The 138238-nt window shown below is 32.7% G+C and overlaps 16 protein-coding genes across 23 annotated transcripts; 10 read left to right on the top strand and 6 right to left on the bottom strand.

Moving 5' to 3' along the window:
* Positions 1-4418: 4418 nt before the first annotated feature.
* On the top strand, positions 4419-6285 carry LOC133297730 (GRAS family protein TF80-like). The gene is made up of 2 exons (XM_061496925.1): positions 4419-4464; positions 5066-6285. The coding sequence occupies exons 1-2, from the start codon at positions 4419-4421 to the stop codon at positions 6283-6285; spliced, it is 1266 nt and encodes a 421-aa protein (XP_061352909.1).
* Positions 6286-13920: 7635 nt separating this feature from the next.
* On the top strand, positions 13921-17589 carry LOC133298585 (polygalacturonase-like). The gene is made up of 9 exons (XM_061497918.1): positions 13921-14196; positions 14289-14414; positions 14535-14702; positions 14817-14837; positions 14955-15162; positions 15793-15874; positions 15980-16088; positions 17129-17245; positions 17368-17589. Exons 1-9 carry the CDS (start codon positions 13921-13923, stop codon positions 17587-17589), a joined length of 1329 nt encoding a protein of 442 aa, XP_061353902.1.
* Positions 17590-18396: 807 nt separating this feature from the next.
* On the bottom strand, positions 18397-20313 carry LOC133298190 (probable aquaporin TIP5-1). The gene is made up of 3 exons (XM_061497451.1): positions 20178-20313; positions 19207-19457; positions 18397-18780 (listed from the first exon to the last, which is right to left on the bottom strand). The coding sequence occupies exons 1-3, from the start codon at positions 20311-20313 to the stop codon at positions 18397-18399; spliced, it is 771 nt and encodes a 256-aa protein (XP_061353435.1).
* An 832-nt stretch (positions 20314-21145) lies between these two features.
* On the bottom strand, positions 21146-28636 carry LOC133298179 (NO-associated protein 1, chloroplastic/mitochondrial). Its single transcript, XM_061497443.1, has 13 exons — positions 28271-28636; positions 27986-28171; positions 27190-27276; positions 26991-27070; positions 26654-26735; positions 24829-24849; positions 24430-24475; positions 23726-23844; positions 23523-23636; positions 23338-23445; positions 23142-23231; positions 21840-21949; positions 21146-21485 (listed from the first exon to the last, which is right to left on the bottom strand). Exons 1-13 carry the CDS (start codon positions 28634-28636, stop codon positions 21236-21238), a joined length of 1659 nt encoding a protein of 552 aa, XP_061353427.1. The 3' UTR covers positions 21146-21235.
* Positions 28637-31566: 2930 nt separating this feature from the next.
* Positions 31567-33971, top strand: LOC133297725 (mannan endo-1,4-beta-mannosidase 5-like). The gene is made up of 5 exons (XM_061496917.1): positions 31567-31896; positions 32506-32700; positions 32859-32981; positions 33103-33305; positions 33602-33971. The coding sequence occupies exons 1-5, from the start codon at positions 31567-31569 to the stop codon at positions 33969-33971; spliced, it is 1221 nt and encodes a 406-aa protein (XP_061352901.1).
* A 10036-nt stretch (positions 33972-44007) lies between these two features.
* On the bottom strand, positions 44008-48655 carry LOC133298369 (cell number regulator 6). The gene is made up of 5 exons (XM_061497640.1): positions 48555-48655; positions 48320-48424; positions 45824-45938; positions 45062-45339; positions 44008-44454 (listed from the first exon to the last, which is right to left on the bottom strand). Exons 2-5 carry the CDS (start codon positions 48422-48424, stop codon positions 44227-44229), a joined length of 726 nt encoding a protein of 241 aa, XP_061353624.1. The 5' UTR covers positions 48555-48655; the 3' UTR covers positions 44008-44226.
* An 11840-nt stretch (positions 48656-60495) lies between these two features.
* LOC133298457 (peroxisomal membrane protein 11B) lies at positions 60496-61407 on the bottom strand. Its single transcript, XM_061497750.1, has one exon. It carries the CDS (start codon positions 61253-61255, stop codon positions 60578-60580), a length of 678 nt encoding a protein of 225 aa, XP_061353734.1. The 5' UTR covers positions 61256-61407; the 3' UTR covers positions 60496-60577.
* Positions 61408-66518: 5111 nt separating this feature from the next.
* On the top strand, positions 66519-71303 carry LOC133297992 (uncharacterized). 5 transcript variants are annotated; one of them, XR_009749710.1, is made up of 9 exons: positions 66519-66747; positions 66907-67035; positions 67421-67460; positions 68886-68961; positions 69064-69264; positions 69446-69655; positions 69736-70139; positions 70237-70299; positions 70394-71303. XR_009749710.1 is itself a non-coding variant. In XM_061497236.1 (7 exons), exons 1-7 carry the CDS (start codon positions 66705-66707, stop codon positions 70075-70077), a joined length of 1041 nt encoding a protein of 346 aa, XP_061353220.1. In that variant the 5' UTR covers positions 66519-66704; the 3' UTR covers positions 70078-71303. The 5 variants fall into 5 exon arrangements, 1 of the variants encoding a protein (XP_061353220.1); XR_009749709.1 differs by having other exon boundaries at positions 70237-71303; XR_009749708.1 differs by having other exon boundaries at positions 69736-70299; positions 70481-71302.
* A 3295-nt stretch (positions 71304-74598) lies between these two features.
* LOC133298155 (conserved oligomeric Golgi complex subunit 7) lies at positions 74599-81750 on the bottom strand. Its single transcript, XM_061497404.1, has 10 exons — positions 81356-81750; positions 80477-80566; positions 80249-80368; positions 80048-80149; positions 79677-79957; positions 79250-79395; positions 77694-77892; positions 76683-77352; positions 75654-75983; positions 74599-75195 (listed from the first exon to the last, which is right to left on the bottom strand). The coding sequence occupies exons 1-10, from the start codon at positions 81638-81640 to the stop codon at positions 74914-74916; spliced, it is 2505 nt and encodes an 834-aa protein (XP_061353388.1). The 5' UTR covers positions 81641-81750; the 3' UTR covers positions 74599-74913.
* Positions 81751-84152: 2402 nt separating this feature from the next.
* LOC133297394 (heat shock 22 kDa protein, mitochondrial-like) lies at positions 84153-85852 on the top strand. 2 transcript variants are annotated; one of them, XM_061496531.1, is made up of 2 exons: positions 84153-84450; positions 85223-85852. In XM_061496531.1, the coding sequence occupies exons 1-2, from the start codon at positions 84240-84242 to the stop codon at positions 85648-85650; spliced, it is 639 nt and encodes a 212-aa protein (XP_061352515.1). In that variant the 5' UTR covers positions 84153-84239; the 3' UTR covers positions 85651-85852. The 2 variants fall into 2 exon arrangements, with proteins under 2 accessions (XP_061352515.1, XP_061352520.1); XM_061496536.1 differs by having other exon boundaries at positions 84154-84447.
* A 5371-nt stretch (positions 85853-91223) lies between these two features.
* Positions 91224-94608, top strand: LOC133297460 (putative glycerol-3-phosphate transporter 1). Of its 2 annotated transcripts, none has more exons than XM_061496621.1 (3): positions 91224-91408; positions 92121-93135; positions 93312-94608. In XM_061496621.1, the coding sequence occupies exons 2-3, from the start codon at positions 92130-92132 to the stop codon at positions 93860-93862; spliced, it is 1557 nt and encodes a 518-aa protein (XP_061352605.1). In that variant the 5' UTR covers positions 91224-91408; positions 92121-92129; the 3' UTR covers positions 93863-94608. The 2 variants fall into 2 exon arrangements, with proteins under 2 accessions (XP_061352605.1, XP_061352595.1); XM_061496611.1 differs by having other exon boundaries at positions 92076-93135; positions 93312-94607.
* Positions 94609-100126: 5518 nt separating this feature from the next.
* Positions 100127-105023, top strand: LOC133297419 (RNA polymerase sigma factor sigA). Its single transcript, XM_061496563.1, has 10 exons — positions 100127-100293; positions 100566-101380; positions 102236-102434; positions 102526-102618; positions 103138-103266; positions 103373-103426; positions 103516-103593; positions 103716-103778; positions 104231-104343; positions 104636-105023. Exons 2-10 carry the CDS (start codon positions 100686-100688, stop codon positions 104742-104744), a joined length of 1533 nt encoding a protein of 510 aa, XP_061352547.1. The 5' UTR covers positions 100127-100293; positions 100566-100685; the 3' UTR covers positions 104745-105023.
* A 1499-nt stretch (positions 105024-106522) lies between these two features.
* On the top strand, positions 106523-112657 carry LOC133298343 (maltose excess protein 1, chloroplastic-like). Of its 2 annotated transcripts, none has more exons than XM_061497613.1 (9): positions 106523-106864; positions 107313-107486; positions 107893-108183; positions 108412-108501; positions 109879-109980; positions 110082-110200; positions 111502-111564; positions 111665-111726; positions 112245-112657. In XM_061497613.1, the coding sequence occupies exons 1-9, from the start codon at positions 106601-106603 to the stop codon at positions 112325-112327; spliced, it is 1248 nt and encodes a 415-aa protein (XP_061353597.1). In that variant the 5' UTR covers positions 106523-106600; the 3' UTR covers positions 112328-112657. The 2 variants fall into 2 exon arrangements, with proteins under 2 accessions (XP_061353597.1, XP_061353605.1); XM_061497621.1 differs by having other exon boundaries at positions 106764-106864; positions 107320-107486.
* A 5451-nt stretch (positions 112658-118108) lies between these two features.
* On the top strand, positions 118109-126330 carry LOC133297955 (DNA topoisomerase 1 alpha-like). The gene is made up of 16 exons (XM_061497195.1): positions 118109-118382; positions 118997-120221; positions 120400-120594; positions 121554-121634; positions 122673-122732; positions 122879-122973; positions 123079-123235; positions 123347-123472; positions 124139-124219; positions 124393-124483; positions 124569-124702; positions 125123-125191; positions 125296-125385; positions 125520-125623; positions 125701-125869; positions 126116-126330. The coding sequence occupies exons 2-16, from the start codon at positions 119049-119051 to the stop codon at positions 126182-126184; spliced, it is 2694 nt and encodes an 897-aa protein (XP_061353179.1). The 5' UTR covers positions 118109-118382; positions 118997-119048; the 3' UTR covers positions 126185-126330.
* A 5020-nt stretch (positions 126331-131350) lies between these two features.
* Positions 131351-132880, top strand: LOC133298570 (cytochrome P450 89A2-like). The gene has a single exon (XM_061497895.1). The coding sequence runs from the start codon at positions 131351-131353 to the stop codon at positions 132878-132880; it is 1530 nt and encodes a 509-aa protein (XP_061353879.1).
* A 591-nt stretch (positions 132881-133471) lies between these two features.
* On the bottom strand, positions 133472-137462 carry LOC133298390 (embryogenesis-associated protein EMB8). The gene is made up of 8 exons (XM_061497657.1): positions 136995-137462; positions 136768-136896; positions 136538-136669; positions 135771-135913; positions 135559-135656; positions 135375-135469; positions 134405-134458; positions 133472-133860 (listed from the first exon to the last, which is right to left on the bottom strand). Exons 1-8 carry the CDS (start codon positions 137427-137429, stop codon positions 133657-133659), a joined length of 1290 nt encoding a protein of 429 aa, XP_061353641.1. The 5' UTR covers positions 137430-137462; the 3' UTR covers positions 133472-133656.
* Between the last annotated feature and the right edge of the window lie 776 nt (positions 137463-138238).

The following is a 138238-nucleotide window of genomic DNA, read 5'->3' as shown; positions in this document are numbered from 1 at the left end:
ACTATTCTCTTTTGAATGTAGTTGATATGAATGAATAATTTTAGATTTAAATAGATTGATAGATTAAAAAAGTGGGACTCAAGTTTTATAAACTTGAAAAAAATAGATTAAATAGTTTTATAAACTAAATTGATAAAGGATATATATATATATTTTTTAAAAAAGATATATATTTTAGGAGATAGGTTATACTTACTACAATTTTTTATTATTACCTCTTACTACCAATTTTATTATCGTTGAATCAAAATCAAATCAACAATTACAAAGAAATTTCAAGTGAGAGCCGTTGATTTGATTTTGATTATACGATAACAAGATTGGTAGAAAGAAGTAGTAAGAAAAAAGATAATAAGTATAATCTAGCTACCTCATATTTTAGAAATTAAAATAAGATTTTACTATTATAAAATTAGGAATTCAAACTAGAATTAATCATAAATTGAGCAAAATGTTTCCGTTGGAAGTTTATTAGTCCATCATATGAGATAAGACATTGTGTTTATCTTTTTTTCATGTATATCTTACCTACTACTCTTTATTTCTTTCTCCTTTCGAGATTCTGATATAACGATATTGAAAAGTGGTAATAAGATATGCATGGAAAAAAAGGCAAAATAGGTTATCACCCAGCATACTTGAAGCAATGCTCAGGACTAAAAACATTTTTTTTAACAAACAACTTTCCATGATTAAATATTAATTGCAAAATGGGATCTGCCTTAATAGAATATTGGTTAGGCTTAATCTTTCAGAGTTCGGGAGACCAGGTTGAAAAATTGATTGGTCTAAAGTAAACTAGCCCAACTCGATTTCGGGTCGGGCAATTTTTTTAAAAAAAATAAATCTTAAAATTAGGACCGGTAAAACGAATTATGTTCGACGGGCCAACTCGACCTGCGGTCTAAATGAGACGGGGCGAGCTAAGTATTACAACTCACTTATAAAAGCGAGATGGAGAAGGCTGACTCATTTTTTAGTGGGTTGATGGTGAGACTGGACGAGTTATTGTAAAAAAAGTTCGGGCCGAAGGCCAGTCTGGCCCTCCCGCCAAATAAGGTGGGGTGAGCTGCCTCATTTTTTAGCTAGTTAATGGTGATTTGACCGTTCACTTTGTCACCTCTAATAAGATATTTTTTATCGGCATAGTAAAAACTAGGACGGTCCACAGTCTAATTACCATTTCATATTCGTGTTTTGAGCACTTGTATATTATCTCATTATTTCGTTACAGAGTTGATATCAAGTTACCTTATAAATTTATGCAATTATTATCTCATTTTTAATATGGGGCAGGATGATTTTATGAATATAGTTTTTTTTTTTTTAAATTTCAGTGTCATTTTATTATTGAATTCAATTAAATTTTTTATGTTATGCTTTAGTAAAACTTTATTTATAATTTCTTTTGCCAAAACTGCAACATTGATTTATTATTAACAGACGTGGAGGCTATGACCAAAATAGTCAAACTTGAAGGCGTGAACTAATTGCTGATAATGCTGGTATAAAGTTGAACCTTTAACTTGGCTTCTATTGAAGGAAACTTTCGACCATATTTGGGTTGATGTAACAATATTTTTTTTTTTTTTTGGTAAATGATGTCACAATCTTAATTAGTATACCAAGGCCGAATCCTTTCCACATAATTAGCACTCTGCAGCCACAAAAAAGTTTTTCTATGCAAGAGTATTTTCCTCCTTAAAATAAAAAGATTTCAAAACTCTTATATTTCAGAATTAGCACTCTCTTATGTTTGTTGCATTTATATTTGATTTCAATTGCCCTTACATAAATTGTTTTTCATAAACTTAAAAATACGGCTATATTTACTACTGTTTTATTTAAATTTCATTACCATTTAAACTTATCATAAAATCTTTTGATAAATTAATTATAGCTTAAATAAAATAAAATAAAATTTAAATATATCTTACCAAATATACTGTTTATAAAAATAAAAAATGGAATGAGAATATTGATAATGAAATAACAAAATTTAAGAAATTAATTATATTTAATAAGTCAAAATAACTTATTCACCAATTTGACCTTCGGTTCTCGAATACATCAAAGCCGCTCGAGACACACAATATTATAAAATTACTTATGATTCTTCACTTATATAACAACTAGAACTTTTGGAATAATTATTTCAAAGAGAGTGGCACTCATGGGAGTGGCACTTAATTATGAACATTAATATTGTTTGAAAATATTTTTGTTAGTTCTGTTTGAAACATAAATTAGCAAGTATCTCATGCATTTATGCATATTTAAAATTTGGGTAAATTTTAAAAATTATAAATTAAAACAAAGTGCTTAATTAAATAATAGGAAATTTTCATGTGTTCGAGAAGAGAGTACAAAGAGAAATTATCTCTCTCTCTCAAATAAGGTCTGTTATTATATAGTAGTGAATAAATAAAAATTCATTGCTCATGGTCTATGTATTTGCAAACCTTATACATGATTATAGCGTTTTTCTTTTATTTTATTTCTTCCTTCTATCTTTCTATTTCCATCCAGAATCTTATATCACTACGGCCATTTTGATTATCGGATTATGCTTCCTATGGAATGAATAGTATTTCTACGGATTAAGTTTTCAAAGAGAGAGTTGATAAAGAGTGTAAATTATCATCTCTATTATTGTCCCTGACCCACTCTTTTTTTTTTTTTTTTTGTGCCATTTCTAATACACCTACATCATTTCCTATGTTAATTCATCCAATCATAAATGTATAATCTCTATTCAAATGCTCATCTTGTTTGCTACTGCTTTTAACAAGGAATCCTCATAGTTGCTTTTGTGCTAATATCCTTCATCGCTTTTGTTTTCTACTTAACAAAGTTATATTTTTGAGGAAAATTTTATTGTCAAAACAGAAAAGCAACAAAATTGTAGCCCTTGTTATCTCCCACATTTTAGTATTGGTTGGGCCGAGGCAAGAGAATAGAAGTTTAGGTAAGAAGGTTATCTTTCCAAGAAAAAATATAATACTTCAGATCAAGCTTTCTCTGTATAAAACTGTATACCATGAAAAGGACTTCAACATAGGAAAACTCTCAAATCTTCAAGAGCCACCGGGGAAGACGTACGAGAGGATTTGGTACTCTCAATATAGGAAGAAAATAAATAAATAAATCTAAGAACTAGAATAGATTAAAGTGTGTTGTCACAAAAAATAAAATAATTAAAGTGTAGCAATATTAATCTCTCATGAAGTGTTATTTTTTAAAATAGAGACACACCGTGTAATTTAAGCATCTCTCTCAAAGGAAGATAGTAATTTACCCTATTATACAATATTATAAATTTAACTTATTAATGTATTCATGTTTTCTGCATGTATTGTTTTTAAGATAAGAATTTATGAATCCACCTCTGCCGTCATAATTAAATTATGTAGGAAACTGTGCTAAGGTACGCGTTAGGTTATTGTAATAAAATTTTTTATTTCTGCCTCTATAAATAATAACTTCCATTTTCTTAGATAATTACTCTACATAATCCAAGAAAAAAAAAAGGTATGAAAATGAAGGACTTTTCGTAAAAGATAAAATCAAGGACTTTGTACAATCATCTGGCCTCTTGAAAGAGTATGGTGAATCGGCCAAAGCTAGTATAGCAAATACCTTAATTTTAAAACTTTTTTTTTATTCATTATAATAATGTGAAATATTTGCAGTGAGTTGATGTCTCATTTGCGTATAGTGTACAAAATTATATATAAATGGGACATGGTGATATGAAACCTATGTTTGATTATATAACCTAAGATAAGAATATTCCAACTTGCTAGGGTGATAAAATGTTCTATTCCATCTTTCAAAAAAAATAAAAATGTTCTATTCCAATTTGGCTTTTTCCAAAGGTACTTGCCTGGTCCTTTCTCCGCAAATCGAGGAGTAAGTCAAAATAACATGAATCCAAAAAACATTTTTTGCCGTATTAATTTGAAACTTTTGTAGCGATTGATGCCTACTATGCATCACTCACTAAGCACTAAGCAGCAAGAAATAATTGTAACTTGGTTCGTTTGCACATTGTTGGATTTTTGTTGAATTGAGCTAAGGTACTAAGTTTAGAAAGCAATAATACTATTTTTATGTAGAGAATAAAAAAAAATCTGGTTTAGAAATCCTTGACTGTTCAATTACACCAAGAGGAGTACAAAGTACAAACCAAAGGTAACAAAATCAACTTATTTTTTGTTATTGTCGTCAAATGAACGCAGAATGTAGTCATCATGACATGAACGTTAATTGACTCATCCCTATAAAACCCAACACCATAATCCATGTCAAGACCTCTTAGAGTGGCATTGAAATGAAACCTCTAAGAATTGTTCATCTACGTTTTCAATTGAATTGAAAAAAGTAGTAAAAAAGTTAAAGAGGTCGCTGGTGTGTACATGCACGGTCAGTTGGTTGTCCAACAAAGCCAATTTATGGACCCAGGTAATACAATCTCTTACATTATAGAATATTACTCTTCATGAAATTTGAGGAGGAAAAGAAAAGTTTGTATTAAAAAGGGAAAAGAATAAAGAATAAACTTAGTGTGGCTTTCTTGCCTGATTCAAAACTGGAAATCATCATAAGAAATTTTACTCTTCTTTATTTGCTGTCTTTCAGGTACCAATGGTGTTTTACCCCCTAATGAATATTTTAGTTTTCTTCAGAATCTAACATTCTTTACACAGTAAATTAATTATGTAGTATTGATGTAATAACGGTAGAACAATTTCTCTTTTGACCTTATATTTGTGTTTTAGATACATACTTTCATGAAAAGATACCGTTTATTTCTTACTGCATTATGTTATATAATTGACTCCGCAACAATTTTGAATTAGTGAAAACCAAGATGATTTTTATCTTGTGGAAGGAAGAAATGGTTCTAGAAGAAAGATTTTTCCTTTTTATTTTTCTCTACATAATTTAATTCATGAGTGTAAATCTTTTCCTCGAAGAAATATCTTTCCTTTTTATTTTTCTCTACACAATTACACTCATTAGTGTAAATCTTTTCCTAATTGAGTAATATCTTCCATATTAGGTTCGCAGTATCAATTCCCTGAAGAGACGGACAGGGGCTTACAACTAGTCCATCTTCTTAAGGACTGTGTTAAGTATATTGAATCAGGGAACATCACTAGAGCAGATACTGCACTGTATAAAATTTCTAAGCTTGCCCCCCCTCATGGTGATTCAATGCAGCGGGTAGCAACTTATTTCAGTGAGGCACTAGCTTTTCAAGTGATCAAAAATAGGCGTGGCATACCCAAAATTCTTGGTTTGTCAAAAACACTATCAACATCAGAAGAACTACTTGTTAAGAAACTATTCTTTGAGTTGTATCCGTTTTCAAAGAGTGCATACAAGATCACAAATCAGGCCATTATTGAAGCCATGGATGGGGAAAAAATAATTAATATCCTTGATCTCAGTGTGTCTGATGCCACTCAGTGGATTTATCTTATGCAGAGTTTAAAAGAGCGTTTACCAAACCATTCATATCTGAAAATTACAATTACAGGCATACATGAGAAGAAAGAGGTCTTAGAGCAAATGGAGTTACATTTAAGAGTAGAAGCTGAAAATATGAATTTTTCTTTTCAATTCAATGCTATTGTAAGCAACTTGGAGAACCTTGACCTTGAAAGATTGCCTTTCGATAAAGGAGAGCCTCTTGCAATTAGTTGTGTTCTTCAACTTCACTCTCTTCTTGCAACTGATGATCAAATGGTAAAAAATCCAAGTCCTGATTCGACAATGTCACCTCTTTCTACATGCCCTTCACCTAAGATGGAGTGTTTTCTAAGTGGCCTATGGAAGCTTCGTCCTAAAGTGATGGTGATCACTGAGCAAGAATCAAATGTTAATGGTTCCACTTTGACAGAGAGGATCAACAACGCATTGAACTTTTATGGGGCACTATTTGATTGCTTGGAAGCTACCATTTCAAAAGCATCAGTAGAGAGAACCTTAGTGGAGAAGATGCTATTAAGGGAGCAAATAAAAAACATCATTGCATGTGAAGGAGTTAAGAGAAAAGAGAGGCATGAGAAACTTGAGACATGGATCACAAGACTTTTATTGGCTGGTTTTGTGAAGGTACCTATCAGCTTTGGTGGGATGCTACAGACAACAAAGCTGTTACAAAGCTACATACATGGATATCAAATCCGTCACGAGAATGAGTGCTTATTTATCTGTTGGAATGGTAATCCTCTCTTTTATATATCAGCCTGGAGATTTCCCTCAGATGATATTTGATGGGGAAAAAAACAACCTTATTTTATTAGACTACACTAATAGTATAGTTGCAAACATGTCTTGTGTGTGCATAATTAATATCGTTTTTAAGATAGTTAACTTAGTATTCAATTGTCAATTATCAGCATATGCTTAGGATTTCATAATTTGAAATATCAAGATATTTAGGAAAAATAAAATTTTAATTATGTCATGTATTTAGGATTTTGTGTAAAGGTTTTTTTTGAAGTTATACTGAAGGTGCAAGGACTTGAGTAAAGGAGGAAAATGTATTGTATTATGTATTTATGTTGCACCTCAGCTGTTTTTTTGTTTTCTATTCAGCAACTAGCATATTGCTGCATTGGACTGGTCTCTTTTGAATATTGTTGATATGAATTAATAATTTTAGATTTAAAATTTCATAATAGTATAACACCTCGTCTATAGCTGGTGTATTAACATCCAATGGTACTAAAGCGCAATATAAATTAAATGCCTAAGCGAAAGACTTACTTTAAAGCTTCACTATTAACTAATATGACTTTGCGAATGAACTTTTTCTTTTTCTTTTACTTGATGTATCACATTGCAAATGACTTTTTCAAAAAAAATTAATGATTGTACAGTCCTATACCTGCACAGTAGACTTCCTTATTAATCTTGTGATCGTAAGCAACAGTCAAAGACTGTCAGGGCATGACAACACATACCAACCTGATAGAGTCACATGGACAACATTTTCGCTATAAACTAGACAATCAAAGGATTCAAATACCACTCTCATACACAATCCCTACCAATCAGAGAAGTCCAGTGCAAATATAAATAATAAATAGCCCATCAATGGACTCAGAACCCATCCATGGATTCATTCAACTATTAGCTCTGTGGCACTACACATCTTATCAACTTGACAGTACATATAATATACATGTTACTAACAGATGCATCTCTCTGAATAATAGATACATATATGCCTGAGATACAAAATACACATACATCATGTAAGAATAAATATCTCAAAATGATACAGGCCATATACAAGTAGTGGTCATACATCATAACCCAAAAGAATAATATATACATTCCCAAAAAAAAGTACTACGGTACTAAATCCATCTGCTCATCTAGCCCTGGGCAGGCTCATTGGCCCGTGAAGGCTCTCCAACTGTTGGCACACTTGAAACCTGTCCCCAAACGGGGTGAGATAAACTATCTCAGTAAGCTCAGCGTTTATGGAGAAGTCTCTATCCATGAGTCCGCTTCCTGCATGAAGGGTTATATACAAAGCATAGCATAACATCATATATGTAATATCCCGGGCGCTGACGAGGGCGGGGAGTGATCGCCAGTGCGAAAGGGCATGGTGCGAAAGGGCATAAACAAGGAGCGGCTCCTACCAGGCTTCTAGGGACGGGGGTACATGAATGAATCGAATCAACACCCGAAAGAGAGGGATTCCAGAGACTGTGCTGGTATGGGACGGTACAGTTGGGAATGGCTTATAAGAATTAATTGGTACTACCTATACTAACAAGATGCATCTTCTTTTCGGTAGCCCGGAACGGAAGAACTCCATAGTTAAGCATGCTTGACTTGGAGCAATTTTGGGATGGGTGACCTCTTGGGAAGTTTTCCCAGGAAGTGTGCGAGTGAGGAAAAAGCACACTGAAAAGTCTCGTGTTAGTATGTGGGGATAGTCATTGATTCTTGAAGCGGTCGGGCGTTACAAGTGGCATCAGAGCAGGGCCTCTCTTCCAGTACAGTGTGGTTCGAGGACGAACCAGGCAGAAGCTGGTGGCATGTAACATCCCGGGCGCTGACGAAGGCGGGGAGTGATCGCCGGTGCGAAAGGGCATGGACAAGGAACGGCTCCTAACAGGCTTCTAGCGGGGGGTTACATGCACGAATGAATCGAATCGACACCCGAAAGAGAGTGATTCCATCGGTAGCCCGGAACGGAAGAACTCCATAGTTAAGCATGCTTGACTTGGAGCAATTCTGGAATGGGTGACCTCCTGGGAAGTTTTCCCAAGAAGTGTGCGATTGAGGAAAAAACACATTGAAAAGTCTCGTGTTAATATGTGGGGATAGTCATTGATTCTTGAAGCGGTCGGGCGTTACAATATATATCCATATTATACATTACATCCACCACATATATTAACCAATGACAATGTAAGGCTCACAAGCTCTCTACACAATTTTTGTTTTATATTCTTGACATACATGGTGTCTTAGGTTATTTTTCACTTTTTTAATCATTCAACCACCAACCAAACACTTAATTTGTCACAAAAGCACTTAGGACATATGCATCATCATTTAAGATGACTCAACACATAATTCCAACCTATTTTTGCTTGTAAGGGCCGAAGATGACCAAAGAGGAACCATGAAGATTTTTTCATAAATTTTTTAACAACATGGACATGGTTCAACCACTCCAAATCAAACACTTAACATATAGGGAGTCTAAAAATACCATCAATATACATTAAACACATTTAGCCTCCAAGTTCCCTTGTTGGCCAAAAATCCCCCTTGGGGTTTCATGAAAATTTTCACTTTCAACAACACTACTTGATTTCATAAACATTATTAACATACTTAAACATAATCCAACAACAATCGATTATATTCATGCTCATGGAACTCCATCATTTTCCTCAAAAAATTTCAAGAAACTTTAACCAGAAATTTCATTAATCAACCAATGGAAAGAGAGTTTCTCACCTCAAATGCTTCCTACACCAAGCAAAGACTAAACTCCAAGCCTTTAACCAACCAATATGGCATATTCAATTTTTTTCTTACTTTCACCGATCAAATTCAATTCACTATCATTTCTTCTAAAGGAGCATATACAAATTCAGTATGTATAGCAAGTTACTATTCACTATTCATCTAAGTTACTATTCACTATTCATCCAAAACTATAAATCCAGATCTACAACAAAAACCCAATCAAAATAGAGTTTTCTTACTGTGGATCTGTTCCTCAGGTTGCACACTTCAACTTTGGTTTTGGAACGGATGAATTTCATTAACTCTAACTCAAGTTATGATCCTTGGAAGATTTGATTTCAAAACCTCCATTCTTTTCTCTCCTTCTCTGTCGTCCGTGAAGAAGAAATAAGAAGGAATAGTAACATTTTTTACCAAACTTACATAGGTCAAGTGAAATTCAACTGGGTAAAAGTTTATCTATCTACACACCTCCATTCATTACCAAACTTTATCCAATGGACTAGAATATTTTTCTAGTCATATTTCTAACTTTACTTTCACTTTTCGAGTAACTTTGTTTACCTGTATTTGTATCCCTTAACTGTCATTTTAACTCCTTTTTCACCAAAGGAGACTTTATTTCTTTTACTTCTAATTATTCTTCAATATTAAATTCACAACTACTAGTGAGGGTTATTATATCATTAATGAGCTTAGGCCAATTTTTGCATGATTGTAATTTGATCCCTAAACTATGCCATGATTGCACATTGACCCTTATAACTTGACATAATAATATTTTTGGTCATAAATAACTTATTTGGCATGCTTTGTATCATCATTCGTATTATCAAGTTAATTTAATAATTAACTGAAAACAATTTCTCTCTTTTTGCAGAACCACTGTAGCGATTAACGAAACCCATTGTAGCACATTCTATTTTTTTAGCTTAATACTACATAGTTAACTTTGTAATCATCTGACATTTTCAAATCTTAATGGTGTGGGTTATTATAGATAGATTAAAGAAATTGGAATCAAGCTTTATAAATTAAATTGATAAAGAATAAAATTTTACTATTATAAAATAAGGAGTTCAAACTCACAAAAATAATATGATTGAACAATAATAATGAATTAATCACAAATTGTGGAAAATGTTTCCATTGAAAGTTTAGCAGTCCAAAACAATTTTTTTTTAACTAACAACTTTCCATGATTAAATATTAATTACAAAATGGATTTGGCCCTAATGGATGATTAGTCAAGCTTAATCTTATAGAATTCGGGCCATACCAAACCAGATTGAAAAAATGATTGGTCTAAACTAGCCCAACTCGATTGCGGGTCAGGCAATTTTTTTTACAAAAATAAATCTTAAAACACAGACCTAGTAAAAATTAGGGTGAACAAAGCCAGTCCAATAAAAAAAATGGTCTGATCATTTTTATTTTATTTTTTGGTGAAAACATAGTCCATCCATCCATTCATTTGATAACTCTAATTAGTAATTACAACCATCACCAACAGCATATGATCCCTTCCTATTGGAGAAATATAAATTATATATAACAACATGCTAGAAAGCAAGATAGCCTCAAATAGATGTATTACAAGTCCAGTAAATAAAGTTGCCTAGCTACCACTTTTTTTAACCATTGGTAGGACTTTTCCCCACCAAAACTTGCACTAATCATTTATAGTTATATAGTATGAGAGATTCTCAAATAAATAATCTCGTGTAAGATAATATTCTTATACCACACCAATTATCAGTTATGACGGTTATTACTAACATTTTAAATATAATTTTCGTTACTTGTCCAAGTCAACTATCCAAACAGAATATACCCTAGATTGTTTTGTCAATATTTTCTTTGGTTTTTCCGCAACAGATTGTGAAGTCTACCTTCCTCATATACCCACTAAAGAAATTTCTCATACAACATGAATTTTTTAAACCTTTTTTTATTATTATTATTTCTTTTCCTCTAAACCCCAACCTTGTTTCCATGTTTTTCCATTTTCACTTACAGTTATGGAAAAAATGTGTGTCATTTTAAATATTATTTTAAGAGAGAGAAAGAAATAGATAAAAGAGGAGAGAGAGTTGACAAAAAAATAGAGGTGTGAGTCCCACCTCTTTGTGAGAGTGAAAGAATATAAGTTGTGTCATTTAAAAGGATAAACATTTTTTTTCGCTACAATTATATATATATATATATATATATAAGAATATATTTATAAATTTTTTGTTTACAAACTACACTATGTCTGACCGGTAATACACTAATCAATAGTGTATGACCAATCATATTTAGTGTAATTTGTAAAAAAAAAATTTCTATATATATATCTATTAAACGGTTGCATTATTTATTAGTTTATGGGGTGCACTTTGGTAAATCTCGGATTGAATTGGATTGCTACTATGTACCAAATTTGGAACCAAACCAACCTAACATGTGAACTAATGAGAAGGGCAGGTATAAGACATAAGAAAAACTTACAAGCTATTACGTAATTTGCTAACTGTATATGTGTCATTCTATATGCAGTCGTTAATTAAGTCTTATAACAAGAAAATCAGTGCTTTAAAACAAGACCACTAATGGTTATTCTGAGGTTAAGGGCTTATAATGTGGTAGCTTCCTGTCAGAGACAATTGAATTGGGAAGTAACTCAAAGCCCCATACCTATATTGGCACATTACGGCAAGTTCTTAGGTCATGCCTATTTTCTTGCTTCATTTTTCATCCAAAAAGCACATGCAAATCCCATCCTTCTATTGCCACAATTATACCTTCTCCTCTCTTTTCAGAAACTCCTCTGCTTCAAAAATTTTAACATGGCTTTCGAGTTAAGATTATTACATTTTTTTATGATACAGAGAAAGAGAGAGAATTAAATTTATAATTAGTCAATGACCCAGAAAAAAAAAATGGATTAGGAGATCCTTGTTCCTTATTTGTTAGGGAAATTATTCAACTTACTCTGAGTGGACAGCTACCAATTCTATATATTTTCTATATTGAAGAAATCAAAATTGAATTAAGTTACTGCATGTGCTGGCCTAATGCACCATGGGAAAATGTCCACAACTAATTGACCGGTGATTACAATCTTCTCTGGAAAATTTCAACCGAAGATAAGACTAATGTTATAATAGTTAGGTATTATATTTACAAATTTTTTGTTTATAAATTATACTATGAATTCTTGGAAGTATACTAGATTACACTATGTATTTCTGAGAATATATAGTGTAATTTATAAAAAAAAATTATAAAGAGATTCTTTCTCTATATATATTCAGAAAAATATTTTTACAATTACTATCTGCATTTATTCCCAAAACGATGTCGTTTTGGTATTGAAATATTAAAAAATTATAATTATAAAGACTATTATAACCCTGAAATAAATTAAAATCACAAAAATATCTTAATTTCTGCCCAAAATGACATCATTTTAAGCTTAATGCAGATAACTTACCTGCATTAACAGCAGAAAAAACGAACTCATAAATATTCTACTAAATAAGCAGGCTTTGGTACAAAATGTGTTATTGAAGTCAATCTGTACATACATGATTGATTGTTGGTATACAAGCACAAGCTAACCGAAAAAAACTAACCCCAAAATGATTTTGTTCACTTTGATTTACTAAAGTAGGTAAGTGATCAATACCGAATTCAGATACCACCCCACTCATGGTTTCGTCTCGGTCTGTAGCATCCCAGGACATCCAGGTTGAATGGAAACTATTACAACAAAGTACAAAGTTTTAATAACTAAGATAAGAGTACGAAATTTTATATAATTTAAAAATATGAAAACATAAATAAAAAAATTGAAAGATAAATTTAAGCTCTATTTGATAACTGTTTTCAAAAATAGATTTTTGGTTTTCAGAAAAAAAAAAAAAAAAAAAAAAACTCATTTGATAAGGCCTGTTTTGTAAAAAAAAAAAAAAAACTATAATTATTTTTTTTGTTTTTAAAATCAAATTTAGAGAAAATATCTGGGTTGTTTTTGTTTTCTATTTTGGTTTTTAACTTTCAAACAAAAAAACATAGAAAATAATTATTTCTATTACTATTCCACAAAACAGTTTCAAGAACAAAAAAATCAAAACACAATCAAACTGGCCTTTAATTTTTATAATTTCCTTTCTTATAAAGTATTTGAAGTAAACAATAACAGCTAAAGAACACACATAATTTGGAGAGATATAAAGTAACATTATGGTGCATTTTTTCTACTGTTGCTACAAAGAATTTTTTTTTTGCAACAACTGATTACAACTATGTACTACGCATGTAGTATATACTTATAATAATAAAATATTTTTTTTTCTCAAACATTGTCGACTTACATAAGGAAAGAGAAAAGATATAATTTTACTTATAACTAAAAAAAGTTTCTGCAATATTTAATTAGTCAAACCAAAGAATTGAAGTAGCAAGTGTTTTGCAAGAAATGACTTGCACTTGACTATTTGGCTAATATGGCTCATTGCAATACCCAAAAGTAGTTGATAACAAAATCTTGAAGGAAAAAAGAGACAAATATTTGGAATGTATTATGTATCTATATGATATACCCAAAATATGTTTGAATTGGAGCAACCAATACGTTATAACACCACTCCATCTCTGGCAAAAATATTTATTTATTGCTTTTTAGTAAAAAAATTACGTATTTATTACACTTTTCGAAAAATTTGCACATTTGCATATTTATTACACTCTCTAGATTCAATGAAAAACATTCTCTAAGAAAAGCAGCTCTAATTAATTTTTCTATAAATATATTGCATAAGCTCTAGTCATTTGGCACGCACCACAAATCTCTCTATGATCCTTGAAACTTTTGTCCTTCATTCAGTTTGTTATTTTCTCACAAAGTGAAACGTCAAAATGTCTCCACAAACGCCAATTATCTCACTTTTCATCTTCCTCTTTACATTATTAGTCTTATGTAACGGCACTAACATAGAGGAACAGCTTCATCAAACAAATGCTGAACACTACAAACAACATTTTCATGATGGGAGGTTGATCAAGACAAAACATAAACATTTTGGTCTTATGACAAGGGCTAATAATAGAGCTACCCTTCTTTCTTCAAGGCCTCGTGGAACGGTTAATGTTGATGACTTTGGAGCCAAAGCAGATGGAAGAGATGATACAGAGGTAACAACAACATATATATCAACAAAAAGTATGGAACTTTTCATTTCAATTTAGTCCATTCTTAATCTCTCTCACTTCTCTTTCTTCTTCAGGCATTTGAGAAAGCATGGGATGAAGCATGTTCTAGAGGGGCTTCTCTTGTGGTACCTGAAAATAGGATCTATCGTCTTAAGCCAATAACATTTTCAGGTCCATGCCAAACCAACACTGCCTTTATGGTGAGATACATGTTCATTTCATAAGTAATGCTTAGTGAGAAATTATCTGATCTTATTTACCTTCCATGTTCACCAGCAATTCATTGTAAATGTTTCTGTTTTCCTAATTCATCATGTTAGTTATATGGAACAATCGAAGCATGGCCTCAAATATCTGCATATGAAGAAGATAGACAACATTGGATTGTATTTGATAGTGTCACGAATTTCAAAGTTGATGGTGGTGGCACTTTCAATGGCAATGGGAAAAAATGGTGGCAAAACTCATGCAAAACAAACAAAAACCTTGTAAGTCATTGAATCTGTCTTTCTTCAAATTTTCATTTATTTTACCCCTTTTTTGTTCTTATAATTCTGAATTGCTGATCTTCATTTGTTTCCTCTCCTTCCTTTGATTCACAGCCATGCAAAGATGCACCAACTGTAAGATAAATATTCTTCATACCATAAAGTTTTACCTAATATTTTACAAGGAGATGCAGGGTGCCATGTTTTCCTACCTAACTGACTTTTTACTTCCATGGAAAATTTGTTATATAGGCTGTGACTTTTTATCAATGCAACAATTTGAAAGTGAAAAACCTGAGATTCAAAGATGCACAACAAATGCATGTAACCTTTCAGAGATGCTTCAATGTTTTTGTTTCGAACCTCGTAATCAGAGCCCCAGGGAACAGTCCTAACACTGATGGAATTCATGTCTCGGAGACACGAAATATTGACATAAGCAACAGTGTCATTGGGACAGGTAAAAGCCTATAATATCAAAGGAAAAAAAAAATGGATTTTATTTTTCTTATGTTGCATGAGACAAGTTGTCTCATGCAACACACAAAAAGTGGGTGGGACCCGCTTTTTTATTTTCTCTCTCTTCTTTTTTAGTGGGTCCCATTCACTTTTTGTGTGTTGCATGAGACAACTTGTCTCATGCAACATAAGAAAAATAAAACCCAAAAAAAATATGCAAAATGAAAAAAGGTTCGATTCGATTTAAATAATGGAAATTTCTTTAGGAAAAAAGTTACCTCATGTTGTCGAGATAAAATTATAAGTGGGACTCACCGATAAGAGGAGAGAAAAAAAAGAGTGATGGAACCCAATACATTTTTGTGTGTGTAGGAAAGTTGTTTAGTAAAATGAGATAAACATAACCCTTTAAATGAACGTTTTAATTTTGGGAAATACTACTCTTATTTTACATGAGGTAGTTATCTCCTTTTCTCTTACTTAGAAAATCATTCCCCTTCTTTTTTCTTTTTCTTTTTTGCTTTTAAATAACGGGTTCTACTTGAATTCTTTCTGTAACATGAGAGAACTACTCTCATGTTACGTGAGAGTAATATTACCTTTTAATTTTTCTCCACTTTGTTTGTTTTAGGTGATGACTGTATTTCAATAGTAAGTGGGTCCCAAAACGTTAGAGCAACAGATATCACCTGCGGACCAGGACATGGAATCAGGTTTTATGATTATGTTACACCACATACAATTCTAATTTGAACTTGTGTTTGCACCAATTTTTACATTGAGTGGTTAAAATGTTGATATATAGTATTGTCTTGCAGCATTGGAAGCTTAGGAGCTGAAAATTCAGAAGCTGAAGTCTCCAATGTGGTAGTGAACAGGGCCACCTTAATGGGAACAGCAAATGGAGTGAGAATAAAGACATGGCAGGTAAGAGTTCGTCTTGAGATTTTGAAATTTAGGCTGTTTAAGCACTCTACAACTTTGAGACAGTTGCAAAAAAAGGGACTAATAGAGGTTCAGAATAAAACTTGCTAAAGGAGGATTTTCAACTTATTCTCTCTAATTATGTTATTTGGCTTTTCCTGAGTTCAAAGGCCTTTTAGAATTACTTGGTTGAATTTGTGTCCATTGAACCCAAATTGCCCAAATTTAGGCGCAAATCCGATTAGACAAACATTGGGAAGTTGACGAATGATACAAGAATTGGAATGTGAGGAAATTAGTGCACTCAAGGTTGACAAATCTCCACTACTAGTTCTTGTCTTGTTGACCACTCTTTGAATTAACAAGCCCTCTGACAAAGTTTTATCCAATTAGTCATTACAACTGATTGGCCCAAAGTTGAGATTCAATACTTTACCAACCATTTTTCTCAAGTTTGCAAAATCCACCAATTCCTAACCTCTCCACCACAACACAACAACAATTCCCCCCTCGCGGAAATATTATGATACACTGCTGTACCATTCACTCAGTGCATTTATCCAATATAAAATGAAGAATGACTATCATGTTGTACGGAAAGTGGTGAAAAATATTTCTTTATCCAAGTGTCACTTATTGAATAGCATATGTACCTACTACAGATATACAAAAGATGATCCTAAAAAAAAAAAACTTTCCTATGTTCCTCCCTCTCAACTAAATAGAGCTAAAAAAATAACCATATTTCATTTTTCAATTGCTTTTGATGGAATGGCATGATCGTTACCAATAGAAAATGTTTTGAGCACAAATAGACAAAAGTTATAAAATACTTTCCAATAAAATATTCGATAATATAACAAAACATTGAATATTTCATGAGATTATTTGAGCACACTCTGGCAGTCATGCACTAAGAGCTAAAAATACAGATTCTTCATATAAACTGTGCACACATTACTGCATGGGAAAAAGTATACTGTAATAAGAGGTGTGATTTTTAATTATAATATTTCACATATTTTGATTCTATCTCAACACAGGGAGGTTCTGGTTATGCAAGAAACATCAAATTTATGAATATAGCAATGCAAAATGTGACAAATCCCATAATCATAGATCAATACTATTGTGATCTAGCAGAGCCATGCCAAGAGCAGGTAAGTCAATTAAGTTCTCAACCTCAAATGACCATCAAAATTCAAAGAAAGCAATCCTTTGTTTTCTAGTAATCCATTAAATGTATGTATGTTAATCATAATCATCTTTGTTCAAATGGCAGGACTCAGCTGTGAAATTAAGCAACGTGTTATATCAAAACATTAGAGGAACAAGTGCCTCAGAAGTGGCTATCAAATTTGACTGCAGCAGAACCATCCCTTGCAGAGAAATCTACGTGCAGGATGTGATCTTAGAACCAGAAAGCAGTGGTGGCACCATTGCTACATGTGAGAATGTTAGATATGTGAATAGAGGAAAGTTTTTTCCTCAATGCTCTCCTTGAAGAAAGAAGGGTAGAGTTAAGTTATTAGGTATTCTGAAAACAACTAAATGTCAGTGTTATTCAGAACTTTAGCTATTAAGACAAATTTCAACAAATGAAAAAGCTAGTGATACGAGAATTTCAAGTCTTTCTACTTTATGGGTATATAGAGGTTGGTAATTAATTGACCATTAGTTTAGCTAGACATTTTTTGCTGCTATTATTTCTAGCGACAATTTTGCAATGAATGGAGGGGAAAATGAAGCAAAAGGATGAAGAAAGTAACCATAATAACAAAGATGAAAGCAATGTCTGATGTATAATCATATCAACAACTACTACCGGTTATCATCACATGAAAGTTCATTTTCGTATTCAACTACCGTAACTAACTTTAACGTAGTTTCAAATGTTAGACTTAATGGTATTTCTTTTTAGTTTTTATTTATTATTATTAAGTAAAATTTAATGCTGACCCTACTAAATAATATGAGTCCACTAAATCCTATTGACTTTTAAATCCCAGGATTTTTTATAATAGGGACACGAAAATAAAATTTTAAAATTATATGTATTATTAATACATATAAGAAATATTAATTACACACACAATAGCTAGGTGTAATTCTTGTGATAAAGGACGGAATAATTTGCAAGACTGAAATTGTTACAAGCCAATATCAAATTGTTGCACAACACACTTCTAAGTTCTAACATAACAATAAATTACATACTAAGTGTTCAGTCACAACAAACAAACACAAGATGTCAAGAAATATTTAATACAGCAATTTAAAATGTTTAACACTACCAATTTATTACATAACATTACACCCCAACTCTTTCTGAAACCCCTCTAATTGAATCTGCATTCTGAGAAGGGAACACCACATTATCATAAAGAAGGCCAGCAATGGTAGCACCAATCAAGGGTCCAACCCAATATACTGCTTGATTCCTGAAAGTGCCTGCAATGGCAGCTGAGCCAAAAGCACATGCAGGGTTCATTGACCCGCCAGAAAATGGACCAGCGGCCAATACACTTGCCCCAACTATTAAACCAATAACAAGTGTACCAGTGGAACTCAATGGACCACGCCTAGGGTCCCTAGCAGCATACACAGTGTACACCAAAACAAATGTTAGTAGACCCTCTAATATGGATGCTCCAAAACCTGTCATCTCTTCTGCAATAGAGTATGTTGGTACATGCTGAAAAATTTTAAAAGGGAAGAGAGTAAATAACATTCCTGCCGTACCCCACAAAAAAAAAATACAACTAAAAGAACTTTCACATTTGTCCCACTTGCATCTTTCAAAAGCATAAAAAAACTCACGTATCATTTTGGAATAGATTATTCTATCTACCATTTTTTTCTGCCTACTTTACCTACCACCCTCCAACATCGTTAGATCAGAATCTCAAGAAGAAAGAAAAAGATAAATGTTAGTTAAGATTCTGATCTAATGATGTTGGAGAGTGGTAAGCAAAAGTATGCAGAAAAAATAGTAGGTAGAATAACCTATTCCAATATTCAATACCAAGAGTGATAAAAAAATGAAAGACAAAAGTTAAAGATAAAGAATGAAAATTGAAATATAGATAGATGTTAACCAAATGAAAGAGGGGAGAAATACCATTCCAACAACAATAACCCTCAGGACAAGGCATGCGATAACAGAGGCTATCAACTGAGCAACCCAGTAAAAGAGAGCAGTTGGTATGCTAATGTGGCCTCCCACTGCCATTGCAAAGGTCACGGCAGGGTTGACATGTCCACCGGAGATGTCCCATGCAATATACAAAACTGAGGACAAAGCAAAAGCATTGGCAATGGCAACCACAACCAGATTAGTTGGGTTCAGTGAAGCATCAGGCATCAATTTCCCTGCCATTTGTGGAACACCAATTAATCAAATCAAATTAAAAATAAAATAAAAAAGATCTTTAATGCCAGCATGTTTCACACACTCTCTTTAGTACATTGCATGTTTCATTAAAAAAAAGTAACATTACACGAAATTTCAAGTTGTAGTCACTTTCATCAGTGCTATATTCAGAAAAACAGTTTAATTGGTAAGAAGATAACTAGATAAGACAAATTTTTTTCCTTGAAAACAAGAAAGACTGTTTCTTATCCGTATTCTTACAAATCATTTGTGTCCGAATACAACAACTAAATGAAATTTTATGGTAAAACAGAACGCTAAATAATAATTTAGGCAAGAAAAAACTTGCAACTTGAAAATTTTCGGATTTTTTATTTTCTGTAAGTTATGATTGTACATATCGGTTCGCATTAAAAACAAGAAAAATCCCTGCGTTTCTCTGTTCTCCAATGTTACTAGCTATCCACCGAATATAGAACTGAATGCTCTATATAGAAACGCAAACTAAAGTTACTTGAATCCTTTTCATGCATAAGCAAAAAAACACCAATAATGGTTTAAGAAATTGATCTAATTCCCCTTTCTTTAAACTTTTTCATGGTTATGATTAAACATCAATTTCACGTTGAAAAACAATAACAAACCACCGCATGCATGTGCACTAATCTAGTAACAAAAAGGAACTAACTTAGTTGAGAAAATATGCAAAGGGTACTCACGTGAGGACATTCCAGAGCCAACAACAACTAAGACATAGAAGAAAGTAGAGATAAACTCAGCGAGATAAGAACGAAATGCATTTCGAGTGACAGATTCATGAAAGCGGGAAGTGACATTTACAGAAGATGGACCCATTGTGGCAGAGAGAAAGAGACGAGGCTAGTACGAGGAACACAAAGAAAGAGAATGCCAGAGTTCATTAATAAGCAGTTGGACATGCTTTTGAAGATATAGACACACCGTTTCTAAACAGAGGTACCCATTCAAAAACAAAAACTAACCATAACCACCAACCAATGTGGCCGCGGCCCGTGGGAACATTTCCTTGTTAACTGCCATTTTATTAAATCTTTACTAAACCGCCTATTAAAATAAAACAAAAATTCTTAAAATTTCATTCAATATATAAATACTTGATAAATTAGACAAAGTTTGTAACAGTGCCTCGTGTCCAAATGAAATAAGCATTTTAGGTTTGTTAATAAGGACGGAAATTGCACTTAACCAAAGTGTACCCACAAAAATTATTAGTAAATGAAAGGATTTTTACTCACTAAACAAGTCTATGAATAATTATTCACATTCGAACAAGGGTCAAGACGTATTTTGCTCAAGTGTGTTGTCTAAAAATTTGCCAAGACTATGCACATACGCTTCCAAAATCTTTTGAATAATACATTTCCAGCAAAATATCAATTGTCCACAAACATTGCCAAGTTGAATTACTATATTATATTGAATTTGAATCAGTTAAATTATTATATTTATGACTAAGATTTGAAATATCTTAAAAAAGAAAATTGAAATTAGACTAGATGTTGCATTTTTAATTATTGCTTTGTTTTGTTAAATTTTTATAATAAATTTTAGTACTAAAATAACCTTGTTTTTTTAATATGTAAAAAAAAAAAAAAAAAAAGTCAGCTTAGGGAGCCGTGAGGTAAGCACAGAGCTAACTATTCTTTCGCCTTTTATTAAAACAAGTCACATCAAAAGAAAAATATAAGTAATGAATCCGAATAGAGTTTCTACCCTTGTTAATATAAGTAATCAGAATTCAAAAGTGCCATTTTGGTCTCATTTCCTCTTCTTTTTCTGTTAATTCTCTATACTGGTACCACTCTGATCCAGCCTTGCCTACTGGTATTGGTGTTCTCACAAAAATCTCAACAGGCCCGGGGACGTGCACGGCTAAGAGCAATTCCCCAGCAGTTTCAATTGGTTTTGGTTGTGAGATTTTGAATGACCTACCAACTGGCTCAACAGTAAACCATCCTAGGCCTGATATAGCTATATCACAAGCTGGCCTGCCCAAAAAGAAAAACAAGAATGTCATATCATCTATTATTCATAAATGGGTTCTTCGGATCTGCAGTTATGGTAGAAAATGATGTCTATCACAGAGACATCTTTTTTTTAAAAAGTGGGACCCACTAATTTAAAAAAAAAAAAAAATCGTTATACTATGTCTTACTTGTAAGACAGTTAGACATAGTGAACTGTAAATAAAATTTTCTGCATGGTTTTCCGTTCATAAATATAGTATTTTTGGCTGAACTGAATCAACAATAAACACTAGAATGAGCTAAACAAGGTTTTAATGCCACAATAGAACCTTTAAGGTAAAAAAAAGTAGCTATACAAGAACTAACTCGTCATACCTTGCTACATCTTCAAATTTTATTTGTAGTTTGCGTTCTGATTCAAGTCCTCTCCAGTTCTCAGCCTTTTCTCTTCCACTTGGTGGGGTCAGCAGCACTCCAAGTTCTTTCTGAGACAATAAAGCAAAGCCCTCATTCAGGTTCGAGAGGGGAATATCCTTAAATTTAAAGTTTTACAAATCCCAATTTGTGTTGTGACATGAAGAGCGGAGTGGGAGAAAACTTATGGATCAACAATCAAATTAATAGATCTATTATATCAGTACATATCGCTACCGCCTACCAGACTTCCTATGTAGAAAAAGATTTGAGCACCGAGACCTAAATAAAATAACCCAATAAACACAAAGATAAAATCAATTTGCAACGGGCAAAGCAATGAAAGAAGAGAGAATCCGTAGATTCTAATGCCACTGCACACACACAAACAAGAGCTAGTTATTATTTCCATCTAAGTATGTGTAACAAACAACTTAAAATATTATTAAAGTGAAATTAGCTTCTTCACCTCTAATCAATCTAAACCACTAAAACCACTCCCCGTTAAACTCGACTAGCGAGTGTGGAGTGGAGGAAATCCTTGTACGCAGTCTTACCCTTGCATAATTGCAAAGAGGCTGTTTTCTGGATTCAAACCCATGACCTTTCAGTGATGAAAGAACAGTTTTACCACTGCTCCAGTTCGCCCCCTTTTACCTCTAATCAATCTAAAAAAAAAAATCACTCCCCGTTAAACCCGACTAGGGAGTGTGGGGTGGAGGAAATCTTTGTACGCAGCCTTACCCTTGCATAATTGCAAAGAGGTTGTTTCCTGGATTCGAACTCATGACCTTTCAGTCATGAAAGAACAGTTTTACCACTGCTCCAGTTCGCCCCCTTTACCTCTAATCAATCTAATGGCAATAAAATCTATAAAGTATAGCAGTCATAGGAAATACTATTCTTTTGTTCAGGAATTATGTTCTACTAAACAGCAGCAGAAAAAAGACAAACCAACGGCAATACTTATAAACTGGTATTCTCCGTTTTTTTATTACGCGGAAAACTAAAGCATCTTCATTTGTTCAATGATTCTTACTTATAAACTGGTATTCTGCGTTTTTTTATTACGCGGAAAACTAAAGCATTTTCATTTTTTCAATGATTCTTAGAACTGTAAACATAAACTCAGTTGCTCAAATTTGCAAGTACAAACAGCTCCAATGTTTGGGTAATTAGACCTGTCTAGGCCAGATTTAAGCAACAACGGTGAGTTTAGTCTTTTATAGTTTCTCTAAACAGATTGAAATTGAATGACAATACCTGATAAAATTCATCTGCTTTCTCTGTGGGTACCATATGAATTGGTAGTCTCTTGGGCCCGTAAAATGTCAAACATGTTTCTGGGAGAACCTAAATTATCAGAACTGATAACATTATTTAGACAAGGAAAAGGGAGTGACTTATAAATAAATGATCCTATGACATGATGTAAAAATTGGAAGTATATAATCCACACCTTCAAGACATCAATTCTGACAAGACCTCCCCAAAATATCGAAAATGCATTCAAACCATTCATCATGGAACTGCCTTCCTCTTTGCTGTCTGAAAATACTTGAGAACTCTAACAATAACAGAAAGGCCAAAGTTAGCATTACTTATGTCTGTATAATGTCTTAAACAGTTTTGAGCAGAACATACTGGGAAACTTCGGCCCCTCAGTCGGCTTTGAGGAGCAAGGGAGGGTAGATCTTCAGAATGAACAACAGCACTTTGCCTATGGTAGAGATGAACTCCAGGAGTGTCATACAGTTTCTGCATGAGTCAAAAAATATAAACAAATTAAAAAAACTCATAAGATTAAACAGCTGTTTAATACAAATATATAAATCAGAATGACATACCCCTCCTCCTAGGAAAGCATTAATTTGAATTGGCCCTAAGGTAGTTCCAGGAACTGCAGATTGTATTGGTTTGTATCTTTGTGCAGCCGCAGCCACTGGATCATTTATAGCCGTTGTTTCTGACATTAAATATTAAAAGGTCAAGATGGAGAAAAAGTAAACCTGAAAACTTGAATTGCCAAAATAATAGGCCAAACAAGAGATAATTTAGGGGGACAATTTAAAAAATAAACAAATAAATAATTTAAAACATTCTATCAAAATCTATTTCAACACAGTTCCATTTGAGCTATACACAAATCGATGTGACAGCCAAAAGCCAAAGGCAACAAATAAAATATACATAGCTGCTCAATATCATATGTATAAAACAAGCCTACACTGTTTCATATGATATACAATGTGTTTAACCTCTTCGCCACCATCTCAGAAAAACTAAAGCTGGCTTGGATCAGCATTTAAGGAAAGTGGAGTCTTCAAGCACAATGCAAACAATGACCAAAAAGGAAAAAACTAAGACCAAATTATGTTTGTGCTAATAAATAATGAAAAACAGTATATATAAAAAAAAAAATGAAAAACCATCTAAACAAAATGTAAAAGGCAACAAAAGAACTCAATATAATAGAAGTAATATATCATTAGCGTTCACAGCAATTTTTCAATCATAGAAAATGAAAAGGATGCATGAAAATATAACTTACTTAGGAAAGCATTGATGAAAGCAGATTTTCCAACATTAGCTGAACCCTGTGAAATAAAAGTTTTAGTCAATTTGACTCTTGACTCAACTGGTGCAGTTAGGAAATTAATGACCAAAGGAAGAAGAGTTTATATATATAAATCAGGACAATAAACGAGATACTAAAGCCAATCTTCCAAAAGTGGGAACTGAAATTTTAGTACGTTTTATATTAGGAAGACAAAAATAAGAAATGAGTACAATTTAATATCTGGATCCTTCCATTATTTGTGATAAACCAAAGGTATAACAAACTCAGAAATTCCATTTACAAATCAGTAAAAACATCAAGACAGGAGCATCAGCTCATGCGTGAATCATAATCTCCTTAAGCATATAAACTTCCAGTTTAGGGACTTACCAAAATGTATACATCTCGTCCCTGCACAAATGAAAATAATAGAATTTCAGTAGAGAGAATTAGGGGAAATTAAGATAAAGTCAATGATAACATGCGAACTGAACTCTATATAGTTTCTTTAAAGGCTGATGATAGAGACCAGTAATTCATTTACAGAAACAACTCCAGAAACATATATTGAAATGGACCAACCGGTAAAATGTTCAGCAAAACTATTACAATAACAGAGACAAGTAATCCTAATTACAATGACAGCAATGGAAGAACAATAACACAGGGACTCAATTACAACTAAGAAAAGAAGTAAATGCAGAAAGGAAAGATAGTTCTAGAGCAATTCAAGAGGCCCTAGACTCTCCCAAGTAACAAGCCTATTCCAGATCCAAGATGATTCTCCTGCTCCCAGCCCTCCACTACTTATTTAGCTTTTCCCTCCATTTCTTCCTAACCGTTTTCTGTTTCAGTCACACCAAACAAGTCATGACTCATCCAAATTGCTTTCCCTAAATTCCCTTTAAAGGTAGTATCGTATCAGCTGAAATCATGACGTTTCAGACCTAAGCCACGTTTGCTCTTTATGCTTCATTTGTATAACACAAGTGCAGAATGCAGAATAGGAAGACGTGCACTTTTTTTTATTCTTTTTTATTTTTCATTATTAGAAAGATGTTTATAGATACTTGGGATCAATATTGCATCGGGATTTTTGTGTAATCGCGAAATTCCTTTGAGGCTAAAAGGAAAATTTTATAAAACAACAATAGAGTCTGCAATATTATATAGAGCTGAATGTTGAATAGCACATAGGCAACATGAGCATAAAATGAGAGTAGCAGAAATGAGGATGTTAAGGTGGATGTGTGGTCATACAAGGATGGATAAGATACGAAATGAAGATATTCAACGAAAGGTGGGTGTTGTACCGGTGGCTGAAAAGATGAGAGAACATGGATTGAGATAGTTTAGATATATTGTTTGAAGACCCGTAAATTCTCCTATAAAAACAAAAATTTGTTACCAAGAGCATGACACAAAGAGAAAAAAAAATCGGCAAAAACTTACTTTGGGAAAAATAGTAAAACAAGACTAAATGGAATGTGAACTAGATTGGAGGGTGGTGTGTCTTAGAACGGAGAGAAGGAAAGCTATTAGCAGTGTGGAGGGGTTAGACCCGCTTTTTCCTATATTCCAGACAACCCTTTGTCCCTTTATTTAATTATTTATTTATCTTTCATTCATATTTACTTTTCTCTTCTTATTTAGTTTTTTTCCCTCTTATCTATTTTTCTCGCATATTTTCATTTAATTTTTTTTTTCATTTTTTTATTTACTATTATTATTATTTATTTTTCTTTTTCCTCAATCTTTTATTTTTTTTATTTTTATTATTATTTTTTGGTTATCCGACCACCAACCCCAACTAATCAGGGATAGATGTTGATGTTGATATATTATTTCAATATAATAAATCATCTTTACTATTGTTTTTAATGCTGCGGACAAGAGGAAGAACAAATTAAAAATGAGAACTGGCACATAAATTTCCTACTTCAAGGATCTCTAAAAGCAACAACAGCCAATAATGACACATGACAAGTTCAATTAATAGAAAACATATCAAATTACAACCAAATTATGATCAACATTGCTCATAACATTTGCAGTACAGATACAACACCTTTATGCCATCTTAGATGAAAAATTAAATGGCAATGTATCATCAAGTTTCCCATAAAAGCCTCTTGGTTTCTTTATTGTTTTCTTTGTGAATTAAGAAATATAATCAGTTAAAACGAAAAAGGTAACCCATGAAGGAGAAAATAACCTTCTTCTCTTTCTGGATTTCTGATATCACTCCACTCATTCCAACCAATGATTTTGAACTGGTCAGATGGACACTGAGAACACTGCAAAGAATATCAACATTTGAAATTTACTAAGTTAAAGATTTCAGCTTAGGTTATAAAGTTCTCCTTAGTTCCACAGAAAAACAAATTATAAGAATTGAATTCGTCTCATCGCAAGCATTGCTTAATACCAAATGTATGCAAAATTGCAAATGCCTTCTCACTAGTAACTTCTAATAACATATAATTGAACAAGATGCCTCAAATTAGTAAATTTTAAGTTAATAATAAATATATTACAAAGAAGATACATACTTCAGCTTCTTTCTTGTGGTGGCCTCTACAACCCAATCCCCAACACAATTAAGATCAGTATCTCTTGGAAGGAGATCAACCTACAAAGAGATTATTCTGTTAAATGTGAAAACTATATTTATAAATTGAAGTTCCTATCATATATTCACCCGAAAAAAATCCTAAAAAAATCAATAATAAGCTGCTTGCATACTATTACCTTAGTCACCACCAATATTATTGGATTAGCACCCGCAAGATCCCGCACACGAGACAAAAAACTGCCATTGAAGTCAACAATATCAACCTAGAAGTGGTTACTTCAACAAATTAGATGAAGAAGCTTTATTCCATTCAATCATTCATTATCATTAATTGAAAATAAACAAAAGGTATTTTAACTACTGCAGAATAAATAAATCGTCCTATGACAATTTGAATGTCTCAGGTGACAAAATTTTCTATTGAATAAAATGAGAGCATAGTTTTACCATTAATTTGTTTTGAATTAATTATCAAATCCCTAGCATCCAAAGTCAAGTCAGATTTTTCACCAAAAAGCCTCCAAGTACAATTTGTAACATGAGTACAACACATTCAACTTAATGATTAAGCAAACATACAAGTATAAATCGAGTGTTTATCAAACCATCTTCTGTCCAGTTGCTAAAAACTACCTGTCATATAACATCCATCCTTACAATTTATAATGTTTTCTAGTAATATTATACTGCACTATATGCTATGAGCTTCTACTTGCCATAAAATAAACTGAACATAACTTTGAAGAGATATCAGAAATTTCACTAAGAATCCATCCATAAATAAATTCAATGGTTTCTTAGAACAAAAATTTGAAAATATCTGAGCTACACATAATTGCAAAAGCATTTCAGTATTTCACCATAGTGCCCATATAAGATCCTATTTCTATACAGAATTAGTTCAACAATTCTTAAGGTAATCATTCAGGCCATCCAAGCACTCAAAGAAAATGTTAAGAGTGATTAGTATACCAATTTAACAATTAGAGCTTTCTCGTGACGCAAATGAGACAATTTTTCTCGAAGCTCTTCAGCTGTAACAAATTGTTTACCACCAGCGTATCCTCCATGTCCACCAACAGCAGTTATCATCTGGCCATGAGACAAAAGCCGGCACCGCCTACAGAGAACGGTTCTAAGCTGGCGGTGTTTCTTCTTCTGCACGATGAACAAACATGCAATCTCACATCAAATCACATCATCAGCAACAATCAATGGATAATGATAATGTTATTCACGATTAGATTAAAGCGATACCAATTCATAGGTTTCGAGATCGACATAACCAGGGGCATCGACATCGGAAGTGTGTAACGGAGCTCCACAGCCATAGCAAGAAGCGACGGATTTAGAAGCTTTCAATGGCTTCTTTTTGTTCTCGTTCTTATTTTTATCCTTGAGGATGAGCTTAGCAGCGTCAATTGACTGTTGGCGTTCGAGGAATTTCTCACCTGGCGACGGAGCAGCTGCGCCGGTACCTTCAGATTCCGCGGCGGAGAAATGCGATTTCTGAGACCGCGGAACTTCGCAGAGAATGAGGCAAGGTTTGTTGAGCAGATAGGGAAATTTGGGGACTGTGAAAGAAAGAGGTGTGAGGAAAGTGGATAGGGTTTTAAGTGCCATTGCTGAGGTTTTGCGACTGTTCACTCCTTTCCCGGGAATACGTGAAAATGAAATAGCTCCTATGGAAAATAAAAACGACTTGACGTTTACTGCAACATTTTTTATTTTATTTTTTGTTTTGAGTCTGAAAATCTGAACAACTCTATCCGTCAAAATGTACCGACCCGTCGAGCCTGCTCGTGTGGTCCGAATAAATGTGACGGGCCAGGCTTTATTAATCTTGACCCATAAAAACCAAATTTTGGGCCAGGCCCAGTCTTCCAATTCGACGTTAAATTAGATTAGGATGAATTATATTATTGAAATTATATAGGCCATAGGGTTATTAATTATTATTATTATTATTTTATATTTTAATATAAAATAAACTAATTATTCAAATATTTTAATTTTTTTTATTCCTCTAGCAGACGATGCTTTAAAGAGATTTTCTTTTGAAGATTGAAACTTTTCCTTTTATCTTTCAGAAAATTAATCGAATTATTGTTTCATTAATAATATGTCTATTACATTTCAAGGTTTCTATTTTTTAATTTTTTGGTGTCCTATGGCTGTATCTCCATTCCAAGATTCGTGGCATACAAATGAATATGTATGTACAAAAGATAGGTATGGGAAAAATAAAATAATGAAAGACAGTTATCAAGTAGCCTTTTATAGAATGTTAGATTCAGGGTTTAGCTATTTTTTTGATCACATCCGCAGGCATACGTATATGAATTACTTCTTTTTATGATTTGCCAAGAACTCTTTTTTTAAAATAGACGATAAGAGAAGAGACGTACGTCAGAATTTCAGTTATACCATGATGCATGCAGGTTCAAAAATTCTATCTCATTTCTCTCTGTTCGTTTCATGTTAAACTTTTCCTTCACGGAATAAAAGTGGGATTGGCAAATGTATTGTTTGACAAGGATATACTCTTACGGACCCGAATTAAAATAAACGAAAAAAACATTTGTCAAGATATAACTTTATGTCATTTTAGATGTAACGACGTCGTTTTGATACATAATTACTAATTTTTTACATTTTCTCTCCTCCATAAAATTAGGAAGACAGAGAAAGTGGAGGAAGGAGAGAGAATATAAACATTTATCAATTTTTTTTTTTTTGAGTTACCCAACCCTAATTATCTCTTTGAGACAAGTTGGCTCCCTCCGGTATCCCCACGAGCTTCGACTCTTTGAGCCGGCTATAGGACTAATTTGAAAGGATAAACATTTATCAATTATGCACCAAATTAAATAACGTTGTTTCATTTAAAATAACATAAAATTATATCTTTTAAAAGCACAAGTGTTTTTTCAAAAATATAACATAAGATCAACCATTTTATGATTAACTTTGAAAAATCAGTAGGTGAGATATTATTTACATTAATTAACAAAATTAAATAAATATCATTAATAATTATTTAACTAAATATTTTTATTTTTGTTTTTGTAAGCCTCATATATGGATCGTCTTGAGGGAAATCCCACCAGTGAAACTTATGGATGCTTACCAAATTAAGGAGCAAGAGGAAGGGCAGAGGAGGAGGGAAGTACATCAAGTCATCAAGAGAAGATCGAAATACCCTTTCCACGAAACTCAAGGATATATATCATCCTACACGTTCGTGTGCAAGTGGTTGTAGATTCAATCCTTCATGTCTACCAGATATCTAATGACTAACTTAGTTCTGTATGTGGAGTCATTTCTCAATTATTCACTTAATTAATAACGTTTACTATCATGTTATTTGATAAACAATCAAATCATCACAGTGAAGGTCCATTAATAATTTTATATTATATCTGTCTAGGAATATTATTTAAGGTGGATCAAGATTTTCAAGCAAAATGAGTGTTGCCCTTTGAAGTAGTAATTATGTACAAACCGTAACAATAAAAAGCATTTTCGGAATTCATTTGTAGCCTGAACGTACAATAATATTTAAGGAAAGTTAGTGGTGATGGGAAGAAAGACGAAGATTTAGTTAATGGCACGTTCAATTTTTAAATTTTAATTTAAGAACGCTTCTGTTTCTTTTAGCAGCCGAAAAGGCTATGTTTGCACGGATACAAAAGAAAAAAAAATAATATTTTTTTTTATAATTCACATGTATCCTCCACTATAGGAGGAAAATCTGTTCACGGAAGGTCCAGCATTAAAGTTTTAAATTCCTTCCAAATATGATCTAGGAAATGATCGAACACATGTTCTCATCCCATTTACTTAGCTCCTATATGCACCAACTGAACTATAATAATAATAATTTTGCTGTAAAGTCAAAAAGGCTATGTTTCTTTGGAATGCATGAATTTTGTTGTTAGCGTTTGACTCTAAGACCAACCCAAGCAACAGCACACGCCAATCGGCTAACAGAACAAAGAAAAGTCTAGAAGAAAAGAATGTAACGAGTAACGACTATAGGGCATAAAGAAAGATGGAAAGAAACCTGTAAATACTTGTAGGGGATTTAGCTTTCTTCCAAAATGGATAAAGAGTGCGAAAAAACATTTCTCGTTGCTCAAATTAAATGCACCATCCTCATGGGAGCGACGTCACAAAAATAAAAAATAAAAAAATAAAAAATGGCCACTTACATGCATTCCAAAAATCTCTGCCGCCAATATCAAATAACCTTTGCGTCTTTTCTAATGATGATCTTCACGAGCTAGATTTCGTAACTTACTTTGCCCTGTCCATATCCTCTGTAACTAACATGTACATACCTTAATGAAAATGCCCTCCTTTTTTTATTTTTAATATTGTTATATTTTTGGCATCTACTTATAACACTATCTGTTGAATTCCATTATCTTCATCTCAATCGCCCAACCCATATTCTTCACTCCTATAAATGTCGAACAAGCTTGGCACAAATTTTCATACCCAATCATCTTTTGTTTATTCGAGAATATATATAACTCATCCTAGCAAAAATGACTGTTTTTATGAACCTTACTAGTGTGATTGTACTTCTCATTTCAACCCTAGTTTGTGAAGCTAGGCTTCTTAATGATACAGCTGGATTTGTTCAAAGCAATGGCACAGAATTTGTGCTAAATGGCTCTCCGTTTCTATTCAACGGCTTTAACTCTTACTGGATGATGAACGTAGCTGCTGATCCAAACCAAACATATAAAGTTTCCAATGTTTTTCGAGATGCTTCGGCTGCGGGTCTTACTGTGTGTCGTACATGGGCATTTAGTGATGGTGGAAATCAATCTCTACAAATATCGCCTGGTCTATACAATGAGCCTATGTTCCAGGTTTACTTCATTTGTTCTATATATGTGCATGCATATCTAGCTAGATCCATGATTTTTTTCACCTCTTGTAGTATGTCATAATAATTCATTTGATTTAGATTATAGTAAAGACGATGGAAAACATATTTGTCATACACGGAAAAAAGAGTATTATAAATGAGATAATGTAAAAATCCAATAAATATGCACCGTATATTTGAACCCCTCAAGGGTAACTCAGTTGATAACTGAGCTCCCAAGGATTTAGTGAATCTCAATGCACACGTTGCTTCAATAAGGGATAACTTTCGGGCCATACATATTCCAAAGACAATGTGATCGGAGAAAGTTAAATAAGGATATCCTCCAAGTTATACCAAAAAAAATAAAAAATGTGTATACTTTTGTAGTTGTAAGAATGCTCTAACTCCGCAATATATAGTCATAACTAATGATGAATCCCATAAAAAAAAAAATGAAGTTATATGTTAATTTAATTGCAAGGTAATTAATTAATATGATTGTATGGATTGTTACATGCATGCATGCATTTTGAGTAAAAACTAGTACCTTTTGTTGCGCGAATATAATACGAATGGTTTCTAATTAATTTCTAATTGCTCGTGCTAGGCATTGGATTTTGTGGTGGCAGAAGCGAAAAAGTATGGAGTGCGTTTGATTTTGAGCTTGGTCAACAATTACAAAGATTTTGGAGGAAGGCCTCAGTATGTGCAGTGGGCTAATAGTTCTGGGGTCCCAGTCAACAACGATGATGACTTTTATAACAATACTGTTATAAAGGATTACTACAAAGCCCATGTCAAAGTACGTCAAATATTAAAGAACTTGAACGAATTGTTTGAGTTAACTTCAAAATTAGCGAAAGCCTTTCCCTTTCTTTGAAAAATAAATAAATAAATTGAGCTAAATAAGTGATTAATTAATTACATTTTATAATTTGTGTGTGCTTGATTGTATTGCAGACGGTGCTGACAAGGAACAACACAATAACTGGAACAGCTTATAGAGATGAACCAACCATAATGGCCTGGGAACTAATTAATGAACCACGCTGCGAAGTTGATTACTCTGGCATGACCATAAATGTATAACATTTTTTTTTTTTACCATGTTATGTTATTTAACTATACATTTTATACATATAATTAAAATATTATATTGTTTTGTAAAAGCTAATTAGTCATGCATGTTTCTTATGTACTACAGGCATGGGTTCAAGAGATGGCTCCCTATGTGAAATCTATTGACAATAATCACTTATTGGAGGTTGGAATGGAAGGATTCTATGGAGATTCCATTCCAGAAAAGAAGCAATACAACCCTGGTTTCCAAGTTGGTACAGATTTTGTTAGCAACAATCTCATTGAAGAAATTGATTTCACAACAATCCATGCATATCCTGATAATTGGTGAGTATTATATTGTTTAGAATAACTACAATTATGTTTCCAATAAAAAAAAAGAATAAATACAGTTAAAATTCCATTTTATTATTACTGCAAAAAAAAGATTCTATTAATTTCTTGTTGCTCCTAAGGAGTTATTTGCAGCTGATACATGTTTTTCAGGATATGAAACCATATCCTAAAAAGTATATGACTGTTGCACGGAATAATGTCTCTGCAGCGGCAGCTGAAGAGACATATTTTTCAAAAAAAAAAAAATCCATTTTATTACAACTTAATTATTGCACATATGTATACAGGCTAGCTGGACAAAATGATACGGTGCAAATGGCATTCATGCAAAGTTGGATGACAAGTCATTGGAATGACTCAAGCACAATCTTGAAGAAGCCATTGGTGCTTACTGAATTCGGGATGTCGAATAAAGATGATGGGTATAGTATCGATGCGAGAGATTCATTTATGAATGCTGTGTATTCAAGCATCTATGATTTGGCACAACATGGAGGAACATTTGCTGGGGGATTGATTTGGCAACTTTTGGATGAAGGAATGGACCCATACGATGATGGATATGAGATTGTTTTGTCTCAAAACTCTTCTACAAACAGTGTTATAAGCCAACAGTCTTCTAAAATGATTGCACTTGAGCATTCATTGGGCATATGAATAACTCTTCAAAGACTAATGGCTTTTTTCTTTGCCGTGAATTTCTTTTCGTGGCTTTGAGGAAAGTTTAAGAAACAAGTTACAATTTCATATGTAATTTAATTACTTCTTGTTGTTTATGCAAAAACACAAAAATATAAATAAGAATGACATTTTCCACGTATTAGCTATTGTTTATGAAACATTAGAGTTATTATATGTGTCAATTAATCCATTTATTTATAGCCAATCAATTTTTTTATTGTCTCTTGGAAAGAAAATAAATATTTTTAATTTTTCAAAGATTAAAAAATATAAAGTGAAAACTTTAGGTTTAGATTTTAGTGAAAGTTTTAATTAAATTCAGAAAAAAAAGACAAATCTATCTTTAAAGTGAGAAGTACTTGGAAGCAAATATAATGATAAGTGATAATAACATTGTTTTAATATTTTCTTTTTTATTTATTTATTTTTTGGAAATCTACGAGAGAAGACAGAAACTGTCTAGCTACTCTGGGTCTCTAAAGACCCATCCTGTCTTTAGCTATCATATCAATACAACCATTTGGAGGTGAAGGAATTATGGGGTGTTTAGTAAGGGAAAAATTTTTTTTATTGGGGAATTACAATTTTTTGGAATATGATTAGAAAATGAGTTTTTCGGGAATGTTACTAAAAAGTTGTTTGGTAGGCTAACATATTTCTGAAAATATTGAGTTAATTTTCTTGATACTGTATTTGGTTGTATTAAAATTTTCCTTGTCATACTGTATTTGGTATTCTTGGAAGGTATTTTCAAAAAAAATTACACAGAAAATCAGATTTCGAGAAAATCATATTCCCGAAAAAAATTTAAAAATCTCATACCAAACGTGGATAAATAAGATTAACATCTTCAATTTTCCGGGAATCCTAAAAAAAAAAAACCTTGTACCATCTTCAATTTTAAAAATAAGGATATCCCTCCTTTTTATTTATTTTAAATGAAAGTATAATGATATTTTGAAATTAACCAAAATGTAATTAATTGAAATAAGAAAACTAATTTATACTAATATAAAATAGAATAGACAAATAGATAAATATAAATATATCACTCCCATATTGATAATCTCATATTTGTTATAGAATTAAAGGAGAGAAAATAGAAAAAGGAAACTAAAGATGAAAAAACACATGAAGAGCTTTAGGAAAAGTATAGAAATATTACTAACTTATGAATTCATCATCATCTAATATCTCATATAAGTCATGTCCTTATGTAGGATTATACATTTTTGCGACTAGTCTTATTCGGGGCGGATCTCAAAATTAAGACTTTAAAACCCTTGCAAAGACAATACAGGAGAGGATCGAACACATGCTCTCAACCCCACATCTTCAGTATACCTGGGGATTAGGACTATACATGAATAGAGGAAGTAAGTATATTTCAATACACCATTAGTATGATGTATGATGATTATATTTCATACCAAAAGTCATAAGCAAACAAAACGTTACATAAACCTCTTGTATTCCAATAGTTATTCATATGTGAAATTCATATTTTACAACAATATTAGAATAATGATACTTATTTTATATTTATATTCACATATTTCCTAAACGTGTCTATATAGTATATATTAATGATTAAATAATAGCAATCATGTTAAAAAAATAAATACATAATAATACACTCAAACTAAAATAGCTTAAGTTCGTTATACACCTTATAATCATGTTAACTATTTTACAGTTTATTGGAGGAAAGATATCAACAACTATTTATTTGGATATCAATTACTATTTATTTGGATATCAATTATTATTTGTTGAGAAGTTTTTGTTTACAAATTCTTACAAACTACAATAAGTATGACCGGTCATACTTCAATCAAAAGTGAAAAGTGTATGATAAGCCAATTTGTAAAAAATATTTGTTAACATATCTTTCTCTCATAAGAAATCATTTATGATTAATTATTAAGATATTGATTAGTATATGCTATCAAAAACAAATAAAAAAAATCACGATAGTCATAACAAATATCCTAACAAGTCGTAACTAATATCCTTCTCAATCTGTTTAGATACAAGATACCCAAAACAACATCACAATGAAAGTTGATTAATCACAGTATTTGATCCACAATGCAAATCAAAATTTTCACCAATCATGTATAATCTTCCGCTATAATTAAAATTCGCAGCAAATAATCCATAAATAAAAGGATAACAATCATTTAAGGAGATGATAGCTTCAAAGGATCTCAGAACCTGAAGCAACTGCACAGAAACCTCAAAAGCCCAAAGCATTGAAAAGAGTTTCGCCACTTTTTTTGTTTCTTGCTAAGGGCTTTAAGTTCTCTTTCTCTTCTCATGCACTCTATGACATCCTCCTTATACATGACATCAATTATTTCTTCATAGTCGTCTTTGCCATAGAATATGTCTCCCGTAGCTTTATGTGCCTTTGACTCTTTTTTGTACAAAGAAGAAACCCCTGTAAATAACAAGGAAAGGGTAGAAGAAGAATTGGATGTGCATAGCTTTGACATACACAAACAGCTACAGTTGCCACAATCCATCTGGAGAAATTCTCTTAGCCAAGAGAACCAAATAATAATGATATGAACAAATTTAAGTGATGAAACTGTTAATGTAAAATTCAACTTTTAAATAAAACAAGATATAATCAGGACCTAAAACTAGTTCAAAAGGATCACATATTTAAACGACACAGGTAACAAAGGAATTGGATACTTGAGAGGACACGAATATTTCGTTTTTAAATTGGGTCAGTCAACTTAGATTAATCCATAAAATAATGAAAATTCTATAAAATAACGAAAATTCCATAAAATAACGATTCTATATGATAAATAAATATTGAATATGGATAAGTTGAAATCAAAATATAAAGATAATATTCAGTGAATGCATCTTAGCGACCGCCTTGAGATGTCCATAATTATATTTATATATAAATATTAAAAAATCAGCGAATATTCATTATCATAAATATAGGATAGTTATTTTTTTTTTTTTTGGTAAACTGTGGGATAGGTTATTCTACTTGCTATTTTTTCTGCTATCACCTGCCAACACTATTAGATCAGAATCTCAAGCAGAGAGAAAAAAATAAATGTTAATTAAGATTCTGATCTAATAGTGTTCTAGAGTGGTAAGCAAAAATAGGCAAAAAATAATAATAGGTAGAATAACTTATTTCAATAAATATTTAAATTAAAATAAGAAAAATGTGTTCCACTAATTAAGCTGAATAACAAACATATCGTTACAATATCTTTACTCCAAAACCTACGGTATTACAACAATTTTAGTTATTTTTTTAAAATAACTCTATCTTTGGACATTGGAGATGGTATCAGTTACAACATTCCTCGAGTTTATGATAGGAATATAATTACAAGGACTGATGAGAAGACAACTCTATCTTTAAAGTGAGAACTGAGAAGTAATTTGAAGCAAATATGATGACAAGTGATAATAATATTGTTTTAATATTTTATCTTTTTCATTGAGGGATAGATTATTCTTACTGCCGTTTTTTTACTACTCTTAATTACTATCAACTTTGTTATTATTGGATAAAAATCAAATCAACGGTTACAAAAAAAATCAAGTGAGAATCGTTAATTTAATTTTGATCCAACAATATTAAAGTTGGTAGTAAGTATAGCATCCCTCTTTTAAATGGAATTATAATTATATTTTGAAATTAACCAAAAACATAATTAATTAAAGGGTTCACTTTTCTGCAGTTACTGCAAATAAATTATCTACAAAGCCTAATAAAACGTCGTTTTGGGGCGAAATGTAGATAACTTATCGGCAGTAATTAAATTTTTAATATTTCAATCCCAAAACGACGTCGTTTTGAGAATAAATGTAGATAACTTATCTGCAGTAAATGCAGAAATATTTTTCTATTAATTAAAATGAGAAAACTCATCTATACAGGAATAAAATAGAATAGACAAATAGATAAATATATATATAAATATATCACTCCCATATTGATAATCTCATATTAGAATAATATTGGTACTTATTTTATATTTATGTTCACATATTTCTTGCACGTGTCTATATATATAAATGATTAAATAATAACACTCATGTTAAAAAAAATTGATAATAACACTCAAAATGAAATAGCTTAACTTATACACATAACCATGTTTTATTTTGTAGGTGATTGGAGGAAAGATATCAATCACTATTTATTAGGATATTAATTATTATTTGGTATAATAAGATATTCTTTACGATTAATTATTAGCATATTGATTAGGATTTGTTATAAAGGAAATATATATATATATATATATATATATATATATATATATATATAGGGTTCGTCTTTTATACGGTCAATGTAGATAAGTTATCTACATTGAGCCCAAAACGACGTCGTTTTGGGACCGAAATCAAGGTATTTTTGTAATTATAATTTAATTCAGGGTTATAATAGTCTTTTTCATTATAATTTTTAAATCCAAAATGACATCATTTTGGGAGTGAATGCAGGTAACTTATCTATATTCACTCTAGAAATATTAAAGCCATATATATATATATATATATATAGGCAGGATCCTTTGTCAAATTTGAAGTTTGACACCTCATCAAAGAGTCGTTAGATAAAAAAAGATCAACGACTCCGATTTGTAAGCATGTGAACATTGATCTTTTTTTATCTAACGGCTCTTAGATGAGGTGTCAAACTTCAAATTTGACATCAGTGTCAAAGGATCCTACCTTATATATATATATATATAGGGTTAGCTTTTTCTGCAGTTACTGCAGATAACTCTTTACGACGTCGTTTTGGACGAAAATCGTAGTGTTTTTGTAATTTCAATTTATTTTAGGGTTATAATAGTCTTTATATTTATAATTTTTTAAGATTTCAATATCAAAACGACGTCGTTTTGAAAATAAATGCAGATAATTTATCTGCAGAAACATTTTTCCCCCATATATATAGGTAAAATCATTTCTGCAGCCATTTTACGTACAACAACGACAGGTGTATGGTTATGATTTCCTACATTTAATGCTTTCATCTTTTGTATGGTTGTTATTCCCCTCATTTAATGCTTTCACGTACATATATGGCAAGTATTTGATTGTTGCACGTACAACAACTGCAGAAATGTAAACCCCATATATATATATACAAACGAATTAAAAATGAGAAGTACTTTTTTCTAAAAAAAAGCTAATCCAAACGGGCCCTTAGGGTCTTATCACAATCTCCAAGGAGAAAATTTCCTAAGAGGTATGAATAATAATATGACAAGGATCACGTTTCAAATAGAAAAATTATACTAATTATATACAAATTATAATAAATATGACACTGAGGAGGGTTAAAGCACCATTTTAAAATTTTTGAACAAAAGAATTGTCCAGTTAAAGTTGATTGAATACGTTTTTTCAAACTAATACAGTCAAACATGTGACTTTAGTCCCGTCAATGATACTGACGGGACTCGTGCCATGTCAGCGCCACGTAGGCAGTCTCATTACTGTAAAACTTCAGAAGATCATAGCTTTTGACTCGGTATCCAAATCAGATTTTTTTTTCATTTCACATAACTTTTTAAGATCTACGCATTGACATCTCGTTTGACATATTTTATCTCCCACAAACATAGTTTGAATTTGCAACAATAGTCCACAATTACAATATCATTTAAATACAGAAGATCCCGATTTATTTCCAAACCAACACAATGAGCTGCCGCATGTGTCATCTTTTGAATTTACACGCTCTTGTTATTGTAGTACAATTGTTACAAATTCAAACTATGTTTGTGAGATATAAAATATCTTAAATGAGGTGTCATTGCATAGATCTCCAAAAGTTATGTGAAATAAAAAAAATCATCTAATTTGGATACCCGAGTCAAAAGTTATGGCATTCAGAAATTTTATGATAATAAGAATGCGTACGTGGCACTGACATGACACAAGTCCCGTTAATATGAGTGACATGTTTAATTGTGTTAGTTTGGAAAAACTTATCCAATCAATTTTAACTGAATAATTCTTTTGTCCAAAAAATTTAAAAATAGTGCTTTTCCACCGTGGAGTGGGTGACTCTCACTCACAATAATTCATATTATTATTATGATAAGTGCATCTATAACAAATCCGCAGTAAAGTAGTAATATGTAGATTGCATGACTCGATCGTTTGGATTTTTTTGAAAAACCGAACCGAATTGATTTAAATGGTTCGGTTCAAAAATGGTTGAATTCGGTTCGAAAGTTGTTCGATTCGAAAGTGGTTCGGTTCGGTTGAAAACGGTTCGGTTCAATTCGGAACCGGTTCGGGTCGACCTATTATAAAAAGAAAAAAATTTAAAATTTAAAAAATGAAGTTATAAAAATCAATTTGATTTGGTTTGAGAACGGTTCGGTTAGGAAACGGTTCGACTCGGTTCGGTTCAAAATGATTCGGTTCTTAAACTGATTTTAAAATCCGGTTCGGTTCATGAACTGGTTTCAAATCCTTTTTTTCCTGCTTGTCAAATATGTACATAATTTAAGATATTATAAAATAAGAATGAATCAATTATTTAGCAATTATTTTGAAGGAAAGATATTAGTCACAATTTGTTAGAATATTCTTTAAAAATCGGTTCGGTTCATGAACTGATTTTTAAAAATTGATTATTTTAATAGCGGTTCGATTCGGTTTAGTTTTTTTTTTTATTTTACACACCCCTGTGCAATACCGTTAACAAATTAAAATTATCCTAAAAAATAAATTCATAGTATTTGATCCAGAATGCAAATTAAAATTTCACCAATCTTGTATATAATCGTCCGTTATAATTAAAATTCACAAGAAATAACACATAAAAAGTACTAATCATATAAGGAGATGATAGCTTTAAAGAATCTCAGAACCTCAAGCAACCACCCAGAAGCATCGGAAGCCCAAAGCATTGAAAGAATTTTCGCCACTTTTTCTGATTCCTCCTAAGGGCTTTGAGTTCTCTTTCTTCCCTTCTCATGCACACCATGAGATCCTCTTTATACATGACATCAATAATTTCTTAATAGTCATATTTGCCATAGAATATGTCTCCCATAGCTTCATGGTGAGGTCTCCGAACAACCTGCGACTCCCATTGCTCTGACATACACCCACAGCTACAGTTGCTGCTCATTCCTCCACCATCATCCCCGCTAGCACAGTCAACACCTCGAGAAATTCTTTTAGCCATAAAAACCAAAGGTTTAATAAGAGTTATGTTGTAGGAAAAGTGATTGTGTTATGTTATAGAGATTCGTTTTGCGTGCCAGAGTTTTTTTTTTTTTTTTGGTTTCAAAAATTGTGGGTCCAACAAAATGTTGTGTGTGTAGAAAAGTTGTTGTGGTCACGTTAAATTATAGATACAAAACCCAAAAACCAAATAATAATGATATGAACTAAAATAATTCAATTTTATTTTATTATTATCGTCTTCTAATGGAATCCTATAGGGACTAGAAATTTAAGTGGACCACCACATTATGGAAGGTTTTTCAAATGATTAGGCGACTCCAAAATAGCAAAACCACCCCTGATATAAAAACAGTTACAAATGTACAAAATAAAATAAAAAATGAAATGTATAATTAAATTTAAAGATGCTTTTACTCAAAAAAAATATATTAAGCAATTGTTGTTCAAGAAAGCAGAATTAGGAATCAGGAAGTGCTGTGAAGCCCGAGTTGGTTCCTATTTAATTGTTGAGCTCATACAATGATCACATATTTCTTCCATATTTTAAGCAGAATAAAAATTTTATTTCAAAAAAAAAAAAAAATGGGCATTTAAAGAAAAAGCCGAAATGGTACTTAAAAAAAACTATTATCGGAGTAGATTAATCGAGGCGGATGCAATAGATACGGTAAAATAAGAAAATTATAATTATGTATTAAAAGTAGAGGAAGGTTATACTTATAATCTTTTTTTTACAACCTCTTACAATCATATCTTAACATTGTTAATTTTCGTCAATCAACTATTATCATTTATTATGAATTAATAATTAATTCATGAATTTAATTTGCGAAAATAATAACCGTTGATTGACGGAAATCAACGGTGTTAAGATATGGTTGTAAGAGGTTGTAAAAAAAAAGTTGTAAGTATAACATTCCTCAAAGTTGAGGGAGGTTATACTTACAACCTTTTTTTTTACAACCTCTTACAATCATATCTTAATATTGTTGATTTTCGCCAATCAACGATTATCATTTATTGTGAATTAATAATTAATTCGTGAATTTAATTTGTGAAAATAATAACCGTTGATTGACGGAAATCACGGTGTTAAGATATGGTTGTAAGAGATTGTAAAAAAAAAGTTGTAAGTATAACATTCCTCTTAAAAGTAAAATAGAAATTATTTTAAAAACTTTTTAAATAATTAAAAAAAAATTAATATACAAATAATGGGGAAGGTTATACTTACAACCTATTTTCGTTTAATCCTCATATCTTAACCGTTGATTTTCGTCAATCAACGGTTAAGATTTTCGCAAATAAAATTTATTAATTAATTATTAATTTACAATAAATGATAATCGTTGATTGACAGAAATCAACGGTTAAGATATGATTGTAAGAGGTTGTAAACAAAAATAGATTGTGAGTATAACCTCCCCACAAATAATTATATATATATAGGGCTTTATTAGTCTCATTTTACATAAGATAGTTATCTTATATTGTAGAGAGAAAAAAGGTGGGTCCCACCATTACAAGAAAAAAAAAGGTGGGATGCAAAAATCGAAGTGAGAGAACATGAGAGAAATTATCTTATGTGAAAGGAGAGTAATATTTTTCATATATATATATATGGAAAAACGTTTGTCCTTCCGAAGGATATAACTTTATGTTATTTTAAATTTTAACCGTTAATTTCCGTCAATCAACTGTTAGAATTTATTGGGTCAAACTTATTAATTAATTAGTAATTCGTAATAAAATCTAATAAATCTTAACCGTTGATTGACGAAAATCAACGATTAGCATCTAAAATGACACAAAGTTATATTCTTTAAAAGGATAAACAGTTTTTCTATATATATATATATGGGTCAGAATCGTAATAAATCTTACATCAAATCTTAATCGTTTATTTTAATAGATTTAACGATGGTGATTTATTAATAATTTATAATTAATTAAAGAGTATAACTGAATAAATTATAACCATATGATAGACTTAAATTGGCAAACAAGAAACAACTCCATGCCAGACTTTTTTATATTTAATATAGGGTTTAATATTTTTGTTTTTATTGCACACAAGAAAAAATTATGTCACACTCACATAAAAGTAAACGAATCTCACTATTATCTTCTCTTTATAATAAAACCTACTCAGTTTTATAAGAATGTGCCAGAAAAAAAATTGCATCAAAAGCAAAAACATTTTTCCCTTTAATATATGTTAGACTAGATTCAAAATATTTTCTAATTAAAGAAAACGTTCCAGCTCATTCCCGCTCCTATATACCTGCATAATCTAAATAATTTTTTAAAAGGCTCTATTAATCTCATGTTGCATGAGATAATAGCAACAGAGATAAAATTGTGGAGTCCATTACTTTTTCAAAAAAAATAAAAAAATAGTAGATTCCACTATTTTGTCTCTGTTACATGAGATAATTATCTGATGCAACATGAGATAATTATTTCCCCTTTTTAAAATAAGTCAAAAGTTCACAATTTCTTTTAATTATTCTTCATATTTTCTGTGGTTTAAATCGAATCCAATATTTTTATAAGATTTTCCAAGACTAGCGATGCGCTCTCCAATTTAATAATTGATATGGTGAATTTTAATAATGGTGATATTTCTCTTCTTAATCCTTTTATTTTGATAATACCAAATAAAAAAAATTCTCACATAAATACTACTTATATCTTATTAAATTTACGGACTTAACATCCGCATTTAACCTTGACAGCAGAAAATAAATGATGGAAAGAAAGAAGCAAAAAACATAATAAAAGATAGACAATTAGACACGATGGTATTTCTTATGCCGGAAAACAAAGTCAAAATTAAAGGATTCGGTATAATTTGGCTCTCTGTGTATGTGATATGTTACCTACATGTCTTCTAATGCAACAGGAAGAACTCAAGCCAAAGATATAAGGAAAAATTTCTCTATCAAATCATTTAAAAAAGCATGCTATCCTTTTTAATTTTAATTTTAATTTTTCCAATATTAAGAATGGTAGGTATGCCTTATATAGCCTGCATCTCCAAATCAGTATGCTCATTGTTGTTAGCTGAAGAAGTTTCAGGATTTTCCTTGTCATGAGTAGACTTCATCTCTTGTATGGGAGGAGGGTTTACTACGGTCATTTCTGAGAAAAGATTATCTGATAGACGTCCCTTCATCTCCCTATGCTCCTGACACAAGGCACACCAGTGCAAGCAGCAGTGCACACAACATGCATTACAAGGTGAATTCTGCATTGATAAAAAAATAAGTTAAGAAAAACTTAAAAACAAGGTTTTTAAGAAAAAAAAATCACAGGAAAGAATTCACAAGATCATGTGAAGGTATCATGTTGCAGGGAAACACAGCAAATGCTGTATGGACAGAATATGCAATTACAGCCATTAGGCGTTCGATCTTGTGGTTGCCTTGTCTAAAAATTATCAGTTACACCAGGTAAGACTAAAGATGACATGCAAATGATAGTATTAGCTTCTATTTACCCTTCCTTGAAGCATTGAAAAGGAGATGACAGCATGGAAAGTTTCTTAGGTTTTCATAGTTAGATACTAAGATTACAGACCAGCAAGCCTATCATTGTTTCCTTTCCAATTATGTAGTTCAAAATATGCATGTATAGTATCCACTTGCATTAAAAAAATGCCATATCACTAAGGTAGGGTTTGTGACAGAAAAGGCTCCTGCAGAGGGAGATGGTTTTTAACATGCAACCAATTCTACATTGCACATCTGAAGCAAACACAGAAGCATGTTTCTCAGTAAAGGATGTTTGATGTATACCATTCCATCCTTGATGTTGACTATTCGTCCAAGTGAAAACGATTTTAACACATTTACCTTCAAGTGATATTTCTTCTGTAAGGATTGCCGAACTTGACCGGTGTAAATGCCACACATCCACCATGTAAACAATAAACCCTCACAAATGAGAAATGACGTCCCCGGGTCAATACCAGGCAAGATGGAAGTTGCAGCTACAGTTGCTATCGCCAGAGAAATGCCACCTTCAACAAAAATGGCATGACAAATGCATGGCCCAGTCCAAGGAGTATCTTCCCTCAAGCTTTCTACGTTGCGCCCAAATAATACACAAGGACAAAACAGTCCTCTCAAGCCTGCAATGAACGCAGAAAGAATATATATATATAAAAATAAATCTATTTTATACTATAATATGTCTAATGTCACTGCAACGTACAAACTACTATCATAGCCATACATATAAATTATTCACATTGAAGTGTGAAGCATTGCCCCACCATAATTGAGTGAATAAAGTATGAAGAAACTTTGATAGTAAGAGGACAGCTTGATCAAAGGAAGTGTACAATGAAATTTTATGTGATACATCAGCTCACTCTTTACTTTAGTTTCCACCTACTAGTTAGTATTCAATGCATGGACTGGCATTCTAGCATTATATATGCTGAGTTTAAATCATATCAATTGGGAACAATTACATTGACAAAATAGTTACAAATTAAAGGCTATTAACACGATGACTATTAGTCCCAAATCTCAGTTGACTAATCTAAAATAGGTCATAGTTACCATCCTGATTCTAGTACAATTTGAGAGCATGGGCGTGCATTAACTTACAACTTTCCCTATCTTCAGCACAGCCAAAGATCCCAGTCATCCAAGGTTCATCTGCAGGAGGTGCATAGCTTTCAGGTAGTGGCTGTCTACATTCAGAACACTTACGAACAGCCAACTGCAAAGTATCAAAAACCATGTGCAAATATTTATATCGAACCATATGAAAATTCACTCAAAAGCCCAAAGAAACATGTGCACAAGATTTTAACATTTTCATATTGTTTTGACTTACAAATCCATAACTAATAAGTGAAAATTTAAATACAAAATAGGAATAGTATAACTAATTCCTCTTAGTGTTTTTTTTTTTTAGTATAACTCAGGGTATCCCCTCAGCTAACAGCCGAAGATTAATCCCCTCGAGGCATAGAGATCACCGAAGTGGGTTTTGCCTCTACCAACAAAGCTTTTTCCATACACATGGTCAGGAATCGAATTTCCTCTTAGTTAACTTTAAAGCATTATTGAATTTCCTCTTTTTCCTCCATCATGAGTCATAGAACCACTATATCAACTAGTGTTGTACTGAGATAACAGCAAGAAGCAATGGAGCCTAATTTTTTCCTCCTATAAGTCCTAAGCTGTCATGTGTAATAGTTCTACTCAATAATTCATCACTAATTGACAGGTAAAGGAGCAAAACAGTACTACTATGCATCCAAAATCCATGAATTTGACAATTTCCTACAAAGCACGGACAAACCATTTTGATGTAGCCTGTCAGATATGTGTCTGACACTAGTCCTTGCATGTCCAATTTAAAAAAAATATTTTTTTCGACTCCAATGTGGGTACAACACAACATGAACACAGTTGTTTTAAGTTTAAAAAAATAAGGCAAGGGTACTTTTGTCAAGTAACAAATTCACTTCTCACAACTTTTTACACTTCATTTTGACATGTATGACATACATCAAGATATTTTAAATCTTTAAGCTTATTATATATACAATATTAAGAACTACGAATCTTTTTCCTTATATTATCAATTTTATATATGTATCATTTAATCATCGTTTTGCTTTCCCTTGGCTGGGTGCAGTGACTCACTTATCAAGTAGAGCCTTTCACCTACCCGAACAACTTCTAAGAAAGACATGAAACTAGAAATCCAAAATTGTTCGTTGTAAGTTACTCAATATGATAATGCATCCTTGAAAAGGATAAAACCTAGTAATAAAGTCAAAAAAGGTGACAGTTCAAGTGGCTAGGCTCACAAGGCGTTGTGAGCTAGAAGTGCAACAGCCTGTAATCCCTCCACTGTTAGGAGCAAGAGGTGTTCGCTGCTCTGTGAAGCCAGCCTCACGCAGTGCCCTCATGTTCAGGGGCCAAGAGACCTGTGCCTTCGCTCAAATCCCATGGCTCAACTCTCAACTTGGAGAGGGCAGGCCAGAACAGTGCAGCATCTTACCCAACCTAGCATAGCCAGAACCATGTTCCATCACCTTGGTGCCCCCACTTGGATTACAAGCTGGCGCTACCCAACTCGGCATACTGACATGCATGTCAGAGGCTTTATATAGTCTAATTTGTGTCATATTCTAGCCAATGTGGGACTTCTAAATGCCAAGAAGAATAATGGGTCTAAGGTTGTGTAGTTTACAGAATTACTTGGATAAAAAGCTGGCTCTTTTAGGTACTTGAATATTTCCCAACTGCTCCGGTCCATTTACAGTTATTGCTTAAGTTGGATTGTGATCTGTTCCAACAGTTTACTTTATCCTCCCCAGCTACTTTCTCCATGTTATAACACTAACACAAAATTGTTGCACGTGATGCAATACAGGTTTTCCACTAACAATTAAACGATCTTACTGGGTTGGATCCATTTGAGAGTGAAGGAAAAAACATGGAGATGACTCCTACACATTGAAATTTGAAGTAGCAGTTTGTATTTGATTGCCGAGGTTATGTACGTGGATGTGGGTAGGGTGTATCACATTCTAAACTCTGAATTTGCTTGCTAGTGTGAAATTGAGTCCATGAAGCACAGAAGACACACGACATGACACGGACACGGCATAATGCTATTGACTCAATTTCACACTAGCAAGCAAATTCAGTGTCTACAATGTGATACGCCCCACCCACATTCACATTCTAATAATCGAATTAAATTCCAAGACAAGATAGTAGTGAGTTTTGAGTCAAGGCCTTAACTTCTACGCCTTAAAAACAAGTGTATTTTGAACAAAAAGGGCAAGTTAAAGACATCCAGTAGCTTTAATAGTTAACCCATGTTGCCATTTGAAACACCATTTGGCCTCTCTCTTGCTTTCTTCACTTAAAGCACAAGCAAAGTTAGGTTCAGGTTGCACCCAGAAACCCTTCAACAAGGTTTCCTTCAGATAAATTTATATATCCTATAAATTTTTCCCCTTTTAGGGAAAAAAATTCATAAACCCACTAATCAAAGCAAATGTTCAAATCAAATTCATTAAAAAACAGCAAGTGAGTGTACAATAAGAGAAAGAAATGATGGATTGGAATTGAAACCTGAGGAACCTCAATTGGCTGATTGAGTTCACCAGGGGTGATATCTTCCAGAGGGGCTTGATCTTTAGTCAGCTTCACATAACGCGATTGATTCATTTCTTCCATCTAAACGATTTCCACGATTATCAACAAATGAGTCACTGAAAAACTATTCTGTTTGGATGGTGAGAAACTAAAAGAAAAAAAAAATTAATAAAAAAAGAAAACTGATAGGATCTAAAGGATTGCGGGCAACCTGCGATGTTTTCGTTGTTGATCTCCGAAACAAAGTGAGAAAACTAAAAGAAAAGAAAGGAACCAACGTTTGGACACTGCTTGCTTTGAGTCAACTTCCCCCTGCGTTTCTTTATCTCCAGTTATTACTTATTAAGGTAACAATTTTTATTTTTATTTTTGCTAAATTTATTTTGTAAATAGTAACTATGTTTTATTTAACAGCTATGTTAACAACAAATGTCAAAAAAAGTTATGCAAAAATACACTTCACTTCCCTGATAAAGTAACATTTGTTTCTTTTGACTACATTAAACTTCTCTCATAATATAACTTTCAATACCAGTTAATATAGTTCGTGTTAAAAATTAACATTTTCGATTACATCACAGTTGTTCTAATTGAGATACTGCTCGTGTTATATTTATGTTTTATTCATCGTCTAATTTGATGATTTGTCACAAAAATATAATGACTTGTTTGATTGTCTTTTTTTTTTTTTATCTTGAAACTGTTCCATAGAATAATTAATGTTTTATATTTTTTATTTTAAAAATTAAAGTCAAAACATAAAACAGAAATCGCTTAGGCCCCGTTTAGTACGCGGGATTCTTAGAGATTTTTAAGAAATTGAATTTTTTTAAATTTTTAATTTTCAGATATTATTGTAAACTGAATGTAAAAATCATATTTCTGAAAATTGAGATTTCCGGACAAAAAAAAATTTCTCCTCTACCAAACATTTCCTTAGACATGTTTTTTTTTCAAAATTTTATTTTAAAAATTAAAAACTAAATATAATTTTTAAAATTATTTTTGCTAAACAGATATTGTCAAATAAATTTTTGTATTATAAAAATTAAAAAGTTATTTTTGAAAATAGAATCAAAAGTTATTTCAAATTAAATTGCAAATTTGAATGCTTGGATTGATCACTTTGTTGTTTGGGAGAAAAACTCAATTGCACCGGGATCACCGAAATCAATGGTCTCTTTTATTAAAAAAGAAAAAAATGTAGAACTTAAAGAAAAATATAAAAAACATTGATTAAAAGGGAAAAATTCCTTGTTAATAAAAAGTAAAAAGCAAACCACAATTTCCAAGAGCTCAACCGAAGTTGAAAATCGAGCTATGATTGCAACAGCTGCTGAGTTATGTTGGTTGACCCAGCTTTTATCTGATCTCGGAGATTCATCTCACTCGCCTGCTCTTCTTCTTTGTGACAACCAAGCGGCTGTTCACATTGCTTTGAATCCTATCTTCCACGAGCGAACGAAACATATAGAGATAGACTGTCACTTTGAGTGAGAACAAGTCATCTCTGGCCGCATCAAGTTAATGTCCATCAGATCACGTGACCAACTTGTAGACTTATTTACTAAGGCTTTACCTACTTTATTTTTTCTTCTATTGTCCAAGATGGCAGTGTTGGATATCCACCGTCTATCTCGAGGGAGAGTAATAGCATTTAGCAAAGTCTTACTTTTTTACTGTGCTATACTCTTTTAACTCATTTGGTTAGTTATTTACTTTAGTTAGTTAATTTATCCTGGGCTAGTTAATTTTGTTTAGCTGTCAGTAGCTTTGCTTTGGATTTTCTTTTTCCAGTTTGTATTTTCTGGTAAGTACATATTGTAAGCAACTTTTGTTTGGTTCGAACCTCTGGAGATATCAATGAAAATCATCTTATTTACGTTCTGAGTTGTGTGGGTGAAATGCAACAATTGTGCGGGTGATAATGCAAGTATGCAACAATTGACGATACAGATTGATTATAAAAGAAATTAAAAAATAAAATTCTACACAAGAAGGGCTGGTTGAAAATAGTCTTCGAAATATTGAAAAGCAAGCAATACCATCATGTGGAATAAAAATTTAAATATTGTTTTTTTAATAATTAATTAGGAATACACAACTGTTTTATAACTAAATACGAATGTATTGCGTTCAGTCACGTCTGGAATTGGACGTGACCACTTACGCCCAGGACCAGGCGTGTTCAAAGAGAGAGACATGCCCAACATGGGGTATGACCTGGGATGAGAGAGACATGCCCAAGACCAGTCGTGACCTGGGAGAAAGACACGGCGTGACTCAAGACCGTGCATAATTTGGGCGTAAATAACCCAATTCTCCCCTATTTAAAACCCTCTCATCTCCACACTCATCACAACTCTTCTCCATCATAAACTCTACTTTTACATACATTATCACTTGTTTATTCATACTCTGTTTTGTGTTTTTTGTTAATTTATTTAAGAATGAGTCCAAATTCTGATTTTATTCGTGTTGTTATATATTATAATGGTAGAAAAGTGGAAGGTCGATGTGGAGTAGTTTTTGAAGGCGAGAAAAGGCCAACACGTATTAAGCGTAACGCAACAGTTCACGAACTGAATCAGAAAATTCGCCAGAAATTAGCTCTCGGAGATAACTAATCTATCCTTCTAGTTACGATAAGATTATGGCAATCTGAACAATACATTAGTTTGCAAGTTATTGATGATGAAGACGTAAATATGGTAATGGAAGAATTCGTCAACCAGTCAAGGAAAAATTTTCTTAGAGTTGGATGTGTATAATGCCGATGTAGAGAATGTTGTTTTACCCATGAGGTCAGTTGCTTTCGATTCTCCACGTAATGCATATTCATCTGTTGCTCCAGTTGTTAACATGTCTGAGGAAGATGAAAATGACCCTACCTGAGTGATGGATGACGACTATGATGATGACGATGATCGTCTTCTTGCCTAGGAAGCTAGTGCTTCGGACAATGATGAGGATCGTGGTCGATTTGTGACTCAAATCCAGCATATCATGATCGGGGGAGTCTCGAGTCCCAAAGCATCATGACATGGGCTCGAGTCAATTACCACAACATCCTGAAGGTATGTTAGTAAACAAATGAGCGAGAACAGCAGACCCCTAACTATATTCGCCAATCTGCTCAAACTCCCCTCCAAGGCAATGGAATGTAACAACATGCAATTTTGCTACCCCTGATCTGTCACTGAGGAGCCATGACCTTAATATACGCGCAATGTGCGCCTTAGTGTAACGCCTCACCTCCTCGGGATTCTCAGCAACTAGACCCCAATGGGTATATAGTCTATCAAGGTATAAAATCGGTAGATCACCACCAAATAGCTTAGTGCCCTCAATGGGAACATAACCAAAAACCTGCTCACACTCGGCCGACCAATCCAAAGCGGTTTATCTAGTAACTACTTGGCCATCAGTAGGCAATCCAAGTATAAACACCATGTCCTATAATATAATCATTATCTCACCCTGCGTCATATAAAACGTATGTGTCTCTGGTCTCCACCTCTCAACCAAAGCACTAATAAGGACGACATCAATCCGAAATATAGATGACAATTATCAATTCATATGTCAACAATGAACTAATTTATAAAAATTAGTGTAAACACAATATAATACACTACATTCTAAAATACATACCTGAATATGACGCATACGTGCCACATGTATGAAACCGACCTATGTGAGCTAGTAAACGACCACGTCTGGAATATCCGCATGAGGGGGTCCCCTGTAGTTTACCTTGACAAGTCTTCAACGCTCTAATCTTATCCTCGTTCCACACGGTCTGTGAAATGTGGGTGCGTTGTGTCCTCCTCCGAAGTACCTCCCACCTTTTTGGTCCATGAAGGACATGTGTAGATGGATCGAAAGGCTCGTGCTCCTGGGTCATACCTGGTACTGGACGTGTCTCTCTCCTCCCAGGTCATACCTCATGTTGGGCGTGTCTGTCTCTTCGAACACGTCTGGTCTTGGGCGTGAGTGGTCATTCCCAAGTCTGGACGTGACTGAGAGTACAATACATTCGTATTTTATTTTATTTTGGTAATCTCAATACATTCTTATTTAATTGTAAAATAATTGTGTATACGTAATTAATTATTAAAAAAATAATATTTAATCTTTTTTGCCTCCATCATATAATGACATGGACCATGCTATAAGAGGGATTTAATAAATAAAAGATATTTTAAGGGGATTAACTAATACATAATCTATAATTAAGGGGAATAAAATAAGTATATTTTATTCAAAAAGCTTTTTACGTAATCCATACAAATCTCATATGACTTACAATTACATTGAAAATTGCAGTTACGTTGCAGTAATTATGATTGACAAATTTCATGATTGGTTTCGCACAATATATTTCGGTGGAAATAACATGACTGTATTTTCTAGTAAACTAATGAATTGTTAAATGTTCAGTATTTTATTAGTCAGGTCGGTCATTTATTATATTATTATTTTTAATCTAAATGTTTATATACGTCTTTTGTAATAAAAGTTAATATTTGTATTAAAACTTAACAAAATTTATTTTAATTAATTTTTTTTAATAGGTTGTGTGGCGTCCGGCCTCTGGCGGCAAAACGCTGTTAAAACAATTCCAACAATTAGAACTAGAATTTGGTTTACCAATTACCGCTGCTTCTTTCTTTTTCTTTCCTTTTTTTTTATTTTTTATAAGCAGACCAGAAATAATTATGTTCTTTTTATTTAATTTTTTGATAAAATTATTTCCTACATCATAAAAAATACTAATCATTTTAATATTAGGAAAAAATGTTCCCCTGGAGTGCATATTTTAAACAATGTGTACGTACCAAAAACAAATACTTAAAAATTTCTCAGCAAAATATACGTGAAATAATTATTTAATCCATTATAATAACGTAAGTTTTTTTTGCATCATCGCTGCCTTTGTCAACATAATAATGATCAATTAGAAACTGAAATATTTTTATTAAATTTACGGACTTAACATTTATGAAGCACCCGACACTTCAAACATCCTGACGTGTCGTGTCCGACACTCCCCGACACTTCAATACACGTTATAGAAATTCAAAAAAAGGTTCAAAGGTTGCATTGCGTTCAGTTTTTAGTTTCAACTATTAGATTCGTTGAATTACGATTATCATTTTATTGAGTTTAATATAAATATATATGATATCTTATGTTTCTTTGCAAAATTGATCAATATTATAAGTTGAGTTTCATTTTTTTGTTAAATTATTGAATATTAAATATAATATACACTACATAAATTAAAAATATTATTTAATATCAAAACGTGTCCTAACGTGTCGAAATCTAACATTTTTTAGAATTAACGTGTCGGAGTGTCGTGTCGTATCGTATCACATATCCCGTGTCGATATCGGTGCTACATTAACATCTGCATTTAATCTTGACAGAAGAAAATAAATGATGAAAAATAAACCAAAAAGATAAAAACATAATAAAAGATAGGCAATTAGATAGGACGGTTGTTTTAATGCCCGAAAACAAATTCAAAAATAAGGATTGGGTATGATTTGGCTGTATGAAATGCAACAGGAAGAACTCAAGCCAGAGATCTAAGGAAAAATTTCTGTATCAAATAACTTTAAAAAGGCTTCAATGTTTTTGTATTAAATGTAGATAAGTTATCTCCACTGTCTAAAACGATGTTGTTTTGTGACGAAAATCAAAATACTTTTGTAATTATAATTTATTCCAAGGTTATAATAATCTACATCGTTATAATTATAACTTTGGAATAAATTTAATTATAAAAATACATTAATTTTCACCCTAAAACATCATTTTGGACTAGAGAAGGGATATTCTAACTATCAAAAATTTTCATTACCAACTTATTACCTATCTAATCACCATTAAATTAATATTTTTTCTCTCTTCAAAAACTTTTTAACATTCTTTTTCTTTGATCCAATGATAATGTGATAGGTAGTAAGTTCGGTGTTGTAATACATGAAAATAACTTATATGCATATATGCATTCACCGCGAACCCTTTTAAGAAAACATGCTATCCTATTTTCATCTTCATTCTTTTCTTCTTTTTTCAATGTTAAGAATGGTATGCCTTGTGTAGCCTGCTTCTCCAAATCAGTATGCTCATTGTCATCAGTAGACTTCATCTCTTGGATGGGAGGAGGTTTTACTACGGTCGTTTCGGAGAAAATATTGTCTGATAGACGTAGCTTCATCTCCCTATGCTCCTCCTGACACAAAGCACACCGGTGCAAACAGCAGCAGTACACAAAAATATGAGTAAAGATGACATGCAACACAAGATAGCATACAGACCAGCAAGCCTATCTTTGTTTCCTTTCCAATTAAGTAGTTCAAAATATGCATGTATAGTTTCCACTTGCATAAAAAAAAAAAAATGCTATATCACTGCATAATTTTGGTCAAAAACAAAATAAAGTTAAGAGTTTGTAATTGTAACATGAACAGGCTCCAGCAGAGGGACATGATTTTTAACATGCAACCAATTCTACATTACAGATTAGACATCTGAAGCAAGAAGAAGCATATGTCTCAATTAATGATAAAGGATTTTCTTTTCTTCACATCAGATAAAATTTCTTGTGTCATATAATACGGATTTTTATGTCTCGCAACATAAAAAAACAATCTCTATCGGTAAATGATTTCCATTCAAAAAAATCATTTGTCACAAAAATTGTAAATCTTTAAAATTATTATATATACAGGTAGAATTAGGTTCCAGTTGCACCTAGAAACCCTTCAACAAGGTTTCCTTGAGATAAATTTATGGGAAAATACTATCATTTAAAAGGACATAAGTTGTGTTTTATTAGATGATTTACACAAAGTATGACCGGTCATATATGTAAATATAAAAAGTTGTTTTCTTCTCTCTCCTTAATCACATCGCTAAGGTGTAAAGTGAAAAAAAAAAAAAAAAAAAAATTCAGAATTACACAGAATATGACTGCCGGTCATATTTATATATCTATAAATTTTTCTCCTTTCAGGGAAAACAACTCATAAATCCACTGATCAAAGCAAATGTACAAATCAAATTCATTAAAAAAACAGCGAGTGTATAATAAGAGAAAGAAACGATGGATTGGAATTGAAACCTGAGGAACCTCAATTGGCTGATTGAGTTCACCAGGGATAATATCTTCCAGAGGGGCTTGATCTTCAGTCAGCTTCACATAACGCGATTGATTCATTTCTTCCATCTAAAAGATTCCACGTTTATCAACAAATGATTCACAGAAAAATTATTCTCTTTGGATTGTGAGAAACTGAAACCAAAAAAAAAAAAAGTTAATAGAAAAGAATACAGACAAGATCTAAAGGATTGCGGGCAACCTACGATGTTTTTGTTGTTGATTTCGGAAATTCAGGAAGCAAAGTGAGAAAACTAAAAGAAAAGAAAAAACCAACGTTTGGACACTGCTCATGTTGTGCTTATGTTTTATTCATCATCTAATTTGGTGATTTCCCACACACAAAAAAATGTAACTTTTTTCAACTTGAATTCCAACTTCGAACCGCTTAGATTGATGTCATTGTTGTGGGGGGGTGACAATGCAATTATACAACAATTGACTACGGATTGACGTAAAACAATAAAAATAATTTCTACATAAGAAGGGCAAGTTGAAAAAGCAAGTAGTGCCATCATGTATTTGTTGGAACCGCAAACCAATTACACGCACACCATCGCAAACTAAGAGAGAAAGTGAGAAAAAAGGACGCATCGATTTACCTTGTTCCCGCTATCTGCAGCAATATTACACTGTATTCTCGTGAGTGTTGTTACAAGTAACTCAAATAGAATTACAATATAAATAGGATTGAAAACCCTAAAAAATAATAGGTATTTATAAACCCAAATCCAAATTATTAAGGCAAGAAAAATAAAATAAGTCAAAGATACCACAACAGGGCAGTTATTCCATGGTCCAGGAACATGTGGACCTTGTGTTATATAGGGGGAAAATGGGAATTTTGTTAAAAAAAGCTGGGATAAAATGAGAATTGTCTGTGAGAGGGACAATGGATGTTTAATTTGGTTTGGGACCATTTTAGAAAATTCCCACACAAAAATACTATACTTTTGCACGAGGTTGTGTTTGGTAGGAGGTTTCTTGGAATATAGCTAGGTATCTGATAATGGAATTTTGTGTTATCTATGTTTGGCAGAGGATATCAAATTTTTTTCCTAGCTAACCTATTTCCCCAGCCATTGAAGATTGTGTGTAAAATTGGTCAAAATGGATGGTGCTCAGATCCCACTTTCAAAGTGGTATTTCATGATGTCTAGATAAATAATTTTTTTTTGACATAATAGCTTCCAAAATTAACCTCTTGTAACTCTGCTGAATGTAAGTTAACTGGTTGGACCTGCTAAAAAATATTGGACGTGACAAGAACAACAGTGTAACTCTGGAGGTGGAAGGAGTTTATTTGATGAGCAATGAGAGAGTTTTGAAGGAGAATGGAGAGAAGAATTTAATAAAGTCAGATGTTAATATTTTAATAAAGGGTTATTTTCGTCATTTCAATCCTTTTTCCCATCAATATTCTATCATCAACCAAACATAGACTTTATAAATCTTACCTAATTTGCCCGGTAAAATTTTTTCTAACCAAACAACTTTTTTTACATTTTTCTACCAAACTCACTTTCCAACCATTTCCCTATCAATTACATTTTCCTAGTATTCAAAAAATTTCTCTTCAACCATTTCCACTACCAAACTCAGAGTGTTAATGGGCAGAGCCGAGCTGAACTTTGATTTCAAAAGGCTAAGCCCGTGTTTAAATATGTCAGTCTGACCAAATCTGTTATCTGTCAATCATGAATATAATTATCGACCTATGTCTTGGTTTATTTACAAATAATAAAAGTCTGGTTTAGCCTGTTAAAAAAATAAGACAATAAAAATTTATCCAAACATAATATACAATCAACAGCACTAGTATTTTAATAAATATTCATAAATTCAATGTATATCCAAACAATATAATATAGAACAAAATCATTCAAAATATTTGTTTAACGAATAAAATGGATTGAGGAGAGAGAAAAAGCTATTACAAGTAGTATAAAAAATATAAAATAAAAATTAATATACTAGGCCAGTTTGAGAGGCTTTTTGACCCTTTTGCCCCTTATTAATTAATTAATAATCATTTTGTCTCTTACTCAGAACTATCTATCAATCTGTCCCTCTTTAATCGATTAACTTGAAGATTTAATCGATTAAATCTTCAAGTTAATCGATTAAATCTCCCTCTTAATTTATTTAATCGATTAAAACTTATATTTAATCGGTTAAATATCTCAAATGAGCGTGAAAGCATTGGTACCAACTCGTAAAATGACAACTCTTAATAAAACACAATCAGCTCTTATTAAATACAAAACACAATCAACTCATATTATTAAATACAAAACACAATTAGCTCTTATTAAATACAAAACGCAATCAGCTCCTATCAAATCGCAACAGGCAACAAATGTCAAATCTCCTCTATAAACAAAAGGAGTTGATTGCGAATCTTGAATTTAATGTAATACTTAGCAGAATCTTCAATCAGTTTTTCGTGTATTGAATGTTATTTGAATTTTGAATTTTGAATTTAATGTAATAGGAGTTGATTGCAATTTGTAATTAATAGGAGCTGATTGCGTTTTATATTTAATAGAAGCTGATTGCGAATCGTGAATTTAATGTAATACTTAGCAGAATCTTCAATCAGTTTTTCGTGTATTGGATGTTATTTGAATTTTGAATTTTGAATTCAATGTAATAGGAGTTGATTGCGATTTGTAATTAATAAGAGCTGATTGTGTTTTGTATTTATTAGGAGCTGATTGTGTTTTGTATTTAATAGGAGGTGACATGCCTAACAGTGTATTTACATGACCATGTTTTTAGGGGATTTAATAAATAAATTTTTTTAAGGGGATTAACTAATACAAATCTATAATTAAGGGGAATAAAATAACTATGTTTTATGAGAAAAGTGTGTGTTATTTTAAAGGATGTAAAGTTGTGTCATTTTGATATCAAAAAAAAAAAAAAAAAGTTGTGTCATTTTAAGAAACTTTAATAGAGAGAAAGAGATAAATAAATGAGGAGAGAGTTGAAAAAATAAATAAAGGTGTGTGTCCTATCTCTTTGTGAGAGTGAAAAGATATAAGTTAAACTTACCAAAAAAATATATATATAAGTTGTGTCATTTAAAAGATAATTTTCTTATATCTTATTTAAAAAGTTTTTATTATAAAATCCGTACAAATCTCATCTGAAAATTGCAGTTACGTTGCGGTAACTATGATTGACAAAACTTCATGATTGGTTTCGCACAATATATTTAGTTGAAAAAAAATTACTGTTTTTTTCTAGTAAACTGATGAATTGTTAAATGTTCAGCATTTATTATATTAATATTTTTAATCTGAATGTTTATACGTCTTATGTAATGAAAAGTTAATATTTTTATTAAAACTTAACAAAATTTATCAACAAAATTAATATTAATTGATTATTGTTATTATTTTTTAATAGGTTGTGTGGCGTATGGCCTCCGGCGGCGCAACGCTATTGAACCAATTCCAGCAATTAGAACTAGAATTTGGTTTACCGCTGCTTCTTTACTTTTTGACCCTTTTATTTCTTATTAATTAATTAATAATTTTTATTTTTTATTGAGAATTATCTATCAATCTGTCTTTCTTTAATCGATTAACTTGAATATTTGATCGATTAAATGGACAAAACTGACAAATTAGTAGATAGTTTTCAATAAAAGATAAAATGATTATTAATTAATTAATGAAGGGCAAAAGAGTCAAAAAGTCCTGCTTCTTCCTTTTCTTTTCTTTTCTTTTCTTTTCTTTTTTATAAGCTTGGAATGTTCTTTTTATATAACTGTTAGTGATTAGTGCTGGGTTTGTGCTATATATGATAACAGTACAAGAAATCTAGAGCTTAATGAGTTTAGAGCTAGGATAGATTTTTTAAAATTCTTATAAATACTACTTAGGGGTGTTTGATAGAGGAGAACAAAATTTTTTATCAGGAAAACACAATTACTAAGAATATGGTAGAAAAATAAATTTGGTAGAAAAGTTAAAAAAAAAAAGTTGTTTGGTAAACCAAAATATTACGGGAAAAATTGGATTAAGATTATTGAGTCTATATTTAGTTGAAAGTAAAATATTGATAGAAAAATGAGTTGAAAATACGAAAATAACCCTTTTTTTGAATCTTTATCTTTATCCAACTCCACACACGGTACTGCTCATATTTGACTTTTTCTTTCTTTTGGGGTAAAGATATATGAATCATACTCACCAATATAAATTGTTGTTTTGCACACTGACACGCTTTATGTTTTGAAAAAGGAAAACCAAAGTTACATCTCTAGGTAGCCCAAATTCAAATGATATATGATTTGTAAAACTTGATTTTGTGCTAAATTTTTACACGAGAATAAGGGGCATTTCCATCTTACTATCGCGCACATTTTTCCACTTGCCTTGTCATATGCAAATACCACCTCTTAGGTAGTATTTTCAAATAGTGATTTTTGCATCATTTGACACACAAATCTGAATTGCATGGGAAAACGGTTTCCTAGTACTTTCTTTCCTAAACTTCTACCAAACATTGTGTAATTAAATACTCACTCTCATTTACCTATCAATCCCACAACAAAACCACCTACCAAACACCCTTTTAAGTCATTAGCCTCTTAGTGAAGCTCATAACCGAAAATGCCCACACACTTTTCCTTGAGATGGTCTGGAAGATCTGTCACTGACCACAAAAGATCTACCAGTCCACTCAAGGAGTTTGTTCGTGCTATAGCGTTGAGAAGAGCAGTTCATGAAGAAGAATCGTATATGGAGAGATTCTGCACGAGATCTGTAGCGTGTCAAGAGGCAAATCAATAAAACGGTGATTATCCGTTTGCATCCCAAACCACTTCCGAGTGTGTAGTTTCCTTTGCATCTTTTTACGTCCATGAATTGTAATTAAGTAAATGGTCTGCGTTTTTTCCTTATTGCTACTATATAACAATGTCATCTTATGCATACGCTTGTAATTGAATTTGAAGATGATTAAAAGAAAAGAAAAGAAAACGTAAGATTTTATAAGCAAGGCAAGGAAACATAAGTAAAAATTACAATGTGCTCATCAAATTTGGTTTATGAGGGCCAATTTCTATACCAACCAGACCAAGCAGAAACCAAGCCACTAATGCCAAGAGAAACTGTGTGGTTACAGAAAGGGTTTGGCTCAATATCTGCCAGTGCTATAATCAAATCTGCAACATTAGCTGCCACTGCCATTAGCCTCATTATTCTCTCAGCTTTAATCTTCTGAATCCCTTTCTCTTCTTCCACTGATTTTTCCTTTGAACTTTTCAGCTTTCTCTCTGCCTTTAACCCTTCTTTCAACATAATGAAATCAGTTATTATGAAGAAAACATAGCCCACAGACTCACCAAATGCGGATATGAAGCTCATCCTCCTTGCTAAGTTTGCATCTATGGTACCAATTCTTGACAACCAAAGAAAATGGTCAAAGAAGAAATAGACCATTTCCCCTGCATTAGCAAGCACTGCAAGTAGCCTTAAAGTATGTGTAGAACCAGGATTTCTCCTTAGAACATTGAAACCAGTAAGAAACCTACCAGTTCTGAAGGCTTTTCTGCTAAGTCCTGAGGCCACTTCCCATTGCTTGAACCTCTTTGCCATGTTTGGGTGAGTGGCTTCTACATGCCAGTTTACAAGCTTGGAGACATATTGGAAGGTCTTAACAAGCTTGTCAATACCATCTCTCTTTGCTAGAAAGATTACCAATTTGTCTACTGTGTCATTCATGCTTGTAGGGAATGGAATGGTGGAGAAATGTGGCTGTGGTTTTGAATCTTTTGATCATGAAGTAGATGATGGTCTTAGCTAGCTCATTGTGTTTTGTTCAAACCAGACAATATTTAGAAATGTTAAACTAGAGTCACAGAAGCTTGTTTTTGGATAAGAGAAGTTTGTGGTTAGACTTTGTTTTACTTCATATCACCATTCATTTTTTTATTTTATTTTTATATGTAATTGGAATTTTGTGCATATTTAAGACACATACATGGTTTTGTTTTTTTATGCATCAAGCTGCGTGTAGATCTAGGATTGATCATTTCCTGCTGCAAAGATAAAGGGTCTTGCGGCTGATCATTTGCTAGTATTCAGAAAAGATAATGTATTTCCATTTCCAACGGTTAGGCTTTAATTTGGTTTATAATGGAATATGGGCTTCTAATTTTGTAGCCTGTGAGCCTAACTAGTATAATAAGCTCTGGTTGATGAGAATTTTTGTCCCTAAAATCGGAATTATTGTAATATTTCTCCCTTTTCTAACTAAGCTTTTATGGAAAATTGGGCATAAGATGCTCGAGTTCAAATGAATGTTGAATTTCTACACCTTATATGATGGAAATATTTGAAATAAAAGTCCACCCTTTTACTGAAATTGTGATATAATATGTATATATAAAGAGGAAATAAAAAAAATTATTTATTGGTTAAAATAAATATTTGTCCCTATATTTGGTTCTCGTGATTTTTTTTTTAGATATTGGTCTTTAATGAATCAATATCTTAATGATAAAAAACTATAAGAACTATATTTTATGAAAAATAAAATTTATTAACTTAATGAATATAAATTATAAGAACTAAAAAATAAATGAGTAAAAAAATATAAGAATTAATATTTTAATAATAAGAATCAAATTCCAAATGAAAAAAAAATATAGTGTCATAGTGATCAGCATAAAAAAACTATAAGAAACAAAATCTAGATCATGTGAAATTATAAGGATTATGAATTCAATTCAACCACATTTCTTTTGTAAGGGATAAAAAAACAAAAGAAAAATCCCTTTTTTCTGGAGGTTGGGCTATGGATTAGCCCGTTTGTTTGCACTTTTAGAAAAAGTAATTTTTATCTCTTTCTTATTTTAGAAGTCATTTTTACAAAAGTTAAAACTATTTATACTTTTATAAAAATATTTAGATTTTGAAAAAATTATTTGACTTTTGACTTCTGCTTTTTTTAAAAGTTAAAATTTTTAGCTTCAGAAAAAAGTAAGTTTTTGACTTTTTTTGTGACTTCTACTTTTTTTAAAAGCAGACATCCAAACGAACTAAAAATGAAAAGTGCTTTTTTTCACACAAAAAAAAAACAACTTCTGGAGAGAAAAAAAGTCCATCCAAACGGACCTTAGAGTAACGAAGATGTGAAATGTTTCATTACAAATCATCCAGATTTCAGAGGACAAGCTCCGGATCAGTATAAAGTCATCACCCTATTTGTTTGCAAAAATAAAAAGCCTTATTTTGTTTTTTATTTTAAATGGAAAATCCCAATGTGTCAGGTACAAGATTAATCACATCCAAGAAGCATTACATGTAAAGTTCGCCGGGATAAATTTTTTTTTTTTTTTTTTTGTAGAGAATAGCAAGTTTGCACGGATATCTTTAAATACATATGAAATATACAAAATATAAATAAAAATATTGAAAAGAAGGTTAATTTAATTGATAAAAGACTATTTTATTATTGGAAACAATATTTGACATTTTAAATGATATAAGTTTGTATCATTTTAAGTAAAACTATTATATTTTGATATTTTTTTTTACCTTTTTTCTCTCAAAATACTCATATTTTCTCTCTCATTCTAATTTTGTGGATAAGAGATAATATAAAAAATTACTATATATGCACCAAAACACAATAATTCAATATTTAAAAATAACATAAACTCGAATCTTTTATAATGATAAATATTTTTTCTTTTATTAGTAAAAACAATATATATGTTTTAAACTGTTAGTTTTAAAAAATTTCAAAAAGTGGTTTAATTGATTGAAAAAATATTTTAAGGATGATTTACAAATATCTTATTCTGCTTAATGTTGATTAAAAAACTTAAATATTGATTAAAAACAATATAAAAAGTTAAAATCCTTTTACTGGATTATCCACGTGTCAAAGCCCAACCCATTACTCCCGAAAGGCAAAACCAACCCATACTCGTTCAGTCATTCGGCCATCACCTGTAGGCTCTAATCCAAATGTTTTAAAGAATACACTTTGACTTTTTTTTTGACTACATAGACTCTTATTTAATAATTAATTATTGAATGAACTTTGATTATAAATAATTTTAAAAATTTAATCTTTTCAAAAAGCATAACATTAATCTGTCTTTGTTTGACCGTTGATCATCAAGCCTACCCGGGTATCACCCTCTTTACTCGAGTATTTTTTTAAAATTTTACCCTACCCGAGTAAGGAGGGGATATCCGGGTATATTTCAAAAATTTGGGAAAATGCTAGAATTTTTTACCTTTGTATAGTTATAATTTCTCATATTTAATGCGAAATACAAAGATGAAAATAAATATAACGGTTGGATCCACATAATCGATCTAACGGTGAAATTGATTTGTCACTAATTGGTTGTTACAATATTCTACCCCAAATAATAATTGTTGATTGACGAAAATCAACGATTAAGGATATAGTAGTAACATTGATAATAATCTTATTTGGTAGTAACAATATCTTATCCTCTGTATTATATAACATTATTCTTTCGTATTTTATTTTTTATAAAATTTTAATCCTAATCTGTCAAATATAAACCGATGATATAAAGGAAATACTATTCTCATTTTACATAAAATAGTTATCTTATTTTTTCTCACTTCGAAAATTGCACCCTTTTTTTTTCTTTTTAATGGTGGGTCCCACTTGAATTATCTATGTAGCATGAGAAAACTACTCTCATGTAACATGAAACTAATATTTCCCATTGTAAGAAACTTGATGGCTGGAAGCATCAAAGTTTATCTTTTGCGGGGAGAGTCACTCTGGTTAAATCAGTGATTGATGTTATTCCCTCTTTTCATATGCAGAATGGCCTTCTCCCCACTTCTGTGTGTGATGAGATTGAACAGCTTCAACGGAACTTCATTTGGGGTGTTAATAAATCTCATTTAGTGGCTTGGGACACAATGTATAAGCCGAAGGAAATGGGAGGTCTTGGTATTATCAGATTGCGTACTCAAAATGAGGCTTATATTCATAAGTTGGCCTGGAAAATCTTAACTGACAAGGAGGAACTTTGGGTTAAGATTTTGAGAGCCAAGTATGGCAGAGGTAAAGATTTGAGGCGTGAGATAAGCTCTAAGCCTTATGATTCTAAACTTTGGCGAGACCTTTCTAAATGTTGGAACAGTTTTTTAGCCGGTCTTCGATGGGAGGTGGGTGATGGAGAGACTATTAAATTCTGGGCGGATAATTGGTTGAATCTGGATGATAATCTTTGTAATTTAGCTCCTAATCATATTCCTGATCTGGAATTGCATAGAACCATTGCTGAGATCTTTCAGCATGGTACCTGGGATGTTCGATATTTGAAGCAATTCTTAAATGATGAGCTAATCTCTAAGGTATTTTGCGTTCCTGTTGCTTTGGAAGATAACACTGAGGATATGTTAGTTTGGTGTCAGAATCATGTGTCATCTTCCTTAGTTAAGGTTGTCTACTTGGACTTGATGAATTTTCAACATGCTCAAAGGAATGTTCCCTGGAAGAAGATTTGGGATTGGAAGGGTCCAGAAAGAATCAAGACTATGATGTGGCTGGCTTTTCTTAATAAGCTTCCAGTTAGGAGTCGTACATGCAAATGTAATGAGGGTCCTAATTTTTGCATTAACTGTCCAAACAGTGAAGAAACTCTTATTCATGTCCTTAGAGATTGTTCTCAAGCCAAAAGATTGTGGATAGATTGGTTTGGTAGAAGGGTCCCCAACGATTTCTTCACATTAGACCTACAGCCTTGGCTCATAAAAAATGTGAGTAAGGGTTGGAATTATCAAATTCATGTTGATTGGAGAGATGTTTTCTATACTACTTGCTGGAATCTTTGGAATTGGCGTAATCATCATATTCATGATGATAGTTTTCGAAGGCCAAGCAATGATAAGCGTGTCATTTCTGATTTTATTGCGCATTTAATTGAAGCTAGAGGTAAGAATAGAAGCATTCTTGGCAGCTTCCCTAATGCCCATCAGCCTACTAAATGGTGTCGTCCTGAACCTGGTCGGTTGAAGATTAACACAGATGGTGCTTCTTCCCTATCTAGGCAGCATGCTAGCTGTGGAGGCCTTGCTAGAGATCACAATGGTGCTTTTCTGGGTGGTTTCTCTTTCAGATTAGGTTTCTGTAATCCTCTTGATGCAGAACTCTGGTATCCTCAAAGGTTTAGAGTTGGCCTGGGGTACTGGTGCTAGGAGAGTGGAGTTGGAACGTGACTCAGAAATTGCTCTTAGCACTATCCAAGAAGGGAGCAACAATCACAGAAACTCTCAGGTTGTTTCCCGTATTCACAAATGGCTTGCTGAAGATTGGGATGTTCGTTGGGTCCACACCTTTCGAGAAAATAACAGATGTGCTCACTGGTTTGCTTCTAGGCATTTTGAGGATGATAATAATCTTATTGTTTATCATTCTCCTCCTTCTCCTTTGTTAGAGCTCCTTCTTCAGGATGCTTTTGTAGATCTTTTAAGTTCTCGCGTCGTGTAATTTTTGTTTTGTTTGGGGCTTTTGCCCCTCTTTATTACAAAAAATAAAATAAAAAATATTTCCCATTGTATAAACATCCGATAGTTATTATAAATGTTGGATTGTTAATATCGAGTAAATATTAATAGGGTTCGCTTTTTCTGGAGTAGTTACTGCAGATAAGTTATCTGCAATAAGGCCAATACGACGTCGTTTTGGGACGGAAATCATAGTGTTTTTGTAATTTTAATTTATTTCAGGGTTATAATAGTATTTGTATTTATAATTTTTTAAGATTTCAATACCAAAACGACGTTGTTTTGAAAATAAATGCAGATAACTTATCTGCATTAACTGCAGAAATATTTTTTTCATATTTATATTGATTAATTAAAAGTAATTATTATTAATTTAATCATTTAAAATAAAATACATAAAAATAGTTTTTTAATGTCAAATTTTAACATTAAATTAGAAGAAGAAACAAAAGTAACTGGTAAGCCACTGGTATTGTTCACTTTGCTTGTCTTCACGTAACCGCTCCGTTCCCTCGACAAACCCTAGAACACAAAATTCCTCATCCTTCTCTACTCATCCACTGTTTCCATTTTTTGGAATTTCATCAAATTCGAGAGGAATTAGGGTTTCCCTATCCATCTTTGCATTTCATCACCAACTTCCCACTCTCATCTCGTAGCAATGGATGCTCAGAGAGCTCTGCTTGACGAACTCATGGGTTCAGGTGCTTTTTTCACTTTGAGATTCCAAACTGTTAGTTGTTTTCGTTTTGTAAACTGAAAGATTTTTTTATTTTTTTATTTATTATTATTATTTTTGTTTTGAAATCTACTACTTCAAAGTTGATGAATTTGTTGTGCTTTTCTTACTGTGGTGAATTTAGCTCGCAACATGACGGAGGAAGAGAGAAAGGGGTTCAAGGAAGTCTCTTGGGACGATAAGGAAGTGTGTGGATTCTACATGGTGCGGTTTTGCCCTCACGATCTCTTCGTCAACACTCGCAGTGATCTGGGTGCGTTTCATTCTAATTGCAATTGCTTTCTCAATTAATCAATTCTATAACAGATCATGAAATTTGGATTCTCTTTCGTGTCAATTCAAATATAATGTGTTACTTCCTGTATTAGGTTGTTGCACTGTGGTAATTAAAAAGGTAACGAAGTAATGACTTCATTTTACAGTGTATTGTTTTTATATGTTCTTCGTGAGCTTTAACTGAGGTTAGTTAATAAATTCATAAGAAATTTGCAGAGGAAGGTTCTATGATACATTTGTTGAATTTCCTTAGCAACCATATGATCTTCTTAACTGTGATTGATAGCTGTGGCTAGAGCGTTGCAGGTTTTGATTTTTTTTATTTTTTATTTTTATGTTCAATGTGCGTTAAATTGATGCAGGACCTTGCCCGAGAATACATGACCCAAAGCTGAAAGAAAGGTGAACAAGTAAATTTATTCATATTTAATTTAGGTTTTGTCAATGAACAGTTTGAGATTTCTAATGGTGGGCTGTGTGGATCTTCTTTAATCTTGCCTCAATTCTTCCTGAATAAAACAGTGACAAAACTGATGCGCGTCTGATTGTTAAACATGTTTGCATGAAGATGTAATTTTATTTAATTTTAGACAGAGGTTTCCCACGTGCTTCTATAACAAAAATGCCGTTAGTTTTAGTTTTCTATTTATGTGATTTTGTTACCTTTAGTGTTGTGTTACTCTTTTATTTCACTATATAGAATCCAGAATATTTATCAATTGTGGGTAGTGGCGCGTAGCAGCTAACCCCAAAAACAGTATAGTGGTATAGCAGCTAACCCCAAAAACAGTATAGTGGTATAGCAGGCAGCGTTGTAGCTGCTACCGGGAACTCGTCATAAATGCTATACTAAATAAATTATATATAAATGCTCAAAAATAAAAAATAAAAATCCAAAATTAAAGACATTCATTCATAATTAATTCTATTGTCAATTTGTCACTTTCATTCCAAACAAGGATTGACGAATTTCAAGGAGAATTTAGCTATAATAGTGCCAAACATAGGAGAAAATACAAACTGATTAGTAGAGAAAATACTCGCAAACAGGAGAAAGTGGGTTCGAGACAAAACAGAGTCCAAGAGAGGAGTGAGTTTCCGGAAAACCGACGGAAGTTGATGGGTGTGCTGTAAAATGAGTCGCAACTGAGTGGAGAAAGGTAGGAGTAGATACTGAGTTGAGAGAGAACCAGGATTCCAGTCGATAGGGTTCCAACATAAAAAAAGGGGTTAAAAGTGATTATACCCCCTTAATATGAATGTTGGGACACCAATTACACAGGCAAATATGGGATTTTCCCTTATTCACCATGGCGTTGTGATTGTCGCTGCAACTGCAAATTGTAGCGTCGTGTAGCGGAAATATTAGTGACTGGCTGCTGCTACCCACATCTGTTGCAAGAGTGCATACGATCCATAGCGACACTATTGATAACCTTGGACCCTAGTAATATTATTTACCTGTTTCAGTTGATTTTACAATATTGAATACAAGTTTCGTGATTCCTGGTTGAATTGGTGCTGTGTTCATTTGTTCAATATAGATGTACCTTACTGATGTTGCTTTCCTTCACTATTTTACTGTCCTTTGCAGATTTGACTTTGTCATATATGTACGTTTGATGACAAAATATGCCTATGGGTCAATGTAGATGTACCTTAAGTTGCTTCCCCGCACTTGTTTACTATCCTGTGTAAATTTTACTTCGCTGATAACAAGATATGCGGATAGATTAAACCACAAGTCTTAGTACATTGTTTTTTATAATTTCATAATTGTATAGTTAAGTTTTAGATTAAACAGTTTTACTTCGTTGTTGACTTCAGCTTTGAGAAATCCCCAAGACATGATGCATTTGTACCCAAATTTGAAGCCGAACTTGCTCAGTTTTGTGAGAAATTGGTAAGTCACCTACTGTTGCCATCCCCTCCCACTACTCAAAGGAATGTAGTCTTCTTTGTATGTTGATTAATCATTCTTCATATTCTCTGGTAATAATCACAGGTGATGGACTTGGATAGAAGAGTAAGACGTGGGCGAGAACGCCTTGCTCAAGAGGTGGAGCCAGCGCCGCCGCCACCTCTGACAGCTGAAAAATCTGAACAGCTATCTGTGCTGGAGGAGAAAATAAAGAACCTTCTGGAACAAGTTGAATCTCTTGGTGAAGCTGGGAAGGTTGATGAAGCTGAAGCTCTTATGAGAAAGGTGCTGAAGATGATGCAATAACTTTCTTCCCTTGCATTTGCTATTGGTCATTTATTAAGTTTCTGTGACCCCAATCTCATAAATGAACTTATAAAGATTTGCTTTTGGCAGATCTGAACAACCTTCAGTTTGAGATTCACGTGAATTAATTTTCTTTTTTCTCTGGGACTTTCTCATACAGGTGGAGACACTTAATGCGGAAAAGACAATCTTAACACAAACTCAAAATGATAAGGTGTTGATGCTTGCTCAGGAGAAGAAGATGGCACTCTGTGAGATATGTGGTTCTTTCCTTGTAGCAAATGATGCTGCAGAAAGGACTCAGTCTCATGTCACTGGGAAGCAGCATGTTGGTTATGGCATGGTTCGTGACTTCATAAATGAGTACAAGGTGAGTTTTGTTGTCCTGAACTAATTTACACATTAAAATATATAAAATCTTTCTGATATAAGTTGGTAATCATGTTTCAGGATGCTAAGGAGAAGGCTACTGAAGAAGAAAGATTAGCTCGGGAAAGAGAGGCAGAAGAGCGAAGGAAACGAAGGGAGAAGGAGCATGAGAGTAAGAGACGAAGTGATTCAAGTGATAGGGAGAGGCATCATGATAAAGATCGAGATAGGGAGCGGGACAGATACAGAGATAGGGACTCAGGTCGTGAAAGATCTCGGGAGCAGGATGTAAGAGGTAATCGAGATGGGGGAAGGGGGATGGATTCTAGGTTGAGGAATGGAAGAAATGGAGGCAGAGACAGGTACCGTGATCGGAGCAGGTCACGCTCTCCTGTTAGGCATAACTACAGAAGGCCTTCTTGAAGTTCAATTTGCTCAAATTAGTGGAATTTCTTGATAGATGTCAGAATTTGAATTTAAAAGAGGTAGACCTTAATATCCCAAGACTTGCATAAATATGTTCTTTTGGAGTCTTGAGTTTTGCTCATCATCAAGGGTGAATTTATTTTTTTCCCATCTCAGAGCTTTGTTGAGACTATACAATCTCCCTTTCATCAAATATTATTAATGGAGAAAAGTGTTGAGGTAGGTATTTCACTGTTGTAATTTTTCTTACAATTTGTTTTGCACCTTGATTTAAGTTATTTATAATGATTCATCTCTGAAACATTGTGTGTAGTCTTTCTTTACTCGTATTTTCTGGAAATCATTTGATTGATTTAAGATGTCCGACACAAAATTACATGCATGATTGTCATTGCTGCAGAGGGGGATGGTTTTCTCTTGTTTTGAGGTAAAATGTGAATCTTCTACTCTGAGGCAAATAGATTGATATTTGTTCACCATAGAAATGCTTGTTTTTTGCCTCTTTTATTTTTCGTTCCATTACTTTTGTTTCTAAAGTTGATATAAGCCAGCACAGGTTTTAAAAATGCTGCTTATTCTGACATGCATTTGTCATTGAACTACATTCCGAAGGCACCAGTTTAGAAGATGTAGGTAAACTTACTGAATCTGTTGTTTGTTATCTGCCAAATCCATGGCATCGTATTTATAATATATTTGGTGTATGATATCATCCGATATGATGATATACTGAACGGAGATCTAATTCTTTATTCCCTAGCCTCATGTCATTCCAGATATGGGTTCCTGTTGGGGCAAAGATAAGTGGATGTAGTCCACTCATAAGCAGTTACTTTGACCTATTAGGAACTGATTTGGAATGGTGAATTACATCCTATATAAAAATAATACTTGATTTGCAGAGAGCTGTTTGAATTGAAAATTCAAAGGACTGGCAAATACAGGTATTTGGCTGTCTTTGCTGAATGATTCTATGGCAGAAATATTGCCATTTGCATGCAAAACTATCAGTGAACTATGATGCAGGATACCTCCTTTTGTAAACAAACAAACATCCTGCATGTTATTGTCTGGGTGATTGGAGGTAATTGGCTCTCATATCTAATTTGGTGTTCAGGAACGCATATGTCCTCGTTTGGTATCTGTTGAAAATGATGTGCTTTTTTATTATTCGATTGGCAGTCAGCTCCTTTATAAACTTTGAGTGGTGAATTAATGATTGTAAAGATTCATACAAATAAAATGAGCGATTTCATAGCAATGACCCAGCTATGCGTGATTTCATTTTCTTGCTCTTTTCAAGACACTTCCTCGTGTTTAAGTTTAAGCTGGTATTTTTTAGAGTATTATGTGAATAGTTTAACAACGCATAAATTTGTGAAAATGAAAAGCATAAGAATATTCGTTATGGAATTACCTTACAACAAATATAAGGAGTCAATGTAATTCGAATAAGTAATGCTTTTACGTTGATGACTCTGCAAATACAAGAGTTTGTACGGAACGTATAATGATTTTTCAAAGTCCATTACTCATCAAATATTTATATAAAAAATTGACGAAAATTCTATAATTTCTCAATCAAGATTCTACGTTTTGCCGAATAGAAAAGAAAGAAGTATTATGCGGATTAAAAAGAAATTAACAATTCAACAAGCAGATATTAGTTTTAGATTTCCTGGAGAGATCAGCATCAGTTTCTAAATTTTTATTAAATCTTATGTAACTTCAGTCCAATTCTATCTGTTCTGGCCATTCTCCTCTCAATCAGTGAAGCCAGGACATTCATCGCCAATGGGATGCTGGAATCTTCTTGGTAAGAATAGGAATACAAATGAGCTTTTTTGAGGAAATTGTCGAAGAAGAAACCGTGAAGAAAAGGGAAAGTCGGGTTTTCTCTAAAGTCTAAAGCCACGTGTAAGAAAGTTTTGAAAGGGGGATTTGATGTCAATCACCCAGAGTGAGAAATTTTTAATATGATCCTGTATCATGGTGGTCCTCCCATTAAGGGAGTGACACACGGAATTTTTTTTCTCCCTTCTTCCTCTCTCTTCTCAATCTCTCTTTCACTCTCTCCTACCCTTCACCCAATATCTTGTGGGCCGGGAGCGCCAAATTCTATCTTCACCGAGTGATGGTGGGGTTTTTCTTGGGTAGAATGATTTTCAAAAGTAGACTTTATGTAAAGAGCGTTGTACACTCGGCTATGCTAAGAAATTTTATAAACTTAATTATTAATTAATAGAATGGGATAGTGAAGAATAAATGTATAAGTACTTAGTAAACTAATATTATGTAAAACAATAAATTCAATCTAAAAATTTAAGTTATCAAGTGAATGTCACAATAAAGATTTTATATTTTTTAATACGTTCTCTCAAACAATGGCTTATTGGGGTTTAACAGTTTAACAGTGAACAATGCACAAGTTCATCTACCTATGTTAAAAAAATTTATAATATTTAATTATTTATTAATAGAATGAGAATTATATATAAGAATTTATCAAAATAAAAATAACACAAAAATCGAGCATAATGAGATATTTAAAAAATAGCCGCCTTCATAATACTAGTAAACCATGTGTCTATTGAATTCTCTTGTTAAAGAATTCAATCAAAAGTCTAATCTATCATAATGTAAATGGGCTCATCAAATTACTTAAATTGAAATATCTAGTAATTGGATTGATATTAAAGTACTAAACTATTTAATGATGCTCATATAACAAATTTTCATCGAATGGATATAATTCAGTTGGCAATACATGCTGAGTAAGTGGTGAGAAAATCTGAGTTTGATTCCCACCAAATATTTTTTTGAGGAGAGACAAAAAGCTTTAATAATCTCACAACTGACTTAAAGAGCTAAATTTTGTGAGAATACCGAAGAATCAACTTGTCTCAAAGAAATAATTAGAGTATATATATATATATATATATATATATATATATATATATATATAAAATATAACGTCAACGAGAATAATAGGGTCCGGAATGGAGAGAGTGGGAATAGAGGAATTTGGGTTCCAAGAGGTGAATAAAGGAAGAGGGAAATAACATGAATTTTTGCCATTTGGAAGGTTAGTGAAAGCTTGGAAGATAATAAATTCAAACCCAGATACGAGTGTGACTGCTTTTTGTGAAGGCAATTTACAAAAAACACCAGCTATGCTCCTTGCATTGTATAATAATAACAGCAGGTAAGAAGAAGAAAAAGATTGTACACATTCTCTGTGACTGTTCCTTGAAATTGAAGTATTGCTCGCTGACAATGTGGTGAAGGGTAAGAAAGAGAATCAAATAGAGAATTCATGACTGCTATAGGTTATTTGGGTTGGTGTTTGGAGTTTGGACCCACATATTTAAAGGGCATTTACATTTAAACATGGACCTTCTATATATTTAGATTCACCGTTTTTAAAAATCTTATAAATTCTAATAATACACTTTTTAAAATCAAATTCGATAAAATTTTGATTAATGAAAAATATTTTTAAAAAAATCTTTAAAGTCATTATATTTTTAAATAATCTTTTAAAATCTATAAAAAAAATTTGAAAAGGGTTATACTTACCACCATTTTAGATTTATCACTCTTATTACATATTTGGTTATCGTTTGATCAATTTGGAATCAACGGTTGAAAAGGAAAAAAAATAATTATCGTTGATTTCAAATTGATCTAACGATAATCAATTAGGTAGTAAAAATGACAAAGGTGATAAGTATAACCGGCTCCAAAAAAAATTAGCCCAAAATAATATTTTAAAATCTTAATTCAATATACCTCTTAAATACTTTTATTATCAATTTTAAATGAGTGTTATATATGAGAATTAAATATTATATTTGTACGTTTTAAGATTTAAGGTTTAGGTTCAAAATTTCATATTAACTACATAACAACCTCACTGTCATAACTGCGGCAACAGATGACATAGATGAAATTAAAAATGATTGTATGTATACGGACTATACTCAGAACATTTTTGTATGAGGACTAAAATTGAAAATGAGTGATCAATATAAAGACCAAAAATTTATTTTAACCTAAAATAAAATACATTTGACTGTTCATATTTCTCATTTCACCTCTTGAACTCATTTTGTTTCCACATATTCTTCGGTTTATCCATCATCTTTACATAGAACAGTAGCATTGTCCAATTATTCTTATAGGATGTGATTCTTATTTTTCTTTTCTATGATCCTGAAATATCGTTACCATTGTTTGAAGACACTTAAATTTCCACCCACGAACAAAAAAGACAGGCAGTTTTGTAAAACTTTTACTTCGAAATATTCTTATTTTTCTTTTCTATGATCTTGAAATATTCATTATTCTTGTAAGACTAGGCTTCTCGTTTATTGTTTGAATATTTTAATTTCTCTAACAGAATTATATTTATATTTTAAGATTAAAATAAGTTTGTCAATATATTTGAACAAAAATAGAAATCTACAAATAAAATATAACAATAGGGAAGAGACATGGGCATTACTTTCAACCGTGAACTGCACCTTCGTATATTAGCTTCAAACACATACGTGTTAGAAGGAAAAGAAAGAAATAAAGCAATAATATACATTATTATGTAGACAGACTAAATCTTTGTCTTCTCCGATATACCATGACTATTATGCAGATTGAGGGCCTTTTGTAACTAGTTACAAAATCAATATGCAAATATGTATATTCACCCAAAAAAAAAAAAAATGAAAGTTGGTATTGCCGATGTAAAAGAATGTCCTCTGCAAGGCAAAAAACAATGACCGGAAAGGGGGAAGGGGTGGAAGAACTCAATTGCTTGAAGTTAGTAAGGAACATTCATGAATCTAAATTCACTCGCCGCATTTTACATACAAGGTTTGCTGTTGGCAGATCAAGTTGGTTTGCTGAATCTGTCTTCAAAAGATCTTTTAGTTGGTCTCTTGAAGTAGAAAGACAGCTTTGGAATGTAGCCAGAACTGGAGGGATTGGCATTGACAGCGCGGACAGCACATTACTAAGATACTCAATATCAACTGATAGCTGCTGCGCTCCACGATCTGAAATGTACTGAATCCCACGCAACTGCTCTATGTAAAGTGCTGTAGCGCCCTCTGCAACCTAATATTTAACACAATCAACAGAAAAAATTTGGGTCATTAGTCCTTACTTCATATGTACATGCAGAAAAGAGATTCATGGTCTACGGACATTACAGAATAATTTTGAATAATCCATCTATCATGCATGACCTCATACTTATCATCTCCATCTACCTAAGTTGGGAAACTAAAACACCTAGTCCTATCTTCCTTATTTTTGGGATAATTTTTCCTGCTGTGTTAGAAAAATAAAGTTTTCGTTTCTATGATAGCTGAGTATCACGCAGGCCTAACATTGAGCTCAGACTTTGTATATCTAGGCAGAAACCAAGTTGATGTAGTGTCAAGAACATTAGTTTCATGCATAAGCATTCAGATCAAATTGCAGGAAAAAATGACACGTGATTCACACTATATCAGACACAACAGAAAATTGATTCTCCCTAACTTCTGATCTTCCTTTATATATTGAGTTACCTTGAACATCCATTCAGTTGCAAAGAACTGCGCTTCATCATTGGTTTCACTATTAGAGATTCCCTCAGCAAGTGGCTCCAACTGTTGGGGTAAAGTAAGAAGATATTCACCAACACTAGTCACATAGGACTGTGGATATGCACTGAAGGTAGGGAGAGCAAAAGCACTTTGTTCCTCAACTGATGACCAAATTGGCAAGCGGGACACATCACTGAGGCGTTGCCGTACTTTAGATATGAGTACATCATATACAAGTTCATTAACTGTGTCTTCAAATGCTGCAACCCTTTGAGATGCAAGGGGAAGTGCATGAAATCGGGGATCCTTAGACTGCAAAAAAATAGTTTTGTGTAATGTCATAGAACAAAAAGAAACATGTCCCGAGTGATAAGACAAAGTATGTCAGCATATAGCAAAAGAAAATGCAAATAATTTAGTCATTTTTCAATTAATAAGTGGGGTTCAGTTTAGTTTGAAAATCATAGGCAAAAAAAATTAGTGGTGATTTAACTTTGTATTAATAACCATTTATGCTTTTTCTTTTTCCTTTTTTCTATTCTTTTTCACGGACAGAGCATCTAATTGAATTTAAAAGAAACAAAAGAATAAATGCTTTTTCACCACTTTTTCAGTCAAATCATCATAGATAAGGAGAGAGACAGAACAAAGAAGGACAGATTAAAGAGCCTAGGCAGAGACACCAATTCCATAAGAACATCTAACCTTCAGACTCTTGCTTATTTGATTTCTCAAATTATCATATTTACCAATGTGAATAATTAGCATTTTATTGGGGAATATGTGGAGTTAAATTATCACCGGATTCCAGCACACTGCAAGGAGGGAGAATGGAAAACTCGAAAAAAGAAAGTTAAAAAGCCTTGGGTGTGGAAATCAGCACAATATTCTTTAAGGCTCCTCCTGATTTCAATACTTAAAATATGTCCACTATCCCTTCTATCTGTTTCTAACCAAAAAGAAAAAGAAAAAAATAAGTATGAGACATAATAAAGCTAATCTTATATATACCTGATTCAGAAGGTTAAAGAGTTTCCTGGCCTTCTCAGGCACATCAACCAGCCGCAGTGTTGCCATATCCAAGGCAGCCCTTCCACCAAAAGACAGTTCCCCATCTTCATTACCATTTACAGTTTGGTTTGGGTCTAAACTTGAACCAAATACTGAAAAAGATAGAGTTGTGCTCAATCTAGCAAGAGTGGCTCTTAAAGATGCTTCAAACACAGAAGACCTGCTTGTCAAACTATCTGCAACTGTAAGGATCTGCAATGCTCCTTGGACCATGGACCATTCCTCCTCATTTGAGTTCGAATCCACTCTCCGAGCATTTTGGTTTCCATCCTTCTTATCCATCTCCTTCTTTACAATACCATCGCCAACATAATCAACACCACAGACAGTTCTTAGGGACTTGAGAGTTTCTTGCAGAATGGAAATGTATTGTAACATTATGTCATCAAGGGCAAGAATTAGCTCATCAGCCTCAGAACCTCCAGTGAAGCTGATGCATCTCTCTACAGCTGCTTCAAGAAGTATAATAACTTGGGGAATAGACTCCTCCATCCTGCGGACTGTTTCACTGAGCTCTACTCCTTGGGCTCCCACCCCTCGAATAACAGCTCCTCTTAAATCAACTCCTGCAATCTCAGAGGAAAGGATGGCACGCTCCATTTGTCCATACCTGTAAAATATGCCCATTAAAAGATAGAGTAATGAAAAACATGGATATTTCAAGAATTGGAAAAGGGTTTTACATACCTATATATGAGAATAATGTGCATAACAAACCAATAGACCAGCAAAAAAGGACAGCAGTTTATGAATGTTTATTTTTTTCTATTCCTCTTATTTTATTTTTATATTTCTTGAGAAAGAAAAATGTGATATATGGTTAATATTCTCTCCCAAAGATCCATCCAATTCTTCCATAATACTCGAGACATATGCCAAATGGCATTGGCAGACAAGCTTATTCTAAGAAAATAAATAAATTCTGTTTTAAATTAAAATATAAGTTTTTACCTCTGTTTAAATGATTCATATGGCATGTACACAGCTTTCAGCACATCCATTAAAACCCGGATATCAGAATCAGAAAATAAGTGCTGAATATTCCTTGCAAAGGTGCCCGTCATATTGTGTAATTCAATCAAGGCCTCCAGGTGCTTTGTCTGAATCTTAATACCCTTTTGCATATCTCCAGATAAAATATCTAATAAACCTACAAAGATTCGTGAGCTAAAATATCAGATATCTTACACTTTTTACTAAATGAAAGATATGAACTGAATTATCACAGTTCTAAACTTACAATCTCAGGTTTACCAAGAATACTCTACTCTAAATCAAATTCGAAAGGTCACTTGGAGAGAGATAAGAGAAGGAAACGAAACACAAGAGGTCAGGATCCATTGAGGCATATGTCAAAAGGACCAAGGAACTCGACATTATACACCGAGGTGATCAAATCACAATTCAGGTTGTGAATCACCAAACTAAGCTTTCAATTATGAATTGTAAATTGTATTTAAATGTAAGACTCAGAGACACAATAAAGAATAGCTTGAAATATATTTTGATGATGTATAATGCTAAATGTAACAATTTTGAACTAGGAATTGACAAAACAACTTAACCGAAAGTCTCACAAAACAAAATCGTAATTCATAAGTAATAAGTCATAACTGAGTCACATAAAGTGACTGCATGAAATCTATGTTTCAGAAAATGAAAACAGGGCAATGATATTGTCAAATAAGGTATATAGAGTGAGTGACTATGCCAAGACTCTATTTTAGAAGAATGAAAATAGAGCCATGGAATAGCCAAATAGGATGCATAGAGCGAATGAGTGAGTGAATGACTAAGTGAAGCCCCTATTTTAAAAAAATGAAAACAAAGCAATGAAATAATCAAATGGGGAGCATTTAATAGAACTCCTTTAGTTCCTTTTCATTTAACAATTTAAGCTTATTTAAATTTTGAATTTCTTTAATGATAATTGATGAAAGAAAAGCAAAAAAGAAAATATGAACTGTTGAATCACGTGATTTATATCAGAGATACAGAATCACACTGGTTCATGCATGTATTGCATGATTTAAAGCCATTTCCAATTTATTGTGGTATGAATTTCTTGCTTACTGAATCATGCAATTCTAACAACTATGTTAAAGACACAATAATTAGTAAAATGGTCAATTACAGATATCTGCCTCATTGGAGCACTTAACAGAAACATGCTTTTGCTGTACAGCTCTATGAAACTACAAGTTATGTATGTCTTTCATTATCATATTCTTTTCACATGTGAGCAGAAAGAACAATTCATTGAATAAACTAAAGACCAAGATAGTTCTCCCTGGAGCACTACAGCTACAAAGTGTTTTACCTACATAGAGGAAACAACTTGATGTGCAGGGCCCCAAATCCACTCTTGTTTTAAAAGATCAATGCGAGTAACAATTATTTTATAATGAAAAGCTCTATTTTATTACATACAATGAATTATATAAAATATGTAAATAATGCTAACATTTTTCTCAGACACGAAACCTTTTAAAAGATCTAAGAACAACCTTTAGCCAGTGCTTTAGTTTCTGGAACAGCATCTCCAATGGCAAGGTTGATATGAGATATGAAACTGGTACCTATGGCCATCATAGTCTCACTTAGAAGCCTTGGGACAAGAGTTTTATAATCTTCAGTAAAAGCAATCATACACCTGCAAGCAACAGCTCAAATACTTTTATTACACTACTTAAATATGCAAATTTGGTTAGTATCATTGTGCAAAATGAAAATCATTCACACCGAGTTTTGAGTACAGTATTATTCATAATGTGAACTGATTTGCATGGAACAAGAAACATGAAAATTACTGGCCAAAATTAAAATGAAACACATAGTTGGGCACGAAAAAAATATCTAATATTATTAATAGTTTTTTAATCAATCATTTGTTCAACAGCAAAAAACAATGGAAGCTAATACTAGAAACAGTACCATTTCCATTCTTGTTCAAGATAGAGTAGTAGCTCATCATAAAAGCTTGGTAACCAACTAAAGAATGATATTGTAGGTGAAACCGACTGATAATCACCACCACTTGATATCCTCTCCATTTCTTTCTTCTCATTTGCAGACTTATTAGCTCGTTCTCTTGAATCAAAATCTTCCCAAAGCTGCTTTATTGGTTTCAAATGAACCTTTGTATATTGTGATTCCAGAGACTTAAACCTTCCAATTCTAATGAGAATTCCCCGCAAATCTTGAGCATCACCAACCTGAATAATAACAATAAGAGCTAAGAGAAGGGAGCAAATCCAAATCATAGGATGCAAGAAAATGGTTCGAAAAAAATATGTATATATAACCTTGCGATTGGATAATGCATCTGTAAGACGAGGCTGCACCATTGTGTCTAGCCTATCCTCCAAGACTTCAAGTTGCTTTCTTATGTTGGCAAATTCAGCAACCTAAGTATAGGGTAGTGAAAAAAATAAAATAAAATAAATATTATATTATAAATATCAAACCCCAGGCAGTTCATGATAACCAAAGGGGAAAATTAGTACCTCCCCAACAGCAGACAAGCAATGTCTCATGTTAGCCAGAGTTTCTGCAGCACGAGGGAGATCACCACTAGCAAATACATCCTCCACAGTTGAACTTAATTGAGTTAATCCAGCAGCATCCTGTTATGAAAATACGAAAGAAGCGAGTTTGCATCATTATATAGAATCCCATTAAGCTACGTGAATATGAACTAACAAATTCTCAATATGCAAATTAGCAATCTCTACCTGCAACGTTTCATAAGCAGCTTCCATCCTCTGCTTGACAATGTCAACTTTAGCAAGGGCTGATATAGATTCAGCTGATGATCCCTCTGCCTATAAGAAAGTAAATAAATAACAAATTTAGGAGATAAAAAAAAAAGTGAAAGTGCAAGTGTTCTGACACATAATTTAACATCATTGAAGACAAGATATTTTCCTACAAACTCAAGGTGAAAATTAAAAACAAAGAAGCAAAACAAACAAGGTTGATACCAATACAAGCTACAACAAAGCCTTTCAAAACCATTAATTTGATTAAAAAAAAATGCATAGAAAAATGTGTTCCATGAAACCATAGAAACAACTCTATCCTACACAAGCAAGATATTGTCCCATAAAATACAAATCTCTAAAATTGCTTCACTGATTTACTAGTGTGAACTGTGAAATATTATTTCAATGAACAGTCATTCTTATGACCCAACTATTCCAAAAGTTTAAGCCCTTGGGATAAAGCATATGAATGATTTTATATCTAACAGCCATAACCTCTGAAGCAGCAAACGATAAGTGTATAATGAACAAACATAACCACTTTACAGACGCATGCTCCCAACAAGATCTCAACGCACATGTCCGAATTTCAGATCATTCAGTACCGTATCTCGTGGTGCATAATAGTTCCTGAGTTACCTAGCGGTGCTTTCTACAAAGATCTATAACTCCGCACAAAGGATATCAAAAGCATCTTCAAACAACTATGAAGTAATTATAAATGATTCATGCTTCAGCTCAATTTCGACGTTCTAATTGTAATAAACCTACTCCGATCCCAAATTTCTGCACCGTTTAAGTTACGCTAGAAGCATAAATCTGAATCGGTGACGTGGAGAGAATGAGTACCTTCTTGAGCTTCTGGAGGATGCCGGAGACAGCTGAACGGAGAGAAACGGCGTCGTCGCGGAGTCGGATGACGTCACGGGTGGCGCGTGGGACGCGGAGGAGGGCGGCGGAGCTCTGCTCCTCGAGCGACGCGGCGATTTCCTCGGAAACCATCTGGAGCTTCATCTCCATATCGACGAGGTGCTTGTCCAACGAGTCCTGAGGGTGACGACTCTGACACGCCGAGTTGATCCATTTCTTCGGGTCGAAGTTCTCATTCGAGAACGGACCCAAATCGAGCATCATGGTGGCAGCGAGAGCGAGGAACTACTTCACTCACCGTCTTCAGGTTTCAAATCGGAGATCCATCAACAAACACATGAATGGAGGTTTTTTTGGTGTAACGTTAAGCTTGTGATTACGGACTAAAGTATAATATTGAAATTCACAGGGGTGGTTGTCTGAAAATTTAATAAACTGAAACGCACCGTTTTTCTCGGTTCACTGAACTAATAACTATTGAATCTTGCTATTTTCTCATCTCCACCATTCTAGTTATCTAAATAGAAAAAAAGTTTATCTTTTTAAATAACATAATTTATGTTATTTTATTTTTATAAAGATGTGTAATTTTATTTTTATTTTTTTTAATTACTCTTTTTTTTTATCTATCTTTTTCTCTCACTTAAAATGACATAATTTTACATTCTTTAAAATGATATACATTTTTCTCATATAAATAATATAATAAGATTAAAATTAGAAATGTGCATTTTGTTTTTAATTTTTTAAATAAAAAAATTATTTAAAATTTTCAATGAAGATTTCGAAAAAGCTTTTACTTCGAAATAAACTGATCTGAATACATACAAAGTAATAAAGATATAAAAATAAGTACATTAAATATTTGAGTCCTTGTCAATTTTTATGAGACTCTATTTAGAATTTTTGTATTCATGTTTTTTTCAAATAAGTTGTATTTATGTTCGTGACTCTTAAAAATTCATATCCTTGCGAGTCTACCAAAAAAAAAAAAAAAACAACTAAGACAAGTGTAACGTCACAGCAAAAGTTAAAAAGTTTTACAAGAGTTATGATGTAGGAAAAATAATTGTGTTATGTTATAAAGATTCTTTTTGTGTGTCGATTTTTTTTTTTTTTTTTGCTGTGGGCCCCACAAAATGTTGTATGTGTAGAAAACTTTTTGTAGTCATGTTAAATGATAGATGATAAACCAAAGTTAAAAATGATTAAGTGGTAAAACCTAGAAAGTTGCTTGTTATCTGATTTTGCATGAAATAAAATCCAGTGTGTACATGTAACGAAGAAGTTTAAAAAGGATTTATAATTTTTTATTTAGTAATTAATAAACTATTAAAAAAGTTTAAAATTATTTTTTTAAATTTATGATAAAAAAAACTGAGAAAGAAGGCCCAAATATTCTTGGCATCAGTGAACTGGGACCACGTGCATTGATGAAATTATCTTATAATACTTTCGTGATTATACAGATTATTTAAATTAACTTTAATGTTTTATATAAAAGGTTGAGTATTTAATAAATTTTTTAATTTATTTACTTAAAACATTATTTAAGTATTATTTAGTAAAGAAGAACTACATACGTAAATCTTGAAAAAGTCTACAAAGCCCTGTTTGGTTTAGGAGATTCTAGAATTTAGATAGCCAAATGAACTTGGCAATCCTCAAAGACTACGTTTGGTAGACAGATTTCTCAAGGGTGACCATCTATCCTATTTGCATGGAATTTCTCCATTTGGTCCAGAAAGCAGGGCATGCGCACCGACTAAAAACCGATCTTGTATGTGGATTGTGATCGATACCCGTCTAAATTGGAAAGTGAGAAATTGAAGCTACCGAAATTACTCCCAGCCCCCACTTCGTTTGAGTGGTCAGCAATGAAAAGCAAGAACCAAAATCATCTTCACTTGTAAGAACATATAGCAAATTACAAAAGAATAGGAGAAAAGTGAAATAGCACATGATCCATCAAATATCAGGAGATAGTTTCACGTTTGTAAAAGATACAGCAGAAAACTTTACCTTCTTGGAAGCAAGATAATCAGCCTTTTTGCGGCAAAGCACGCACCTGTTAATGTATAGATTAAAAAACATAGGGCACCTGTTAAAGCACGCCCTTTCGAAAGATTCAGGGTTATTTTAGTAATACCCCTTGTTTTTCCATCTATATTTTACCTCCAACCAAACATAGATTTCATAAAAGTTATCTAATTTTTCGAGTAAAGTTTTTTTCACCAAATAATTTTTTTTTTTACATTTTCCTATCTATCTCACTTTATCTCACTTTCTAACTATTTTCCTATCAATTACATTTTCCTAGTATTTTAAAAATTTCTCTTCAACCAAACGCCCCCTAAAAAACTCACAAGGGGAAAAAAACAAGTATAGGAATCGAAAATACTTTACTCATTATATCTGTTACATTTTTACCAACAAAGTTACCTCAAGAATTTTAACATTAGAGTTTAGAATATTGAAATTAAAATGAATTATAAATATATAATAGAATAACATTTTTATGATATTTGAATAAAATGTTTTTATAATAAAGTATATATTTTTAATTGTTATTTAAAGAATTTAAAAAAGGAAAGTATAAATAACTGAAATAAAAGTGCAAAAATGTAAAATACGTATAATAAAAAAAAAATTAAGACTTGAGGCCCAAGTTTCCCACTTTCTCCAGAATTGTTTCTCCGCTCTGGAACCTTCGAGAAATTTTTCTAGCACCTTCTAGTCCTTCCCATGCATTACCCTCAAATATCGCCACTTAGCCCTCACCGTTTATGCACACAGAATCTTCGTGACTTGTTCTCTATCTTCTTCTTCTGCAATTTCGTAGATACCTTTCGCTCCAATCTCAATGGCTTCCTCTCTTGCTGTGAAGCGCTTCCTCTCCTCTTCCCTCCTCTCCAGGTCTCTTCTTCGTCCCACTGCCTCTGCTTCCCGCTTCTTCAATACCAACACAATGAGGAAGTACGACGACCATGACGATGACCGCAACCTCGACGTCGATCGTCGATCTGATAGCTCTCTCCCTCGAGCTCCTCGCCGCGATGATTTCTTCTCAGGTAGTCGTTATCGTTCTCTAACCTCATCATTTCCCTTCACCTGCTAAAGCCGAATCTGTTTGATTTTCTATGATGTTCTTTTTATTCAGTGATTTAGCAGTGAGCGGAGTTAAAATATATAAACATTTTACTCTGCAACTTTTTGTTTTAAGCAATTCAAGTGTAGATTTATTTCATCTAGTTTTTTTCCTTAATTTTCTATGTTGCTTTTTGGATTCGGTGAGTTCAAATTTTCCTTTCACCTGCTCAAGCCGAATCTGTTCGATTTTCTAGGTTGTTATTTTGATTCAATGAGTTAATAGTGAGCGGAGTTAAATATCTGAAACATTTTACTCTGAACTTTTTGTTTTATGCAATTCAAGTGCAGATTTATTTGATTCATTTTTTGTCCTTAATTTTCTATGTCGTTCTTTTAATTCAGTATGTTAACAGTGCGCGAAGTTAAATATATGAATCATTTTACTCTGAACTTTTTGTTTTATGCAATTCAAGTGCAGATTTGTTTGATCCATTTTTTGTCCTTAATTTTCTATGTCGTTCTTTTAATTCAGTGTGTTAACAGTGCGCGGAGTTAAATATATGAATCATTTTACTCTGAACTTTTTGTTTTATGCAATTCAGGTGCAGATTTGTTTGATCCATTTTTTTCCCCTTAATTTTCGATGTCGTTCTTTTGATTCAGTGAGTTAATAGTGAGTGGAGTTGTATATCTTAACCTGTTACTGAACTTTTTGTTTTGTACAATTAATTTTCCCCTCGATTTTGCTATATGCAGATGTGTTTGATCCATTTTCAACAACTCGGAGTCTGAGTCAGGTTCTGAATATGATGGACCAATTCATGGATAATCCATTCCTCTCTGCGTCGCGTGGAATCGGAGCTGGAGCTGGAGTTCGTCGCGGGTGGGATGCTAGAGAGACAGAGGATGCTCTGCTTCTCCGCGTGGACATGCCTGGGCTCGGCAAGGAAGATGTGAAGATCTCCGTGGAGCAGAACACTCTCACCATCAAAGGTGAAGGTGCAAAGGAAAGTGACGACGAGGAAGGGGGTCCTCGTCGCTACACTAGCAGGATTGACTTGCCAGACAAGCTTTACAAGATTGATCAGATCAAAGCTGAGATTAAGAACGGTGTGCTCAAGGTCGTTGTTCCTAAAATGAAGGAGGAGGAGAGGAATGATGTGATCAATGTCAAGGTTGATTAAAATAAGTTTCCTATGTTATTTGCATATGTAGACTTGATGGATCCTTTAAGTAGACAAAGAAAGCTTTAAGGACATCGTGAGTGATCATGCTTAGTTATGTCTACGTGATTTTAACTTTTTTTTTTAAAAGGGATTTCATGGTTGAAAATCAAGGAATGAATATGGTGATAAGTATAATATCTTAAACTGAATTTTCTGTTCATGTATGGTTCGGACTTGGGCCAACAGAAAATACTGCATTCTGATCTGAACTTTCCACTAATATATAGTTAGACCTAGGCGCTCAAAGTAATGTGACATACACAGTTTTAGAGGATGGCGATTGCATTTATAATTACATCAGATTATTATGCATGCTTGAATGCAAACCTCTTTACAAATATTTCCTAGCTTGAAGAAAAACTATAGCACATGGGAAAAAACAAGTGCGAGTCTTATCTTTAGGGTTGCATTCATGGAGCGTGTTAGTTGCAACCAATAAATGATGTTTTGGCCTTTCAAGTGATTATGTCAAGTTGCGTGTCAGTAGGAATCAGTAATTATGTCAAGTTACCCAGCGGTGCTTTCTACAAAGATCTATAACTCCGCACAAAGGATGTCAAAAGCACCTCCAAACAACTATGCAGTAAGCCAGTAATTATAAATGATTCACGCTTCAGCTCAATGCGATTGCAGATTTTTACGTTCAATTGTAATAACCCAACTCCGATCCCAACACCGTTTAAGTTACGATAGAAGAATAAATCTGAATCGGTGACACGGAGTATAATCCATATATTAATACTTACAAGCAAATATTATATATAAAAAAATCAAATATAACACGTAAAATCATGAAGGAGCAGTCGCGAGATGTATACAATTATCCTCATGCATATATAATCAAATAGGTAGTGTGCATGACGTTACTTGAAATTAAATCCTCAAAATTAGGAGTAGAGTATGATGTTCTCATTGATCCAAAAGAAATAAAGATCGAATAGTTTGTATCGTTGCACCGTTTGTGATTACCATCTTCGGAGTTTGTGCAAACAGCAACATTAATGGGCATTAAGCTCACTCAAAATCCAAGCATGCGTGCTGCGGTAAAAAAAATTTAAATATTTTTTTTTTTAATAAATATTTACAAAGATATAATCATTTTAAATATAAATATGAATTTATAGCATTCAAAGTCCCACGTAGGACATGATCGATCGGAGAGAGACACTAGAGTGTTTGATGAGAGAGACACTCTCTCTCAAATGGACACTTCTCATAGGAGCGTGTTTGATGAGAGAGACACTTCCCCTCAAATGGCCCTCTAAATGGTGTGATCAACACATTGACAATAAAATTGAAAGTTTATAAATTTTGACTCGGTATTCAAATGAGGTAATTTTTTTATTCCACATAATTTTTCAAGATCTACACAATAATACCTTATTTGACATATTTTGTCTCTTATAAAAAAATTTAAATTTACAGCAATGATACTATAAAAACATTTCTAATAAAGATTATTATGATTATGTCATTGTTGCAAATTGAAATTATATTTATGAAAGATAAAATTTTAACTTAAATAAGATCATTCACACTTAGAATAAAAAATGCAAAACTAAGCACAAGGGCCCATCTATACCCCTAAAAGTGTCCGATAATGTTTCATTAAGAAAATCTAAACATCTTTTTCCTTCCAACCTCCTATAAATTATTTTAAATACAAGGAAAAAAATATTTCTCCTGTCACAAAAAATAAATTGATCTTAAGCAATTTTAAAACGATATAAATTTGGAATTGAGAGAATTAATGAAGAATATTCTAATAATTTTATATTTTTTTATTATATGATTTTTATCAAAATTTTCTTATTAATTTTTTCAATTCTTAAATTGACATAATTTTAGGATCAGTGGAGATAATTTTATCTCAACGATAAATCCTCAAATATAAAATAAACTCAGCTAGGTAATACAACTGTAAGAACACAAAACTTTGTCTGTTTTGAAATCACCTGAAAGCCGTACAAATTAATTAGTTTATCTTGTAGGAAAAATTAATTAACATAGTAAATCAGCCTAAATAAATTAAGGTAGGTTGAGATAACAATTAGAATAAAAAAAAGGTGAGAGTAGGCTTTACTTTTAAGCGGACTTGGTTTGAAAACGAAATTTGAATTTGGTTCATTTTTCTTCACCAATACTTTTTTTTTTTTAAGATTTGACTTGACCTTTTAAGAATCAGCAGCTTAAACTTAAAAAAAAAAAATCAATAAATATATAATCTTAAAACATTACAACAGTAGTAATATTATTATTATTATTTACTTGGGCTTACAAATATTTAAAACATTAAACATCTTGGTCATTGTACTTATCAATAAATGATATGAACTGATAGATTATATAATGTTAGAAGTATCACGGCATCACAAAAATTTATCAAGTTATAATTTATTAATTTTTGCCGCTCTAACATGTTGACTAATTAATAACTACTTACTAGATACAATCAACGATTAGTTCAATAGTTAATTATGCAATACAACTTTATAATTAAAATCAATTACATGTATATTGGAGGTCAGCCTGTTAGGTCTAAAAGACTTTTTCAAAGACGAAAAGCCTGACTTGTTTAATTAAATAGATTTCACAATTTTATTAAACGTGTTAAGTTTGTCAAAACTATAAACTCTTGAGAGCCACTTGACCTATTGCTACACTTAACAATTTCTCAAATTAATATATTAAAATAGAACACACATGACGAATATTTCTTATCATTAAATTGATAAAACTGGTTAATGTTAGTTTAAATGATTCAAAGAATGAGAAAGTGGGGTCGTAGTATCATTATTATATTAATGTGAAACTAGCGCCATTTGAACTCATAAAACTAAGGTTAGCTGATATTACACTAAACATGTCTGGCCAAAAAAAAAAACAGAAAAAAGGATGCATCTTTTATTGCTATCTTCACTTCTAAATTTTGGAACGACATAAAGACTGTGTTTCTCATTTGAATAGGTTTTTCCTATGTAATTACTTAGCCAATCAAATTTTCATCTTTTTTTCTTTTACTATTAGATTTGTTTTGCACGATTTTTGGCTCAGGCCACCATGGCCAAAGCCCAAAAGAGTGCAAAGATGGCATTAGCTATCTCAATTCCATTAGGAATTATTATACCAAATCTCTTAATATCATACCAATCAATTAGTGTAGATATCATGCCAAATCTCTTAATATCAAGGAACTAAATGTTGAAATCCCATAAGATTATCTCCAATTCCTAAGTTAAATGTATCACAGACCAAGGAATCTCTCCCCTAGTAAGTAATCTCTCAAAATTTTAACATAACTACATATTCAAGACTTGAATAATTAATATTTTTTCTTCATCATACTATAGGCTTCTCTTGCCTTCTGTTTTGCTTTGTAGTTTTTCTCCCCCATGTGTAAAAGCAAGGTTTTGGTTCAACCCTTCCTTCATGATGTATCATCCTATGGGATGAGACTTATTATTTTATCTTGTCTTACATTTAACAAAACGTGCTAAATGATCATCAAGTAATAATCTAATAACAACACATGTCAAACTAAAAAATTCTATTTGTACAAAGTAGAACATGTAATTGTTGCGTTAATTTCCACCCAGATTCGTCCAGTATCCGAATTTTCCCAAATATTTGAAAAAACATCATTTCTTTTTTTCATATCCATTGTTTACAAAGAAGGAGAAAACGAAACAAAAGCAAAAAAATTAACGTACTTAAAAATAAAAAATAAAAACTAAAACAATTGAGGAGCGATGAGACGTGGCATCCAAATGGACTGGGCGGTGTCCGTTGTCCACGTCATATTTAATCCTCCACGTAGGAAAGGTGGGTCCCTTTTGGGCGGCGGATATCCGCTTCACGTAAGGAATAATGCTTTTGGGATATTCGAATATACTCTTAGCAGTTATGGTATGACGATTCTGTCCCTGCTACTTCGGCTAGATTTACAAAATAACGCCCTGCTTTAATTGTGGTCACTTTGACCAAAATGCCCTTCACTTTAATCAGTAGTTTTAACTTTTAACTGTGTTTTATTTTAATTTTTTTTGTCCAATTCTATGAGCTTTTTCGCAACTAGCAACGCCAAAATGTGTTTCCCATCTTTTATTTTCTTTTTTTATTAAACAAAACTATCGAACACCCTGTGACCAGTTTGTGATGAACGAGACAAAGACCAATAACACATACTTGATCAATTATTTGTATATACCTCACTTGACCCGGATTGACGAAATATCATGTTCGATTGATGGAAGTATGGAACCACTCCCTATCATAAATAATTAAATACGATATAAAACTCATTATTGAATTAGCAAGTCATGAAAAACAAAACTAGAAAAAATTAAAATAGAATTAAATTATACTTGCGCTTCTAACAATGTTAACAATCAATATTTGTATTTGGATATTTTTTGTGGTGTTAAATTTAAATTTTTATTTCAAAGTAGTTACTATAATTTAAGTTTAGAGATTTTACTCAATTTTCTATTGCCTAAACTAAACATAAGTGTGTGGTTGATCATCGTTGGGTATAAGTACTCCACACGTTGTTGAGTGTGAGCTATATAGGATCTTGTCAATTTTGGAATCAATATTATATTATGAAATTGCCTTCACAAAAGGCAGTGACGTGATCAACTCCTTCATGAAACAAATATTTTTTTTTTTTATACTACACACTTAGAAATTCAGGGGAAAATTATATTTTAATTTAAAAATATTTTTTTAATAATTAAATAAGTTTTGAAAAAATTAAAATAGCTTTTAATAAAAACATTCATAAAAATTAATGCAAACACGCAAACATATAACTTATTTGTTAAGTAAATCTAGGCCAACTTATAACTAATAACCAATAACCTATGCCTTCCTCAACATATGAAAATATTTAGGGGAGGTTTGGTAAAAAATTTTACAGGATTTTCGGAAAATTGAATTTTTTTAAATTTTAAATTTTTAAATATTACCGTAAACTAAATGTAAAAATTATATTTTTGAAAATTGAGATTTCTAAACAAAAAAAAATTTCTCCTCTACCAAACACCCCATTAAGAAAATTCAATGACTTGTTAATGAAAGATTACATCAAGTCAACAGTTCAATATCATAAAAAGAGTTATAGTGAATTAGTGATTTGAAAGATTAACCATTATGCCTGGGTAATCCAAACACAATTTGACTATAGAATAATTTTAATTATTATTAACATTTCATAATTGTTGATTTAATTTTGATTGAATGAAAATAAAAATAATTATAAGAAAAAAATGTTCGTAAAAATAGCCATTCCATTTTTTCATTTATAAAAAAAAAACATCATTATTATCGTATTACATAAGTCAGACGACATACACTGGGTAGAAGAAAGATAACGATACCGTACGAAAGAGACATTTTGGTCAATTCATGGGAGGTGATGGCATTCTCGTAATTCTGAGAAAACCGGTAATCGACACGGCAATTGTTATATAAAAAGAGTGTAATATGGACCTTTCACCACGAATAAAATAACATTAACATGAAGCACGATTAATCACGCGCTTAATCTTTATCTGTAGCTGGAGAACGCTTTCGTTGCTATAACAAGTGCCACAAGGTACACAGGCTAAGCACGCAAGGTCTCTAAGGGTGAACGAGTTTTCACACTTCACACCCAGAATTTTCAACACAAGTAGCAGAACACAAGCAACCTAGTCAGCTCTTCTTTGCTTGAGGGGTACGATTTCCTAATCTTTGTTTTATTTTTCTTCATTGTGCTTTCAAGTTTATATATTATGTCTTGGTTTTGGTCCTTAATCTTTCCGAACAACATTTGATTTCTGGGGTGCGTCTGATTTCGATTTTTTCGCTTGTTTTGGTGTTGGGAAATTCATTCCATCTTGGAGTAACCGTCGAGAGGATAATTGGGTCAATGGGTGTTTTCTGAACTTTGTTTTGCTTGGTTTTCTTAAATCTTTATGAAGGAAACTTAAGCTGCTGATTTTCTTCGGTTATTGTTTTCAAATTCACTTTTGAGGTCTACTGTTATAAATTTATTACCTTTCTTAGTTCGTTTTTTTTTTTAAAAAATTTTTAATTTATTCTTTTGAGTCAAATGGGTCGCTAATTTTCTGATCCTTGATGTTCTACCATCTTGCTATTGGTCTATTTAACAACATGTGGAATTTCTCTTGTTTTTAGATCCTGGAGAAAATATATGATCACTGGAAATTGTTTTTAGATCTTAGGGTATTGGAATCTTTTAATTCTATATATAAAAAAAACTCTTGAATTAAATTAATGGTTATGCTTGTCATCAATTACTATTTTATTGTGCAATCAGATTGTCATGAATCGATCAAGTAACATACTCTTTCTTACTTATTCATCTTTCATTTTTGCAGTTTTATTTTATAAGGGGAAGCTGAACTTCTTCCTCTTTGTTGCAGCTATAATACATGGGTTCAGCACAAGAACAGTTACCTCAGAGAAGTTGCAATAAGCTCCCTGGGACTCGGGTCCTACAATACTTAAATGGAAGCCCTATTTCCTTCAAAACCCATCAAGCCATCGTTCTTATTGTAACATTTTTAGCTTATGCTAGTTATCATGCCACCCGAAAAACCACAAGTATTGTTAAGAGTGTCCTTGATCCCCAAACATCAGATTTAGGCTTGAATTTCTATCCATTGAGACAAACCAATTTCACTGCATCAACTGGATCAAGGAGATTTTCTTGGAGCCTTGGAGATGGTTGGGCTCCATTTAATGGATCAGATGGGACATCCCTTCTTGGAGAATTGGATGTTGCTTTTCTTTCAGTATATGCTTTTGGGATGTACTTTTCTGGACATTTTGGTGACAGGTGTAATTTAAGGATTTTTCTTACAGTGGGGATGCTGGGAACTGCTTTGTTCACTACACTCTTTGGTCTAGGTTACTGGGGAAACATTCATAACTTCTACTATTTCTTAGTAGTTCAAATGTTTGCTGGATTGTTTCAATCCACTGGATGGCCGTCAGTAGTTGCCATTGTGGGTAACTGGTTTGGAAAGAGCAAGAGAGGCCTGATCATGGGAATTTGGAATGCTCACACTTCTGTTGGGAACATTGCAGGTTCTTTGATTGCTTCTGCTATGTTGAGCTATGGATGGGGTTGGTCCTTTGTTGTGCCAGGACTAATGATGGGTTTTGTCGGTTTGGTTGTTTTCCTTATATTGCCGGTCACACCTGAGTCTGTTGGAGCTGATAGAGAGGAAGATGAATATAGTTGTCCCAAGAAAAGTGGAGATGAAGAGACAGAACCTCTGTTAAGCCAAGAAACTCGAGTCGAGGACAAAGCAGTTGGGTTCATAGAGGCATGGAAAATTCCTGGGGTTGCTCCTTTTGCTCTTTGTCTGTTTTTTGCCAAATTGGTTGCATATACATTTCTGTATTGGCTCCCATTCTATATTTGCCACACAGGTACTTAAACATTCTACTTATCTTAAATTTTATCTTTATGTTTAATCTGCATGACATTTACTTTTTACAATTGCTATAAACAATCATAATCTTCATATAGCTCCATATTTCCTCTGCCTAATGCATTTTACCTTATTAAAATCTTCAATTTCTCATTGATGTTCATTATAATGCAGCAATCGATGGAAAATATCTATCCAGTGAGACAGCAGGAACTCTATCCACTTTATTTGATGTTGGAGGAGTGCTGGGAGGAATTCTAGCTGGCCACATTTCTGATCACTTAGATGCTAGAGCCATAACAGCTGCAAGTTTCATGTACTGTGCAATCCCTGCGCTCTTCTTCTATCGAAGTTATGGGCATGTTTCATTGATTGTTAATGGAGCTTTGATGTTCATCACTGGCATGTTTGTGAACGGGCCTTATGCTCTTATAACAACTGCAGTTTCAGCTGACCTGGGAACACACAAGTCATTGAAGGGAAATTCACGAGCTCTGGCAACTGTAACGGCAATCATTGATGGAACAGGTTCTATAGGGGCTGCAATTGGGCCTCTATTAACAGGTTACATATCTGCAAAGAGCTGGAGTGCAGTTTTCACAATGTTGATGGCTGCAGCTTTAATTGCAGGGCTACTTTTGACCAGGCTTGTAGTGTCAGAGGTTGCCACAAAGATTGAAGAGTCAAGGTCTAATAGAGCACGGGAATGTCCACTCGAAGTATAAGAGTCAAAGGAGTCAGCAATACTATGTGACTGCGTGTCTCTTCTAGGAGTGCCTATGAAGTCACAGCTTTCAGGTCATTAAATTAAAGAGGAACATGCCCAACAATGGTTAAAAATAGAGAGGGCGTCTTTAACTTTTATCTTTCTTCATAACATTGGAGGGCAGGTTGATATGTTACCTGTATGTACATCATGTGATATACCCAATTACCCATTATAGTGTAGTATCATCCATAAACATGAGCTTTTCAAGAACTGCTTGTAACTTGTGAACTTTGGAAATCAACCACATTGTTGGGAGGTCAAGAATGAAACGTGTGAGTTTACAAATTGATCTTTGTTGCATTTTTTCAATGGCTTAATGGGTGCACAAAGCTGCAAATAAACAATAGCTGGTAAAGATAAGCTCCATGCTTTTGTGAATTTTGGTCCAAGCCCCTCCATTGGACTCTGAGTTTGAGGAGCATTACTTGGCATTTTTCTCCTTATTCATTCAGTACTGATATCAGAAGATACTTGGTGATTCTATCAGAAATTGACTAACACTATTAACTTATTTCATCATAAACTAACACTACTAACTTATTTAAGTACTTAGATAGGCATGTTTTACGGTTGCCAAAAATTTGGCTTGGGATCTTATGTCGTTGCGGTCATAAGATGCCTTTGCAAACTGGGCAATAAAGCATGACCTCTACATAGTTTTCAATAGGGTGGCTTCTAAAGCTTACATTACAATTGTGTTATTTTATTTATTTTTTGAATATTACTTTTCTTGTTGCACGGACTCATCAAATATTGTTTCAAGCAGAGTGGTAGGAGAACCATTCTCATTTTCAGACATGTATAGAAGCATTGTTTCTCTCTAAACAGCTTGCAATTCTCCTTTCTTCCTACTGGTCAAGTAGTTGGTTGCATATCCATAGTTTGGTGTGAAACGTAGGTGCATTTGACTTTGAAAAAGTATGCTGTTTTTGAAGAAAAATGACTTGCCAAAGGTACAACTCTTCTCAGAACAAAGTATAAAATTGTTTATTAAAAAAAAAAAAAAAGTATACAATTGGTATGCCTAAGTTGTTTGGATTGTGTATGTAAAGTATATGTTACGGACTAGCCTCTTGGTCTCTAGCTTGGATTCATAATACTCATTTTCACCTATGTAAGGCATTTTACATGCACATGTAATGGGTTGAATTCTAAAAAATTCAAATTTACCTTAGGTGTTAGATGATGGTTTTTTTAATGGTTTAAAAAAAATATTATCCTCACCTCTTTTTAATAGTGAGGATCAAATTCTTGACCTCGTCGTCACTAAAGTTCTGATATTATATAAAAAATCAGTTCAATCCAAAATCTGAAGATGTTAAGTGAAGATCGTTTTAATGATTTATATTATTCTCTAACAATTTTCATGCCAAATACATTATTAATACAAATATATATACAGAAAAATATTTCTGCAGTTAATGCAGATAAATTATCTGTATTTCCCAAAACGACGTCGTACAGATAACTTATTTGCAATAACTGCAGAAAAAATGAACCGATATATATATATATATATATATATATATATATATATATATAGGCTTTAACGTTTCTAAAATGAACGTAGATAAGTTATCTACATTCGCTCCTAAAACGACATCGTTTTGGATTAAAAAATTATAATGAAAAAGACTATTATAACCCTAAAAATTATAATTACAAAAATAACTTAATTTCTGCCTCAAAACGACGTCGTTTTAAGCTCAATGTAGATAAGTTATCTACATTGACTATAGAAAAAGCGAACTCATATATATATATTTATATATATATATATTGTTAAGGTACTCATTCTTCGTACCGTTGATGTTTAGGCTAATATATTGAACCAACTTTTTTATTGATCGTACATCTCGACTTATCCTATTACACCTCATAATAGTATCAATGTTTTTGAGGTGAGAGGACGAAGGGAAAATGGTCCACAAATAAATCCATTTTGTTGACGAGTGTGCAAAAGGAGAGCAACCTTGCTTGGCCCCCAAACAGGAAAGTCCTAAAGTTGTTCCTGAGAGGGGTCTATCAGATGTTGGATTGGTCATTTTAATCCCAGCAACTTTCTTTTATTTGGTAGTTGGCATCCCTTTGCTAACTTTAATAAGGCATAGTGTATTGCATCATACCAAATTGGTGGCTTTGATCGCAGCGTGTGTGATGCATATGATGAGAATACTGTTTGTCCTCATCTTATTATGAGGCAGAGGATCCTACTTGACCACTTGCTGTCCAAATGGTCCATTGCTTAAAATGTCATCAGCTCAAGTAGCTAATATAATTTGGAAAAATCAACATCAACATCAACAACACATTTATCCCAAATTAATTGGGGTCGGTGGTAGATGAACCCACATGAAAATATTTTTTCAAATTTTCATGTTGTGACCTTTCGATTTGCGTGTAATTTTTTTTTCTTTTTCTAATAAATGTGAGACTCACTACTGATTGAGTCACAACATGAGAATTCAATTCCCATGCAGCATGAGAAAATGAAACCCCACATAATTTACTTCGTTATTCATTGCTATGTTCGTTTCCTTCTTTCTCTTTTTAAGATTCGCTATTGAAGTAATCGCACTGGCGGAGCCAGCGTCCAGGGTCAAGGAAAATTTAACTGGTGTCAAACACTAAAATGTGAAAGATTATTTAACAAGTTGAAAACGTGACTAATTTTCAAATTTTAACTAGGGCCGAGACTTTCCCGACACCTAACGTGACTACACCATTGTATAACCGCTCAATTTACTATCAAATTATATATACTTTTAGGTAAGAATTTCCCGAAGAAGCATGTCCCTTTTTTTTATCATGTGTTTTTGCATCATGGTTGTCACTTCACTAACGTATTCTGAGAATGAAATGCACTTGAATTTATTTAGTGTTCAACTTAAATAAACATGGTTAAACTCCGGAGGTCCATTTTGCAAACTTCCTAGTTAACTTTTTTTTTTTTTTTTGTCATAAGAAACTAAACAAATTACACATTAAGAAAAGGGACAAATATATCAGCACTTATTGTTAGGAGATTAGGAGCTAGGTCACTAATTTTACTAGACTTTTATTTTAGCACAAAAACTGAAAAATTCTGAAAAGATTAAATGAATCAGTGCAAGTATAATTACCCAGAAATTAGTTTAATTTGTATATCTTGCAAAAGTTATTCGAGAGCGGATGAAGAATGGCAAATGAGGATTAGGGTTAGGGTAAGAGAGACAGTAATGTTATACATGAAAAATGTGCTTCCAATTCCGAATTGGTGGTATTAATAATCGAAACAAAAGTGGCGTGTCTTCCAAACCAATAACGCAAGCAATGAAATTGATTGCAGTGACAATAATGTCTTGTTACTTCAATGTCAAAGATTTAATGGATGAAGTTATCATTCTTATTCATAGCGACAGCTTCATTATTGTGTGTTCACTTTGAGTATTTTATTCACTCATTGTTTTATTTTTTTTTTACAGCTGAGTAGTGATTAGTGGGTGACTCAGATCCACTAAACAAGCAGTTAGTGGTTTTCAACTGATGATTGTGACTCAATGTAACATTAATTAATTTTGTCCAAACAATTTTCAACCATGAATTATATACGTATCAGTGTGTGAATCATTGACTGAGGCAAATATAATAACCTGTTAAAAATATTAGCCACTAAGGTAAAGGTTTACGAATAAGATAGTTTAGGCGAGATTAGCAACTTGAACACGACGTGTATATTCTTCTCTCTGCCACTAAATTAAAGTTTAATGATATGATTAGTAAATATTTTAATCCAAGGATGTTATTACTTCATTTTAAACAAGGATGATATTAGTTTATGATATTAATATTTCTCATGTTATAGGAGATAATTTTATCTCTTATACATATATAAAAATATATGAGGCTTATATTTTTCTTTTATCTCTTTTTTTCTCATATGATTCTATATAGAACTCATATATTTTTATGTGCATAAATGATTAAATTATTTCTTACAACATCAAACACTTTAATCTCTTAAATTATCTCCTAAGAAATGACTAATCCCACAGAATTACACCATCTCATTGTGTTGTCACGTAAGTGTTTTTGTACACTCACTATTTTATTGTTGTGTTGTCACTTGCGTATTTATTCACTGCTTCTTTTATTTATTTTTCTACAGATAAACAGTGGGTGACTCAGACTCACTAACAATGTAGTTAGTGATTTTCAATTGATGACTGAGATTTAAGGTTATATTAAGAGGGTGTTTGGTAGAGGAGAAATTTTTTTTTTATCCAGTAATCTCAATTTTCAAAAATATAAATTTTACATTCAGTTTACGATAATATTTTAAAATTTAAAATGTAGAAAAATTCAGTTTCCCGAAAATCCTCCATAATACCGCATCCTAATTATTTTTGTCCCAAAAATTTTCAACCATGAAATAGATATGTATCAGTTTGTGACTCGTTGAATGAGACAAATATAATAACCTGCAAAAAATATTAGCCACTAGGGCAAAGGGGATTTGGAAAGTTTAGAGCTTGGAATTAGGAATAAGATAGTCTAGGACTCTAGGCGTGATTGGCAACATGACCACGACGTGTATATTCATCCCTCCAACCTCTAAAGTAAAACTTAATGATATGATTAGTCAATATTTTAATCTAGAGATGTTATTAGTTTATCTTAAACAAGGATACTGTTGATTTATTGATACATCTTTCATTTTCAAATCTGCACGGAACTCCTAAGAAATGACTAATCCCACAAAATTACACCATCTCATATAGTAGTTATCAGCACAAACATTTTTTAATGCTAAGTTTTATAATACATGAGTATGCTTGTTTTATATTTGTTATCATTATTTTTTTATTTAATTAGACTATTTTTTCTTTAAATGATTTTTTTAATCAAGAGAAGATAATAGAATAACTACAAATGAGCAAAATATATAACAAGTAAATCAAATCTTCAAAAACAAAAATAATAATTTAACAATATAAAAACAGAATATTATTTATAGATAAAAAAGCTTACCCAAAATAAAAATAAAAATAAAAAAATCTGGGGTAAGCAGCTAAGTTCAGCCATAGCCTGCTAAATACTTTTATTTTATATGTTTTTTTTTTAGTTTTATAAGAGTTATGTTGTAGGAAAAATGATTGTATAATGTTATAGAGATTTGTTTTGCGTGCCGTAATTTTTTTTTTTTTTCTTCAAAAAGTGTGAGCCCACAAAATATTGTGTGTTTAGGAAAGTTTGTTGTGTCATATTAAATGATAAATATAAACTTTTTTTTTTTTTTTGGATACAATCCTTTTATATGTTTGGGTAGTCCATTGATTAATTCAAATCCTAGACCTGTCCTATACAAGATTGAAGACGATGAACATATCCCACTACATTGGACCTAAAATAAAAAGGCCAGTTCAAAGCCTGCAATTTTGAAGTGCAACTCTCTTGGGCCTCTAAGTGGGTCGGTTCTGGTCAAAAGAAAAGAAGGTCCATTGCATTTCCAACAATTTGTCATTTGAAATACAATGAAAAAAAAATCACTAATGAGTTATCTACATATATATATGTATATTGAAGAAAGAAGAAATTACTCGGCCCATTATCAACTATTGATCCCATTTGGAATTAATAACTAATAATAAATTAGAGAAATTTAGTAATGAATAATGGATATAAAACTTAACACTTAACATCGATATAAGTTAATATTTTTCTGTATATAATTAAGAAAAACAGTGAAAAAAGGTTCATTATTAAATCATTTATCTATAAGATAAGAATTAAATAAACCATATATAAGTACACTCAAGACGCATTTAAATTACATTTTACATAAACAAAATTTTACTTTTGCCAAAAGGTACACATAAGACATGTGTTTAGCTTCCATCCAGTAATTGAAAAAATCTATGAGCTAGCAAATAGAATTTATAGAAAACATATATAGTTATTGAAAAAATAAAAATAAAAAAATTGTTGAATCGAAGGCGAACGTGGAATTAAGAGAGCAGAGAACACAATGCATCATAGACCACTCAAAGCTGGTCCCAAAATCTGTTCCAGCCAATAACTTCTCTCCTTTCCATATCTTTATCTTTTCATTTTTTCTCATTTCTATTTTTATTTCTTTTATTTTCTATTTTCTCTTCCCTTTCTTTCTTCCAACCAAATTAACTTCCTCTCTCTATGAATAATAATAATATATATAATAATAAATTAAAGGAGGAAAAGAAAAAAAGAGAGAAAAATCTAACAATAGCAACGTTATTTCCTTCCACACCAACAGTTTTTTGAGTGAAGCCTTTCCAGTGTGCAGCTGCAAGCTGATTCAGTGATTCTAAATTGCTAAGTTATTGTTTTTGGTGCAATCATCGTTGTCCAAATTCCAATTTTATTCAGGTACTCCATTCACAGGCATACCCCATTTACCATTTTCTATGTTTCCATTAAAATTTGGAACTTTGGCTGAAACCCATTTCGTGTCTGTGTTCATTTTCATTTGGGTACCCAGTTTTATTTGCTACAGGCTTGTATGGTTGTTTTCATGAAGTATATTCACAGGGAAAGAAAAAGTGAATATTTATTAATCCACTTTATAATTGAAATCATGAATAATTTGTTATTTTGTTATAATATTAATTACTATTTTTGGTTATTTTTTGGTTTATCAGATGGTTAACAAAAATTTGGGAAGTTTCTGAAAGCAATACGTGCAGTGGATAAGGTTAAGAATCATTGGTATAATAGGAGAATTTGATGGTAATCATACATAGTTTCTAGGTAGGAGTATAATGGCTACAGCTGCAGTTATTGGACTCAGTGGAGGAAAAAGGCTCTTGAGTTCATCTTACCATTACTCTGATATCATAGAAAAGCTTTCTTATGGCAGTGACTTTGGATCCACACACTATCAGATTGTTCCTACAAAATCTGTGATTATTGCTAAGAAGTCATCCAACTACACTCCAACTTTTCCAACATCCAACCAGCAGAATCAGTCTATCAAAGCTCTTAAGGAACATGTTGATGCTGCTCCTGCAATTGCAGATCCATGGTTTGAGAGATACAATTCTAATGACTTAGAGGCAGAAAGCTCTGACATGGGTTATTCTGTGGAGGCTCTTCTTTTGCTGCAGAAGTCAATGCTGGAAAAGCAGTGGAACCTTTCTTTTGAAAGGGAAGTGCTAATCAAGCATTCGAAAAGAGAAAAAAGCCATAGGAAAGTGGCAGTAACTTGTTCTGGGGTGTCTGCAAGGCAAAGAAGAATGAATACCAAGAGGAAGGCCCCGGGTAAAACTGGCTCTGCAATGATGCAACCTTGTGCTGCTATGCAGTTGAGGTCCATCATCAGTCCTGAACTACTTCAAAACCGTTTGAAGGGCTATGTGAAAGGTGTAGTGAGTGAAGAATTGCTATCTCATGCAGAAGTTGTAAACCTCTCAGAGAAAATAAAAGTTGGGCTTTCCTTAGAGGAGCATAAATCCAGGTAATTGCATATATTGTTGATCCTATGATTCATTAAAATGATGAAATATCTGTTCTTTTTTATGGTTTGCCTGTTACTTAGCTTCCATTATCGTGCAATTGTAAAAGTTAGTGATTTCTTAATCGAAACAATGCAGCAAGTTAAAGAATCCCTGGATCACTTAAAAGGAAGTTTTGTTGCTTAATTTGCAAACCTGAATGATCAATATTTTATTTTAATCCTACAATCTTAATGGGGAATGAGACTAATCAATAATGACAAAGGTAAAGGCGGTTTCTGGCTGCTTGGCAAGAAGATCTATTTTGTTCTTTGCGATTTCTTCTGTATAGCTATCATTTTAATAGCTTTAAATTTTTATCACAACTCTACTCTTTAAAACTCTGAAGTCAATGCCAGAGCATTAGTTTTCTTGATAAGTTTACGTATAAAATAGTGTATACTACTTTTTTACAGGCGGAGCACGGACAAGTAATTTGAATTTCTTTCACCTTATTGAACTAATGAAATTCAAATATATCCTTCACATTGTTGTTAGCTTTTGACAACATAGTTCTGGTGATAGAGGCAGAGATATTGCTTCTATTTGTTAATCTAAGGGACTTGCATTAGGATGGAGAAAAATTTATGTAAATCATTAAGCATGTATCCACTTCTTATAAAGTTATTATAGAATGGTTATCTTTTATAATGAAAAAACAACATTCTTTGGGATACTTCAATTTTTTAATTTTAGTTTTTTAATATTATTTGAGGAAATTGTAGCAAATAATTTTGAAACTTGACTTCCTTTGGTTCTGGTTTTACCTTGAAGAGAATAATAGTTGACGTACATTATTTGTAAATCTTTTATTTCAGATTGAAGGAAAGACTAGGATGTGAACCCTCTGATGATCAAATGGCGACTTCATTGAAGATTTCTTGTGCTGAACTACGAGCAAAAACCATAGAGTGCTCTTTGGCAAGAGAAAAGTTGGCTATGAGCAATGTTCGCTTAGTTATGTCTATTGCTCAAAGATTTGATAATTTGGGTGCTGAAATGGCTGACCTTGTTCAGGTGATTATATAGATATCTCTGTTTTAACTTCATATCTAGTTAGCTTTGTTGCTTTGTCTGTTGTAAAATACTCATCTTGTTTTCTCTGTAGGGTGGCTTGATTGGACTACTTCGTGGGATTGAGAAGTTTGATTCTTCAAAAGGGTTTAAGATTTCAACTTATGTTTACTGGTGGATACGTCAGGTGAGGCTTGCATATTTATGAGAATTTTCGCGACATGCTTGCCATATGGATGATTATCAGACATCCTCACCAATATTGTTCTTTAGAAATTGTCATAAGATTCATCCAATTTATAATTTTAAAGCCAGTGGAAACAAGGGCAGTGTATGGCAAAATATTTTCACGAAATCTCTTAATATTACTTCTGTCAAATACTTTCATTTTTCTCATAATTTTTGTAAACCTGGGTATTATATAGCTTGTGTTTTATAATCAGTATTAAACCTCTGGGAGTCCTTCTTGCAGCCATAATTTCTGCATATGGGTATGAATCAGTTGCTCCCTTTCACTTCCAGGCTGCTGATTTTACTGAAGTAACAATTTTAGGTGTAGAGAATGCATCTACAGCACCATTTTTTTTCTCTTTCCATTTTTATTAGTTTTGGAACCCCATATTATTGTGTTCTAAGAAATCCGTGCAAGGGTATTTTACAACTCAAATTTGTCCAACCACCATGAATCATGTTTTTCTGTTGACAGGGTGTTTCAAGAGCTTTAGTTGAGAATTCAAGAACATTAAGATTGCCCTCTCATTTGCACGAGAGATTATCTTTAATCCGCAATGCAAAGTTTAGGCTGGAAGAGAGAGGCATTTCTCCAACTATTGATGTAAGTCAGCTAAATGTATAAAAAGAAAGCAACTACAGTCTGTATCATATATTTTAGAACTTTTATGTATAAGTAGACCTGCCTGAACTGTTCCCTTGTTTTGCAGGGGATAGCAAAATACCTTAATATGTCTCAAAAGAAAGTCAGAAATGCCACTGAGGTAACAAAAATCATTGAGTTACATGATCCTCATACATGTAATGTAACATCCTATTATCCATATGTTCACCATTTATATACATATTGCAGGCAGTCAGCAAAGTTAGATCGCTTGATAGGGAAGCATTCCCCTCTCTGAATGGTCTTCCAGGAGAAACTCATCATAGTGTAAGTGTTAATACTTTTCTACAAGTCCATCAAGGAAGATCATTAGAAATGCTTTCTTTTCCTTTTTTTTTTTTTTCTAGAATAAAAACTTTCTCAATTCTTTTTTTCCTTTCTACTCCCAGTATATTGCAGATAATCGCCTTGAGAACATCCCATGGAATGGAGTAGATGAGTGGGCACTTAAGGTATGTAAGAAAATATCTGAATGAAACCTGACTTAATGTTTGAATGACAAGCTGAGGAGTGTTTGAATGCCTGTTATCCTTTAGTGCTCTGTATGTTGATCCTTTTTTTAAGTACATGTATATTGATTTAATGTCATTTTCTTCATATTTTTCACAGTGGACTATAGGCTGACATTAGGATGATATATAAGGATTGTAAGTTAACATTGATTTGTTATAAAATGTGTTATTCTAGAAAATACAAATTATTTTAAGCTTACTCTTTTTTTGTTCTTTTTATAAAAATGAATGCTGAAACCAGTATAGGATTCTTCCTCTAATAGGGTCAAATGATTTGAAATATGCTGAAATTAAACTTTTTTCATGTCGTTTCATGAATTTTTCGTTGCAGTATATACTTATTTATATACTAAACTTCCTTAAAGATTAATACCAATTGTAAATATTCACAGGATGAAGTGAACAAACTCATTAATGTGACCCTTGTGGAACGAGAGAGAGATATCATTCGTCTTTATTATGGACTGGATAAAGAATGTCTCACGTGGGAAGACATTAGTAAACGGTGAGTTCAACTATGATTTCCAATTACTTTCTTTTTTTCTCAATTGCCCTTGTCAACTAAAATTTTGCAATTATACATCATCTAATTTGATCCATCTATAGCATAATTTTTTTGTAACTCACTCATTGCTCTTCCTCAATATCATATCACTTATTCTTATGTGTTAAGCTGAAATGAGGCTTGAAAGTGGTCACACACTCACACTAACTGCACTAAGTTGAGTCATGTTCGATTTTTGTTGTCCTCAAAAGTTCAAATTCTTTTTATGACACTTGTTGTGTTCTTTCTGCAGGATAGGATTGTCAAGAGAAAGAGTAAGGCAAGTTGGACTTGTTGCATTGGAGAAACTAAAACATGCCGCGAGGAAGAGAGAGATGGAGGCCATGCTATTGAAACATTAATATGGACTCATCATAGAGACATGTATATATACAGAAAGGAAGTATGTACCTAGAAATCTATCTTCCTGATTCAAAATAGACGAAAGAGGACTATATGAGGGAACTTTTGAGGATTTGTAAACCCCATAAATGTATTGTCTGTTGGAATAATTCTGTTTTATCAATATGTTGAGGGATAAAATCTATGGATCTCAAATTTTTATTCCAAGATGATGAGGCTACTGTTTACTAGGAAGACTTGTATTAAGAGCAGTTTCATGGGCTAGTTACAATATATTTCAAGAGATTATTATTATAATTTTTTTTACTGAAAGTTTAGTTTTTGATGAAATCTAATGAAATTGTTTTGTTGTCAGTAAAAAATACAGTTATGAACATGTCTTCCATAAAAGTGTACTCTGTCTGATGCAAGCCTTTTTGTCTAAATCAATTTATTTCATTTATTGTCCCAACCGGTAAAGATTGCATTAGGAAACAAGCAAATAGCAAAGCATAGATTATAAACCAGGCACCTAATACATAATTCATTTCAACTAATTTCTTAATTTTTACTACAATAATAACCAAGGTTTAAGAGATGGTATGAATAGCATTTAAAGTATACTTCTATATATGGCAGAAGTTTATAATACCAAAATGACGCTATGAAGTGTCAATCTATGTCTAAATAGATTTTTTGTAACATAAAAAGAATCCATTAAAAGGAAAAGGCTAGATGTCAACATCTATCTCTTATTTTTTTATTAGAGGAGACTGGTCTTTTATTTTCGGTCTTTTATTTTCTATATACGATAATCTAATCAAATTGTAGCCTACATATATCACTTAGTCTTCTATATAAGAAGTGAAAAAATATCTTCAGAAACAAAAAAGAATTGTGATGTTTACAAGAATAAAAAAAACGAATTGTGATCTATCAAAAACATCTAAAATAAAATCTACTTCATACGCAACAGGGACCATTCAAATTGAACACAATTCTTATCTGTTAAATTTCTTTCACATAAGAAAGTCCAATTAAATTGAGTACACTTAGTATCAATTAAGAATTTTGAATTTTATTCGAAAAAGTAATGTAAAATAATAGGTCCACGTTAATCAAGAAAATCGCATACTCACATTACATTTTATTGTTTTGAAATGATTAGAACTTAGAAACCCATTAATTATTTTAACAGAGTATCTAATCTCATGTTATAAGAGATATTTTCTATTATGTCAAAGACCCAATACAATGAGTCCTATCATGTGCTAAAAAATAAATAATAACAAAACATGCTTATCGATGTATCATAAAGGGCCGACCCAGTTCAAATACCCACTTCGTGAGTGTCTGGGGAAGGGAATACTCTAGGCAGTCTTTCCCCTGTTTTTTGCAGAGAGGCTGATTCGAACCCGCGACCTGACACACCACGGCAAGCAAGCTTACCGCTGAGCCAAGCCGGCCCTTCTATCGATGTATCATAACGTAAGATAATTCTCTCTTACTACACAATAGAATAATTTTACTATTTTAATATAGGAGAAATAAAATTTGAGAAAATATCTCCTTGAATCGTACGGTGCAACTGCGATCCCCAGTTGTTACACTAATATGTTCATGAATTTAAGTGTAGATGCGGTAAAGGAAGCAAATATCAAGAGTGAATCCACGTGTAGTGTATTGGAGATATGCATATCTACCACCGACCAATCCCATTCCCCAACACACTACAACTGCAACTCACTCACTCTTTTGGTGTTTCGTTTCTGAAATCAGAATAACAACATTTGTTGAATGCAAACCTTGCTGCACTATTATTGTCATACCAAGTTGTTTTGTTATCAACATCACAACATTAAATCCACTCAAACTCATGGCTAGGTCATGCGTGTCTCCACCTTATGCTCCTCTTCATCTTCAACGCCAAAGTCAACATCAAAACCGCAACCTCGTACAATTCAAATTTCCCACTTTGGCTTTCTCTTCCTCTTTCCCTCGCCCTCATCAAAATCTCATTTTTCTCCTCAATGTTTCCTCTTCTGCCTCCACCCAGTACCAGCTCTTTGCTTTCCCTCGACGAAGACCCAATTTTGTTATTAATGCTCTTGATTCCAACGACCCTCATCCACATCACCAGGTACCTCTTCTACCCCATTATCACTTCATTTTTCGTACTCATTGCTTGAATTCACTGGCAACTCATCATCATTTCCTATATTGGAGTTTTGGGTTTTTATGTAATGTTGCTAATAAGTGATTGGTGAAGACATTGATTGATAAATCTTTGTCCCTTTGTTACCTTCTATGATTGGTTAAGCTAAGTCCTTTTGGTACTTTCTTAAATAAAGGGGAACTGGGAAGATTGCATTTACATTTTCTTTTTCATACTGAAAAACCAAAACTCAATAAGCTAAGGTAAAAATTATTCAATATTTCATAAAATCCTTGGTGTTTTGCTATTTAAACATTGACTTCATGATTTATCAAGTCCTATTGGTTTTTGTAAGATAACAAAAATTTGACAAGGTTTGTTGGATTGGTGTTGTATGTGTCCCTTTGGGATTAACTTTGGGCATTGTTTGAAGGGATCAGTTAACGTTGGGAGAAACGAAAGCTACGAACAATGGGAATCGCTTACAGCAAAGTTCTCTGGAGCAGCCAATATTCCATTTCTGTTACTGCAAATGCCTCAAATTATACTAAATGCTCGAAATCTTGGGTCAGGAAATAAAACTGCTCTCTTGGCTGTCCCATGGCTGGTAAGGCATTGATGAAAGTTTTAAAATTTGAAAAACACCTTTTATGTCTATCCTCCCCTTGATCTTAAATATTTTATAATTTTTTTTTTCTGCTAATTTTCATTACATCTGAGTAAATTTATGAACACTTTTGAAATGAATGTAGTTATTTCATTTAGTATTTTTTTCAGTTCATTTGAATGAGTTGGTTTTTTCAATTCAAAAGCATGTCCAAACTCACTTAATTTGGCTGAATTAATGAGGTTCTAACATCTTTCAAAATTATGCTATAGAATAGTAATGTTTGAAAATTTATAAATTCAGTTGTTCTTTCTTCTTTGTTCCTGTACTTTACTTTTATTAAATCAACTCGATGGGGCATTACTCATATAACCTAAGGTGGGTAATGACATGGATGTCAATGCAGGGAATGCTCACTAGTTTGCTTGGAAACCTGTCACTACTTTCATACTTTGCCAAGAAGAAAGAAAAGGAAGCAATGGTAGTGCAGACATTGGGTGTAGTTTCGACATATGTGGTCATTGTTCAGCTGGCATTGGCAGAAGCCATGCCTTTGTCTTACTTTTTGGCGACTTCAGTTGTGGTGGTGTCTGGTCTTGTTCTGAATTTCCTGAATTACTTTGGTTTACTAAATGCTGGAATCTGGCGCTTTTGGGAAGATTTCATTACAGTTGGGGGTTTATCAGTGCTTCCCCAAGTAATAGTGCTTTCCTTCTCTCACCCTAGGATTAATAAAATTAGTACATTTTATCAATTTATATTCGTATTATTAAGTACTGACCCAAGCATACCGATTAATTAACATTTGCTCAGGTTTTTATGTATTATGTCCTTTTAAGTGCATGGGCACACACAGATGGATATACTATTTTTTTATAACTTTTACTACTTATATGACATTGCCTAATTTACAATCTGGATGCAGATAATGTGGTCTACATTTGTCCCCTATATACCTAACAGCATCTTACCTGGGGCAACTGCCTTTTTGATAGCTGTCGTGGCTGTTACCATGGTAATCTTCTTATTTCCTTTGGGTTATATTTGATTATGTCTCACAACTTAATCCACGTTGCATGGGTATGCGGTATGCCTAAAATGGTCTTGCACTCATACCCAGTACATATGGGTACCGTACCCTACTAAACTTGTAAGTAATATATTGTCTAGCCAGCTTGAAATTATTGCAAATAAGTAAAAAAATATCTTGTACCTCAAGGTGAACTTTATTTCCCCCCCAAAAATGAGTGTATCTCATTAGCCATATCGTACCATTGCTGGTACACATATTGTCATACTCTTATCAGTGTGTAAGGTATCAGAACCAAGAATGAAAAGAGAGAAAGAGTAAGAGAAAGACGAAAGTATTGTATTGCAGAAAAGTGAGAAATGAATTATATGTTCAGATTACAATTGCTAACAGATATATATACAACTCTGTATAATAACCAATGAATAACTGAATGAGAACTAAACACGTGCAACGGCTGAGCTGAGAATGCGGAACCTGTTAAAAGTTGGTTGAGTCAGTTGATCTTTCATTCCCCCACAAACTCAGTGTCGGAGGAGTGGAGAGACTGAGCTTGTCTCTAAAATCCAAAAACTTGGAACGTGTTACGGCTTTTGTAAGACCATCTGCTACCTGGTCAGTTGAGGGAACATGATACACTGAAACTGACTTATCTAACACCTTTTCATGAACAAAGTACAAGTCCAACTCAAAATTCTTTGTCCGTGAATGAAAGAGAGGGTTGGCAGTGAGGAGAACAACACTTAGATTGTCACAATAGATATTGGGAGTTTGAGGCAATCTTACTTGAAGTTCAGATAACAAAGACTTGATCCAAGTGAGCTCCGCAACAGTTGCAGCCAAGCAGCGGTATTCGGTTTCGGTGCTAGATCAAGGTATCAGATCCAAGAATGAAAAGAGAGAGAGAGTAAGAGAAAGACGAAAGTATTGTATTGCAGAAAAGTGAGAAATGAATTATATTTTCAGATTACAATTGCTGACAGATATATATACAACTCTGTATAATAACCAATGAATAACTGAATGAGAACTAAACACGTGCATCAGTTGCAACAGCTCAGCTGAGAATGCGGAACTTGTTAAGAGTTGGTTGAGTCGGTTGATCTTTCACAGTGCAACACAGAACTCAATATATTTCCTGAATTTTCATTTAACCACTTATTTCACCAACTCATACAAGAGAGGGTAATGACAAAATGATATTTTCTAATTGTTCCATTTAAATGTCATGGTATTTGTTAATTGAAACCAAGACCTTTGGATTTGAGGTCTTGTTTCTAGATTGGATCTGATGGTACTGAACCAGGGAAATAGGCTTTCAGTTTCATTGTCATTTTAAACTCATTACTCTTAGATTTGCAGTCAAGAAGTGGAAAACTCTCTGAGAAAGGTGTCAAATTTGTTGGAGGAATATCTGGATGGACAGCTACGTTACTCTTCATGTGGATGCCAGTTTCTCAAATGGTAAACTTCATATATGAGAAATTTGTGTTTGTTTAAGAGCTGTGCAATTCATCTTTTATACCCTATGCATTTTTTATTACGACCTTTTTCTTCTTCTCTAGTGGACAAATTTTCTCAATCCTGAGAACATGAAAGGGCTGTCAGCTTTTTCAATGTTGCTTGCTATGCTTGGAAATGGACTTATGCTCCCACGTGCTCTCTTGATTCGTGATTTCATGTGGTAATAATTATCTTTCTTCTATTGACTCTTATGTTCTACTAATCACAAATTATGGCAATACCAAATTTTCTTTAAGACATAATATTTGAAAGCAGTTTTACAGTCTAGCCCTTGACTGTAGCACATCCATCACATTATTCATACTGTAAGGTGATATATATACAGGTTGCCGTTTTTTTACTAGTATGAAAATTGCCCGAGTGATGTTATTTGTACACCTCATTTTATACACCTCCCGCTACACCTTGAAGTGTTGTCAAATATTGTTAAACTATTATAAACTACTCTGCAAAAGTTATCATCCAGACCCAGTAACATCGATTAAAAACTAACTGTTATCATTTAAATGATAAATTTTGGAGAATAGCTGATAACAGTTTTAATAATAGTTGATAACAGTAAGGTGTAGGGGGAGTTGTAAAAATGAGATGTTACTCAAACTCAAATTACCTTGTTGATGTGTGGTGGTTCAATTAAAATGGATCTTAGCATGTTTCTTTATAATGAATATTATTTTTATTTGCTTTGCCTCTAATGATAATCACTTTAGTCGGAATTTATTGATTCCATGTCACTAAGGGTGTAAATAGGTTAAGCTAGGCTAGGCTTTGACTTAAATAGACCAGGTCTGTGTAAAAAATATTGGATATGGTCTGGCCTATTAGCCTGTGTAGACCCCAAATTATAAGTCTGGCCTGACCTATATTTAAAAAATAAAAGTCTCGGCCTAGACTTGTTAACCTGTTTAAGCCTATTAAACATTCAACAATTAAAAGAATAACTAAAATAATATTATTTTATTATTCAAAAATATCAAAATAATAATTTTATTTATTATATTTTAAATAAATAATATGATACTGTTCCCCCGCACTCCGGATTAGTCCCATAGCCGGCTCAAAGAGTCGAAGCTCGTGGGGATACCGGAGGGAGCCAACTCGTCTCAAAGAGATAATTAGGGTTGGGTAACTCCAAAAAAAGAAATAAATAATATGATATAGGCTTATAGGCCTGACATGTACAAAAAAGTCTATGGCCTGTTTTCTAAATAGGTTTTCTTAAAAGCCTTGGCTTGTTCTATTTTACTATTTATAATAGGCCAAGTCTGGCCTAATATAGGCGAGACCGTAGGCCCCTGTAGGCCGGCCTAGCCCATTTACACCCCTACATGTCACCGATGTGCTCACCTTTACCATTACTTATACTTTTCGATTTTTAAATGTCCTGTTTGTTGTAATCTTCTTCCGTTTCTTCTGCATACAAAATTAACTCTTTATGGATTCAACTAACTGTGATTGTAGGTTCACTGGTTCAGCGTGGGCTACCTTTTTTTATGGATATGGGAATATTGCATGCCTATACTTGTAAGTTAATATAAGTCTATTTTTCATCTGTATTTTTATGCTGGTGCTCTTTTAGTCTTTTGAGCAAAATTTAGTAAACTAATATTGTGCTTTCATCCAGTTTAAACGTTATCAGCAAGGAATTCTTCTTGGCAGCAACTGTCGGTTTGATTTCATGGATAGGTTACTCTCTTGACCCTAGTCATAACACACAAACACTCTTAAACACAGTCACATATAAATTTGTTGCCATGCCCAGATTGTGTTATGTAATATTTCACTCATGTCCTCATAAGGTTGATGTACTGTATCCCGGTTTCTCCAATTGTTGTGTGATGATGATTTTGTTTCGCTGCACTGTTGATGATGCGTTTATCGTTTTTGTGCCATGTCTTGTGCAATTGTTAAATCAATAAAATAGGCATTCCTGTTAGAGACATTGCCCCACACATTTCACAAAGATGTGATTCTATAGATATTATAAAGTAATTTTATTTTTTAAAAATAATTGGTGGTTGTGTGATTAAAATAAAAGGCCTAAGAGTCTTTTAATTTAGTTATTATGTATATATTTTCAATCTTCACAATTAACAATAAAGGTGGTATAAGTATTTTGTGTAATTGTAGGTTCTACATTCAAAATTGCAGAACTTTCTTTTGCCCCAATGCAATAAACAACTGATTTATTTTCCTTGTGACAGGATTGGCTTTCTGGAGAGACAGTGTAGTACATGGTCACAGTTCACCTTTGGCTTCTTTACGTGACTTGGTTTTTGGATCGTGAAGGTAAAGCTATGCTGCACTGAAGTTCAATTGGGTGCTCTTTGCTGAAATGGTTATGCTTGATTGACACTGCAACTACAGTACACAAGCTTGTGAGTTTTTAAGCATCTATCATAATTAATACCACTCTTCTTACATCATGGTATTGAGAATGAGTATGTTGTAACTAGTAAGCCTTTTAAGTGATCTCACATAGAAGCTGTGATATAGGACTACATTGGACATGGAGCATATAATTGTAATATTAAAAGTGAAATTTATCCCAGTTATTTGTTTAGTCACTCTTTCAAATAATTATAGTTTCCATTTTTAGAATATATTTTTTCTTATCTAGTTAGTCCTTTTCATATAAGTCAATTTTTGTTGTAACAAATTATTGTCATTTCATGCTTACAAAAAAAAAATTATTATTTTATTTTATTTTATTTTGCGGGGTCTAGAGATGGCGTGGAATGCTGGGTTCCGTAAGGTTGTGATTGAGAGTGATTCATCTAGTGTGGTCACTGTACTCACCAGAAGTGGTGTAGCAGTCCGTGAAAATCAGTTGATTTCTCGTATACGAACTTGGTTGGGAAGAAGCTGGTCTGTTATTGTTCAACACACTTTAAGGGAAGCAAATACTTGTGCAGATTGGTTAGCAAATTTCATTATTGACCATGGTAATCAGGAAGATCGTTTGGTGTAGGGGGAGCCTCCTCCTGGTCTAATCGCGCTTCTTAATGCTGATATGGCGGGTGTTGGAAGATCTCGTGTCCTATTTTGTAATTCGTAGCTTTATTCCGTTTTTGTTTCTGTTTTTGTTGTTGTTGGGGGGTTTAGTCCTCCTTTTCTTTACCCAAAAAAAAAAAGTACAATTTATTTTATTAACTTGACTGGATGAATAATCAACTTAGACAAACTAGTAAACGCAAATAAATATATTCTTTTAACGTTCTAAAAGATAAGATGGAGTCGTGTGCAGTCATGTTATCATTTATACAAGAGAAATGGGGTGAATTATGATTACATTGTCTCACTAGAGTACTTCAAGAGTTAATATTTGAATCATTTTGGACTTGCTGTAAATATGATTTCTAATTTTAATCAAAATCCATGGAAGCATGAACTGAAATAACTTGCGAATCCAAAGAAACAAGTTGCGAAATTGACAAGTTATTTCGAACCCGACTATTTTGCTTAACTTGCCACTATTTATATAAGGTTATTTAAAAAAGGAGTGAGGATCATTTTACACCAGTGTAAGTTACACTTTTAATTTTGATCATTGATTCCACTTATATTTAAGAGCTTTAATTTTTTAGTATATGAGTCATTGGATACAAGTGGATCAATGATCAAGATTGAGTATAAGACTTCTAACTCTTATATTGGTGTAAGAATATCCTGTTCCTAAAAAAGAGTCTGATCCTAAATTTTTCCCTACTTTAAGTGCTTCCCAAAATATTAATAATTAGAAGAAACTAAATATGATAAATTGAGTTACCTAAATTCAATTACAAATAGAGTTTCAAGTTATATATAAATTGTTGAATGGATACTGTTTCCCGTTTATGCTGTAAATAGTAAATATACATGATCAAATTAAATATGATAAAAATGGGTGAATTGATTGCAATGACCCTTTGTTTCTTTTGGTTTTCTCTTAGTTTTGCCTTTCTGTTCCAAATAGAAAGATTGTCCTGGTTTAGGGACCACTTTCTTTTCGTTTCTTCATGGTTTTAGCTTGTGTGCGATATTACGAGCTATTTAATTAAATATATCTGTTTCTTTTTAATTCATGGTTTTATCAGGTATGTGATTTTGTTTTATACAATAATAGCAATGAGATTTGAATTTATAAGGGTATGTAAATTATTAAAATCTCTCATTATTAACCCATATCTGATGACTTCACATGTGTGTGATTCTAATGCTTTACTGTGTCATCCTTATGTAGGTTAAAAAGAAACATTTTGTATCATTTATTGCTTCAAATAAATTTTTTAATAAATATTTTTGTTTGCACCTGAGAATGTCCAAATGAAAATGAGAGTGAATTAAAAATTTCATTAATAAAGAGAGATATAGATATAAAAATTTTACATGATTAGATCATGTGAAATTCCCAATAAAAATATACCAAGATAGAGAAGAAAAACAAGATTATATTTTAATTTCTAAGACAATTTTAGTCAAGAACTAGGAGCAAACAATATGTCATTTGTTGGCATCTATAAATGTTACTCTTTACAATTTGAAGATCAGCCCATCCAGAAAGTTTTGAAGAATAAAAGGAAAAAGAATTGTATGTTGCTAAATGTTGTTTCATGGGATATATATTACTAAAAATGTGTTAGTGGTGGTGTGATCCTATGTGGTTGACTTGCATTGTCCGCTAATGATAATAGATTGCATAATGGAGAACTTATCTCATCTATTTTTGGTTTTGGTCTGCAATCATCAACTAAGTTTTGTTTTTGGTCTGCCATCAATTGAAACCATCTTCAATGCGGAAATTTTTAAGATATCACGGTGGTACCATTTATTCAGTAGGGAAGACCAATCACAAAAAGAGAGAGAAGATGAAAGTGGGATAAAAAAAAGAAAAATAAAAATAAAAATACAAGTGGCAAATTTTGAAAGGAAGTGGTATGTGCGACGGTGGCACCAAAAGTTTGCTCCTTCAATGCACACTTGAACAGACTCTATGATGGAGGAGTCTATAAAAGGGTGCATTTTCAGCTTCATGAGTCCCTGAACTCACTCTATTACAAAGCTACACAACATCTGAATTGTAGAAAAGAATTTGGAAAGCTCATAAAAATTTTACACATCAGAATTACAGCAACCATTCAAAACAACAAGAAAAACAATGACAAAAGATATTTATGATGTATTATATTCCGCATTTCAATATATTTAGAACTTAGAATGTATGTATGCATTTTAATTGTTGCTCCATTAAAGTGTTTTCATGTTTTGCTCACTCATACATTGGTAATTATGCAAGTCATAACAGAAAATTGCAGGCAACACAAGCAACTGCGCAAATTCACCCAGCGCTGTTGTCACCTGTCAGCAAACCACTCTCATCCCCTTATTTTCTTTTTCAATAATTGTAATTAGTTATCATGTGTACGTAGGCAAAAAAAATTAAGTTAATGCTTTTTAATAAATTAATTATACATTTATTACAGTTTTAGAAATAATTACATATTTATTGCACAATAAGACGTCCAATTTGATCGTCACCAATGACGCCTAAATTGGGCGTCACTCAAGAGGCAATCACGCCTAATTTAGACGTCACAAATCAGGTGTTGACATGTGTTATATTGTTTTTCAAAAAAAAAAATAATTTAATCATAAAACCACTGAATACCATACCTTTTGACTTGGGTATCCAAATCAAGTAATTCTATTTGTTAATTCCACATAACTTTTCGAGATCTACGCAATGACATCTCATTTGATATATTTTATTTCTCACAAACATAATTTAAATTTAAATCAAGTAATTCTTCTTCCTTAGAGATTTAGAATATTTATTTAATTATTTCCTTTATTAATACAGATTTTTCAAATTGATTTTTGAGTTTAAATCACAAATCAAATCTTTATTTTGTTTTCCTTATTAATAATAATTGTTATTTTTAATTTAAATCACAAACTAAATTTTTTTTATAATAAAAATAAAAAAAATTATTTTTTTAATTTAAATCACACATCAAATCTTGATTTATTTTTTATATTAAACCACAAACGCAGAACTCAAAGGCTTCAGAGTTAAAAAATGTGACACGTGTCAACACCTGACACGTCACCAATCATGTCTAAATTGAGTTTCAATCAAGAGGCAATCACGCATAATTTAAGTAATTTTATTTTTGAAAAACATTCATAAGCCATCATTAATTTCAGACCACGAATAATAACCCAGTAGCTTATAGCATTAATCATTAATTTCAAAAATAATATCCTTCTTCCTTAGAGATTTAGAATATTTATTTAATTATTTCCTTTATTTCTACAGATTTTTCAAATTGATTTTTTAGTTTAAATTACAAATCAAATCTTTATTTTTTTTTCCTTATTAATAATAATTTTTATTTTTTATTTTTAATTTAAATCACAAACTAAATTTTTGTTATAAGAAAAAAAATTATTATAAAAAAAATTTAAATCACAAATCAAAATTTTATTTATTTTTTTATATTAAATCACAAACCCAGAACTCAAAGGCTTCTGGGTTTAACCGCTCTTATAATATCATTCTTGCAAATTAAAATTGTGTTTGTGAGAAATAAAATATGTTAAACGAGATTTCATTGCGTAGATCTCGAAAGGTTATATGAAATCAAAAAAAAGAATTGCCTGATTTAGATATCCAAGTCAAATATTATCTTATTGTGCAATAAATGTGTAATTATTTTTAAAATTGTAATAAATACGTAATTAATTTATTAAAAAGCATTAAATTAATTTTTTTTGCCTATGTATCTAATTAACCTTGTATTGTTGCTATTAATTGATTGCTAATTCATTATCAAGGCTCTAATCTTAATTTTAAAAATTCAAGAAAGTAAATCTAACAACCAATATAGCACTCGGGGCATGGGAATCAAAAAAATTGATACATTAATGACGAATTAATAATAATATTCGAATCACTTGATGGTGAGAATTACATGGTGAATTAATCACAGACACGTAAAAATTAACTATAATTAATGATGAATCTTTTTAAAAATAAAACGAGATTGATTTCCTGATTTGGGATGAGATACCGTGCGTGATTATTACACTAAATCTCAGATAAATATGTTGAAATTCACTAATAATATATTGATTTTCTGATATGGATTTTAGGAAAATATCAATATAATCTTATCAAAGATTCATTTACTTATTCACTAACACATCTCCCTCCGTTTCGTCCCTATTCTCCCTATAAATATTCCCTCACCCTTCACTCCCAATTATCTCTTCACTCTCAGTACCTCTTCACTCTCAATCCTCTCTCCCAATTATCTCTTCACTCTCAGTACCTCTTCACTCTCAATCCTCTCTCACTCTTCTCAAGGTCAGTGTTGTTACTTTTATCTTATTAGTTAATTAATATTGTTATATGATCAGTGTTATATTAATTTAGTAAATTGATTTGTGATTAGTGATTTTATTGAGGTCAATTAAGAGTTTGTTTTTTCACTTGTTCAAAAAATAAAGAAAAAAGAGAGAGAAAAGAATGCAACCTTAAAAAGTTACACGAGTCATCCTCAACAATCTGAAATCAAATTTCGAATTGATCAATAACAATGGAGAAGGCTGTATAATTTTTGAGAAATTAGGTTTATGCCATTTAGATAAACCCAAAGAAAAAAAAAAGGTGAAATAGTAAAGGAAAAAAAAATTATTCTATCACACCCAATCATAAATTAGGATATCGTTTTTAGTTATAAGATTAAAAAATTATAATGACATAGACTAATATAACTCTGCAATATATTAGAATTATAAAACTACTTTGATTTCCTTTCTAAAATAATTTCGTTTTTGGACTCATCGAAAATAACTCATAGAAATTCTTCATTCTTGTATAAAAAAAAAGAAGAAAGACAAAATCTTTGGTTAGAAAACTGAACTAAAGGCCCGAAAAGAGTTATTGTTTGCACTACGAAGGAGAAATTTGGGTTGAAATATGGGCCTGAAAAGAAGTAACATGGGCCCATTAAATTTCAACGCCTAAGGTATAGATAGATATGATAAGGGGAATAGAATGGGAGAGTTAAAAAGAGGTATGGAGGAAAAACGTTAGCTGAGCAAAGTAAGCGGATACCCCAACCTGACCTGACATTCTGTTTGGTGTCTCGTTCCCAAATTGCTGAGTTAAAACTCACCCTAACTCGGTTTGTTCTTCTCTTTTTGGTTGTATCTGTCAGCTACCTTCGCACTTCTTCTCCTCCTTCTTCTCCTTCTTCATCCCTATCTCTTATTCTCTTCTGTTCTCTTCTCTTCTTTCTTTCACTCTCAGGCTCAGCTGCTACATCCTTCTCTTCTAGCCATTCGCATCGTTTTCGGTAATCAATTTTGTTTTTTTTTTCTATTTTTTTTTCTTTTAAATCACTTATCAGTTGCTCCTATTGAATTTCTGTTACCCGCGTTTCTCTTATTTCGATACAGAATGTTCTCGATCTTCTTTTTATCTGCATTTTCCCTTTCCCTTTCCCCTTTTGCATGTTCTTGTTCTTTTTCTTTAACCTCTTCTCTTTTTAACCATAAGCTTTAACCACAAAGGATTTTTTTTTCTTTTCTATTTTTTTTTTTTTTTGGGGAGGGGAGCGAAATTTCTTTGACATTTGAGTCTAATTGTTTTTAGATTAAGGTGTTTTATACGCGTGCCTGTTATTTTTTTTTTCTTTTAACGTCTTAGTTTCTCTGTTTGGAATGAAATACGAACTTATATTTCCTTGCGTGAATTGGAACTTCTTTAAACTCAGTTATTGTAGAGAATGGTGATATGAATTCATTGTTTTAATTTATTTAATTAAAAATTGAAATTGCAGAGGAAAGTAGTATGTTAGTGATTAATTCATACTTGCTGTTGTCACTTGAAGTTTGATTTGGAATTTGAATACTTGATGATTGATCTATTTTTTCTTAACGGAATCTTTTTTTTTTTTTTTTAATCCAGAATTGTGTGTGTGATGTTCATGCCAACAACTTCGATAGTTGAATAACAAATAATGGCTGTCGAGGCTACCGGTAAACCGAATTTACCAGATGATTTGGATGTTGATGAAGGTCCAATTATTTTTAAAAGGTACTCATCATCTAGGAAAAACCAATTGCATTCAGAAGTAAGGAAGTCAACTTCTCATAGTCATGGTGGACAGTCATATAGACAGATTTCTGATGTGCCTTCTTCGAATGGCCAAGCTTCTAGCTTACAGAAAGGTAATATTGTCCCGTCTGCTAAGACCTCAACCATGAGGCCGTCGTCTGTAGGTATCTCAAAACCATCGAATTCACTTCACAGCAACTCCGCTGTTAAGTTGCCACAAGCAAGATCAAAATCATCTTCATTAGGAGATAAAAAGCCTCTTTTTGAACATAAAATGCCAATTGATGTTAAGGAAGAAACAAAATGTATCAAACCTTGTAATAAAGATGATTATGCTGAAGATTCGGAGGATGATGAGGATAATAAACCATTGAGTGCTAGGTTGAAAATGAACTGCTCTAACCGTGATAACAAAGGGACCCCTGTTGTTGTCAAGAAATCTTCTGAAGACTCTGATGATGATGATGATAATATCCCTTTGTCTGCAAAGTTATTCCGCAGTTCTAATTTGGGAACATCTAGCAGTAAATGTGATGACTCTGATCAGAAGAAGCCTATTTCAAAAGTTCAGAAAGAGAGACAAAATGGTTCTGGCGCAAGTATTAAACAGGAAAGGCAATCTACATTGCCAGTTAAGAGACCACTGGATAATAGTAACTCCTTGCCCTCTTCGGTTAAGAAGGCAAAGGTCTCGGGTCCAGGTTCATCAATCAAAGCTGAGCTGAAGGCAGAGGATGATGATGATGATGATATTCCTATTTCCCAGAGAATTAAGAAGTCAGCCACATCAGCTGATAAATTATCTTCCAAGCAAAAAATGTTGGCAAAGGCTACTAAAGTTAATAAGTCTGGTGCAACATCTTTTAAAAAACAGGCCAATAACAAGTTTAAAAAATCAGGCAGTGGTTCAGAGTATTCTAAATCTACGAAACTTCTTCCTAGCTCCGGCGATGGGCAGAAAAAATGGACTACTTTGGTTCACAATGGTGTCATTTTCCCTCCTTCATACCAGCCCCATCGGGTAAAGATGCTTTATAAAGGGAAACCAGTTGATTTGACTCCTGAGCAAGAGGAGGTGGGATTTTATCTCTGAAAACTCTTAAGATTTTGGGTGACTCTTTTTGTTCATCTGTTTTTTTTTTTTTTTGATGAATTGGGGTCACATAAACGTTTGTGCAACGGGGTTCTCAAATTAGGAAGTTTCTTTCCTTTGATTTTCTTACAGTATTATGAACTTCAAATATATTTTGCAGGTTGCCACAATGTATGCAGTCATGCGAGATACAGATTACATGCAGAAAGATACGTTCAAGGAAAATTTCTGGAATGACTGGCGAAAGATGCTAGGAAGAAATCATGTAATTCAGAACTTGAAAGATTGTGATTTTACCCCAATCTATGACTGGTACCAAAGTGAAAAAGAAAAGAAGAAGCAAATGACTACGGAAGTAAGTTGGTAACTCGGTATGCATAATTTCATTTGACAATGATAGAAGTTGATATATTAGAGCATTGTTTGCTTTTTAATTGGATTTTGGGTTTGCTTCCAATACATACAAGCAGGCATTTGTTGATATGAGATATGATATTGACTTTAGCTGGTGCAGTTTTGTATTGTCCTAATAATAGAGAACTGCATGTCGTTGACCATACTGCAGATTTCATTGATCTTACAAAATATATATTATGAGTTTGTTGGTTTGCTAACAACTTTCAGAAGGCAGTAGAGACAACACTAGGTCATTTTGCACCCCCCCCCCCCCCAACCAACACATGAGGCTTTTGTTTTTGTATCTTTTATTTTTTGGGATTTGGTGGTATTATAGATGTTATATGATATATATCTGTACAAATTATGTGTATGTGTTAAGCCCTCAATTCAGGTGGGAAATCAAAATCATAAAGTGACCCTCCATGTGGAGAGGACCAAAGAATTACCACTACAAAAGTAACAGAATTCATACACGGCAGAATGAGGGGGGAATTGAATTCTGTTAAAAAAATGATTAAAAAAAGGCAGTGGAGTGTGAGGGAGGTAAACAGAAGTTGAGTATGAAGTTTTGGGTGGGGGTTCCGGACCCTTGAAGTGCTGCAGTATCTTTCTTTCTCCGCTTTTCTTTTTCTTTCAGTTCTTGAGAGTGTTATCTCTGTATTTTTTCACCTCCCACTATTTAGAGAGCTTTTTTCTGTAATTACTTCTCCTCAGGCTAATATATAGCTCTCATTATCAGTCAAGGAAAGAACAGTTTTTAAGTATAAGTATAATACAGAAATATTATATACCTATTATGATTTCTATTTATCTATCGGCATGTATGTGATTTATGCCAACTTTTTACCAAGTTAACCTGAGAGGTTATAATTCATGTCTTTATTAATTGTCCATTTCTGTCTTCTTTTTATGCAGGAAAAGAAGGCTCTAAAGGAAGAGAAAGGGAAACAAGAGGAGAAATACATGTGGGCTATTGTTGATGGTGTTAAAGAGAAGGTTTAATCTTCGTTTTCTCTCTTTTCCTCTCAAATTCATGTAGATTTCTCAAAAAATTTGTATAGACTTTATGACTGCAATCTTGCCATTTTATTATGAGGGGATAATTGTTGTGTTACCTTCTCTTGACTTAGCCTTTGTCTTGCAGTCATTATGAGTTAGTGTCATCAAAAGTGGATATTCACTTAACCTTATGTCTCTATCCTCATTCGATATTGAATTGCTATGTGAAGTTTTTATAAACACTGACCAGAGGAGCACCAATCACCATCCTGTTAGCCATTTAACGCAAACCAGTGTCTATTCCTCATTTAATTTTGGGCTTTGCACATATTTGACCTCAGGGTTCAAATTTTGTGCACAAAACCCCTTACTTCAAGCAAACCATTAAAATTTAATAGAAATATCATGGGACTGACTCCAGCACCATCAAAATATGTTTTGATACCATAATTAAATGAAAATATCAGATTTAGGTGAAAACTAATATAGCTTGGTTTTTTCACTTAGTTGTATTATTGGAGGTTAAAACATATTTTAATGGTGTTGTAAGTATGTCTCGTGATATTTCTGTATCTATTCTAATGGTTTGCTTGACAAAAGGCGTTTGTTTGTGCCCAAAATTTGAAGTTCAAGGGGTCAGTTGCGCTTTGTTAAAATTATAAGGACTAATCTGCACATGGACTAAAGTGGGTTTATCTTGCGATTTTTCTTTTAAATATAATTTTCACTTCAGCCATAGTATTAGACATTATTTTGATAAATCACTGCTATTGTAAGGATTGATTATATCATTCTTTCTGTAGAATTTTGTTTTTGTATTCTTTAAAACGTTCAGAAAAAGTTACTTTTAAGGGATTTGTAATGTGCTGATGAGTTGCACTTTTTTTTCTTCCTATTTAATTGTGTGTGACCTTTCTCTATCCGAACTTTTAATTTTTAGATATATCTCCATAATACAGGCTGTAAATTTCAAATTTATTCATTAGGTAACATTTTTACTTATGACTAATTTTTTTTATTAAATCTTCATTTTAGGTTGGAAATTTTAGAGTTGAACCACCAGGATTGTTCCGAGGCCGTGGCGAGCATCCCAAGGTTGTTATGAGATAGTTATTACTGGAACTAGATACTAGTAGATTTTCAGATATAATGGTTTCATATATTGTGGCTTCATCTTCAGAGTTTGGACTGGCTTCTACAGTTTATATCATTTACTTATTGATTGCAATTTATTTTATTAGATGGGAAAATTGAAAAAGCGCATTCGTCCAAGTGATATCACAATTAATATTGGAAAGGATGCCCCTATTCCTGAATGCCCTATTCCTGGTGAACGGTATAACTCTTCCACATCTTTTTGGAGAAAAAGAATATTGTATATACTACCAAGATGAAAAGCAATGTTTTTTTTTTTTAATCATGAGTTCTGTAATCTTGGCAGCTGGAAGGAGATAAGACATGACAATACAGTTACATGGTTAGCCTTTTGGAATGACCCGATCAATCCAAAGTTATTCAAATATGTGTTTCTGGCTGCTAGTAGCTCCTTAAAGGGGCAAAGCGACAAGGAAAAGTATGAAAAAGCAAGGATGTTGAAGGTGATTTCATGCTATGTCTGCTTTTACGAATTCTATATTTTCACGTGACATTTTTGGATAACATTCCAAAGAACCTGTCTAATAACCGTTATTCTTGATATCTGGGTGCAGGATTATATAGGGAACATTAGGGCTGCATACACAAAGGATTTTACAAGTAGAGATATTACAAAGCAGCAAATATCTGTTGCTACTTATCTTATTGATAAACTAGCTCTGAGGGCTGGCAATGAGAAGGTATAATGTCTGTATATGTACTTGCTCACTGTCATTTGTGGTAACTGCAAATTACCCCTTTCATGAGAACTTGGATATACATACAAGAGTTCAAGATACACACCCACACACACACATGAATGTATACTTTGTTAGTAAAGCCTTTTAAATCTCAGTCAATTTGACTGTTAAGCACTTGCTAGTTTCTTTAAATTGCCCAAAGTTTTAAAAGGAAAATGAGTCATTTAAGGCTTCCTCGTTAATATTTTATTATTGCAATTGTGTTTTTTAATATTTGCATACAAGATGTTACCAAGACAAAGGAAATATGCCTGAGCTAAGTTTTCTCTATGAAGCTCTTTTTGTTAGATGACACCATCTTGACTTTTTGAATAAAATTTCCTGAAGAAATTATTTGCATGTATGGAATCTCTTTTAGTTAATGCCAAGGAGATATTGCTTATTTACTGCTTGCAAGTACTCTATGGGGAAATCTTCTTTTAAAGTAGCTTTTGACCATTGAACTGGATTGATATAGAATACTTATCATATGTCCATAAAATATATTATTCTTAGAATTTATTCCAGGCATGCAACTTTCCTACTGTTTTTAATTTCCTTCATTGTCAGACATTTACTTTCATTTTACTAATTAAATTTAGTTATTTCTCAATTGCATTTGAGCAGGATGATGATGAAGCTGATACTGTTGGTTGCTGCACATTAAAAGTAGAGAATGTGACAAGAGAAGCCCCCAACAAGTTGAAGGTATTCCGGTTTCTAATTATTTTCACTGTATTTTTTGGTTGGAGTTGATGAATTTTAGGTCCTTTCGGGGTTTTCTAAGTTTAATAATCCCTCTCTTAATTTTTTTTAATGATAGCTGCTCCCATACTATTTAAACTTATTAGTGATTTTGTTTCCTTTCTGTTTTAATGCAGTTTAACTTCCTTGGTAAAGATTCAATCAAGTATGAGAATACAGTTGAGGTTGAGCTTCCTGTTTATAATGCAATTTTGAAGTTCCAAAAAGGTGGGAAGCTGGTTCTTATTTTTTATATGTTTCTAGTATGAGACTAAAGCCCTGAAGTTTTTTTTTTTTTTTTTCCAATTTACAGATAAAGGCCCTGGTGATGATCTATTTGACAAGCTGGACACAAGTAAATTAAATGCTCATCTGAAGGAACTCATGCCTGGTTTGACAGCAAAAGTGTTCCGTACATTCAATGCGTCTATCACATTGGATGATATGGTAAATACCTGAAAATCCTGAAATTCACATTCCTTGGAAAAAAAGAAAAAAAAGAAAAAAGATTATTACCTTGTTCTGTTACAAGAAGGGTTAGAAAAACATAATTTCTTAAGAGAGCAGTGTTATCTTTCATTACATTGGATCCTGCCATGCACCCACTTTTTAAAAAAAAATAATAATTTCTATAACTTGTTTCTGCATCAATAGATTTACCTCTGTATTTGTACAGTCCTATTAAAACTTTTGCACATATGTCCAAAAAAAAAACCCAATGGAAATACAAAATACAAACCAATGTAAGACTGTTACTTCTCTTGAAATTATTATTGACCCCCTTTTGCTATATATATATAATCTATTGGGTCAAGTATATACGATGATTTCTTTTATTGGGTTTAATTTTCTTGGAATTACTTCCAGTTGAATAAGGACACTAAAGATGGAGATGTTGGGGAAAAGATTGTTGTTTATCAGCATGCAAATAAACAGGTAAATTAGCTAAAAAAATATTGCTTTATTATACCTATGATATTGCATTCTTGTATTTTAATTGTTCAACTTTAAGTTGTAATGACTTGTCTTTTCCATAACAGGTTGCAATCATTTGTAATCATCAACGTAGTGTTTCCAAATCTCACAGTGCACAAATGTCAAAGTTAAATGAAAAGATTGATGAACTTCAGGTAATGAAAATATCTGAAAATTGTGAACCTCGGACTGGATGATATTTCTGGGTCAATATGCTTGAATTTAGTGTAGACTTGTTTTTTGTGGCCTATGAGCATATAATTGGAGCTAGCTTAATCTTTACTTGTAGGCTGTTCTGAAGGAGCTGAAAACGGATTTCGACAGGGCAAGGAAAGGAAAGCCTCCTTTGAAGAGTTCAGATGGAAAGCAAAAAAGAAACTTAACTCCTGAAGCGTAATTTAGCTTTCTTAAAATCTTTAACCATTGCATGTTTGAATGTGATGTATGATTGTGGTTTACGTAATCCACAGGCTAGAGAAAAAGATGTCTCAAACCAATGCAAAAATTGAGAAAATGCAACGTGATATGAGGACCAAAGAAGATCTGAAAACTGTGGCATTGGGCACGTCCAAGATAAACTATCTTGACCCCAGGATTACCGTTGCCTGGTGCAAGCGGCATGAGGTCCCTATTGAAAAGGTGCTACTTCTTTGCTTGTTCAGATTGAGTTATTAATATTCTGTTGTGTTATCAGTTTTTTAGAAGTTAATGGGCTTCATGTATGTTTCTTTGCCCAATGGTGAGCTGAGCGGTATCTCCATGGGCTGGATACTGCTTATGTATTCTTGCTCATGTGTGATCAAACTGATTTGATGCTTGTTTGGCTGTATGTCTTATTCTCATTTTTGTTGCTTATCTGTTCTACTTGTTGCATGAATTTTTCAGATTTTCAACAAATCTCTGCTGGCAAAATTTGGTTGGGCAATGGATGTGGATCCTGACTTTAGATTCTGAGATGTGTATAATGGAGGCATGCTGCGATGGTCGGTTGAGAAAAACATTTCTTTTTTACTCATTTCTTTTCTTTAAAAATTATTTTTTCTCGTTTGTCAAGTCTAGCGGAAATTGTTGTTGTTAAGTTAATCTAATCTAATTCTGGGATGAGTTGCCCCTTCTCCATTGACCAGTTTCTGCTTAAACTGTCAACCATTCATAGTTATAATTTTAATGTGATACCCATTGCCAAATGTGGAAAATGAGGTGAAGTTTTGCAGTTTCCTTCTTGTTCATTTTATTTTTGTTATTCTGTGATTGGTACTTGTTTCTATCTCGGTGGCGGATTTTGGTCCTTTCGTTTTAGCTCGACAAAATTTTGTAATACTGGGACAGACCGATGCAGGAAATTTTTGGTGTTTTTAAAATGGATGTTGTGTTTATCTTCTAAAATGACAAGGTAACGTCAGGAATATAATGATAGGATCCAAATCTTTATGGGGGTTTATTTGCTTTTTAGTTTACAAGCCTTTCTGGAATTTGAGTTGTTGGTTGTTAGTGTTTCAGATAAACAAAGGATCTTTCATTGGTTAGAAATTTTGTTTGGCATTAGAAAACAAGTTTGTTTGAATTTGATTCCTCACTTCCATTATAGATCATCTAATAGCACTTTGAAGCATCCATCTGTTGCCAGCCTAAAATAATTGAACATATTGACTATTTAATATTATCATTGTCCTATTTCGATTAAGGTTTACTGCAGATGTATTTCCAATATAAATGAAATCTTATGTTGAGGGTTGTGCCATTCACTTAAGTTTACAAACCCCAGCGTTTATCACCTTCTTAGTGTAGTTCACAAGTCAGAAGTTTGTTTAATTTGAGATAGGTTGTTAAAGAGGAAATTTTCTTTGACGAAATTGGTTGGCAAGATTAACCATGATTTTAATTCTTCTTTTTTATTTGGGATGAAAAATCGTTGTAATTATCCATTCCCTTGTGAGCTTGTAAGTACTGTAAATTGAGAAATGTGATTCTACTTAAGGACGTAGGTTTTATGCAACTACGAGTAGAAGCTCCGCATGCATATAATGGGGACTCTCGTTATGGAAAAAAATTGCGGGACTATCTGTACTCTCTAGTTCTTTTTTTTACGTAATTTTCTCTATATTTTTATTTTTTTATTTTGAGGAGATGTAGGGAATTATAAACCGAGAAGAATACTCCCACAAGTATGCCCCAGTTTCATATATTCGTCCATGGTTATAAGTTGACCATTTTATTATATCAGTTCAAATATTTTATTGCGACTGCAAACCAATAGTTATTCAACTCTTTAAGTTATTTTCAAATTTGTTTTTAAAATCAATTAAAACTAAGGGTTTTATTAATGTTATGTTACATAATTTAAGTTTTGTTTCCAACACTCACAACAAAGGAAGAGAGAAAGTGAAATGATAAAGAGAAAGAAAAATATGTGGACTCCACCTTTTTAATGTGTGTAGGAAAGTGAAGTTGTGTTATGTTACACGATAAACATAAAAGGGTTTTATTAATCTCCTTTTACATAAGATAGGTATCTTATGTTGTAGAGAGAAACTAGGTGGGTCTCACCATTGCAAGAAAAAAAAAAAGAAAAAAAAAAAGAGGTGCGAAAATCGAAGTGAGAGAAAATGATATAAGCTACCTCATGTAAAATGAAACTAATATTTTCCAAACATAAAAACCTAAAACTAAATGAATATTGCTCCAGGTATATTGCATGTATTAGGCTTGCATTTATTTGACTCTAATGGTTGGATGCATATTCCAAATAATTCCTTACACCTAACTAATAAAGTGCAGTTGCGGAGCCACATGGTGGTAGGTAGGGTAGGCAGAGATACATGCTAAGAATTAATAATTTCAGTGAGACTGTTGTATCTTTTATGTTCAAATGCCATCCTCATGGTTTATATAATTATATGTATCCACTCAATTTTTTAAGCATATTATTATATAACATCTTGCACGCTCATAATTGAGGTTAGCTTTTTATTAAAAGACTTAATGTCGAAGAAATTTTAGAACAATAAAGGAGAATTTAGGACTCTGAAAATTTCTAGAACCCTGGGAGCGATCTAGAACCCTTGAAGGTTTTAAAGAAATCTAGTCATTAATCACCAGAACCTTTATAAAACTCCTTATAACTGTTTGAATTATCTTATTTTTAGCTTCTCCTCTTATGAGGAAAAATTAAATCAAATAGGTTTTGAGAAAAACTCTTATATTGAAAGAAAAAAATGTTTATCCTTTTAAATGACACAACTTATATCATTTCACTCTCACAAAAAGGTGGGACCCACACCTTTAATTTTTTTGTCAACTCTCTCTTCTTTTATTTATCTCTTTCTCTCTCTTAAAATGACATAACTTTACATCCTTTAAAATGACACACATTTTTCCCATAATAAAAAGTTCTTTTTTTCATAATGAAAAAAAAAGTCAAAAATCATAAGCTCCTAGGAGGAGTTTTTTTTAAGCTGTTATCAGTCTTTCTTAAATTATGTGGGTTTTTTTTTTTTGAAATGAAGAGCTATAGATATAGAGAAAAAAAAAGATTTTTCTTGAAATATGTGTTTTTAAGCTAAAAATTTTATGGAATCATAAAACAACTTTTTGCTTTTTTTTTAAGCTCTTTTTTTTTTTAACTTAAGCTTAAAAATAGTTTCTAATTTAAAAAGAGAGGATCCAAACCTTTAAGTATCCTTCTCTAAATTTATTGGCCTTATAAATATCTACATATTTTAGAAATAAGGTGGAAGGTTATAGAATTTCATCTCTTAACATATACGTAATTACATCTTTACCTTCATTGACGAGGTGGACCAACTAACCCATGGAGAAGTTTGAGAAGCACTCTTGCGTTTCTTTTTGTCACAATTTTATGAGAGTGAAGCTAGTTGATGCATAATTCAAATTGCACTATACGAAAGTGGCACCCACTGACCTAGAGTCTTCGCACTAATTCATCTAATTGAAGTAGAATGAGTCCAACACATACAAAATTATTAAGTAAACATCAATCACCATTTAATTTTACGCTTAAACTAACACTTTACACGTTGTATTATATGCACGATAGAAAGTTCGAGTCATAGTAATTCATTTTAATATGGTCAATTCTCATGCAGATGAAAACTCTCTTAATCCAAAATAGAAGAGTAATATGTTTATGCTGTTTCGTATATTCAGAAAAGATATCTATATGATTATAACGACGCAGCCATTTCATTGAAGGTTCAATACTTCAATTGCATCCAATCCATTTTCACAAAAAAGAGTTATATGTGATTGTAATTTGACTTTAGTTTGTGAAAACCTGTTTGATGCATATATAGTTCAAATAATTTCTTAAACTTGACTAATAAATAATTTATTCTTAATTAATGTCCACAAATCACCTCGTACTTTTAATTTATTATATTCTGATGTGTTTTGGATTCAACGCAAAACTTCTAGAAAACGTACAAAAGTATCTTGTGTATGATCTATCGTAAGTTATAGTATAATAATTAGGTTATACTTACTATCTCTTTTTCTTACTACTAAATTTTAACTGTTGATTTTCGTCAATCTAACGGTTAAGATTTATTGAAAATTAATAATTAATTAATAAATATTATCCAATCAATCTTAACCGTTAGATTGACAGAAATCAACAATTAAGTTTAGTAGTAAGAGGTAGTAAGAAAAAAGATGTAGTAACTATAACCTTCCTCGTATAATAATTATGGGTAATATTTTTAAGGAAAAATATTTATCATTTTAAATGATATAAAGTTATGTCATTTTAAGAGAGAGATAGACACAGAATAAATTTTTTATTTAAATTTTAATTTAAAAAAAATCCACCCACTTTCTCTCTTCCATGATTTTCATTTTCTGTGTCTATCTCTCTCCTAAAATGACATAACTTATGTCATTTAAAATGACAAACAACAAGCCCTTTTTTTATTATGTTATGTTGCATAAGAAAAGTATTATCTCCTACACTCATATTTTTTAAATGGGTTTCACAATAATTTTTTTTCTCACCGCCAACTCTTTTCTCTCTCCTATTTATTATTTGAGTAAGAGATAATACTTCTCTTATGTAACATAAGAAAAGTATTTTCCAATAATTATATGGGTAGTTTATATTTACAAATTTTTTGTTTATAAATTATATTATGTACTTCAGGGAGTATACACTTAAAAATGTTTGTAATCCCTGGAATACATAGCCTAGTTTGTAAATAAAAAGTTTGTTAATATAACTGTTAATACCTTATGGGAAAAATGTTTGTCATTTTAAATGACACAAAGTTATGTCATTTTTAACGAAACTACTTCGTTTTGGTAAATTTTTACATTCTCTCTCCTCCATTTTCTTTTTATTTCCAATTTTATAAATTAGTAAAAATGAAAAAACACGACGTAGTTTTATTAAAAATGACACAAAGTTGTGTCATATAAAATGACAAACACTAACCCCCAAGAGTAGCTCAGTTGGCAGCTGAGCTCCCAAGGAATTGCTTAGTGCAGGCTCCCAAGGAATTGCTTGGTGCAGGGATCAAACCTTGCCTCAAGCAGTTTCTTGGAAAATCTTTGGGGGCCAAAGGATAAGCCAAAAATCTTCGGTTGGGGGATTAGTCTCGTCCTTTCTCCGATTGCGAAGCTTAGTGCACCCACTGTTACAATGAGGGGCTAGCCCAAACGGGCCGTACCCCGAAGGCATGGTGCCCAGAGAAGGTTGAATGGAGATACCTCCTGGCAATGTACCAAAAAAAAAAAAATGACAAACAGTAAACCCATACCTTAATGAGTCACTATGTATTGCAATATTGTTACTAGCTAAACGTATTTAATTTTTGAGCAAAACAGGTAAGTGAAGTTTTTAAAAAAAATTATAGCACTAATTCATCTCATTAAAACTAAATTACCCCAACGCATGAGTTTTTTTAGGAATTGTTAATTAAACATACATGACCATTCAATTCTATGCTAAAACTGACACTTAAGTTATTAGTTCATGGCTGTTAGATTATAAGCACGCATGAAAGAACCACTTGAATTTTAGTAACCCACCTTTTTAAGTTTCAAGTATTCCCTTTTGTTTCTTATCAACCACTGACAAAGAACTCACTCTCATGCAGAATAGTTACAATGGAAGCCTGGTTAATCTTCATTATTCTCTGTCTTTGCCTTTTACCAATTCTCAAAGCCATACGTAACCTTGTCTTTCCCAGTTATCCTCTCCCTCCGGGGCCTCCAAAAGTGCCCATCATAGGCACCTTTACATTGCTGAAACAATACAATAACGATCCTAAAACACTTCTTCAAAATCTTCATGCCAAATATGGTCCAATCTTCACTCTTCAAATGGGTTCTCAAACAGATATTTTCATTGCCAATCGCTTCCTTGCACATCAAGCATTAATCCAAAATAGCACCATTTTCGCAGATCGCCCCAAGGCACTTCCCACAAAGAAGATCATTAGCAGCAACCAACATGACATCCTTTTCAGCTTCTATGGCCCCATATGGCGCCTCCTAAGGCGCAACCTCACTTCAAGAATCCTTCATCCCTCACAGGTTAAGTCCTATGCACATGCACGCAAGTGGGTGTTAGACATGCTTCTAGAACGCCTTAAATCTGATTCAGATGCATGCAACCCCAAAAGGGTAGTTGACCATTTTCGATATGGCATGTTCTGCTTGCTTGTTCTTATGTGTTTTGGTGACAAACTCAATGAGAAGCAAATAAGAGAAATAGAAGATAGTCAACGTGTTATGCTTCTCAGCTTTGCCAGATACAATGTCTTGAATTTTTGGCCACCAATTACTAGGATATTGTTCTGGAAGCGATGGAAGGAATTCTTACAGCTACGAAGAGACCAAGAAGCTGTGTTGATTCCTTATATCAACGCTCGAAGGAAAGCCAAGGAAGAGAAACTAAGTAATAGCAAAGAGGACAATGATCAAGATGAATTTGTTATGTCATATGTGGATACTTTGTTGGATTTGGAATCATTGGATGATGGTAAAATTTGCACCTTATGCTCGGAGTTTCTGAACGCTGGAACAGATACAACTTCAACAGCATTGGAATGGATCATGGCAAACTTGGTTAAATACCCTGATATCCAAGAAAGGCTTGTGGAGGAAATTAGAGGGGTCATGGTTGATAGAGAGAAAAACGAAATCAAGGATGAAGATTTGCAAAAATTGCCATATCTTAAGGCTGTGATTTTGGAGGGCTTAAGGCGTCACCCACCATTACACTATGTGGCTCCTCATAGAGTAACAAAGGATGTTGTTTTGAATGGTTATTCGGTGCCTACCTCTGCCTCTGTGAATTTCTTAGTTGCGGAGATTGGTAGGGACCCTACAGCTTGGGATGACCCCTTGGCCTTTAAGCCAGAGAGATTCATGAACAACAGTGAGCAAAATGGAGACACAACGTTTGATATAATGGGAAGTAAAGAGATAAAGATGATGCCATTTGGGGCTGGGAGAAGAATGTGTCCTGGCTATGGTTTAGCAATGCTTCACTTGGAGTACTTTGTGGCCAATTTTGTTTGGAATTTTGAGTGGAAGGCCATGGATGGAGAAGAAGTTGATCTGTCAGACAAGTTGCAATTCACAACGGTGATGAAGAATCCTTTAAAGGTTCATGTATCACCTAGGCTTTAGTTATTATCAATTATCGGTTTCATTTCGCTCTAAACAGATTCATGCCTCTGTTTAAGGTGTAAATTTCCAAACTTTCCATGTTTTTATTTTTTTTAATATAATGCTATCAATTAACATGAGTTCAACATGAATTCTACCAGCTAGGTAGAAACATTTTTTTTTTTTTTTTTTTTTCAGCTTTAGATACTTAGATGAAGCTTATTTTGAAAGAACGAAACTGAAATGTAGTTCCTTAGATCTTTGGCATGAGGATCTTTAATATTATTGGAATAGACCTTTTTCTAACCTTTCAGTATTACCACTATTAAGTCTGCGCCTTGTCAAATGAACGTTTAACTGCTGTAATTGTTTGCTGAGTACTGCTTTAATATTATACATTACTTTCAGTTTCAGATTGCAGGATGACTGGAGATCCAGTAACGACAAAATAAAATCGAAAAAAAATTGTTCAGAAAGTGTAGCATTGAAGTTAAATAAAATAATAATAAATTCGGCAATAAAATTTGAAAGTTGAAAAAATAAGTAATGAATGTTAAAACAGTTAACAGAATCATGCTCGTTTTATAGTTATTTCTATATACTATCTACAGGGCATCCATGATCCATTGACAAGTATGTGAATGAAATATTTGATCATTATTGATATCGACCTCTGAGTTGTGCGATCCATTATCTGCTGGACTCCACGTAAAACGTACAAACAAGAATGCACTAGCTGATACATTATCATTCTGGGGACTACGAATGTGCTAAAGAATATGTAGGAGATTGCCAAATTACACTTCAAGATGGTACAAGGACTCTTTACCTGCTGGATTAGTAGAGGTTTCGGGGGCCTTAACTGCTTCCCTCTCTAAATATTGAATAAAATCTATTACCAAAGGATCAGTCCAAGGGGCTCCAAGTGGTGCTTCATCACCAGCAACCCAACCCAAGTGGCCACCTTTGGGTGTCACTATTAACAAGCAGTTTGGATTTTGCTGACATAATAAGCAGGAATATACTTAACTAAGGAGTCAAAATAAAACGAATGAATATGTAAGTAAGCACGAACCTTACTTAAATAATAGATACACAAAAGAGAGAGAATACAATCGAATGGGAGTTTAGTTAATGAGCAGGCATATATAGGAAGATACCAAAGAAAAAAAAAATTGGGGCCTTGGGGTTACAAGGCTACAAGAGAAAACTGTTGACTTATAAGTTATAACTACTATCTTCACAACCAAGTGTGGCAATGCAAAAATAATAGTCTTAATCAATTGTCAATTGTTTGACTTTGATATGAAAATCACAATGCTCAAGCTGAAGAGTGTGCTTGGTACATTCGAAATTGTGAGGGTTGAATAAGTATAATAAAATGCTTGTTAACTTAACATAACAGAAATGATGGACTTAAAAATATAGTAAAAGAAAATGCAATGAAAATAATTTTTTCAGCATTTGAATTCCATATTACCCAGCACACTTTAGTCCAGATTGGTAACACTAATTTTCATAATCACAAGAAAAAAAATTGCATACCGTGATATGTTCAAAAGGAATTCCCCTATAAGGAGCAATCGGATCATTGGCTGCCTGAAAAAGGGAAAGAGATTTTTTTGAGTTCTATCTATATATTCATATATTTTGTACAATGGCAGGTGCAAGAACCAGAGCAGTCCCAGTCTTAAGAGATTAGGGCTAGCGCCAATTGGGTTTTAAGATGATGGCTTCATATATGACAGATTATAAAAGTCAGTCCAGATTGAAGATTTACTTCATAATTCTTGTACACTTTCTTCTTCGTTTAAACCATTTAAATATCATTATTTTGCAACATAAAGAAGCATGTGAACACTATAAAGGAATAAAATCATTGCCAAAACAAGTTAAAATTTCAAACCTTTTGGAGGTAAAATATCAGCCAGATGGAAATTAGGTATTGTGCTATTGTCATTATCAGTTTTTGATTAAATGAAAGATACAAATTTATATAGCATTCAAAATTAAAAAGGGTCAGTTGCACTTACCCATATTTATAAGTCCAATTGCACTTTCCCCAAGATTTTTTATAATATCCTTCTGCCTTCCATATGAGGGATTAAAACTCATGATCGGGAGAAGCACATACACAATAAGTAAATTTTCAACAAGAAGGTCACTCGAAAGGACCTACTAATTATGGTAAAAGTCACGAACTTGCATCTCATATAGTGAGTTCTCATGTTGATTGGATGGGGTAAAGTGATCATTTTCAGTCATATTTCTGCCAAAATATAACTCTGTATGTGCTTCTCAAAATCAGTTCTAACCCCTAATTTGGAAAATAAGGGGAACATAGCCTCATATTAATTTAGGAGAGAAAGTATAATTGAATCAATGAATGGAGGTGACGAAATTACAATTGACAGGAAATTTATTCAAGATAACAATGCATAAAGTATTTTTCTTCTTATCAATTTACGCCAGTAAATATCAAAATAGATAATTCTTTTGAGTCAAATATTTTTACCTGGATACAAAGCAAAGGGGTTTGAACATGTTTTATGGAATCTGAACTGCTTGAATTAAAGTAGTATTCATCCACAGACTTGAATCCAAAAGAAACTGCAAATCCTCATAGACGAGTATCTGAGAAGATAATAATTCACAATTGTGATCTATCTATCCAGTTTCTGTAAAGTAGGGACACATACCACGGGTTAGTGCATTGTCAAAGTCCCTAACAGACTTGGGGTTGGCTGCCATTGGAATGTTATATTCACCATCAATATCTTCAAAGAGTAAATTATGCCTGCACCCAAAAAGATAAATAAATGTCGTTAGTGATACTGTCATGTTTCCAGCAAATGGATCCATTAATAAGTAACTAGAATAACCATTAATAACAAATATAAATTAGTATCACTTGTTGAAAATCTTGGAAAGGCTATTCGCAAGAGCCTTGTCATAAATTATGTTAAAACCCTTTCGGAAGTCCTCATCTGCCACAACCAAATTGAAAGGATTACACAATGATACAGCCCCAGAAAGAGGACAATGGTGGGATTCCTGAAAGTAGCAAATGAAAAACATAAATAACATGCCAGAAGTGATATTTAATGTAAAAAGGTAAAGATGATCCACCTAAAATTAGCTCACTGCAACTACTAGAAGTTAGAACACAAGCAGATGATATTAAACATCAAACAGATGAATAAAATGAAAGTACATGACTTGTATCCAAGATTTTTTTAGCACATTTAGGGCTATGCTTGTTAGAGTAGGCGTGAAATGGGAAGGAGAAATAAAGAGAGTGAAAATGGAGTGGGATAGATCAAATAAATAATTGAATTTTCACTAAACTTTGCTTGATAGCGTGTGAAAAATCACTTCTAACTCACTTTCGAGCTACAGGGGTAGCCAAAATTAATGAGGGTGAAGTGCAATTTCAAAGGCCTTTCCGCACTTTTGCTGTACCGAGCAAGTGTGAGGTAGTGATTTTCATTACTCAAAACAAAACATATCAACCAACCCATTTTATCCTTCAAACCAGTCAACAAACTCTTGACCCTTACTTATTGACTTTCCAAAACAACAACTACTTCTACCAAACAAAGACAAAGCTTTTATTTCTTTTCTTCCTAGTCCTAGGGGTAGACAATTTAAGGCAGCAATAAGCAATAATAATCTTACCAGACCCAAGTAACGAACAAGAATGTTTGCCCCAAGTGACCAACCAACAGCATATAAATTAGCATTGGGGTATCTAGCGCTGACATGGGAAACAACCTCACGCATATCTCCTAAAAACGAAGCTGAATAGAACTGCATATCAGTGTTCACACATAAATTATCAGCATCACAAAAAATAGGTCAACCCAGATTCAAAACTTCATATGTATTTTTAAAAAAGCAACATTTACCTGAGGGGTAGTAACAGGGCTATCACCACAACCACGGCTATTGAAAACCACAACACGAAATCCTTTACTTCGAGCTCTAACTAACATGTGTCTCACATAAGCATCCCCACTACCTCCAGTTAAACCTGGCTGCACAAAACCCATTACAATTTTTCAGATACCCATTTCTTTCAAATTAACAAAAATTGTTTTTTTTTTTTAATTTTTGTTGGGTGGTTATAACGAACCAGCAAAATGAGGAGTGGAGAATCGGCCGGTAAAAGTCTATCGTCGCCGGAAGTCCAGTCGAGGGCGACGACTCCGCCGTCTTGGGTCCTGAGGCACTCACGGCGGAGCCTGACGTCGGGGACTGATCGGAAAAAAGAAGCGAATATGGTTTCCACGTGGCGGTTCCAACCAAGGAGAGGGAAAGGGTGGTAGGGACGAGCCAAGTATGTGAGAGCGGGGAGGAAACGGTCATGTGCCCCACCGACAATTTCGAAGGAGGGATGAGGGTGGTGGCTGGCCATTGGTGCGGCGGAGGAGCTGACGTGGACGGCGGAGAAAGTGGAAGAAGAAGAAGAAGAAGAGGACAAGTGGAGGGATTTAATTAGTGCATTGTTGTATGGGCGAGAAAGGATTGGAGGGGCAAGTGATGCGGACCCCACCAATGACCTTGCCATGATTCTTCACCTTATTGGACTTTCTCTTTATATTTTATTTTTGGGTCTTCGTTCTAGTTGAAGATGGATTCTGAATTTAAGTAGAATATACTACTTACTAGACAGGGTGCCGGTGGTACCTTTTTTCATGTTTTTTTTTTATGGTCAAGTTCCAAAATTTGCTACGTTTAGAGAAAGAGGCAAAAAAAATTATTATTATTATTTAAATAAAAAATTACGAAAATATATCATTTTGAAATCAATATATGAATCTACACCAATCAATCATGCCCTAGGTAGACCTGATTGGTCACACCTCATAAAGGCGCAACTTGTGCTAAGTCGCGTCCTACCTAAATGCGACTTTGCATCATTCAGATGGTAAAACGTGGCACAAAACGTCAGTAATTTGATTACAAAATTTCAAAAGGCTATATAACTTTCGACTCGTGTGTATCAAGTAGACGATTTTTATTATTTCAGATAATTTTTTGAAATTCACCCAATGACATCTTATTGAAGAGATTTTGGTCAAAAAAAATTCTAATTTTTCTTCAAATTTCAGATATTTTACCATAAAACTTTGGAAGACAATAACTTTTGACTCAAGTATTCAAATCAGGTGCTCTCTTTTTTGATTCCACATTATTTTTTGAGAGTTATGCATTGGCTAATAACCAAAGGGAATTTGGTCAAAAAAATTACCAAATGATGCTTCCTTGTGCTCCGATTGGTATATTTTATCTTTGTAAATGATGTTATTTAAATTTTTATTTTTTAACACTAATAAATAGTCCTCTGAGATTTGTCAGTGAATAGATCTCAAAAAT

The sequence above is a fragment of the Gastrolobium bilobum genome, unplaced genomic scaffold (assembly GCF_033153095.1).
Source record: "Gastrolobium bilobum isolate Gb01-03AN ecotype WA unplaced genomic scaffold, APGP_CSIRO_Gbil_v1 utg3870, whole genome shotgun sequence".
In the NCBI taxonomy this organism is placed as follows: Eukaryota; Viridiplantae; Streptophyta; class Magnoliopsida; order Fabales; family Fabaceae; genus Gastrolobium; species Gastrolobium bilobum.
The sequence above is the reverse complement of the archived record's forward strand: the minus strand, read 5'-3'. Positions and strand labels throughout refer to the sequence as shown.

Bases quoted from the DNA above. Each gene is read 5' to 3' on its own strand.
- LOC133298369 (XM_061497640.1), bottom strand. From the start codon at position 48,424: ATGGAAGAAATGAATCAATCGCGTTATGTGAAGCTGACTAAAGATCAA. The intron at 45,939-48,319 runs GTTTCAATTCCA...GATACTTTGCAG, and splicing joins AGCCAATTGAGGTTCCTCAG to TTGGCTGTTCGTAAGTGTTC. The intron at 44,455-45,061 runs GTAAATGTGTTA...TTATCAATGCAG, and splicing joins AGAAGAAATATCACTTGAAG to AATTCACCTTGTAATGCATG.
- LOC133298570 (XM_061497895.1), top strand. From the start codon at position 131,351: ATGGAAGCCTGGTTAATCTTCATTATTCTCTGTCTTTGCCTTTTACCA.
- LOC133297394 (XM_061496531.1), top strand. From the start codon at position 84,240: ATGGCTTCCTCTCTTGCTGTGAAGCGCTTCCTCTCCTCTTCCCTCCTC. The intron at 84,451-85,222 runs GTCGTTATCGTT...TGCTATATGCAG, and splicing joins CGATGATTTCTTCTCAGGTA to ATGTGTTTGATCCATTTTCA.
- LOC133298390 (XM_061497657.1), bottom strand. From the start codon at position 137,429: ATGGCAAGGTCATTGGTGGGGTCCGCATCACTTGCCCCTCCAATCCTT. The intron at 136,670-136,767 runs GTAAATGTTGCT...ACTGATATGCAG, and splicing joins GCCCTGTTACTACCCCTCAG to TTCTATTCAGCTTCGTTTTT. The intron at 135,657-135,770 runs GTGATACTAATT...TTTTGGGTGCAG, and splicing joins CTTTCCAAGATTTTCAACAA to GCATAATTTACTCTTTGAAG.
- LOC133297992 (XM_061497236.1), top strand. From the start codon at position 66,705: ATGGATGCTCAGAGAGCTCTGCTTGACGAACTCATGGGTTCAG. The intron at 66,748-66,906 runs GTGCTTTTTTCA...TGGTGAATTTAG, and splicing joins TGACGAACTCATGGGTTCAG to CTCGCAACATGACGGAGGAA. The intron at 67,461-68,885 runs GTGAACAAGTAA...TGTTGACTTCAG, and splicing joins GACCCAAAGCTGAAAGAAAG to CTTTGAGAAATCCCCAAGAC.
- LOC133297460 (XM_061496621.1), top strand. From the start codon at position 92,130: ATGGGTTCAGCACAAGAACAGTTACCTCAGAGAAGTTGCAATAAGCTC. The intron at 93,136-93,311 runs GTACTTAAACAT...ATTATAATGCAG, and splicing joins ATTCTATATTTGCCACACAG to CAATCGATGGAAAATATCTA.
- LOC133297725 (XM_061496917.1), top strand. From the start codon at position 31,567: ATGACTGTTTTTATGAACCTTACTAGTGTGATTGTACTTCTCATTTCA. The intron at 31,897-32,505 runs GTTTACTTCATT...TGCTCGTGCTAG, and splicing joins ACAATGAGCCTATGTTCCAG to GCATTGGATTTTGTGGTGGC. The intron at 33,306-33,601 runs GTGAGTATTATA...ATATGTATACAG, and splicing joins CATGCATATCCTGATAATTG to GCTAGCTGGACAAAATGATA.
- LOC133298179 (XM_061497443.1), bottom strand. From the start codon at position 28,636: ATGGCACTTAAAACCCTATCCACTTTCCTCACACCTCTTTCTTTCACA. The intron at 23,637-23,725 runs GTATGTCATTCT...TGACTCATGCAG, and splicing joins ATGCTTTCCTAGGAGGAGGG to AAACTGTATGACACTCCTGG. The intron at 21,950-23,141 runs GTATTGTCATTC...TTATTGTCTCAG, and splicing joins AAGCAGATGAATTTTATCAG to AAAGAACTTGGAGTGCTGCT.
- LOC133298457 (XM_061497750.1), bottom strand. From the start codon at position 61,255: ATGAATGACACAGTAGACAAATTGGTAATCTTTCTAGCAAAGAGAGAT.
- LOC133298343 (XM_061497613.1), top strand. From the start codon at position 106,601: ATGGCTAGGTCATGCGTGTCTCCACCTTATGCTCCTCTTCATCTTCAA. The intron at 107,487-107,892 runs GTAAGGCATTGA...ATGTCAATGCAG, and splicing joins TCTTGGCTGTCCCATGGCTG to GGAATGCTCACTAGTTTGCT. The intron at 108,184-108,411 runs GTAATAGTGCTT...ATCTGGATGCAG, and splicing joins GTTTATCAGTGCTTCCCCAA to ATAATGTGGTCTACATTTGT.
- LOC133297419 (XM_061496563.1), top strand. From the start codon at position 100,686: ATGGCTACAGCTGCAGTTATTGGACTCAGTGGAGGAAAAAGGCTCTTG. The intron at 101,381-102,235 runs GTAATTGCATAT...CTTTTATTTCAG, and splicing joins TTAGAGGAGCATAAATCCAG to ATTGAAGGAAAGACTAGGAT. The intron at 103,267-103,372 runs GTAAGTCAGCTA...CTTGTTTTGCAG, and splicing joins GCATTTCTCCAACTATTGAT to GGGATAGCAAAATACCTTAA.
- LOC133298190 (XM_061497451.1), bottom strand. From the start codon at position 20,313: ATGGGTCCATCTTCTGTAAATGTCACTTCCCGCTTTCATGAATCTGTC. The intron at 19,458-20,177 runs GTGAGTACCCTT...CACAAATGGCAG, and splicing joins TGGCTCTGGAATGTCCTCAC to GGAAATTGATGCCTGATGCT. The intron at 18,781-19,206 runs GTATTTCTCCCC...AAAATTTTTCAG, and splicing joins GGGTTATTGTTGTTGGAATG to CATGTACCAACATACTCTAT.
- LOC133298585 (XM_061497918.1), top strand. From the start codon at position 13,921: ATGTCTCCACAAACGCCAATTATCTCACTTTTCATCTTCCTCTTTACA. The intron at 14,703-14,816 runs GTAAGTCATTGA...TTTGATTCACAG, and splicing joins GCAAAACAAACAAAAACCTT to CCATGCAAAGATGCACCAAC. The intron at 17,246-17,367 runs GTAAGTCAATTA...TTCAAATGGCAG, and splicing joins CAGAGCCATGCCAAGAGCAG to GACTCAGCTGTGAAATTAAG.
- LOC133297730 (XM_061496925.1), top strand. From the start codon at position 4,419: ATGCACGGTCAGTTGGTTGTCCAACAAAGCCAATTTATGGACCCAG. The intron at 4,465-5,065 runs GTAATACAATCT...CTTCCATATTAG, and splicing joins AAGCCAATTTATGGACCCAG to GTTCGCAGTATCAATTCCCT.
- LOC133297955 (XM_061497195.1), top strand. From the start codon at position 119,049: ATGGCTGTCGAGGCTACCGGTAAACCGAATTTACCAGATGATTTGGAT. The intron at 120,222-120,399 runs GTGGGATTTTAT...TATATTTTGCAG, and splicing joins TGACTCCTGAGCAAGAGGAG to GTTGCCACAATGTATGCAGT. The intron at 121,635-122,672 runs GTTTAATCTTCG...TCTTCATTTTAG, and splicing joins TTGATGGTGTTAAAGAGAAG to GTTGGAAATTTTAGAGTTGA.
- LOC133298155 (XM_061497404.1), bottom strand. From the start codon at position 81,640: ATGATGCTCGATTTGGGTCCGTTCTCGAATGAGAACTTCGACCCGAAG. The intron at 80,369-80,476 runs GTAGAGATTGCT...TTTTCATAACAG, and splicing joins CTGCTTATGAAACGTTGCAG to GATGCTGCTGGATTAACTCA. The intron at 79,396-79,676 runs GTACTGTTTCTA...TGTTGCTTGCAG, and splicing joins CTTGAACAAGAATGGAAATG to GTGTATGATTGCTTTTACTG.